This window comes from Urocitellus parryii, chromosome 12, assembly GCF_045843805.1.
Source record: "Urocitellus parryii isolate mUroPar1 chromosome 12, mUroPar1.hap1, whole genome shotgun sequence".
Taxonomy (NCBI): domain Eukaryota; kingdom Metazoa; phylum Chordata; class Mammalia; order Rodentia; family Sciuridae; genus Urocitellus; species Urocitellus parryii.
The window spans coordinates 68,296,151-68,436,056 of NC_135542.1; the positions used below are offsets into that span (position 1 = coordinate 68,296,151).

The 139,906-nt window shown below is 39.2% G+C and overlaps 4 protein-coding genes across 5 annotated transcripts; 2 read left to right on the forward strand and 2 right to left on the reverse strand.

The window, feature by feature from the left end:
• Positions 1-2,056: 2,056 nt before the first annotated feature.
• Positions 2,057-2,737, reverse strand: Atp6v1e2 (ATPase H+ transporting V1 subunit E2). Its single transcript, XM_026385767.2, has one exon. The coding sequence runs from the start codon at positions 2,735-2,737 to the stop codon at positions 2,057-2,059; it is 681 nt and encodes a 226-aa protein (XP_026241552.2).
• A 22,898-nt stretch (positions 2,738-25,635) lies between these two features.
• Positions 25,636-57,962, forward strand: Rhoq (ras homolog family member Q). The gene is made up of 5 exons (XM_026385764.2): positions 25,636-26,165; positions 26,720-26,778; positions 55,554-55,718; positions 56,006-56,101; positions 57,805-57,962. The coding sequence occupies exons 1-5, from the start codon at positions 26,024-26,026 to the stop codon at positions 57,958-57,960; spliced, it is 618 nt and encodes a 205-aa protein (XP_026241549.2). The 5' UTR covers positions 25,636-26,023; the 3' UTR covers positions 57,961-57,962.
• A 385-nt stretch (positions 57,963-58,347) lies between these two features.
• Pigf (phosphatidylinositol glycan anchor biosynthesis class F) lies at positions 58,348-92,879 on the reverse strand. 2 transcript variants are annotated; one of them, XM_026385766.2, is made up of 6 exons: positions 92,790-92,879; positions 91,300-91,548; positions 90,160-90,251; positions 88,656-88,772; positions 71,498-71,606; positions 58,348-58,470 (listed from the first exon to the last, which is right to left on the reverse strand). In XM_026385766.2, the coding sequence occupies exons 2-6, from the start codon at positions 91,525-91,527 to the stop codon at positions 58,357-58,359; spliced, it is 660 nt and encodes a 219-aa protein (XP_026241551.1). In that variant the 5' UTR covers positions 91,528-91,548; positions 92,790-92,879; the 3' UTR covers positions 58,348-58,356. The 2 variants fall into 2 exon arrangements, with proteins under 2 accessions (XP_026241551.1, XP_077648154.1); XM_077792028.1 differs by lacking the exon at positions 71,498-71,606.
• A 174-nt stretch (positions 92,880-93,053) lies between these two features.
• Cript (CXXC repeat containing interactor of PDZ3 domain) lies at positions 93,054-103,318 on the forward strand. Its single transcript, XM_077791892.1, has 5 exons — positions 93,054-93,143; positions 97,035-97,100; positions 97,832-97,886; positions 101,298-101,401; positions 101,607-103,318. Exons 1-5 carry the CDS (start codon positions 93,128-93,130, stop codon positions 101,669-101,671), a joined length of 306 nt encoding a protein of 101 aa, XP_077648018.1. The 5' UTR covers positions 93,054-93,127; the 3' UTR covers positions 101,672-103,318.
• Positions 103,319-139,906: the final 36,588 nt, after the last annotated feature.

Sequence of the window (139,906 nt, forward strand, 5' to 3'; positions counted from 1 at the left end):
CACTCGCTACATTGTCCCATTACCACAATGGGCAATAATGAGTGTAATACATTCCACTATTGTCATGTATGTAAAAAATAAATTTAAAAAATCTAAAAAAAAATCATCTGTTTCTACATCTATGATCCATTAAAATACAGGATGGCAGTCCAGCACCATCACGGCGCTTAGCTCATCAATGACACTTAGCAAGTGGACATTGAATGATTGAGTTTGAAACTCTAAAGGGCCCACACATAAGTCACTCTTTGGGGAGCCCATCCAGCTGATAAAGGCCCCACCCCCACCCTGGGAACTGCAGCAGACACCAACTGGACCCTAAGTGGACACTGACCCAAGCTCGGCCAAATGAGTTAGTTCCCTTTCAGAAAAGTGGAATTGGCTCCAAGAGAAGCAAGTTTGTTTCTGGAACTGTCACATGTAAACCTTGGAACTGTGGAGCATGCCTATTTCACCAGTGACACAGGACAGTAGAGAATGTCACTCTTGGAAGAAAGAAAATGAAGTGGCCTTACAGAGGATTTCAGGGGTTGTCTGAGTCCCAGTTCCAGCCCTCTGCTGGAGCCATGAGAGAGTCCTGTCAGGCCCCTGGTTTACCAGTAAGTTGTTTCCTACTTCATGATGAGTTCCGTGGGTTTCTGATCTTTACACTGTCCTAATCACACAGGCTACAACCTTTGCCCTAAGAGAGATGGTTGGGATTTCTTCAAAAACCTTAATCTATGAAGCATGTTCAGTCACAGAATAGACCTAGGCAAAACCAGCCATATAATTTGCAGGAGCCACTGCGCAATAAAAAAACGTGAGATCCTTTGTTCAAAAAGCAGGAAAAGGTGCCTGTTTCGACACAAAGCGCTTTCCTTTTTCCTGCACTCTCTCCACTCTTCATGGTGTTTATTTCCTAGCTATTGTCTTCCTAAGTAAAGAAAACTTAAAATTGTAAATTGTTAGGATGAATTTAACCATTTTATGCTGTGTAATGCCTATATGCAAAAGCAGCAAAATTGCATGATATGTGTTTCTTGACTTCTTCCAGAAGAGATGAGCTGAAGGCCTCTAGGCATTGAACTCTCCCAGGGAGCACATTACCAGGCATGGGGATACTTTGGTAGGTCATGCACAGACTCTCATAAACTCCTGAGGGTCCTGTCTTGTCACTTGAGCTGGAATCCCCTTCCCACCAGTCACCAGACCTATTCAGTGACTGGGCCTAGGATAGGGATGGCCACAATTAAGACTGGTCTGGAGACTCCAGAGAGAATGCACACCCTACTCTGACCCCCTCTGTATGCCCACTAGACCCCTCACCAGGGATAGAAGGTGGCAATGTTCACTGGACAAAGAAGGGAAAGGCTGGGCCTCAGGGCTCTAAGGGGGCTAGAAGTGGGTGACTTGGGGAGGTAGGTAGGCTTCAGTTAGGTAGGCTTCATTAGCATGCATGAGCTGAAGCTCCAAACCCTTGGTGCATATTCCAGTGTCCACTGGGGCTTCACTTTCAAAACACAATTCCAAAGATAAAATTAAGGATTTCAAGGCAGTGACTATAGAGCTACACTGCAAGTGCTGGGCCCTTGTGACAGTATTGATCTTATGCCTATGAAGTTGGCCCTGTGTGCATGAGGAAGACCTCAAAACTTTTCACATAACACAAGTTCAGAGACTGAAGCTGAAACAAAAGAATGGAAACATATTACACATGCATATTGAAAAAACAGAGCACAGAGCCTACAGGTCAAGGATGCAATTCATGTCTCACCCAAAGCTAAGCTAACAAGCAGATATCTTCAGTCGCTTCATCCCAAACTGCAGAATGGTCCAGAAGCTGTTGTATGTGTGAATGAACTGGAATTTAATTTATGAGCATCAACTTGAGCTTTATTCCAAAGTTAAAAACACATAAGGCCTTTAGCTATTCAAAGCTAAAGCTTTCTTTGATGAAAGAAGATAGGACCATATTGGAGCTTTCAAAGAATAGGAAACATTACTAGTTTCCTTTGCCCAAATAACTTACTTTTAATGACTTGGCAGTTTAACCCAAGCTTCACTTTCCAGAGCTTTATATAAAGAACTTTCTGTTGGGATTAGCTCCAAACAATGTCATTCGGATTTCTGGCATCTTTTGCTGGGCTGAGAGATCCAGGCGACTTTCCAGGGTATTGGAAACCATTGTTTTCCGATTGCTGCTATAGATCTCCACCCCTCCAGAGGCATTCACACCCAGGTAATCTTCTTGATCCATGTGGATATCCACATTTCTTTGGGTTACATTCTGGTACTCAGGGATGGCCTTTTGCACTGCGGTCTCCACCAGGAGGAAGTCCTGTGGCCTGCAGCGCACAATCACCACGGGCTCCAGCAATCGGAGCAGAGCCTGGAGCACTAGTTTATCCAGCAAATCCTGGTATACTTTTGGGTCCGCCACGATTCTACCAAGTTTCAGCTTTGCATCCCTGAGCAATTCTGAGATGAGGTTATCTCGGGCTCTCAGGACTTTCAGCCTTGCCTGGTTCCTCATGGTGGACAACTGAATTTTCTTCTGCTGCTCTATCTGCTTCTCCTTCTTCTCATAATACTCCATAATCTTCAGTCGCTGGGTTTGCACAAGACGTCCTTTCTCAATGTTGAACTCCTCCTCAGCCTTGGCATCTATTTCCTCTGCCTTCTCATTGGCTTCCTGCTCGATGAAAGCCATCATGTGCTTAATCTGCTTCTGCACGTCAACATCGCTCAGTGACATGGTGGCTCCCAGAAAGGCAGATAGAGAAGGAGTTGGTGGGCTCTCTGGTGTCTTGGATTTAGGGCAGAGATTCAGAAGTGTCTCTGAAGTTCCACTTCCTCAGCTGTGGAATTACACAGAGAATGAAAGAGAAAGTCAGAACCTAAAGGGGAGATGCCAGGGAAACACCTACATACTTCTCATGTTACCCATGAGGAAAGCGAGGTCCAGAGAGGGAAAGAAATTTGTCAGAGGTCATATCCCAGAAGGACTTTCAGTCTCAGCGTTCCATTCGCGCTTCACTCATTGTCTTTTTGTCATCAAGGATTTAGAGCAAACCTAGTCCAGAAATTCCCTGGGCAGTTACAATCTAAGACTCAGATAGGAAGCCAAGGGAATGGACATACCAAATTCATTCATATGGGAAAGCATTGGCACGTTTTGTGCTGGAGAGGACCAGGAAGAATCACAAGACACTGTAGGATTCAATCTAGGAAGGCTGAATGGAGGTGAAAGAATTCCAAGAGCCTTTAAATGATCCAAAGAGGTAGAGTCCTGCTAGGCCAGAAATAGTGCCTTGGAAAGAGCTGGGAGGTGGGAGAGGCTGAAAATCGTCTTTTTAGTGGGAATGGATTCCAAACCTGTATATACATCTGAATCGCCAGGGAGGGTTCTGGAAAGCTGTATTTCTTAAAGGTTTCCCAGGAGAGGGGTCAATAAGCATGTTCAATAAGCCCAGAATAATGATGAATGTACAATATGAGAATATAAAAAAAGAGAAAATGTAAAAAAAAAAGAGCCAAACAAATATTGGGACTGTAGAATCCAATAATTGAATTAAAAAAAAATTGTGGAAGGAATACAATAGCAGATTGGATCAGGCAGAAGAAAGAACCGGTAAATTCAAAGTCAATCCACTTGAAATGATCCAGTTAAAGGAGCAAAGAAGAAAAAAAATTTGAAAAGAGTGAAAAAAGCCTTAGGGACTCATGAGAAACCATTAAGTGAACCAATATTTGCATTATGGGAGTCCCGGAAAGACAAGGGAGTAAGGAAAGAACAGGAAGCTTTTGAGGAAATAATGTCCCCAAACTTCCCCAAACTGGGAAAAGAATGGATATCTAGACTCAAGACATGCAACAGACTTCATCTAAGATAAAACCAAAGAGGTCCACACAAAGACATAATCAAATTGTCAAAAGTCAAAGAGAAAGACTTTTGAAAGCAGCATGAGAAAACAAGTCCTGTCACATAGTAGGGAAGATTGTCAGACTACCAATGGATTTCTCTGCAAAATACCTTGCAGGCTAGGAAGGAGTGGGATGCTATATCCAAAGTGCTGAAAGAAAAAAACTTTCAGATAAGAAATACTACATTCAACAAAACCGTCTTTCAAAAAGGAAAGAGGGTCTGTTGGTCCCAGCTATTTAGGAGGCTGAGGCAGTAAGATTGCTTGAATCCAGGAGTTCAAGAGCAGCCTGAGCATCATAGCAAGACCCTATGTTTAAAAAAAAAGAAAAAGAAAAACAAAAAAAAGATACAAAGACTTCCTTAGATAAAACTGAGTAAGTTCATCACCACTGAACCCTACCTGCATTGCAAGAAATGCTTAAGGGAATCCTGCAATTTGAAGTAAAAGACACATCATGAAAACATAGGAAAGTATAAACTTCACTGATAACATTAAATATTTTGACAAATATAGAATACTATAATAATGAAAAACTATAAATCACTTTTAATTCTTGTTTAGAAGGTAAACGACAAAAAGTATTTAAAAACTATAAAAAATATAAAGAGATCTAATTTGTGACATCAATAACAAAGTGAGTGTGGGGTAAAAAGTACAGTTTTGTATATTATTGAAATTAAGTTGTTATCAACTTAAATTTGATTATTATAAGATGCTTTAATACACTTGATTTTAGTCAAAAGACTGAGAAGTGACACATAAAATATTTTAGTAAGCCCTTGGCTACCATGAAAAAAATACCTACAGAAGAAACACAAAAGGACATCAAATGGCCAAAATGAGAAAGAATAACAGATCTTAAATCTGATTCTTCCTGACTTCAAAACATATTCTAAAGCTAAAGTAATCAAAAGTTCTGGAAATAAAGTCAGAATAATAGACTAATGGAAGAGAATGGAGAACACAGAATTAAACCCACACATTTACAATCAAATGATCTTCCACAATTGCACCGAGACTATACAATAGGGGAAAGATAACCTTTTCAAAAAATGGTGTTGGAAAAACTGGATATCCACATGCAAAAGAATGAAATTGGACTTTTATGTTACACATACACACACACAAAAATCAACTCAAATGGATTAAAGATGTAATTAAACATAAAACTTGAAACTATAAGACACCTAGAAAAAAACATAGAGAAAATCTTTAAAACATTGGCCTTGGCTATTAATTCTTAGATATAACACCAAAAACAAACCAAAGCAAAAAAAAAAAAAAAGGAAAAAAAAGACAAATGGAATCATATCAAATTAAAAAGCTACAAAATAAACATCAATAGAATGAAAAGGGAATCTCTGGAATGGAAAAAAGTGCAAAGCGTGTATCTGACAAGGGGTTAATACCCCAAATGTAAAAGAAACCTCTCCAACTCAATAACAAATAATAATTACTTTTAAATGGGCAAAGGACCTGAGTGGACATTTCTCCAAAGAATACGTCCAAATAAGCCAGGCGTGGTGGCACAGGCCTGTAATCCCAGTGGCTCAGGAGGCTGAGGCAGGAAGATCAACAGTTCAGAGCCAGCCTCAGTTAAAAAGCTAAGTGTTAAGCAACTCAGTGAGACCCTGTCTCTAAATAAAGCACAAAATAGGGCTGCAGATGAGACTCAGTGATCGAGTTCCCCTGAGTTCAATCCTTGGTACCAAAAAAAAAAAAGAATACATACAAATGCCTAACATGTATATGAAAAGATGTTTAATACTAATTATGAGGAAAATGAAGCTCAAAACCACAATGAAAAAATAAAATAAAAACACAATGAGCTATTATCACCTCATATCTGTTAGATGGCCATTGTGAAAGAAAGGATGGAAAGAAGAGAGGGATTCAGGAAGGGAGGAAAAAAAGAGGGGAAAAGAGGGAGGGAAGGAGGAAGGAAAAGAAAAATTACGAATGTTAGTTGACAAGGATGTGTAGAATGGGATCCCCTGTGTACTATTCTTGAGAAGGTATGATGGTGGAGCACTATGAAAATCAGTTTGGAGGTTCCTCAAAAAATAAAAAATAGTGGGCTAAGGATATAGCTTAGTGGTAGAGTGCCTGCCTAGCATGCATGAGGACATGGGTTCAATCCCCAGTACCATAAAATAAATAAGTAGCTATAAAAATGTGTTTAAATTAAAAATAGAATTACCATGTGATCCAGCAATCCCACCTCTGGGTTTATATCCAAAAGAATTGAAAACAGAATATCAAAAAGACATTTGCACACCCATGTTTATTGGGTGAGTGGGAAACAGCCTACATGTCCCTTGAAGGATTAATGGATATAGAAAATGAGCTATAGTCATAAAATAGAATAGTGTTCAGTCTTTAAAAGGAAGGAAATATTGAACGTGGATGAACCTTAAGGATACTCTGCTAAGTGAAATAAGCCAGTTGCAGTGGGACAAATACTGCATTTTCTACTTACATGAGCTATTTGAATAATCAAAGTCATAGAAGCAGAAAAACAATGATGGTAGCCAGGGGCTGGACAGGAGGAGGAGTTGGAGAGTTGCTGTTCAATATGTGTAGCTGCAGTCAGGCGAGGTGAGGACGTTCTAGAGATCTGCTGTATGACAATGTACATATAACTAACAACACTGTACTTACACACTTACACACGTGTTGAGAGGGTAGATCTCACATTGTGTTTTTTAACACACACACACACACACACACACACACACACACTAGCCCTGTTACAGAAAGATATACCACTCACTGAGCTTCACGGAAAATCAAACCCACTGCTCATGACGAAGATCAGGCCCTTGGGTTCAATCTTACACCGTCATTAGAAGCCAAAGAGTACATTTTTTCAATTCCATCTATTCCCATTATCTTGGGATGTACTTATGTAAAAATTATATTTTTGTAAAAGGAGAAAAATATTATTCTCTGCTCTTAAGACAAGTCGATTAAATGACTCAAAAAAAAAAAAAAATACAGCTCCCTGAGTAACCCTGCTGATCACCAGCTGTGAGAGCCACAATCAATGAAAGCAGAGAAAGTGCAAGCAGCAGGAAGCCCCAGGTTATGTGTGTAGAGGGAAAAAAGCATCCCCAGACAAACCCTTACCATTCCCCAGCCAAGGACTGCCTTGCCCTGGCGCCGGGAGTCTGGGCACAGAATGTGGAACTTGGAATTCACCCTGGAACTTGGCATTGTCATTTCCTTCGGTGTACAGACGACCCTCACAATCTGACCGGCAGTCTGAATCCACAGAGCCAGACAGTCACTGGGGACTGATGGCCAAATCTGCCAAGAGGAGGCCAGGAGGGATTTCCTTGGCAACCAGGCCGTGACCGGGGCTTTTTCTCGCACACTCCGAATCTCAATTAAGTTGGCCCACAGTGGGCTCTGCTCGGGGGTAGGCTCACCTTAACAGATGTGTGTGTGGACCCAGGCAGCCAGTTTATTAATTTACGAATGAAAAATACAGCTGTCAGGCTGGCAGGGCTGTGGCCTCCTTTCTCAGAATGTGCGTCGCCTGGGAAGCTGAGTCTGAGGGTTGTTTAATGAGAAAACAGCACAAGCAAAATTCACCAGATGGTCTTTAAGAGATTCACACCCACCACTGGGGTGCCATGCTTCAGTCCACGAGAGAGGCACCTCTTCATGCCCAGACAGGGCTTAAATGGGCATGGCCCACATCCGTGGTGAGGGCCCCGGGGTTGGATTGAAGAACGTCAAGTTCTGCACTGACCGTTTGTAAAACTTTGGCAAAGTAGCCCTGCCCTCAAAGATTCTGTTTCCTTATGTATGATGAGAATAATTGTAGCAGCTACATTGTTGGGTTATTGTGAGGATTAAATGAAAGAAGTGAATGTTTATCAAAATACTAGGCGTATAGTTAATCTACATGCTTGGTAGTTATCAACATCACTACTGTCAAATGTTACTCTGCTCTGTGTGTAACCAAAAACCTAGAACTTTCCACTTGCTGAGTGGAAACATATCCTAGTCTTGCCTCTGAATCTTAGTAGCCCTGCCTGGATTTTAGGGATGCCCCAATTCTTCATGGCACCTTCACCCCAAGTCTCAGACACCAGCAGCACCCATGATGATGGTGGTTGAATTTCCCCAATTTCCAGGATTTTTGACTAGGGACAAGGTAGAGTCATCTCGTGGCCTGTCATATATCCCTGTCCCTGATTCTGCAGTCCCCAGTTCTTTTGCCCTCCCTGCACCCCCCTCTTCTAAACAGCTTTGTAGTGCCAGGACTTGAAGGCAGCCACAGGGAGGGGCAGGGTTAAAAGTCAGGCTTGAGCAAATGTCTGCAGGAATGCAGGTGCCCATGTAATGTGTCTGGCAGATGTAACTCCCAGGCTGTCTGGGATGGGGATTATGAGGCCACATGGGCCTATGACTTGAGCAAAACCACAAATGAAACCAAGAAACACATGTCTGCTCTTCCATGTGGACTCAGACCGCTCTACTCCAGTGAGGCAGGTTCCCTGGAAGTGGTATCCCCACTGACCACTTTTGGGGCTGAGAGCAGCAAGATTTACCAAGCCAGATTTACTAAGCAAGATTTACCAAGCCAGATTTACCTCCCACTGTCTATTCAGAAACAGGATTTATTTATTTGACTATTTATATTTTCTTTCTTCTTTGCGTGTGTGTGTGCATGCGCGCACACGTGCTCGTGCACACACACACACACACACACACACACACGCCCGCCAGGGATTTAACCCAGGGGTGCTTAACCACTGAGCCACATCCCCAGGCTTTTTTATATTTTATTTTGAGACAGGGTCTTGCTAAGTTACTCAGGGCCTCACCAACTTGCTGAGGCTGGCTTTGAACTTGTGGTTCTCCTGCTTCAGCCACCAGAGCTGCTAGGATTATAGGTGTGTATCCCTGCTCTGCTTCCTTCCACTTGCTAAATCCTACCCTCACATTCTGGCCAGTTTAAGCCTCAACACTTCCTGGGCCTTTGAATACCTATTAAAATAATGACAGCATGGTCCGTTTTCAGAGCTGGATCCAGTGCCCTTTGTTGTTCCACTCTCCTTTGACTTCTTATTGTGAAATGTTCCAACTAATTTTGCTTCCTCCACAAAACACCTGGAAAGCAGGATCTCCTTCTCCAGCAGGAGCTGGGGCACATAGATGCTCAGTAACCATGGTTGATTGGATTAAGAGTGTGGGGTTAAGGAGAGAAATCTTTCCCCCAACCCTCTCTCTCTGCCTTGTTTTGGGGGGAGGGGTTTGGTTCTGCTCAGATTGTTATAATTTTATGTGTCAGCTTTAAATAGCACTGTGTCCTCAGCCCATCATTTAGCTCTCTAGGGCCTTAACATCCTTCTTAAAATGGAAATGGAAAAATTTCAAGTTGGGAATAAAGTAAGAGAATGCTGATAGTATGCTGGGCATGTTGTTATTGGTAAATAAGTTGTATTGATTCATTTTTAGATAGCTGTTCTCAACTGGGGGACATTTGGCAGATATCTGGGAATATTTTTGGTTTGCACAACTGGGGTTCCAGGGTGGGTCTGTGCTACTGGTGTCCACTGGGTATGAGCCAGGAATGCCACCCAACATTGTGCAATGCACAGGACAGATCCTCAGAACTATGGCTAAAAATTATTTGGTCAAAAATTTCAATTGTGCTGAGATTGAGAAATAGTGATTTACAAACAGAACACAACCACCAGTGAGTCACCGCAGTTCCCATTTTACAGATGAATCAGAAGGCAAGCCAGAGTTAGCAACGGTGCCAAGCCCATCTGGGGCTTTCACAAGATCTTGGAGCTAAATGAGTGGGGAATATAAAATCCAGCTGGGTTTGGAGCTAATGAGTGGTGAATATAAAACCTGATCTTTCTGAAGCCAACCACCATCCACCCACTTCCTAAACATCATAGGCATTGCTGGGGACCACCTTACCACCCTCCTCTTCTTGCCCTTGTATTTGGGACCCACTCTCCTTTGACTTCTTATTGTGAAATGTAGTGCACATTCAGAAAAGTTCACGGAATGTAAATGTATGACTTAATGAATTATTAAAAAGCAAATATCCCTGTATCCACCACCTAGGTCAAGGACGAGAATATTGCCAGCAATCCCTTCCTATAACCTTGGAGGAGGTGTTTCAAAACTGGAAACTTTTGTGGTTATAGAGGAACTGGGAACTTTGAAACCTCTTTTTTGGAGGGTCCTAGCCTAAGTGAGGCTGTGTGCATCCTGGGGAGGTATGAGATCCCCAGCCCCATGGGAGGCAGCCAAAGGAAGGAGGAGTGCTTGGTGGGCACAGGGTGTCTGCCAGCCCCAAACCCCTGCCCAGACCCTGAAGCAACTGTGCTTCATTCCAGCTGGGTTTGTAAGCAAGTCTGAGGTCAGATTTGTCAGATGTGGGATCCCTCCCCCGCCCAACTTCAGACAAAAGGGAAGCAGAACCAAACTTGGGCCTCCAGACACTCAGAAACAGCATGAGGAAGGCAAGGGGCTTTCCAAAGATGGGAGCATGGGGCCGTTTGTAGGGCTCAGGAAGTGGGTGAAGAAATTTAGGAAATCCTTTTGGCAATTTCAAATATTAAATATGTGGGAGGGGAGTACTCCATTTTCTGTCTTTCAATAAATATTTGGTAAGTAGTGGGGTGGGTTCTGTGCAAGCACCAGAAACGGCAGAGAACAAAGCCCATGCCAGCCCTGCCTCCCAATCCCATGGTGAGAGGGGAGAGAGGAGTCCCTGAGCAGGTAATCCCACCTCGGGTGTGTGTTGGGAATCAGCAATTTCAGGAGAGCTAAGTGAATGAAAGGCTCCAACCCTGAAGCCCCCCTCCCAAGCTTATCATAGGCTCATTTGTAATATTTTATCCTTCAGACAGTTAAATCTTGCAGTGGATGGTTTGGGACATTCTGTTGGTGACAATAAGACTCCAATGGGGAAGCAAGGAGATGATGAGGAATAAAAGAGGATATACAGCAATTTAGGAAAGCTCAACAAGAAATGGAATTTCAGAGAGAACTCTTCCTCCTGCTCTCTAGGGAGAAAGCAAGAGTGAGAAAGTTCATTTGGTTGGGAAGCAAAAGGAGACACCTAGAGAGGAAATCAAAAGTGCCTGAGAAGCTTTCCCTCTGCTTTTGTACTGGTATGAAGGGCTATGTGACAGTTTAAGTCCAAGAATTCCACCCCAGAGGCAAAGGAGGCTTTGGTCCAGGCTGGAGGTTCAGGCAGTCCCGGACACATTTCTCCCCAAATAATTTACATTGACAATTTACAACTTCACTTCTCCAAAGACATCTGCAGCTTCAAAGCCTTGGGGTTCTCCCTATGGGCAATTTGCTTCAAATTTGCATAAAACTTTCCAGGGAAAGAAAAGCCCACTTCTATCTCTGTCTCAAGAGGCAAACACTACCCAGGCCCAGGCTTCTGCCACCCTAGAAATGTAGAGTTGGGGATCCTAAGATCTGATATTTTAGAGAAACTAGGAATCTCATTTTAAAAGGAAAACCCATCTATCCTATTTGTTTGTTTGATTGTGTTAAAATATACATATCATAGATTGTGCCATTTTAACCATATTCAAGTGTACAGTGCTGTAGCCTCAAATACATTTACATTTCTGTGCAATCACCCAGACCGTTCATCTCCAGAACTTTTTCATCTTTTCAAAGTGAAACCTTGTGCCTCTGACATTCATGTATTGAAACCCAACCATCTATGCAATTGTATTTAGAAGGGGTCTCCGGAAGGTGATCAGGTGATGAGAATGGAATCCATGTGAGTGGGATTAGTGCCCTTAGAAAATAAGCCCCAGGGAGCCTGTTTACATTTTCTGTCAGGTGAGGATGCACAGATGGTGTCACCTGTGAGGAATGGGTCCTCACTAGACAGCGAATCTGCCAGCACCTTGATCATGAACTTCCCCACCTCCCAAACTGTGAGCAATAATTTTCTACTGTTTGTAAATTATCTAGTCTAGGCACAGAACCACCATATGACCCAGCTATGCCACTCCTCAGTATTTATCCTGAAGAATTAATGTCATCATACTACAATGTTTATATACGTATTTATAGCAGCACAATTCACAATAGCCAAACTACGGAACCAGCCTAGCGTCCATCAATAGACGAATGGATAAAGAAAATATGGCATATGTACACAATGGATTTTATTCAGCCATAAGGAAAAATGGAATTATATTATCTGCAGGAAAATTGATGGAACTAGAAATTATATTAAGCAAAATAGGTCAAATTTAGAAAGTCAGGGGTTACATGTTTTCTTTCATATGTAGACGCTAGAGAGGAAAAAGAAATAGAAAGATGGCAGTGGATCTCATGGAAATTAAAGGGAGATCAGTAGAACAGGAACAGGACCAGAGCGAGGGAGGAGAGGGGTGGGAAAGTGCCAGGGAGTGATATTCAAATTATATTATTATGTTGTGTGCATGGATGAATATGTAACAACACATCCCACCATTATATACAACTATAATGCACCAATTTAAAAATGTGAAAAAAATTAATGATCTAATGTATTTTGCTATAGTAGCCTGAATGGGCTAGAACAACATGTCAGTTCCATGTTCAAGTTTTTGAGGAACCTCCATACCATTTTCCACAGAGGCTTCAGGATTTTAATCACACCAATAATTCACCAGTGTTCCAATAATTCCACATTCTTGCCAAAACTTGTTATGTTCTGGATTCTTGTTTGTTTTTGCAGTGCTGGGAATTGAACCCAGGTGGGCTTGCTAGGCAAGTGCTCCACCAGGTGCTTACACACCTTGCCCTGGTGTTTGCTTTTGCTAACATCCATCCTCATGAGTATGAAGTGGCATCTCATTATGGCTTTAATTTACATTTTCCTAACAACTGTGATATTAAGCATCTTTTCATATATTTATCAGCCATTTATATTTCTTCTTTGGAAAAATGTCTGTTTGGGTTCTTTGCCCATCTTTTAATTCTTTTAATCATTTTTATTTGTTTTTTTTCTCTTGAGTTGTAGGAGTTCTTTATTCCTCTGTGGTTCTGAACACTCACCTTCAACTTCAAAGTGCTATACTTACCCAGCAAACAGCCTACAGCAGAGTTTCCCACCCAGGATCCTTTAGTGGACTATGGAGTCGTTTTGTAGGTCACCACTGTGTAAATAGAAATGAAGCCGAATGGGATGAGAAAATTGAGAATTCACCGCCAGGTAGAAAGATGAAGCAACATTTTGTCACACTTTTGTCATATGTATCTGTATACATATACATACGTCATGTATTCTGGTTCACAATGAAAAAGAAATGGATTCATTCCTGTGATTTGTAGTACAAAATGTTTGAAAAACATTACCCTAAAAGTTACCAGAATCTGCCCTCCTGGAAAACGGTTAAGTAACCATCTATTGTTACTTAAGCATAACTCACCTTGGAAGTTCTCATGTATCTCCTTGATCCACTTATCAAAGTACTCGCCCTAAGAAACAGGCCTCTGCTGAGGTGGGGGTGGGGTGAGTGGGAGTGGCCTGCGATTCCGCTACATGGTATACAAGCAGTTCATAAGAATGGCCGTAGATGTGGGGCATCGCAGGATGATAACTCCTCTGAGGTAGGACTCACCTCTGCCCCTTTGTGAGAACAAGAACAAAGCTGCCCCTGAGATAGGAAGTGTCCTTTGCCTGGGATGCTGCCTGGGAAGTAGATTATGTCGCAGGAAGAGCACTGGACTTAGATTAGAGGTTTGAATAGACTGGACAACTTGGATCAAGGTCCACCATCTGCCCAAATCCTTTTTCCAATGAAGACACCAACCTGCATCTGTTGAAACCAAGATGTTAATGAGGAGTTAATATCCACAATGAAACTGTCAAGAACAAAGGACAAAGGAGTGACCAAGCTTGGGAAAGTGTCTAGTGAATGTCAGATGTTGTTATTCACCAATTACCACTTCCCTGACCTTAGCTCCCAGAGCCCCAGGTAGCCTCCAGGGACTGAGAGTGGGGATGAGGTCTGCAGGGAGCCATGGGACTTAGCCCTTGCCCTGCAAGCTTTGGGCAGGGACAGCCTCAGGGAGAGTGCAATGCTTCACCTGCTCAGGGACATATAGGAGCAATGTCTGCCCTAGGTTCTCAGCCACAGGTGATACATGCAGATACCAAGTTCTGCTTTAATACCATCTTAAATCTCAGCATGTTAGGTTCTGGCAGGCCTCACCTCTGCAAGGAGACAGCTCTGCTCCTGGACCAAGGAAGGTTCTGGTTTCCAAGGCAAAGAATATAAGTATCCATCCAGTGCGGTCCCTCACCAACCATGTCTAGGGACTTTCTTGGGGACCTCTTTGGAAAGAGTACTGTTTTCTAATCTCCTTTGCATTCATCTCCACACCTCCCACAGAGTCCAGTAACAGCAGAGGCCTGATCATAACTCCTTTTGGGGCCCATGGATGAATGGATGAATGGTGAGGACATAGGACACCCCCTCCCCCATAAACTGCTAACCACCTAACAACTTTTTCATAAGGAAAGAGGGATGTGAAGATGAGGTGGTACAGTGGCCTATCCCAGGGGGACACCTCTTCCTGTCCTGCCCACATTGCTGGATCACATAACTTCATAAGAACTTTTAAATGTAGGTTATTTAAATGAGTTTTCTTGGGGGTCTTCCAGGTAAGTCTATTCTACTCAGAAAAGTGACTTGAAGGTACATAACTGTTCCAATGATTCTAAACTCTACCTTACTCAAGATGACATGCAATTATTAACAACTCAGTTATTAACAATTGTTGGCCAACCAGAGTGGTCCTGCCTCAGTTGGAACAGGGTCCTGAAGGCCCCCTGGTCAGCCAGGCATTAGCCCTTTAGATGTTGAATCAGGAGGTCAGAGGGAGCCAGGCAAAGTCCTCACGGCAAGGACAAATTTACCATGCAAGGCAAAATTATTTCAGTATTTTTACAGCCTGTTTGGTCACATTGTTGTAAAGGGGTTAAAGGTTGGCCTTGGCCCTGTGGCATCTGCAAAAACACTCACCTCTACCTGAAAGTCTCAGGAACACTCTTTGCATAGCTCCCCTGTCTCCCACATCTCCAGAGTGCAGATGCTCAGCTTCAGACCACCTACACCCCGAACCCTCTCCCTTGCTGAGTCCAGGATTCCCAGGACCCCTGGAGCATGTGAGGCCAGAGTGGCTCTAGGAGAGGAGGATGAGCTGAACAGAAGCTGAGGGAGGGCCTGGCCTGTGCACAGTGTGGAGATGGGTAGGGTAGTCAGTCCCTGCCCCTTGATTCTGCCACTATCTCAGGGTAAGTCAATCACCCACCCACCCACTGCTCCAGAACCCAGAACTACCAGCTTCCTCCCTCCCCGCCCTCAGAAATCAAACAGCTTTTTTTTAAAAAAAATATTTATTTAGTTGTAGATGAACACACCATATCTTTATTTATTTTTAATGTGGTGCTGAGGATACCCAGTGTCTCACACATGCGAGGCAGGCACTTTACCACTGAGCTACAGCCCCAGCCCCCTAACAGCTTGTTTTTCCAAGTCCTCAAACACAAAACTTCACACACACTCTCTCTCCTCCCCTGGACAGTAGGGCCAGTTGCCCTTGACCCTTCCCTAGTGTTGTTATATGGGCTATAACTTCCGCATGGCCAGCCCTATTTCTATTCATTTCAGCTGTTCTTTATTTCTTTTTTTCCTCCTTTCCTGACTTGTTGTTGTTGTTGTTGGTGGTGGTGGTGATGGTACAATTTTTTAAATTGAGGTGAATTTCACATAATATTTCATAATAACATAAACTTAACCATTTTAAGATACATAATTCATTGCATTCAGTACATTGAACACATCTCTCTAGATTCAAAATTATTTTTATCACCCTAAAAGGAAATTCTGTACTCATCAAGTGATTGCTCTCCATTTTCCCCTCCCACCCAGCCCATAGCAACATCAATATGTACACTGCCTCCATGAATTTACCTGTTCTGGATATTTCATGTACATGGAAACATACGATGTGTGGTATTTTGTGTCTGGCTACTTTTACCTAGCATAATGTTTTTGAGGTTCATCACACTGTAACATCTAGAAAGACTTTGTTACTTTTATGGTTGAATAACATTCCATTGTATGTAGGTGCCACGATTTTTTTTAATCCATTTATTCATTGGGCTCTCTCCACTTTTTGACTCTTAATAGCACTTCTATGAACAGGGTAGACACATAAATATTTAAGTACCTGTTTTCTATTTTGGGGGCTATATACCCAAGCAATGTTACTGAGTTATAAATTAATTCTATGATTAACTTTTTCAGGAACCATTAAACTATTTTCCAGAAAAGCCATTTTACATTTCATCAGCAATATACTAGGTTACAATTTAATATCTTTACCAGATGTTAATTTTTTCTCCTTCTCTCCCACCCTTAATTATAGCTATCCTAGTGGGAATAAAGAAGACCTCCTTGTGGCTTTTGTTTGATTCATCTAAAGACAATGATAAAATCTTTTCATGTGCTTATTGTTTATTTGTAGATTTAGCTTGGAGAAATATATATTCAAATCCTTTACCCCCTTTTTTTTTTTGTCTTGGTACCCAGGGGTGCTTTACCACCAAGTTATATCCCCAGCCCTTTTAATTTTTTATTCCAAGACAGAGTCTCACTAAATTGCTGAGGCTGGCCTCCAACTTGTGATCTCCTGCCTCAGCCTTCTGAGCCGCCGGGATTACAGGCATGCTAATGTCGGCTGAGTCCTTTGCCCACTTAAAAAAATTAGATTATTTGCCTTTTTATTGTTGAGTAATAATAGTTCTTTACTCTAGATGCCAGACCTTATCAGACATAGTATTTATATTTTCTCCATTCTTTACATTGCCTTTTCACATGATACTGTCCTTTGATGCAGACAAGTTTTTTAAAATTTTGATGAAGTTGTTTATCCTTCTTTTATTGCTTATGCATTTATATCTCTAAGAACCTCTTACCAAATCCAATATTATGAAATGTACCCCTGTGTTTTCCCCTAAGAGTTTATGTTTTCCGCTCTTTTATGTGGTTGCTGATCAATTTTGAGTTATTTTTTGCATATTTTGTGAGGTAAGGATCTAAATTCATTCTGTGTGGGTGTGTGTATCTAGTTTTGTGGCACCACTCATTGAAGACACTGTGCTTTCCCCATTGAATGGTCTTGGCATCCTCCTGCATTTCTTGTCTATTAATTCATTTATTTTGTATTCCATTTTATCATCATTAATGGCTTAAAGGCTATACCTCTTTTATTATTTTTACACTAGTTGTTCTAATTTTACAGTGTGCACCTTTGATATTTTCTAGTCTAGTTTTGCTGTGGTTTCAGTGTATGTGTCCCTCCAAAATACATGTTGGAATTTACCCTATGGTTTGAACAGATGAGTCCTTTAGGAGGTGATTTAAGAAAGTGAAGAACTCATGGATGGAATTAATATTCTTATAAAAGCACTTGCTGGTTTATCCTTTTTCTTTTTCTCTTTTTGCCTCTCCATCACATGAGGACCTAGTGTTTGTTTCTTCACCTGTGGAGGATGAAGCAACAAGGCACCATCGCAATCTTGAAAGCAGAGAATGAGCACTTACCAGACACCAAGTCCACTGGTACCTTGATCTTGGACTTCCCAGCCTCTTAGAACTCTGAGAAATACATTTCTATTATTTACAAATTATCCAGCCTAAGGCATTTTGTTATAACATCAGGAATGGACAAAGACAACTTCAAATACTATCTTATCACTTAATGTATAATGTAAAGACTTTATAAGAACATATTTCTACTCCTGTTTTTCTATCCTTGTGTTATTGATGTTGTAGATTTTATTTCTATATGTTAAAGCTATGTAATATATTGCTATTATGTTTGCTTTAGATTATATTTTAAAGAAATATTTTTAAAATGTCTCATATTTACTATCTCTAGAGCTTACATTGCTGTGTATAAATTCAAGTTTCTATCTGGTATCATTCCTTTCTGTTTTATAAACTTCCTTTAATATTTTTTATTGTGTAGATCTTCTGGTTAAAAAAAAAAATTTAGCTCTTTGTTGTCTGAGAAAAAAATTTTCTTTGTCCCATTTTTCCTCCATGGTACTAGGAATTGAGCTCAGAGCACTTTACCACAGAGCTACATTCTGGACCCACTTGTATTATATATATATATATTTTTTTTAAAAAAAAAACTCTTTTTTTAAGCATTTATTTTTTAGATGTAGATGGACACAACACAAGGCCTTTATTTTTATGTGGTGCTGAGGTTTGAACCCAGGTCCCGCCTAGGCTAGGCAGCGCTCTACCGCTGAGCCACAATCCTAGCCCCCTGTATTTTATATTTTGAGACACGGTTCAACCAAGTTGCTGTGGCTGGTCTCAAACTTACAATCCTCCTGCCTCAGCTTTCTGACTTATGTCATGACTTACAGGTAGATATAGAATTCTAGATTGCAGTGCTTTCCCCTTCTCCTTCTGCTTGTTCTTTTCATCATTGTAAAGATGTTATTCCATTAAATTCTAATTTGAATTGTTTTTGATGTCTGCAATTATTTCTCAGTTCTCCAGTACATAAAGTGTATTTTTCTGCTTTAAATTTTGTCTATTTCTTACTGGGTTCCAGTGATTTGATTATGAAGTGTTTGTTTGATGTGGTTTACTTTTTTCCCCCCTGCTTTGGATATATTGAGCTTCTTGGATTTATAAGTTTATAATTTCATTAAATTTGAAATGTTTGGGGCTATTATGTCTATAAGCCATTGTTCCCGGTCCTTTGTTAGAACTCCACTTTTGTGTATAACGTCAAATCATTTGACATTGTTTCACAGGTCATTGAGGCTCTTTCTCTCCCCACCCCCTTTCTGTGTGTGTGTGTGTGTGTGTGTGTGTGTGTGTGTGTGTATTTCTCTCTGTGTGCCTTACTTTGGATGGTTTCATTGTCATGTCTTCAATTCAGATATTTCTACAATGCCCAAATTCCTGTTAAGCCCCACCAGTGAGTTATTTATTTCATGTGTTGTATTTTTTAGCTCTTGGAAGTACCATTTGGTTCTTTTTGAATATCCTCTATTTCCCTCCTATGTTCATGTTTTCCTTTAAATCCTTTGCATATTAAGGTTCTTTTTATTTTCTTGTCTACTACTTTCATTATCGCTGTCATTTCTGGGTTTCTAGTTCTATCTACCGAGTTTCCCCCTGATTTTAGGTTAAATTCCCCCATTATTTGCATGTCTGGTAGTTTTGAACATTCTAAATTTTATGTCGTTGGATGTCTGTATTTTTGTTGTCCTTTAAAAAATGATGCCTTTGGTTTGGCTGGCACATGGTAGTGGGGATGAACTTCCTCTTTCTGAGGTTTATTTCTGAACTTTGTTGGGGACATCTTTGGAGTTAGCTCTATTCTAAGGCTAATTCAGTCCTTGTGCTTATGTGCAACACTTATGTGATTTCTATTAAAAGGTCTCTTCACATTGACCAGTTGAAATTCAAAATGTCTCTCAACTCTGTGATTCCCAGCTCCCCCGGCAGTTCTTTGACTAGCCAGGTTGAGTTCCACCTTCTGCATATGCAACTTAGTATTCAGCAACTTAGCCCTTCTGCTATCATATTCCCTCCTCTATGCTATGCTGCCTAATGATCTTGCCAGCCAAGCAAGACCACTGTGCCCTGCTTGGGTTCCTTCTCAGGGTGCTTCCATTCAGAAAGACTGCCCACAGACGATGATATGGCTTGCCCCATTGGTTCCTTTCTTTTAGCCATCACGGTCCTGTTGAGCAATTTCTGAACATAATGATTTCATACATTGTGTGCAATTTTTAAGTTGTCTACAATAGGAAAATAAGTCCAGTGTCAGTTACTTGGGTTTGGTAGAAGTGGAAATCTCTATAGTCTCTCTACAAGAAGAACATTCAATATAATGATTTGCTTCTCCAATCCCTTCTCAGGAGGCTGGGTGCAAGCAGCAGAGCTGTCTATGGCTGATTAAACAGAAAAGAAATCTTAAAAGGGTCGTAGGTAGCTCACAGGACTGTGGGAGAGCTAGGGAAGCTGCTCAAGATAGGAATGGTGTCCAATCCACGACTCAGGAAGGGTTCTGATAAGAAAACCATTTTGGGTACCATTGCTGTCACCAAATTCTAGACAATACATGTGTACAGTTGTCACTTCTGAATCAGAAACTCAATTATACCACATCTACCACTGCTGCCTTCCCTGATGTGCCACTTCCTGTGTCAGGAACTGAATTGTGTACTCACCACTGAAGCTGCCCCTGCAGAGAGGATGCCTTGTATTTAACCCCAGTGATACTAGCTCTTGAGTCTGTCAAGGAAATCAAGAATTTTGAATGTCCAGAGTTCAATAGAAACCACATGAGTGTTGCATATAAGCAGAAGGACTAAATTAGCCTTAGAAGAGAGCTAACTCCAAAGCCTTGCAAAGTAGAAGATTCTCCTACTTGAAAGGTGGTTCTGATATTCAGTGGCCAAAACATCCATTATGGAGGAATAGGCCAAGTGAGTCTTGGAATTGAAGGATAGGGTAAAATTGATAATTTAATTCCTATAAGGGTGGCTGTGATATATTGGAGTTTATGGAAGGGGATCACCCCTTCAGATCATATATTTCACTCCAGCAACCTCTAGAATGTGTCCTTTCCTATAATTAGTTCAGCAATGGGTTGTGATGTGACCAGTCCTAAAGACTGGTATCCTGAACTCAGGTTGCCTCAGCAGACAGAAATGAAGATGGCAAACCATTTAAAGTGAGGCAACCTTTTTTTAAAAAAAATATTTTATTAGTTTATTAGGACCTTTCTATATTTATATGTGGTGCTGAGAATTGATCCCAGTGCCTCACACTTGCTAGGCAAGCGCTCTACCACTGAGCCACAATCCCAGCCCCAAAGTGAGACAATCTTGTTGAATTTTTTTTCCCAATCATTCTGATCTTTAATGACCATTGAGCTTTAGGCAATTGCTGCAGTGTTTAAGATTACATGAATACCTTAACTCAAAATATTGTACAATGTACATGAAATCTGAGTCTTAAGAGAGGAAAGATGAAGATGGGAGGCGTTAGTGGGAAGGAAAAGAGAAAAACGTATGGCATATGGCACAATGCTATGAAGGAAATCCTAGAGAGCCCTGGGGAGTGAAGAGGCTGTAGTTTGAAGATATGGGGCATGAGTGGCAGAAAGAATCATCATGGACAAGTAACACAGCACCAGGGTAAAATGGTGATATTCATTTTATTTACTCATCAATAATCTCTAAGAAAGGAGGGCCAGAGAGAGAAGAGGAGGTAGACTTAGAATGAGGGATTTGGAGAGAGCAAGGATTCCAGTATTGACAAACTGATATCTGGAACAAACCATGGATTTTACATGGATCCTTCTTACCTTGACATCGGCTTCTTCCCCAGATCCTTTATTTCCATTGTAGCTGGGTGGGGGAGCTACATTGAAAGGTGGGCAATATCTAGGTATAATGGATATTGCTGGTTGCCTCCCCAGCATAGATGCCCCCCAGCACACACCTGCCACCCCATTTGCAAGAACCATAGAATCTGGATAGGAATGAAATCTCATGCCTGGGTGGAAATGACTGATGGACCAAATCAGGACCAATTGTCACCATGATGAGTTTAGAGATGGACAGTACCCCTAACCTAAGGCAACAGCCACCTGACTTTTTGCTGGCCACCATGATTGGTTTAGGGATGAACGAAGTTGATATGATCAGAGAAAGACCCAGGCTTTTGTTCAATAGTGGGTCAAGAAACAGTCCTCCTGGAAGTATGGTAATGAAGGTAGTAATGAAAACCCTCTCCACACTGTGATGAAACCCTATGAATTCTATCATTTAAATACAACTGAAACCCATGCTCTCCTCTTCCTGTTCATGGCCATGCTTGGTTCAGACTCACATGATCCCTCTCTGCATCACTCTCCTACTTTCCACATCTATACTTCAGTCCCAGAATGTTCTCAAATGACAGACACGAACTTGCTACTTTCCTACAAAATTTTTTGATCCCTGATCAGTATAGAACAAGGCAAGCAGTATGAGCTTTGACAACATATCATTTTGAAATAGCTGTGTAACTTTGGGCAAGTTTTTTTTTCTTTATTAATTTTTTTAAAGTTGTAGATGGACATAATACCTTTATTTCATTTATTTTTATGTGGTGCTGAGGATTGAACCCAGTGCCTCTCACTTGCTAGATGAGCACTCTACCACTGAGCCACAACCCCAGTCATCTTTCCATCTTTACTTCTTTTTGTAATTTAGTTTCATTTTCTTAGCTATTTGGCTATTTCATGAATGGCCAACATCTTCCAGGCCCACATTATCCAGTTTAGTTAGTAACAGAGAGGACACTCTTGTGAATCTCAAATTCAAAATGTTCAGGAAAGGGTTTTGCTTATCTCATCTTACATTAGTACTCTCCTAGGGCCAATCAACAGGTATCAGGGCAAGAAGTATAAAGAGCAGCTTCCATGTAAACCCCACAATTACAGAGATGAAATCAGAAAGAACACTGAGCAGAAGCAAATGGTGGTATTCCGGAGAGATAAACCAACAGCTCCCCAGGACAGTGGCTGGGTGCAGAACAACGCAACTGCATTGCAAATTCTTGTCTCGTCCATCTATCACATCCTTGCTTTTGCGACCACTGCTTGCCTCAGTACTGCCTTTGTCTCTTGCTAGGCAGTGTCACCTCTCTGGGTAGATGCACACGTAATGGGCACAGAGTTTGACAAAGAGAAGTCACATCTGTAAAAAGAGAAAACTGCTCTTTATTGTAATGGACACAGCCTTGAGCCAGAGCTATGGGTCAGGGGTGTCCTTTGTCCTAGCCTTCACTTTTGTACAGTGCACAGACCGTCCAACCAGATGGGGTCCTGCCTTCAGGAGGCTTTCATGTGGCTTTCAGAAGCCCCTGGACTGGCTGCATCATATGACACACAGTTACGTACAAATGGTTCCCATGCATCACTAACCCTGCCTTCTGTTCACCTTAGATAGTTCACCATTACCAGGAGGTTGTATTTGCTTCTTGTCATGGAGCAGGACTGACTTCCCCTCCAGGCATTTCCCCCTTTCTCCTATTAGCCTTTTAAAAACCTCAGACCAATGACACTGCTTCTACAAATCCTTTAGCACACCCAGGCTATGCACAACCGCCTCCTCTGCATTTCCAGAAGCCCGTTCTTTATTCTCTACCACAGCACTGATCACATTATGTAGTAATTATCTGTTTGCTCATCAGTTCCTTTCCGCTCCCCTCCAGTGACTGTGGCTTGCCAGCTCTTCGTCCCCTGTCCAGGAATAAAGCGTGGCTTCTAGTAGACCTCAATACACACTTGTTAAACAGAATACTGAATGAATCAATGACGAAGAGGAAGGAGGGAGTAGGGGGAAAAGAGAAGGAGAACGCCACGTAGAAAAGTTCTCTGTTCTCACACAGACCTGTGTCTGTTTCAACACTTGCAATTCAAACAAAAGGAAAAAGGCAAGCAGAGATCCTATGAGATGCTTAGAAACAGAATTCCTTCCTGTTCCTCAAATCCCAACATTTGAGAACTGCCTTTGTTTTTTTTTTTTTTTTTTACCAATTGGGGCATCATCTTCTTTGCCCCTGGGAAAGCAAGTTTACTGCCCAGGGCTGTTTGGTCCTCCAGCTAAAGCAGTCAGGGGCTGACATGGGGGCATTCCAAATAACCCCTTCTCTACTCCACTTCCACACCAAGATGGGATTGGTCCCAGAGCTCTAAGTATTCCTGGCAGACCATTTGGCATTACTGTGGGCCAAAGGAATGAGGTCACTGTCACCAGTGAAGTCACTACTGAATGATTCATCCCACATCAGTTCCCCATTTGGAGTGCACTGACATTCCCAGAGCTTTTCCCACAGCACCCAGAGCCCAGGGTCCCTGTGAAATGAGCTTATATTTATAGAACAGAAAACTGAGGCCCAAAGAAGGGAAGTGACATTCTCAAGGTAACACTGTTAACTCATGTCAGAGCTGGGACCAAATTCAGCTCTTCTGGCTCAGTGCCCTCCAGAAGTTCCTTAACTTCTTCTGGTAGATCCTCCTTCTATATACTAGCCCTCAAAATGCTCGGGGCTGGGGATGTGGCTCAAGCGGTAGCGCGCTCGCCTGGCATGCGTGCGGCCCAGGTTCGATCCTCAGCACCACATACCAACAAAGATGTTGTGTCTGCCGATAACTAAAAAAATAAATAAATTAAAAAAAAAACAAACAAAAAAACCCCAAAATGCTGCCTGAGCAAATGGTACTGCAAACAAATAGTGGGACAAGCCCTCCTCTCTTTCCTTTTAAGAAAAAGTGGCAACACTTGAATTTGAGGCATTGTACTTTTCCTGTCATCCAATGCATACAAAGTATCTTCCAAACTCACGGCATTAAGGGCGGCATATACCTACTCTCAGATGCAACGGGTGGGATCTGGAGAGATGCTTAATATGGATCCACAAGAAATTTCCATTAACCCTTGAAGTCTTCCTGGGAGATTGGACATCAATTGGACATCAAATTGTGCATCAAGTCCTTGAGTGCCAAGAGTAGCTGGAAGCCTTTGGATAACCACATCACCTCTCTTAGCAGTTTACTCACCTAAAACCTAAGGGCCATGGTCCAAGTGACCTCCATGCTGCTTCTCAACACAGCATTTTCTAATGCTGTGAATCGATGAAAGGAAGCAATTTCCCTCAAGTCAGCAAGCTGGGGACAGAGGTGCGGTGCCGTGTCAGCGTGGAATGCTCTTACCTCCATTTCCCAATGTTCAAAGCAGCAGTGTTGGCTGGAGAACCAGACCTGGCCAGACGGGTGTTTTCTTGCTTTGCCAGACAGAGGGGCGGGGGATGCTGCTTGGATCACAGGCACGTGAGGGTATCACTTCTCAGACATCACAACAGAATCCCTAGGAGGGACACTTAAGACCTAAAGGGGGCCTAGGAGAATGTCACCTCCGGGGGGAGCACAGGTACATTTGCCGCTACCGGAGTCCCTTTTCTGGCTGATTGGGGGTGCTTCAACGGTTCGACACGCTGTCTCTCTCTTAGTCACCAGTTTTATAGAAAATGATTCAAGCTCGTGCTGTGAAAGGTGTGGGGGTGGTGGAGGAGACTAAGCAATAAACCAGGAGTCCCTGCCTTCCAGCTCAGGACCCCACCCCCACTCAGGACGCCTTCTAAATTATTTTTTAATCCTCTTGGCCTTTCTTTCTCTTTGATTTCTAGTTCCCTTGTGCACTTAGAGGCCGATAGGACGGCTCTTGCCTCCCGGGTGGACTTTCAATATATATGTATAATTTTGCATGACTCTTGCGTCATCGTTGAAGTCGTCGTGCTTCCCTGAGCGGCCTCCTAGCCGTCTCCCCGTCTCCCGGCACCGGGTCCTGTGGATGCTTCCCGGCGTTGCGGGCACTTTAGCGAGGAGCCCTCGGTTCCCAGCCAGCGCTTCCCTCCGGCCCCCTCCCCCGCCTCGCCCTCCTCCCTCTCCTCCCGGGCTCCTCCTCCTCGCCGCTCCGCGCCGTCCTCGCGGGGAGTCAAGCTAGGGTGAGCGGCAGGCCGAGCGGCGGCAGGGCGGGGGCGCGGGGCGCGCGGCCGCACTCGGGGGAGGCGCCGGGGCCCGCCCTCCTCCGGGGCTGAGCCGGGCGGGGGCCGGGGCCGGCGCGGGGCGGGGAGAGCCGCCTGGCCCCTCCCCTCCCCTCCGCCGCCCTCCCCAAAGTTGCCGTCTCCCCCGGGGCCGGACAGTCTTATGATCCAGCGGATCCTCCTGGGGAGGCCGGGCCGGGGAGAGGGCGCGGGCACCGAGCGGCGGGGGCAGAGGGCGGGCGCGGCGACCGGGGCCGGGCCGGGGATCCGGGCCACGACCGAGGCGGCGGCAGCGCCCCGGGCCCGCCGCCCCCTCCCCTCCAGTGAGGGGAGCTGCTGCATGGGGCCGGGGGGGCGGCCCTGCTGCGCCGAGCGGCGGCGACGGCGGCGGACCCCCCAGGCGGGCTGGGGCTGAGCCCGGGGCCGGGGCTGGGGCTCCGGGGGGACCATGCCCGGAGGCCGGCCGGCCGCAGCATGGCTCACGGGCCTGGCGCGCTGATGCTCAAGTGCGTGGTGGTCGGCGACGGGGCGGTGGGCAAGACGTGCCTGCTCATGAGCTATGCCAACGACGCCTTCCCGGAGGAGTACGTGCCCACCGTCTTCGACCACTACGCAGGTAAGACTCGGAACTGCTGACTAAGGGGCCGCTCCCCGGGCCGGGAACTTTAGAGCAACTTTGGCGGAGCCCCCGGGCTGCCTCCCCTGAGCGCACTCCCCACCCCTCCCCCGCCGCGCCCTCCACTAGGCAGACGGCCCCACCCCCGAGGCTGTGTGTCCCACCACCCATTGCTGCAGCTCCCACCCCACTTTCTCGCCCCCTCTCTCGCCCTTGCTCCCCACACTTCCCGGTCCCCTCTGCGCCCTCCTTGACCTTCCCACAGCTGCCTCCCCTATTGCCCCAAGCCCCTGGGAGAACCGTTTGAGGGTTCCGGGTGAAACGTGTCTTTGGGACTTGGGAGCAGTGGCTGGATAGCTGGGGGCCATATCACATCCCAACTCCTGCCACTTCACAGCGAGACTTGCGCAAAGGAAAAGTGGGTGACATCTCCCGGGGAATGCCCACATGCCACCAACTGGGTTGGGAGAGGAGGGTTCTGGTGGGGAGGGAAATTGCCCCAGAGTCCAGGTCATTGTGAGCTTCTCTCCCCACCCCCACTTCTGTCCTTGCAGTCAGCGTTACCGTGGGGGGCAAGCAGTACCTCCTGGGACTCTATGACACGGCCGGACAGGTGAGTGTCTTGGCCTCTGGCCGACAACTCCTCCTTTCCCCGGATTCTTTGTGGCTCTGAAGGGCCTTTGGAAACTGAGGTGCCTAGGTGGGAGGGTGTGTCCATCCGGATCAGGTCTTTTCTCAAGTCAGCACATTAGGAAAACAAACAAAACACGGAGACAGGCCCGTGTGAACCCCTTGACTGTGAAAGTTTTTGCCTGTGTGGGTCCTTCTGTGTGGGTCCCAACTCCTGTTGCAAAGTGGCAGTGGCCAATGGTGAAGCGCCCTTATTTTTAGTTGCAGATGACCAGGTCTCCCCCTCACAGCCTCTGTCTGGTCCCTCATTGGTGAGTGGTCTGCCTGCCGGAGGAGCCTGATTGGTGGGAAATGGCATCATCTAACATGATGGGAAGGCATTTGGTCCTGGTTATGTTTATTACAACATCATTGCACTCTGGGACTCCAGTCCCTGAAAACGTAATTTGTGGTGTCACCAGATACCACAGGGAAAAAGAAAAGAAACAACAACCAGCCAGCCACTCCCTGGGGTGGGTGTGAGGGAGAAGGGTAAGGAGTTCAGTGTGAATCTTAGAGGAAAAGCTTTTTCCCCTCAGGAGGGCCAGGTGACTTTGTTTGGGTTTTCTTTGGAGAGATTACTGTGCAGAAGGAAAATGCACACTTCTCCAGCTGCAGCCTCTGGCCAGTGTTTGTGAATCAGAAGTGGCCAGACGGTGCTCCTAAAGGAGTAAGGCCATCTCTCTCTCTCCCTTTCCCAGCTCCACCCTCTTCCCAGACCCTGTTTTGCTCTAAGGCTCAGATGATTGTGTGATGAAGTTTTGCAGAATCCAGTTCTATGATTTGACCTGAACACTCAAGCAGAAGTTTTCTGGTGTCAGGCTGACTTGAATTGGTGAGGGTATATGAGCAGCTGAAAGCCTTGAGATCTTTCAGGGTACAGTTTCCTTATCTGTAAAACGAGGTTAAAAAAAAAAAAAGACCATCCCCCCTGTAGATACTTTGTGCCATATGCCAGCTGCTGAGCCCAGCACATACTTGGTACTCAGTAAAAGAAGTGCTGTTCTTTGTAGCTTTCTATATTTGGCTTTCAGAATTGTGGTACTTAGTTGGCTTCTGTGTTAGATTCTGAAAAATGACATGGGGGAGTACCTTAATGTGGTCTTGGCTTCTAAACTGTTAAGATAGAGGAATATCTGAAAATGGAGAACTGCTGGCTGTTCAAGGTGCCAGAGGTTACCCCCTTTTACTGGCCTAACTCCACGTAACAGTTCTTGGCTTCCCAGGGCTCCTTTTAGTTGCCTACCTTGTAGTTGTTGCTCTTTCTACCTTTGTGAGAAGGTATGGAGGGCAAGAGGCAGAGCCCATTCAATCAAAGAAGACCAATTTTTAAGAAGTACAGTTAAAGGGCTGGGGTTGTAGCTCAGTGGGCAGAGCGCTTGCCTAGCATGCATGAGGCACTGAGTTCAATCCCTGGCACCACATAAAAATAGACAAATAAAATAAAGGTGTTATGTCCATCTACAACTAAAAAAATTTTAAAAAGAAGTACAATAAACAAAAGGTTGGCATGATTGGTTGAAAGAGAAATGTTTTAAAAAATTGTCTCTAATTTTAACTTCTTTCACTACCTCCCCTTCTCTTATCTCTTTTACCTGTCACTATGATCATTTTTTGACCATGTGTCCTATTCAGCTGAATATGTGTATGTCAGAGCTGTTCTGTGCACTCACAGAGCCAACTGATATTTGCAGAGTGCCTTCTGCATGTCACACTGAGGCAACCACTTGAAAATAATTACCTTATTTACTCCATGAGACAACCTCCCCTTCTGCAGATGGTGAAATGGGCTCAGAGAAGCTGAGTTGCTTGCCTAAGGTCACATAGCTACTGTGAGGTGCTGCAAGGATTAAGATGTGTGTCTGAATCCACACCCATTTGAGGTGGTTATGCACACAGGAAGTCATGAGAAGTGCTGAGATGTGCCCCCCCTCCCCACCCTTGGTTGGTCAGATTGTGTGCATAGAAATGATACCTGGAGTCTTTACAGCCATTCTCAGAATGGGGGCTGTATGCCATCTTTACAGACCAGAGAACTTAAATCCAAATGAATACCCCAAATGAAGCCCACTCAGAGAACCAGGGATTCCCATATGTCATTCTAATTGCTATTTCCAGCAGAGGATTATAATATGTATACTAAGATCAACATAAGGCTTGTATAGTACTGTTTTTACTCAGTTGTGGGACACCATTCTGTTGGCCCAAATAAATGTTAGGCCCCTTCGTGTTTCTCCTAGTGGCTAAGACTTTGTTTTTGGATCAAAGTTAGTGATACTTGATCTCTCTAACTAATAAGCAAATGATAAGACCAAGTGATAAGTGCCTTCTGTGCACCTAATATTATGTTAAGCATCTGGGGAATGCAAAAGGGTAAATTTAAGATAGGGATCTGATGTCAGCATAGGTGGAAGTATCTGAATCACATGCCTGTTCATATGTCTTATGTAGGAGATTTCTGTATTATGCTTGATCATAAAGACCCCATGCCTCTATGAATCACTATCAGAAGAATCTTATATAATAATTATAAATAAATACGTATACAAACATAGGCGCGCGCACAACACACACACACACACACACACACACACACACACACACATATATAGAAAAATTTAAGCCCAGTAGGCAGCAGAGGAAAGCCCATGGGATTTGAAACCACCAGTCATGTGATTCTAGCTGTTATTTACCTTCTTTGTAAGAGTAAACACATGGATAGTGAGACTCTAAGCTATCTTAAATTCTTTAATGTATATAAAAGTAGTTGACACTGTTCTTCATGAACAATAGATGTATAAAAGGTAGTACAAGAAATTATTGTGCTCTACTATGGGCAATTTAATGGGGGAAGGGGCCACAGGTCGAAGAGGACAGTGCATTATGCCTGGAGTTGATAGAAAGTCCACTAGAAGGCCAGGTCTAGAATCTTTTCAGTGGAGGTATGGAGCCTCACCCCTGTTTATAGAAGAGAAATGTCCAAGAGTTCTATGTGGAATTTGAGAAGTGGCATATGTAGGCTTTAGTTGGCTTATTTTTCAGGGAGGTGAGATGGGATGAGGAGGAAGCTCAGAGCACTGGAAAGCAGTTGCTTTCTCTCCAAAATGTTGCTTATGCACATGGGCACTTGCTGGACCTGTTTAAATAACCGCAGCACCTCCCCCAGGTTGGCCCCTCTTGTCTTCTTGCTTCCTCTTGGCCTTCTCAGTGACTCCAGTCAAGTTCAAAGCTACAACCCAATTTACATATTTGGAATCTACCAATCAAGGAATGATCGAAGTAAGGTGAACTTTTTTCTTCTAGAGAAAACTGCTTTTCATTTGACCTCTGCTGCTGTTGGGGGAGGGGGGTCAGGGAGGAGAGAGGGAGGGAGGGAGGGAGAGAGAGAGAGAGAGAGAGAGAGAGAGAGAGAGAGAGATTGAGAAACTGAGAAATATAAAGTGTGTTGGATATCAGTGCCCATCATTTGCTCTGCCTAGGGACATTCCTCATCGTCCCAACTTACTCACTAGCATCACTGCCAAAGGGAAGTCCTCCCTGCTCTTGGCTGAGCCCATGGGTGGTCCAAAGGCAGTGTGACATTTGGACTGCCAAGCGTTTTGGAGTGAAAGTTAAGGGAAGCCCCTCCCTCCTCACTGGGAGCCTTGCAGGGAAGTCTGGCTTTGGGCCAAGGTCTCCGTGGAGTTTCTCCTTTTTTGCCCAGTGTTTGGAACTTTGGCAGGGGCTCTGCTCTATCCCCACTGTCTTCTCGGGGACTGAGAGGTGGGATTTTCCCTTCTGCCTCTGCCCTACTTGGAACAAGGGGGAAATGGGAAGAATTCCTTCTATCCAGACAAGCCAGTGGGGAGCTGCTTGGCAAGCTGCTCTCCAGCTTGGGCTCCAGGCTGATCTCTTAATCCTTGGCAGGAAGGTAGAACTTGATACCCTGAAGAGAGAAGGACTGAGGTCCAATTTATCCCAGGTCCAAGAATACCCTTACTTAGGAGGATGTGTGTTAGGCTGAGTGTGGGATCCCTAGAATTCCAGCTGTAGCCACTTGTCTCGATTTGTGGAATTCCATTTGTAAGCCTGTGGACGAGTTTTTTCTATGTCTCTTAATTTAAACACACAGATTCAGGGATGCATACATGAGAGCTATAAATATCCTTTACTCCAGTGTCCCCTGGGATAGCTTTTTCAATGAAAGGGGAGATTTGTTTCACACATGACATAGCCCAGCAGCTGTGGCTGCCCTGCCAGCCCTCTGGGTGCCCAGGGAGGCACTTCCCCTAGAGAAAGGAATCTCCACTGAGGGACCCTCGACAGGCCCCTCCTGCATCTCCTGGGGCAGTACCCAAGGGCCCAGCATCATGAGAAAAGGGCAGGAGGAAGAATGAGGGTATTGCCACTCATCAGGTTCCTTTTCCCTTCAAGTCAAACATGCTCACAATATCCTTCAGGTAGACTTTTTCCTGTGGAGGAAACAGTAAATGAGTGGGCTTATAAAACATCAGTCAGAGATGTGATTCTGGAAAAGGTATTCCTTTTTAGATAAGGCCTGCATGGAACACAGGTAGGACTTAGGAAATGCCTACTTGTGTCATCAGGCCCCAGGTGCCTGCAACCCCACAATGCATTCCTGAGGGACCCAGAGAACAGAGTCTGGGAGGAGCCACAGGGTTGGTTCCAGACATTAGCCACAACAGGTGAGATGCTGGTACTAAGCATCCTGGTTTCCCTTAGTAACCTACTGTAGATTTCTCATCGTGTATTTTGCTAACCTTTTTAGAAGCTATTAATATCTCCAGGCTGTACCACACGGGAATGCTAGTTTCCTCATTTCCTCGTTTCCTTGTCTGAGTTGGGAAGGTGGATGGCCTTTTTCAATTCCAAAGCCTTTGCTGATCAGAATGCTCTGTGTTCCCTTCTTGGGACTCTGATATCAGTTTGGGATGTACCATCTCAGACTGTGGGCTGGCAGTCAAGGACCTTAAGGTTGGGGCAGTGGACCATCAGTGCTGATGGGCTTCTGGTTGTTTCCCAGCTGTGTCCCATCCCCTTTGAGACCCTTTGATCTATTTGGCTTTTTCACTTCTATTATAGTTTTCCTGAGGTTTGTTGACATTTCCACTCTTTAAACCAAAGCTTCCTAACAGGTATACCAGGCATAAGGGGTACTGAGATGCTCTCCCAACAGCTCTGGAGCACCGAGAGAATAGAGAGCCTCAAAGGGGCAGAGTGTAGCTTGTCATTGTTGTGTGTGTCGTGGTGTGACAAAAATGAATATTTATGTATTTACCTGGTGCTGGGGATCAAACCCATGGCTTTTGTGGTTTTTGTTGTGGAATTGGGGGTTTCCGGGAGATGTTACCTTATGGTGTTAAAACAAAGTAACTCTCCGTGGGGGTATCAGTTTCCAGCAAGAACAGTGTGTGGCAGCAGTGGGTACTACTGAGTGACCTCAGACAGCAGAAGGTGCTGCAAAGGAGGAGGAAGGAGAACAGTTACAAAGAAACCAAATGAAAGACCACACATGGCTTTTTAAAAAAACTAAAATTTATGACCATGGTAGGCTGAATTTCCTTTCGCTCTAGGGGCTTGGTTTTGCCCTAATTTGGCCTGCTTGGATGGGAGAGCAGCTTTCTTTACCCTCAGCAGTTTGCTGTTCCTCTTTAGTGCTGTGCACAGCTGCTCTGCATAGAGGCTTTAGGGTGGTGGCCCAGCCCTCCCTGCTCCCCAGTGGAGATCTCTTGGACTACTTCCTGTCAGAATTTCCCGGGCTAGTTCATGCTCTCTCTGGCCTCCATGTGCCTTTCTCCATCACTTCCCAATGCCTAGCCTGGTCTCTGGTGTGTGTGAGGCCTGAAGTGAATATGTTTTAAAATGAATTCATTCTTATTCAGCTGTCAGCTCATTGTGCTGAAAGGCTACCCAGTAACTATGGGGATAGCTGTGAAATAATAGCAGCAGGCACAACCCTTTTCCTGAAAAAGGGTCCAAGGAGTACCAGGCAAGTAGATATGCGGCAAGCCACCAGTTTTATTCCTACACAGGGCTAGTGGCTTTGAGGTTCCCGAGGCTCAGGCTTTTGCATCTTTCTAGAGACCACCTGCTCTTGGTCTTCTGAGCAGGAGGCAGTCTGGCAATGGAAAGACTGAGTTTTGATTTCGCAGATGGAGTTTGACCTTCCTTGTTGTAGCTGTGTCCATCGGTAACTAGCTCACCCCTGTGAGTCTGTGTCCTCTGTGTGCGTTGGGGAGATAGTTTCTACCTTGCAGAGTAGCTGTAAGGATTAGAGATTTTGTATGTAGTTATGGTGTGCTGGCAACTGAGAGTGATGTCCTGGGCCGGTTGTGGAGGGAAGTTCTCCACATAACTTCAGTTCCATTGGTATCCATTCCGGTGCCTGTTTTGCATTCAACCTTCTGGGGGAAAAGTGTGATCAGACCAAAAGAAGGTCCACTGCATATCTGGGAATGTGCTTGTGAACCTGGGTGCTGCAGGAGCCTAGATGGGAAGAGACAGGTGGTAGAAAGGGCTGTTTGGAAGATCTGGTCCTGCAGGGAGAGGGGCAGGGAGGAAAGCACTAACTGCCAGTGTGAGCCCCCACATGGACTTCTTTTGTTGGGGGGTGGGGGGTCTTCCACTTCCCAGTGAGGGGCTTGACCTCTGGAAGCCAGTTTTCTTATCTGGAAAATGGGATTTTTAATAATACTTCTGGTTGTTGGACCAGAGCAGAGTTTCTCAGCTCCCAGAGGAGGAACTTCCTCAGCTCTCAGGGCAGCTGGCCAGGGCCTGGGGCAGCCAGGGGCTCAGTTGTTCCTTCTGGTTTGAGCAGTCTACCTCAGTTCTTCCCCATGGCCTCCTGCCCCCACCCTAAGTGTGCAGAATACGGTGTATGATACAGGCAGAGGGTGTGGGGAGCTCATATTCTGGATAGGGGGAGCAGTGTGGGGAAAGCAGTCACGGGAGTGTCTCCCATGTGTCTTGGTGGGCCTCAGATCCCTGCTATCAGTGTCAATATGAGGAGTACGCTTGAGAGCTAAATTATGGAGTTTTTCACCCATGACTGACAAGTTAGTAATTAGAGAGATATTAATCTGGTGCTGCCTTGCTTTTCAATTTTAATAGAAGGAAAAGAAAGTTGGGGTGGAGGAGGCCTTTATTGTTGTCACTGTTTCTTTTCATGTGGTTGGTGGGAGAAGTGAATCTGCTGCTTCCCAGCACCCCAGATTGCAGGTATACCCAGGCTCAGGGTAGAGCTAGGGGCTTCAGAATGGCATTTTTAGAGTGCAGAGTGTGTGCCATCTGGTACCTCCCTGGGGCCTTCACCTGCTCCATCACTAATGGAAATTACTGGTGTTTGTAGGTTCAGGGAGGTTCAAGTGACTTGTTCTAGGCCACACAACTGTTAAAAGTCAAAGCCAAGATTCGAGGCAGGGCCTCAGACTCTAGGTCCTGGTTTCTTTATATTAACCAAGCTGATTACACTAATCAGCTTGACCAGAGCAAACATTCCCTTATGTTGTTGAATATTTCATACAAAAAGTACACTTGAACCACATAGCTTTTCCAGAGGGCTGGTGGAATGGTTTCTTTGGGTGGAATACAAAGGGACTGCTGCCAGAATGGCTCCTAGAAACGCTGTTGCCCCCATGAACTTGAGGCTGTTCTGTCATTTTGCATAAACCCCTTGAAAGGGACATGCCTGGGGTGGTGCTTGTGCACATTGCTGATGAGTGTGTGGAGGAACCTTGGTGCCATTTGCTTGAAGGTGTGGCCTCATGTCCTATGTTGAACTGCACGTGAACTTTCCTCAGGCCAAGGAGGCAGTGCCCTTTCTGTCCCTTTGGGCTGTTCTATTCACTAGCCTTAACAGATGTAAGCATACTGTTTGGGAGCAAATGATAGGTGTCTTCTATAGCATGGAGGCTACCCCAGGCCTTTCTCTTCTCTGTTTGAAAACTTTCTTATTTAGGAGAAACCTGCCTCTTCAAAAATGTTTGTCCCATTCACCTGAATATTCCCATAATATACCCAGAATCTTCCTCTGCTCTTATTGTTTGCCTCCTGGCCATCCCTGTCACCATCCTCTTGTCATGGGCTCCCAAGTCCTCCTGCCTGGGCTGCTTCCGTGGTGGCTGTCAAGACTGGATGAGAAAATTCTTTCATTCAGCAAATATGCACTAAACACCAAATCTGGGCTGGGACCTGTACTAGGGGCAGAGTTTACAAGGTGGGTCAGGTACAGTTCTTGCCGAGGAGCTCACATTGTAGTAGGGGGAGGGGAGCTGGGGCCTCTTCAGGAGGGCAAGAGGAGACTGGGGTCTGCTCTTTTGGAGAGGTGAACATCTAGTAAGAGCCAGGTAAGGGTTCTCCAGGTGGAGAGAGCATCCGATCGGATTCCCACATGTGCTGGCTGTTCAGCAAGGTTTGAATGATGGCACTGGTTCTCAAAGTGTGAGTCTCCAGCCAATATGTATCTCCTGGGGAGTTGTTAGGCATCCAGATTCTTAGGCTCCACCCAGATCTCCTGAATCAAAAGCTCTAGGAAATGTCCTCCAGTTGATTCTGATGCAGAAATCTCAGAGGGACTGAGGCAGTGTTTGTGTGTTTACATACCTTCCCTTACCAAGCAAGCCGCCTGCACCTCTACCCCAGCACACACACACACACACACACACACACACACACACCATCCTGAGAGAGCAGAAGCAGATACAAGAGTGCAGAAGATTTATTTATTTTTAACCCTTTAACGTACCAGACACCCCCTCCCTGCCCCCACTTCCTCCTTCTTAGATCTTACACATTTGGGGCTCTCTTCATTTGTTGCAGTGAATTGAATCCTTCAGCCAGTGGGGCTGCCTATCCAGCCCACCTGTGGAGATGGGCCAGGGCACTGTCAAGAGAAAACAGCAAGATTTCCTGAGGCTTCCTTGGCTCCATCAGAGTGCCATCTGGCTTAGGGATGTGCACACATTAGGCTCTGCAGGTATTCCTTAATGAGGCCTAAATGCCAAACCTTTTTCATTAAGAGACCAGACATACACTCTGGTCATGGTGGCTGAAGCTGGCACCCTGACTGTGATCAGATCCTGTGCCCAAGCAGGATGGTAGCTTGGTTTGTGCTGAATTAGTTCCAAAGCATCAGATGGTCCATGGCATTCCCATGCAGGTCCCAAGGAATGGGTGGAGGACGAGGAAGGGCTTTGTTACACCAATACCTTGGGAGTGACTGCTTCTTCAGTGATTGACGGATGCACTCTATATGCCATTCTGCCATTCTCCTCCCCTTCCTCTGTTCTCCTGACCCTTTCCTTTAAAATGCTCCCTTTCTTCCTTCTTTCTTTCCTTCCTTCTTTTCTTACTTTCTCTCCTTTTCTTTCGTTTTCTCTCTTTCTCCTCTTCCAGTCTAGAGAAACCATCCTCTTTCAAATGTCATGATGGTTGGGATTATAAATGAGTTGGCTCAATGTAGACTCTCTCCAAGAGGCATTTAATTCTGACTATCCCATTCAATTAAAATTCCATTACTCTAGTTTAATTTTCCAAGGGCTTTGCTCCCCAGCCAGCCAGGTCAGGACTCACACTTATTAACCGGAAGGTGTTTCTAACAGCCTCCTTGGCCCCAGAAGATGGCGATAGAATTGGTTGTGAGGAGGGGACAGAGGTGGGAGGCAGAATTTCTGCTTCCTCTGACTGTCTTCGTTGTCCGACAGGCAGGAGCTTCAGATCTTCAACCAGCTTTCATCCAGAAAGTGAGAAGATCATTCTGAGGCTCAGGGACCCATGGCTTTCTCCCCTCTAGAGGTCGATTCCTCTTGTGAATTTCAACTATGTCAATTGTGTCTGTGCTCCAATCTGGGAGCTGGTTTTATTCGTGCATAGATCTGTACTTTATGAGGATGAGAAACCCTGAGGGCAGAGTGCAGGTGGCACATTGCTCTTGGCATAGGTTTTGGAGCCTTGGTGGGAACTAGGTGAATTTTGGCAAGATTATTATGGAAAAAACTTTCACCTGACTTTATCACCTCTTTAAGTGACTTTCTTATCATCTCATTAGAAAGGGGGTTCTGACCTGTCTAGACATTATTGAAGAGCTTTAAAATCAAGTTATAAGGAAGTGTTTTAATGCATTGTTCATTTGAGTGCAATGGGACCTACAGTGGGGCTGTTTTGCAGAAAGCTATCTGGTCCATTTGTGTGAAATACTGGTGGTGAGTGTGTGCTGTGCCAGGAGCTCTAGCCCTGCAGGAATCCGTTTCTATGTTTTATGTCAGGTGTGCCTCCAGAGTGTCCTGTCACTGTGACAAGTGGGGAGGAGGGGAGGTGGAAGGTGCTGAATTGCTGGGCTGTGCCTTGCCAGGGAGGGAGACCTGTGTGTCTCCTGTGCTCCAGATGGGCACATGGAAGCATCAGCAGCTAGGAAGTGCCCCTATGAAGAAAACGATTAGACAGGGGTATTCCTGGTAGATCAGGTTGATGATGTGTACATTTCCTCTTCCTTACTTTTTAAAATTAAGATACAATTTATAGAGCATTTTCATTACCCCCCAAAGAAACCCCATACCCACTAGTAGTCACTCCCCATTTTCCCTTTGCCCATCTCCTGGCAACCACTAATCTGCTCTCTGTTTCTATGGATTTGCCTATTCTGGACATTTCATATAAGTGGAATCAAGCAATATTTGCTCTTTTGTGTCTGGCTTCTTTCATTCTGCATAATGTTTTCAAGGTTCATCTGTGCTGTGGAGGGTATCAATATTTCATTCCTTTCTGACTGAATTTTCCTTCTGATTCCTTGTGTCAGTCTACGCCCCCCACCTTGATACTGGAAATTGAACCCAGTGCTTAACCACTGAGCTGCATACCCAGCCCTTTTTATTTTCTGTATTGAGACAGAGTCTCACTAAGTTGCTTAAGTCCTTGCTAAGTTGTTGAGGCTGGCCTCGAACTTGTGATTCTCCTGCTTCAGCCTCCCCAGTCACTGGAATTACAGGCATGCACCACCATATGTGGTGTGTCAGTCTTTCTTCCATAGTCATTCTACCTACAGATCTGGGGATCATGGTCGGGGTTAAGATTGAAAGCAAAGTTCTGCTCCTGAGCCTTGGGATCTCCCCTCTTCCTTTCCAGTATTCTTATTCCCTCTGTGCCTGTGTTCATAGTCTCTCCCCCATCCACACCCTGATTCATCAACTTAACAAGAATCTGTGAAACACAGATGAGGCAAGGATCACAAAAATCCATCCTCTAGGGTTTGTTCCCTGTAGGAATGGTTTATAGAGTCCATTGGGAAGAGAAAATGTGTATAGTTGACCAAAATGCAAGTAAAAAATGGGACATGTTATAATGATAACATGTGAGAAATGTTATAAAGGTGCCCAACTGCCTGCCTACTTGGCGGGGTACTACCCGATACTCAGGGTCTCCATAGGGCCACCTTGATTCTGAAATGGTTTTATTGGAGCATTATTGGATCATTAGATACATGGGTGTGATTTATGTTATTTCATAAGAGATTAAAGTATAAATGAGGTTGCTAAAGGGTATGTGGCCCTGTTGGAAATATGGACAAAAGACGTTAACTAGTAGCTCATAGAAGAAGAAAAGCAAATGGCCAATGTAGACACACTCTGCAAAGATATGCAAATAAAACCTTTTTTTCCCTATCAAGTTACACAAGATGGGAAAAATTAATACCAAGGAGACAGGAAAGTGGATACTGTACACTATTGTAGGTAGTAAAAACTGACATGACCAGTTTGAAGGTTAATTTAGAAACGGCTCTTGAATTTGCAGTGGTCCATTTCTATAAATTTGTGCCAAGAAAACATTCAGAGTACAAAAAGATTTACATAAAATTGTGTTTTTCACACTGTTATTAATAATAGTGATAAATTTTAAACACATTGATGCATAGTAAAAAGGGAATTGTTAAATCATAGAATGATGTGTTTTAGAATAATAACAGTCATTGAAAACTGTGCTTTCAACAAATATTTGAAGGAATATAAAAGGTTAATGAAGTGTTAAGTGTGAAGAAGCATGAATCAGAACTATATATAACATGATTACAACTTTGAAGAATAGGTACATGTATAATATGCAGGGAATAAGTTGGGACAAAATAGTCAAAATGTTAAAGTTGTTGACTCCAAGTGGTGATATGAAATAATTCTAGAAATTTACTTCTTTCTACTTCATTCTGATTTTCCTCCAACTAAAAAAAAAAAAAAAAAAAAAAAGTCATTGTATTTTTTTTTTAATGAAAGTTATAATGCAGTTAATTTAAAGAATTAGCAGTTCTGTTAGGTCCTATGTGAAGACACAAAAGATCTCTCTCCCCCTACTGAAAAGAAGTGACCCACTCCCCTCAGACATCCACTTTTGACTCTTGTTTATTTTGGTAACAGACACCCTGTGTTGACTCCACACCTTACACCAAGGATGAGGCTTTAGCTTTCTTTCACTGGTCCCTGCACTTCCCATCCACCCGGTTCCAGTAGCTGCATTGTATTTTCAGGCTGACTGATGGTTGATTTTTATATATATATTTTAAATATCTTTATTTTTATGTGGTGCTGAAGATCGAACCTAGTGCCTTACATGTGCTAGGCGAGCACTCTACCACTGAGCCACAACCCCAGCCCCCACCTCCCCCAATCTGATTCTTGATTTGTCTCAAGAACCTCTTTTTCTTCTCTGAAAACTCTTAGGATCTGCTATCTCATCCTAAAATTTTACAACATGGACTTTAGGGTGGGGTCTAGCTGGCTATTGTGGCCCTTGCAATCTGGAAATTCTTGTCTTTTGGTTCTGAGAAATTTTCTTGGTTCATTTCTTTGGTTACTTTACTTCCTGTTACTTCACTTCTATTACCCAGATTTAGAGGCTGGATTTCCTGGTATGGTCCTCTAATTTTCTTACATTTCTGCTCACTCTGTCTCTTTTTGTTCTATTTGGTGGAGATTTCCTCAATTTTGTTATCTCCACCTTAATATTCTTTTTTTTTTAAATGTGATTCTATTTTTAATGTATGAGAGGTTTTCCTGTTCTCTGGATCTCTCCCCCTGCATCCCCTTTTCTATTTGGCTTGTTTTTTTGATGGACTATCTTCTGTGATTTCTCTGAGTATTTTGATAGTTGTTTCAGATTTCTGTAAGTTCTAGGATATTGTTATAATTGTTCTATTTTCTTAGCTATTATCTTAAACTCTTAGTATCTAATTTATAAATTAAATTTTATTATGTATATATAGGAAAAACATAGATTATATAGAGTGAAGTATTATACATAACCTCAGGTATCTTCTGGAGTTTTGGAATGTATCCCTTGCAGATAAGGGAGGACTACTGTGTAAGTATGGAATGACTAAATCTAATTAAAGTCTTTTTTCAACTAAGTCCAATATCTATGTTTCTTCAAGGATGGTCAGGGTAGATATGTTTTGGTCTTTTGAATGGACCTTGTTTTCTTGTTTCTTTGTTTTGTGATTCTTTCAAAGTTTTCATCTCCCTGTACAGTCTCTCATTTTTATTTCTGCCTTTTATGAAGGTTGATTTGACATTTCCACATGTTTATGAGAGATAACGTCATCATGTGAGAAGTGGTATATGAGTGGGATGGTTGATTTTGGTCCTCCTTGTAGATCAGGGTTTCTCAACTCATCATTGTTGATGTGGGATGGATTATTCTTCATTATCAGGTGCTGCCTTGCGCGCTGTAGGATGTTTCTTGGCATCTACAGACATTATCAAATTTACCTGTGGGGCCATATCACCTCACACCTCCTCCACTATTGTATTATGATATGTCTAAACCTGTTAATTGGGCGAACCTGTAAGGTCAGTATGTGTAGATCTTTCCTCTTGGGGTGATCATATTCCCCAGAAAATCATCTTATATTCTTCTGCCTCAGGGGTTTATGCGAGGCTGGCAGTGTTCAGGATAGGTAGAAGAAGCAGGATGGGGAATCTCAGTTTTCTTGCCTGTGTGTTCAGTATGTTCAACTGGACCTTGTATCCTGCCATCTGGGTAGCCTTTGTTCTGCCCCTTCCAGAGAATAAATATCCTCTGCTTTTCACCAGGATTGGGGAGTTTATCACAATAGAAAATGGGATCTGGGGTTAAACTGCTTCATAAGTAGACTTTGAGTCTACCCTTGGTTTGTGACTCTGCCTTTGTTCCATATCCAGGACGTGCTGCTCCAGTTCCCCTACCTTCAGAGCCTGTTATGCAGAATGAGCTACTACTTAACTTGCCCTCATTGTTGGCTTGGGCATGGCTCCCTAGGTTTACTAAGTCAGTTCATTCATTCTTTTGTCCTCTAGCTTCTAAATTTTTCTTGCTGTTGTCTCCTTTCCTGTTTGTTTTGTCCTTGTGGCTTTATGCTTAAAAAAATTACTGTACGTGTTACAGGATTTTGGATGGATCAGAGATAAATGTTTCTGTTCAGTCAGCTGGGATTTAACTGAAGTCTTCCCCACTTTATATTATTAGAAACATAAATACAAAGAACATAATTATAATGGTGGCTCTTCTGTTCAGGGCCTGCCTCGAGATATTTGGAAAAATGAATTTGTAAGAAGCTTGCTGAGCCTCAGGCTTTGGAGCCAAACAAGTTGGATGTCATGGAGGGGGTTTGTTTCCTTTGGGGCCTGGCAATGCATGATGGCCTTTTTCTTCCTATATTCTGGTGACTGGGAACTCTGTCCACTAATCTTACCATTGGGCAAAGCTGTATGGTGCCAATATTCTAGTTATCCTGTGCTAGATTCTGTGTAGGATCTGTATGGACAATGACCTTTCAGTCAACTTATTTTTCAGACAGGCCAAAACAGGTTACAGCTTTCTTCGGTTGCATTTCAGCCACTTTGATTAGATTTGGGTGTTTTCTTATGTCTCAGTCTCCTTAATATGACCCACACTATGGATGTGGGTCATAACTATATGGCTTGATTTTTATTAATGTAATTCTCAAAATGTAGTCTTGTCTCAAATGGTTAGGTATCTTCCTATACACTGCCCCCCAGGACATGTTGACTGTACCTGCAGTGCAAGGACACTGACTGGGAGGCAGGAAAGAACACGTTCTGCTTTGGTGTGAGGGCAGGTCTGGACAGTTTCCAAGGTGAAGAAATGGCATGGGTGTATGGGTTTGGGGCAGGGAAGAGCAAGTATTGTGGGATAAGAGGCATAAAAGAGATGCACAGGAGAGGTTGGGGGGAGCAGCCTGTGTCCATTTCGACAACAGAGTGGGTGGCATCAGGGAAGCTGTTGAAGCTAAGGTTGGCAAAGAAGCTTGATGCCAGCTGTGACTGGCCTGGAACACTCGGCTGAAGAGTATGCTTTCTGAAGGGCGCAGTTGGGAGCTAGTGACATCTCTGAAGATTGGTGCCATGAGGGGAGGTAACAGAGAGGCACATCCGGTGGTTTCTCTGTTTAGCCTTTTCTAGTCCTCAAGAGTTCTGTGGCACATAGCACCTTTCTTTATCTTGTGTCATTAATCTGAGCTTGCATTTGAGGACTTCTTGGACCTGTTTATCCTATTTAATCATAACATGACCCATGAGATTGGTAGTATCATCTACCTATCCTTGCCTTTTTTTCTTTTTTAATAGGTAAAAAAAAAAAAAAAAAAAAAAAAAAGCAGGCTCAGAGACACTGCAACGACTTGCACAAGGTCACATACGTGGTCCTTGAGAGTCAACATGAGGTCTCAGACCAGGCCTTCAACTTCAGATTTGCATCCCCCTATTTAGTGACTTCCCCTTGCTGCCTGGATCTCACCAGATTCCTTAAGTAAGCCAGTGACTCTTTAAAGAGAGCCACTGTTTCATTTTCCAAGAGGCACAGAACCCAGGCTCCAATGATGGACTGCAGGCTTCCATAGACTTGCTTAGTGGGTAATTCAGGGCGTGGCTCAGAGCCGGAGCTAGCAGGCTGCTGTGCAATTTGGCCAGGCCACAGGCCTCAATCTCAAACTTGAATCCACCCCTGTGGGTGCAGCTGCTCCAGGGACTGTTTCACCACCACTTCACCTAGTGCCTGGGCTCAGCTGCTGCTCTCACTGCCCTGAGGGAGGATGGAGGCAGGGATTACTGCACCTGTCCTGGTGCCAATGCCAAGGGTTTTATGGGACAGCACACAAGGGAACAGGCTTGAACCGCTGCACATATGAAAGCAAAGTTTGTCTGGTGCTTTTCCAGTCTCGTATTGTGGTTCCTGGTTTCCTCATCATCTGAGGGTTGCTTCCCTTTGATTTCGCTTTGCAGGCTCCTGGTTTGCTGTGGTTAGTGCAAGATGCTTCCCTAGCCAGGTCTTTAGAATAGACAATCAGCCCCTGGATTGCCTGAATTTGAAGACAGAGGGTAGTGGGGTTAATGAGTATCCTTTCAACCACTGAAAATGACTGTGACTGTGTGCAGCAGGAGCCAGGGGAGGACCTGTGGCCTCACCATAGCCTGTGTGCACCTTGACTCTTCACTTTTCCATGGAGTTCTTCACTATCATGTTCTGAGCACATTTTTGAGGTATTTTGGTTTTGCTGTTTTCTAGCTAGCCATGTAAATGTGCATTTATTTAAACTAGCAAAACTTCTAGGTGTGTTTTTCTCAAAGTCAATGTCATTCTCAGTTCTCATTTTCTGCCTATTTATTCCTCTGTCCCATATCTGGAACGGAATGGAGAAGGAACACACCTGGGCAGGTGTGGTTATAAATTAACAGCTATCACATGGGCTAAGTGCCTTTCATGCCTCAGTTCAGTTACTCTTCCCAGTAGCTTAAGGGGAGGATTCATCAGTAGTGCATTTGATAGATGAAAGGAACAGGAAAGGCTTGCTGGAGGCCATACAGCAAGCAAGGCTGACTCAGATTCACAAGGTCCATGCCTGGGATCTATGCTATGCTGCCTGGTTAAAGGTGAGAGTTAGGAGACCTGCCAACAGCTCCACTTCTGCACAGCTGACCATGTGACTTTAGACAAGCGTTGAGCCTTCTTGAGATTCGATTTCCTCATCAGTAAAGTGGAAGCCATCCTATCTCCTGGGCTAATAGTGAGGGCCCAGTAAGATAGTTGGGGTTCATGTGAAAGCAGGAAGCGGGTAGTCTCCTAGGGCTGTGAAGTTGAATAGGCTATAGTAGTGTGTTGGGGTTTCTTGTTCCAGGGCTGCAGGAGCTCTGCGGGGAACTACTGTAGTACAGAAAGGCCAGAGCTGGAGAGAGAGAGAGAGAGATGAAGGAAATAATTCAGAACGGGCAGGGGGAGGGGAGGAGATCAGACCTGTGCTGGAGGATAAGCCACACTCTGCAGCATGTAATTGGTGAGTTGTGCAGGGTGTGAGGGATCAGTGTGGGGGCCCCCAGCTCTTCCTACAGGGTGATTCTGCTGTGTTCAGCACCTTTCTAAGTTTTTAAAGAAATCTATATGCGTGTTTGGGGGAAGGTACCTGCAATATCACACCATGCACACTTGTGTATATATACATTTTTTTTTAAGTTTGAGGTTAGAATTCACGCAATGTAAATTTAACTATTTTGAAGTATACAATCCAGTGGCATTTAATACAGTCACAGCATTACACAGCCACCACCTCATCTAGTTCCAAAACATCTTCACTGCAATAGAAATTGCATGTATTTTAAGGGGTCTGTCCATGCAGAAGTGTCTGTGAGCTGTGTCAGATCATCCCAATCTTGCCTACCTGCTCAGAGCTCTCCTCACCCACAGACAGTGGATCACACTCATGGTTTGGCCTGCAGAGTGTGACTCATGTTCTTAGATGGGTTTGTTAGTCACAGTGTAACTCCTCCACGCTGTTTGGCTGCATCATCTGTACGTGGAGAAAAGCAGCTTTTCAGGCTTAATCAGAGAGTACCATTGATCCTTGGTCTCATTGGGGCACCATTCCAGAACCCCCCCAGATCCTCAAATCCATGAATGTTTAAGGCCCTTATATAAAATGGTGTAGGATTTGCATATAACCTACACACAGCCTCTCTTATACTCTAAATCATCTCTAGATTACTTATGATATCTAATAAATGTTAATTGTCATTTTCGGAAATTTGACGAGGAAAAAGGTCAGTACATGTTGAGTACAGACAATTTGGTGTGTATGAATATTTTCTATCCACAGTTTGCTGAACCCATGGCTATAAAGCCCCTGGATAAGGAGGGCAGGCTGTTGTTGGAGTCTTCTCCTGGCCTCTTGGCTGCCTGTCTTCTCAGTACAATAAAAGGACAGGTGCAAGTGTGGGAAATGTCAGTCTCTGCAGACTGGGTGTGGGTCAGGGTGAGAAGACTGTCCCTGGGCAGTGTCAGGCCTGGTACTTTCATTGCTAATTCTGGAGATTGGTGTGGGTTCTGTGACTGAGCTATTTTTGTATACACCAGTGGTAAAACAGACCACTGCACTGACCTGTGGGTGCTCTGAACAGTCTCCATGAGCTGCTTATAATGGGCCAAATCCTTGAATGCTGAGGGGAGTGTGAGAGAAGCTGAGGGAAGTATCGGCTGCAGAAGAGGCAGTGGCCACCTTGGACTATCCAGGAATGCTTCATTCTAATTGGACAGCTTAGGTCCCTTATCTACCCAAGATCCATGCCTACCTCTGGGAAGGATGGGGAATGGATGCTGATTGGCTTAATCCAACCATGGATTAAGTCAAATATGGAGTCAAGGTCTCCAGGGTCATGTGTCTGGGTGGGCCCTGTCTTAAGTCAGGACTTTGGAAAGGAGGAAGAAGAATACTGGGTAGAGAGCCAACAATGCCATCCATATTAGGAAAAATAAATGTGAAGACAAAAAGGCTGTGGTGAAAAACAGTCACAGGAACTAAAATGTGAAATTAGTTCACAGTAGAGTGAGTTTACAGCTGACTTCATTCAGGCAGGTGGGTTGGATCCATCAGTGTGCACAGAAAAAAATAACTGTGATCACAGGAACCAGTTTGATTTCTCACTGAAAATGACAATAGCAACCTGAGAAATTAGCCTGTCACTGGAGAACTCAGACACTTGATCCACCCTCTCCAGCTCTGAAGCGGTAAAGGGGGTGTAGGCCAGCACAGGGCAAGCCACCAGTGACCTGGCTGCAGCCTCCCTTTCGACTTAGTCTTCCAAATGCTCCCCTCCTCCATTCAGCAAGAATTTAATAAGCAGATACCAGAAGCCAGGTATCTGCTTATTAAAGACTAGTCCCCTGCCCTCAGAGAGTGTGGTGGAGGAAACAGAAAAGAAAATAGACACTTCGTATTGGAAACGGAGGCGAACCCACAGTGCTAGGGAAGTAGAGTGTGGGGGTGCTTGATCTGAATTGGGGTTTCAGGTTAAGATCTGTTTGTTGTAGTTAGCTTTTTCACCACTATGACCAAAAGACCTGACAAAAACCATTTCAGAGGAGGGAAAGTATATTTGGTGATCACGGATTTAGAGGCAGACCATCATGATAGAAAGGTATGGTGGAGGAAAGCAGCTCAGGTCATAGCGATCGGGAAGCAGAGAGAGCCTAAGCTGGGCTCACCAGGGTCAAAATATATACACCCAATCCACATCCCCAATGACCTACCTCCTTCAGCCACATGCTATCTGCTTCAGTTACCTCCCAGTTAATCCATTCAAGTGGATTAATGCACTGATTAGGATAAGACTCTCAAAACCCAATCATTTCACCCCTAAATTTTCTTGCATTGTCTCATAGATGGGCTATTGGGAGACACGTCATATCTAAACCATAACACTGCTGGACAAAGCAATTTTTAGACCAAAACCTGGAAGATGAGTAGGAGCTACCCGAGTAAGGAAGTGGAGAGTGGGAGACGAATGTGAGGATGGGCAGTTGGCTGGCTGGGTACGCATGATGGGGTGAAGGGCTCCTGCTCTGTGTCCACTTGAGGTTACTTGAGGACTTCCAGGTTTTTTGGGGCTGCCTGATTGGGTAGAAATATCGTTTATCAAGATGGTCAACACAGGAGGATTTGAGGAGAAGGTGGAGTTGAGTTTAGAGGCGTGGTGTCTGAGATGTTCTGGTTCAGCCTGAAGGAGGCATTGAACAAAAGGCTGGGTCTGGAACTCAGGCAGCCCGTCCCTCTCACTGCTTGACCTCTCCACCCTAACCCACCCAGCATGGGCCTCAAATATTTTCCTGAATGTGCTTCTCTCCATCCTCTGTCTTTTGCATCTCTGTAAAAGATTCTGCCAGCTGCACAAGCCAGAACCTGGATTATTCCTTTGCCTCACATTTAGTCCATCACCCCAGCTTGAGTCCACTTCCTAAACAGGTCTAGAAGCCTCCATTTCTCTACCCGTCAGCTGCTTTCACATAATCTAAGCCACTGCCTTCTGTCCCCTGAGTTCCTGTAGCAACCTCTGTTCTTATGTTCCTGTCCACTTCCAGTGCCCCCTCAAAGCATCCTGGATAGTCTTTTTACAAAGTCAAATGATATGGGTCCCTTGTCTCACCTTGTGATGATTTCCATGGCAGGCCAGCTCCATCTCTAACCCCACCTGCTACTCTGGCCCTTCCCAGGGCCTTTGATATCTCTCAGGGCCTTTTGTGTTGGGGCTTTTGCAACTGCATCTGGACTGTTAAGGCCCCCGTCAGTTCTCTGGTTGGAGGTTGTCCCCTCGGAGGAGTCTGTCCTGACTGTGCAGAGGCAGCTGGTCCTCCTGGTTTTTCTTTCCTAGTACCTGGCTCTTCCTTAACAACACCAATCCCACTTTGCAATCATGGTCATTTCTGTCCCAGTTTTGCCTACCTCAGGACATCAACTATATCAGAACCATCCACCTACCCTTTTTCTTATCCTTTTAACTCTTATCCTGTTTTTTTCTTCCAAGTGAAATCTATATAATAGAAACCCCCTCCTCAGACACATAATTTTAAATCAGCATCCTAGCAATAACACAAAATAGAATGAAAGGAAAGCAATTCATTATAAAAATATTTATTTCAGTAGTAAATTCCTAAATCCCCAGGGCTTATTATTCCAGAAATCATAATAAACCAATGAGGTGCCTATACCTATGGGTATAATAGGTACAATTATCATGAATGTACTAGCCACATTTTTGTTTTGTTTTGTTTTTTGGGTTTATACCGGGGATTGAACCCAGGTGCACTTAACCACTGAGCCACATCCCCAGATCTATTTTATATTTTATTTTTAGATACGGCCTCACTAAGTTGCTGAGACTGGCTTTGAATTCTCAATCCTCCTGACTCAGCCTCCCGAGCTGCTAGGATCACAGGCATGCACTGCTGCACCTGGCTCTAATATGTTGACCGACATATTGTGTTTTATTGGTGATTCAGAGACTAAGAACAGTATTGCCAGTGGCATATGATTTTTTTGTGATGGTAAGCAACTCCTGAGATGTTTTGAACAAAATATAGTCTCCTTAATTTGGACTGAGATTGGCTTTCTAGAAAATTCATTGAAACCAAGCTTAAAAAAAATGTGTTTATATATTCAATTGAGTCAGGCCCTGGATTCACATAATTATGAAAGTTTTTTTTTTCATGTTCTTGAATGCCTAACAGAACACTCAATAATCATGCAGGGTCCAGAACTATTTTTCAGTGTACAGGTTGTATAGCCCCCAGCTTCCACCCCTAAATGCCAGTGGAGTTCCATTCATTTTAATAATCAAAGGCACCTCCCAGATTTCCAGACACAGAGCCCTACTGCTGCTGGACAGCCACTTTCCCACTCCCCCATCATGAGCTAAATTCCAGGAGGGGCATTGTCCACGTCTACTTTCCACTAGTGTGTAGCACCTTTTTTGCCAGATATTTTTAATCTGGCAGTAAATATGAATGGTGATTTCATCAATGTGAAATTTGTGCCACAAAGTTAGGAAAGAAGTATACCCCCTGGAAGTGTGACCTGGCATTTGCCTTCTTTCTGTGTGCCTTAGGCCAGCCGACCTTTGTTTTAGTGAAAGAGACTTATAATTATAGTTCCAGACATTGTAGAATTTCAGCTCTAAGTCCTTTTACAACCAGGGGAGTCACCTCACTGTGCACAAAAGAGAAAGCACTGGCTCTGAAGCTGTGGCTTTTCTTTTTTTGGAAAGGCAGCCTTGTCTGCTAGAAGAGCTCAAAGCACTTGACCAGCTCTCTTCTCTCAACATGTGTATGCTATATTTATTCTCCCTTCACAGATGGGGAAATGAAGCTTGCCTGAGGGCCGTATTTAGCTAGGTCTTGATCCTTTGCCTTGTGGGGGTCAGCTTAGATAAAACAGACTCCCAAGATTTGAGTGTCATCCAGGAGTTGAAATCTCCTCCCACATTCAATCTGTTACTAGCACTGCTCACAGGGTAAAAAGTTAGTTTGAGCATTTTCTGTTTGATACGTGGCGATCTGCTAGTTTTTAGATGAGGAAGTGCTCATTCCTAAAGACACACAGTAAGATGACCACAAGGCCAGTCCCCTCCCTGGTTGTCTTCCTGCCCCATCAGATGTACATTTCCTCTCCTTTTTCTCAGACTAACCTAGACGGGAGTTATGATCAGTCAAGTAGCTGAAAGGAAGGTAGGCACCCAAACAGCCCACCATCTGGGTCCCCAACTCCTAAAGAATTGGAACATTAACGAGGAGACTGACATTAAGAATCATGTGAAGATGACAGTTGCTGAAAGTTAGAAGCTAAACCTTCAAATTTTGAGAATTCTTTTACTAAGAGCTAATCAGGCTTGTGACATAAATACCATTTCTCAACCAAAATGAAGATTAAAAAGAAAAAGAAGAAAAAAGACCAGATAAATGAAAAATTTTGAAAAATAGTTGCCTCTTAGGAATTTATAGCACTTTTAAAAAAATTATTTTTCATATCCAAATGTTCTTTGGTCCAACAGTAGTGGGAGGGAGTACAAGGTCGTGGACAAAGTCAATACATTTGTTAGTGATGAGCTCTGAACCAAACTTATTAAAACGGTTCCCAAAGGGACTCAACTCAGCTTCTTTGCAAAACAGATTTTTGCTGTTGTTTTGAGGTGTCGGGATCAAGCCCAGGGCCTTGCCCACGGTGGGCAAGCACTCTGCCACTTAGATATAGCCCCAGCGCTAGAGTTATTTTTAAGGAGGTTAAAAAGTGATGTTTTCATTTCCCATAGGTAAATATAAAATGAACTGAAAAGTGGCAAAATGACTACACCAAGGGAACGAGGTCTCACTGATTACCATTACCACTGATTACTATAGAAATGTCTTTAACATTGAGTTAGACCAGACACTTTCCATCTTCAGGAACTTGTTTCAGCACGTATCCCCTTTGAGGCTGAGGTGTTTCAAGAGCTGTGGCTTGATACCTATTTTGGGCTTCTCACTGGAAACAGATGTTTTAGAGGTCGATTTCTACTGTGTGCCTTAGAAATGACAGAGTTGCTACTATTCATACACCACAAAGCCACCAGTTGTCAGGGTATTCTTATTTAGTTGTCGAACATTTTATATTGTCTCTGAAAGTAGCCAGCAGCCTTTTTAGACTCTGGAAGGCTGTGCTTGCCTATGAAAGAGTTACTTAATTGTGGTCCTACTTTTTCTCATGCTGGGTCATTGCAAAGACTTGGATAAAATACAGAGGAAGACTTTCAGAGGTTGTGATTGATGACTGTTTCTTAAATCGACATGCTGGGTTATTTGGGAGTATAATACATTCTTATAGAACTTTCCGGTTTTCCGAGCATTTGTCAGTGACATCTTTCCACTTTATAAGCAGAGAAACAAAGGCTCCAAGAAAGAAGGGACTTACCCAAGGACACACTGATTGTATATGTTCTAATCCTCTCCATTCTGCAAGGCCCAACTCAAATGCCTCTTGAAGAAGTCTTTTCTTGGTGGGCCCTAACTACCACTTTTGGCATGTACCACATTCTAACTTGTAATACATGTTCACGTTTTCTTCTCTTACGATGAACTTCCTAAGAGCAAAGACTGTTACACACTTGAGTATATCTCCCCACCAATCCGAATTCTTCCTTGATGCTACTAACCTTAAGGTGTCCTTCCATAGCAGCTTGCAGTTTCTTCTAGGCTTTGGTTTTGTGGTCTGCAAAGCCCTGAAGAGGTGTATAAGCACATTGTGGGTACAGTTACTCATTGGAGCTCCTTGCTTTATTCTTAACAGATATCTTATGTTTGCAAAGTGTTTTTCAAATTAGATATTTGAATCTTGCCCTTCCTTCATGTCCCTGGTGAATATAGCACCATTCTGGGCACATAGTAGTGGCTTAATAATGATTGTCAGATTAAGCATTTATCTGTTCACCTTCTCCCACCTCCACCTTTGTCTCTCCTGTTGTTTGTGTCTTGAATTCCCAACTAAACTATAAGCTCCACTGTGCAATTTTGTCTTATCTGTGTGTATCGAGTCTTATCTTCCAATAAATCCTTATTGATTACTTTCAAGTGGCCCATGTATGGTAGCACACCAGCTAACAAAGCACAACCAAGGCTAGCTTGTCCAGCGTGAATGGGTTTATATTAAATGTACCTTCTAGATGGGTATTTTAAATAGACATCCACAACCTGAAACATGTATTTTAAACAAAGACCAGCAAAGTAGAAGGGAATGCTCAAATCCTCATGAATTGGGCATAAACACACTCATGGGCCCCGCTAGCTAGCCATACATAAATAGGGGTCATGACTCATGGGAATCTGCTGTTTCTCCCTGTTATTCCTGGAGATCTTTTTATTTCCTCTCAGAGTGCATTTCTTTGGTTCCTTGTCTGTGATTTTTGTCTGGTGGTGTGTGATATTTTTAAGGGTTATGGTTGTCATCGTCACAGATGGAGGATTCTTGACAATATTGCAGAGCCTCATCACTGAGCTACCGGAACTCATACCTCTGCTACTTAAAGAAGAAAGAAGCTAAAGAATTAACTAAGTGGCCAGTAAACACAGTGACCACACTATTTTTTGAAAAATGGTTTCGATGTCAGACAGTTGTCTTTAATATTCTTTTATGTACTCCTAAGAATGTTCCAGTTAAATGTTTAAATACCTACTTTTTAAATTAGAACTAAAATATCTAATTGGTTTGTTAATTAGGAGGACACTGGAGAGTTGTCGGGAGAAGTTATGACTTTGATAAGGAGTCATTTAAAAAGTAAGGGCAGTTCCTCCATTTTAAATCTTTTTGTGTTATCAGATTTAAAATACATAGCTCAAAATGATTCTGTAAGCTTCCACCTGTTTATTTCCAAATCTGACATTCCACATTAAGTTCACTCAAGATATGGAGCAGTGAGTAGAAACAACTTTCTATGATGCTGGTACAGTATGCACAGGGGATAATTTATTTTTTAAATTTGCTGTCTATTATTAGACTTCTAATTACTCAGGCTGGATAGAAGCAGAAAGGTTTTATTCCTATAATAACTGCCAGTTATTTAGCTGGAGGTGACAGGCAGAAGGAGTTCATTTAGGTAGCTCAGACTTAGGAAGTAACGTTTCTTTCCAAAGAATTCTAAATGTGTTTTTGGTTTTGTTTATAACCCCAGTTCTTCACATTTAATTATTTTAACAAATCTGCAAATTAGCAGATCCCTGGAAATGGTTGGCCTAATTGCCCTCCCCCTTTGTGCCCACATGTTTCTCAGCCAGGAAAATCAGGGTTCATTGTGGTTTGGAGAGGAATTTATGTAATATACCTATGTTCTGTGGAATATTTGGATTAATATTATTAAGTATTAATTCCTAGGGAACTTTGAATTTAGCTTTTTGAAGTTTCTTGTCCTAGCCTCCTAGAGAAGAGAGTGCCCAATTCTGTTTCCCTCGTGAGGTAAACTTGCTTCAAAAGTAAAAATTTCATTAAAAACCTAATTTGGATTCTTTTTAAAAAAATTTTTGTAGTTGTAGATAGAGAGTGCCTTTATTTTATTTATTTTATGTGGTGCTAAGGATCAAATCCAGTGTCTCACACATGCTAGGCAAGCACTCTGCCACTGAGCTACAGCCCCAGCACATAATTTGGCATTCTTGAAAAATATGAATCTTCCTTGGATATGTTTTAGGTCATCTTAAAGCTGTTGAATTCCAAAATGACTAATTAGTACAGTCAATCTATATCATTCTCTTTTTATTAATCTGAAAATTATACTGTCTTCAAGAGACCTTAGTTTGTGTGTTTTGTTGGGAAGGTAAAAATTTTTATTTCTCAGTAAAGGAGTTTCTTCTGGGGTTGGAGGGAGATACAAAGCTGGGAAGGCATGGAACTCCTGGAACCCTGTGTGGATTTGCAGAGGAATGGCAGAGTCAGCTTGCCATTGGGTAAATAATTTTTGTTAAAGCATTAACAGATTCTTTCATATGCCATGGGAGATGCTGAGTGCTTTATAAAAAAGTTGTATTATTTCATTGATTCCCTCACAATCCTATGGGATAGTACCCCCATTTCTGTTTCTGTGAAAATTGGAAATCTAAAAATGGACAAGGAGTGATGTTTAATGAGAACATCCCATTCTAGGACCAGGCCAATCACAGGATTGCTGGGTAGGATGCTGAGACTAAATACTGTTCTTTTTGATTCTTTTATGGATTTGTAGTTTGAAATAGGCAGTAGTGTGTAAAAAATATATTCATCACACCTGATCATACTACTTGCCACTCAAACTGGAGTTTAAAACATGTTATGTTTTTTGATATTAGTTCTTTCTTAGTAACTGACTGAGGTGTGATGTGTCCCATACCCATTCTACTTGATCTCTTCATTAATAATGCCTTAACACCAGGGAACAGCTTTAGTAAAAACCAACTAGAGACCTTCATTTTAAAAATAAAGGGTGTAGAAGCTTGGGGGGCATTTCTCCATTGTCACAAGATAGCCATCACCTGAGAAAATGTTTCAGTACCCACGACTCCAGGATATAGGCGTAACCTTTGCAATAAAAACATAAGGGTTAACCTCTAAGAGTTTAAGATGAATACAGTTAGCCCCCCATATCTGTAGGTTTCATGTCTGCAGATTCAACCAACAGAGGATTGAAAATATTTGGGGGTAAAAGAATCTGTACTGCAGACGTTTTCCCCTGTCTTTATTCCCTAAGCAGTACAGTATAACAATGATTTGCACAGTGTGTGAATTCTACTGGGTATTATAAGCAATCTAGAGATCATTTAAAGTATATGGGAGGATTGTGGAGATTATATGCAAATACTATGCTATTTTGTTTAAGGAACGTGAACATTTGATCATCAGGGGCCTGGAAACAGTCTCCCACAGATACTCGGGGATTATTGTATGCTTGAGTTGAAAATTATAGTAAGAATTATCAGATGATAATATGAAATAAAAACTGTCCTATGAAGGAAATAGTACTGCTAAACACGGAGTGGAAGATATTTTAATGTTCTCTTAGTTTTATGTTTGTGGTGTTTTGTACTTAAGTAGGTCATTTAAGAGGGCAGGTGTCCTAGGCCAAAAAGTTTCCTTGAAACCAGATGTGAGTCTACCAATGAAAAAAGTGGAATTCTGATTCTGTTCCCTCACTAGAATGTAAAAGCAGAATTTTGTGCCACACAGAACAGTCTGTGCAAAATGGGACATTCACTGCCTTTTATGACAGAGACTAAAAATCCTTCCAGAAAGATAACTAAGCAGCAGCAGTTTAAAACAATGTGATGGTCCAGGGGGGTCTGTTTGGAGAGATCTCCAAGATAGACTCAGCAAGGGAGATATGTATAACATGTGCTGTGTGATCTAGTTTATGTCCAGATGACTGAACATATATAGTTGCAGGTATATATATATATATATATGCTTAGAAAAAGAATTGGATGGATATACATGAAAAAAATTAGGAAAGGTTATGAAAGTTGGGGAGAAAAGGGAGGCTTTTAGGATTTACAGTGTATATTTCTCTTTAAATTCTCTTACACACACACACACACACACACAATTTTATGAAAACTACATAGAAAGCTAAAATTGCAGGTCTTATTGGAGGTGTATAGATAAGATGAGGCTCTGGAGTCAAACCTGCTAGGGTTTGAATCCCAGTTCCTTTACTTATGGCTGTATATCATTAAAACAAGTTACTTACCTTCTGTGTCTCCACTTATACAAAAGGATAAAAAATAAATAAGGGTACTTGTGTTATACAGTTGTTACAAGGATTAAGTAATCTATGAAAGACCCTATTGATCAGTACTTGACATATAAGTAAATATTCAGGATATGTTATTAAATTATGATATGTAGTGTCTAGTTCTCCTCAATTCTCTTATGTAGACTTTCCAGTTAAAAAGGTTCCCAGTGACAACTTTAGTAATCAAAATGAATTTTCTTTTTTCATTGAATCTTTTAATGATACTCTCATAATATTACCCCACTGGTTTTCAGGACTTCAAAAAGAGAAACAACATTAAAAAAGCCCAAAAAATATAATAAAAAAAATTAAAAAGGGCTGGAGTTGTGGCCCAGCGGTAGAGTACTCCTTACCTAGCACTTGTGAGGCCCTGGGTTTGATCCTCAGCACCACATAAAAATATATAAATAAAGTAAAGGTATTGTGTCCAACTACAATTAAAAAAATATATAAAAAAATTTAAAAAAAGAGAAATAACAAAAACAAGTGGAACTATCTTGCTTTATGTAGAATGCCATACATTGCATCTATGGAGTACGCCTGACTTGCTTCCTTGGCCATGGGACCTGATATACATCTCATTGTGGACTGTAGACATGTAAATGTGAACAGTGAGTTTTGTCTTTCTTCTCCTTAGGAAGACTATGATCGTCTGAGGCCTTTATCTTATCCAATGACTGATGTCTTCCTCATATGCTTCTCTGTGGTAAACCCAGCCTCATTTCAAAATGTGAAAGAGGAATGGGTACCAGAACTTAAGGAATATGCACCAAATGTACCCTTTTTATTAATAGGAACTCAGGTATGTCTCCTTTGATTTTACCAATGTTTGGGGGTTGCTCTCAAATAGTCCAAGGTTTCCAAATAATATATGTGTGTTTATCTCAGTTGCAAGTTAATAAGCCATTTCTTATTTTTGGAAAAAGTAGTGCCAAATGAAAACAATTATATGGGTAGTTTTTAAAAGTTCAATTCTTTTATTGATTGATTGATTTTGGGGGGTATAGGGGGATCAAATGGGACTATATGCATTGATTTCTCTTTAAAGACTTGTAATATTGTGGGACATTATTGATTTTTCTTAACTAGATTGATCTCCGAGATGACCCCAAAACTTTAGCAAGACTGAATGATATGAAAGAAAAACCTATATGTGTGGAACAAGGACAGAAACTAGCAAAAGAGGTAATGGAATATTTGCAGAATTTAGAAATAACTGTAAATATCATAGTAAAAGCTAACTCTTAGCTGGCATTTACAGTATGCTGGTTCCTCTGCTGATTGATTGACATGCATGATCTCGTTTATCCCTTGTGCCAACTCAGCGAGCCAGGTTTGACTGTTCCCCCTATTGTAAAGAGAAAGCAGAGGTTTGGAGATGGCAGGGAATTTGCCCAAGGCCCCACAGCAGTAGTGGCAGAGTCAGATTTCACTCCAAAGCCTGACTTCAGGGACCAGGCTCTTCTACCTATGCTACCCTGCCTATAGTATTTTCTTTAAAAGGCACACAGGAAGAGGCATCAGAAGCCGGTGCTGAGACTTCAAGCCCCTGATAATTACTAAAACATCTGAACTGTGCCAGATCAGACTGTTTCCAGTTAAGACTCTGGAGTTAGGTGGTGGAGTGACAGAGAAAGCCAATTTAAATCTGAGGCTACAATCATAAAATTATGTCCCGATTTCTAAAAAATATATAACATACATAAGCCTTTTAACTTATATTCTTCCTCATCCTGAAACTAGGTTTGCTTTTTTTTTCCAGTCAGTCCTACCATTATTGGATTCTATTTTTTAAATATGACTTTAATAGGACTTCTGTGGAAACAGAATCTAATAAGGCCTTTGAAAATGTACTATTAGAAGGCAAAAGAAAGCAGGAAAACTTTCTGGGGGACAATTTTTTCTCAAAGAAAAAATGTAAATGGTGTCACTAACAAATCATTTTAGAAATTCCATATATTCAATTTCGTACTCATGGGGGAAGAAAGAATTTCTAAATACCACAAAGATAAAAGTCATAAATTAAGTTATTGATGATTTAGCTACATAAAAATTTAATATTATATCAAATACCAGAAATTAAAAGTCACACAGCAAACTTGATGTATGTAGCAGAAAAATTCATTAACTTTCTTTAGTATATAGGAACCCCTTGTTTAAAGTGAATTCATCAGAAAAGTAAATATATCCCTATAGAAAAACAGGCTAAGGACATTGATAGAAAATTCACCAAAAAAATGCAGATTACCCTGAAGATAGGAATGTTCAAATTCATTTAGGAGTCAGATGCAAGTTCTTACAATCGAATCTCTTACACTCCCTGATGCGGTCTGCTGCTGCTCTGGCTCCCTCACTGTTCTGGAATGCTCCAAGCCTGCTTCCAACTCAGTCTTTGTGTCTGTGGCCCATCTCTCTGAAGCTGTCTCCCTTGGTAGGCCTCACTGCTCAAACTTGGCCTGTTGAGAACCTTCCCCAACCACTGCCATCCTCAGCACTCCCACTTCCCTCACTCTGTTTTTTCTGCATTTACCACCATCTGCTCTATTTTCCTTTCTTTGTCTGCCTCTACTCCATGGAAGATGTAGGTGCCACACAGCAGAGCACCGTTGCTTTTTGGTTCAGTTCACTGAAGTATCTCTAGCACCCAAACAGTGTTTGACACATAGTAGGTAAACATAAATATTTGATAAATGAAAGAATTTTTCATAAAGAACATTTGGAAGGACATACACTAGTATGGCTACCTCTTGGTATTATAAATATGGATAATGAGTTTATCATTCCTATTGCATAGCTATATTTTACAATTTTCTTTATAATGAGATGTGTCATACCAATTGCATGTAATACAATTTTATATATTTGTAATGTATCTTTCTCCTTCCCAGATAGGAGCATGCTGCTATGTGGAATGTTCAGCTTTAACCCAGAAGGGACTGAAGACTGTTTTCGATGAGGCTATCATAGCCATTTTAACTCCAAAGAAACACACGGTTAAAAAAAGAATAGGATCAAGATGTATAAACTGTTGTTTGATTACGTGAGACACATCTTCAGTGGCCAAGGAAACTCAATTTCTCTCAGAAAGTGTGTGAAATGGTACAGCTTATCAGACTTCTCATAGATAATGAAGCAGTTTAAAACTTGAAAGAAAAAAACAACTGTCCTCAGAATTCTATCAAGTTCATTAAGAATGTTTCTTAAAGGTCTAAGAAGCAGCAAACAGCATCTGAAGCCACAATCTATTATAAATACTTTATTTCAACTAGAAGGTACAATCTCTCAGGGGTTTCATAGTTTAAAAAGCTACAATCACATCATGTTGAAACTACATTAAAAAAAAACAGTGCTGTAAATGGAACTGCTTGGCTTTGACCACACACATTTCTGCACAGCCCTGTGGAATCTGCACAAAGAAATATCTTCTCCCTTTGCTCTAATTAATTGTTCTTGTATGTAAGTTGCTTTCTATTCCAGTATATCCAGAGTGGTGAAATAACAAGGCCAGCCACGTAGCCAAAGGTCGCTCCAAGCGTACAGGAGATGGGCCAAACCTGAGGAAAAAAATGTATGAGATCAAAAAAGAACAAATGTTTTATTATTACTTGAGCACAAGTTAAGTGTAACCTAAATATTTCTATATTAAAGCTTAATGTGCTTTCTTAAAGAATGCCAAAAGTGTAATAAGGTCATAACTGCATTATCATGACACTAAAAATGTACACATTTTAGTTAATGTGCATTAAACTGTAACAAGGCTTCTGACAATTGTAGATTTAGTTTGATGCTCCCCAAACTGCATGAGAAACATGCTGAAATTACAAATTAAAATTTTGGGTCAGACTTTGCCATAATCCTGGACTCAATTTAGCTCTCTGAACTAGCTGGTAATTTTTTTTTAAAATTCCCACATTGGCTGTATACATCAAATGAAATAAGAAGTATGTATGCTGACCAAACCCCAAGGAAGTAAATTGTATTAAAGAGGAAAGACCTAGAATCTAAGCATGTTACATGGAATTTATAATAGAGCAGCTGCTTCCACAATAAAATTGATATCACCTTTCAGATATAGATATTGGAACCATAGCAAAAGTTATAAACCACAGCTTTTATGTACACACCTAGAGTGTAAATTAAACAAAATAGTACTGGCTTCCAAATACTCACTTTCTCCAGCTGTATTACATTTCACAATATAACATTAAGCCAGTAGTAAATAATGTTGACTTGTTTAATCTGCAGCCAATATGTTTTAGTCCCTAGGTAAAAAGCTCTGCTTTAAAAAAAAAAGAAAAAGAAAAAAAACAGTTGGAAACAAATCTTCATTTTCATCTGTAAAGCTTGGTGTACTGGAGCCATTTCTAATCTTATCTGTGGAAACAGGCCAGAGAACTGTGGTAGAGGTGAACCATCTTATTAACTGATTGTTACCTAATTCAACTTCCTTGTTTGGTCTGCTATGGATCTGCCTTACTCCAAATGCCATGCAACCGACAGTAGTGTTAGACACAGCTTCAGCACGAACCACCTAATGCAGTTTAGAGAAGCATAATCTAATCTATAATTTTTCCCCTGGCCTTTCCTACATTTAAACTTGCTGTTGCCTAAACTATGCTTTCTTTGTCTTTGGTGGGTTTCTGTTAACTTCCAGGATTTATGCTTAAAGCTCTGTCTAGCGCACCGATTGGGTAATGGAACACTATAAACATTTATACTTGAAATTTACAGCCTTAAATGCTCATATCAGTCACAAATCTAGAATGTACTGTCTTGTATGTGAGCTTTGTAGAGATTTTTTAAAATATAAGCATCATCTTCCTCTTTGAAGAGTGGAGAGTCTATTGGATAACAGGCGTTTTCTCGTGGAATTGGGTATTGATTGGATGTCTTCTTTCTTACAAGAAATAGTGGTTCACATTGTCATGGCCTTATGTATTGAATGGAATATTCTGTAATTTTCTCATTTAATTTTCATCCTTTTAGTTAGAATCAAAAGGGATTGTATAAATCAATTAACATATTAGTTAAGTTGCTAGACACATGGTATAGAGGAATTAAGACAGTAAAGTATTATACACTTCCAAGTTGCCTTTGGGGATTTGATGGAGATTTTTTTTTTCCCAAATTTACATCTCTGAAACCATTCACACTTGGTTTACTTGGCATTGAAAGTTAAAATCTAGAATATATTCTTCCCTAAGAGAAATGGATTAGGAATCTGGAAATGCAAGCTGGTGTGTCACCTGTTTCTTGACTGGGCCTCAGTTTCCTCATCTTATTATAAATATGGGAAGTAGAACAGATGATCTCCAGTGTCTCTCCCATTTATCAGTTCTTATCATTCTCTTCTTTCTAATTCACAGTAATCTTTGTTGGACATCACCTTTTCACTTCACATTCTCCAGATGGTCAGAATCATGTATATAGATTATTAGAACTCTAAACAGAGATGACTGAATCATCCGCACCTGAGGTGCCTTAGGTACTCTATTGACCTTGATGGGGTTGGAGTTTCCCATTGCTTATTAAGAGCTTTTTAATTTTTTTGGTTATTTAGTATTTCTTTTTGCAAAGCCCTTCCTGTCACTTTAACTAAAAACCAAAGATTTGTTTTCTATTCATAAGCAGATTGTAGAAAAATTGCCTTATTTTCAGAAGCATGTCTTCATTAAAGCGTAGGTTTTCAATAGAAATTGAGACAAATCTCTGGAGTGACTATTCAAACTAGTGATCTGGGAAATAATTCAAAAATATTTTCTTGACATGAATTTTGCAAATGCATTGCTTCAAATAAGGTCATGTATGAAAGAACTTCAAAGAAATTTGTGTTAATCAGTTTTTGCATATAGAGAACTAGTTTTAAGGTTCTTAAAGATAATTTTAGAGGCTCCCTGAAAACTTATTTAATACTTTGCTAACATATGCCCTTATTCTATCTCTACTGGTACATTTAAGTTACCCATGTCGAATTATCATATTTCCTATAATTAGAGCTTGAATTAATGGTGTTTGTCATGAATTATCTTAGTTACTTTAAGCACTGCTCCATTTGATTTTTAATTATTAATTTTAAATACCAAATTAAATGCTGGTTTGTTGACTGTCGCTTTCTAATTGATTGTTACTTTACAGTGTCCCTTCTTAACACATGGGGTTACAAATAAAATGATCTGTATAGTTTACTCTCTATGTAAAGCACTGAACTTCTTACCTTAGTAGTTTTTATTTAATACCCTAAGAAAACATTTAGAAAAATACTGTTTCCCCTCTTTGCTCTGCTGTAGGACTGCTCATCATTGGCAAAGTGTGAGCACCTGCCCTCAGTTAAAAAATCTTACTGTCAGAGTGTATAAAGAATAATAATTCCTCATGAATTCCAGCCAAATTCCAATTTGGGTTACTAAATTCTATTTTAGTCACTTTGTAATTTCAGTATGGCTCTTTGTTCTCAAACACATACATACACATTCAGCTACATTCTTTGAACAGCTGTCATACTTCACCTCTAATGGAATGCCAAAAATGAAATCATGTTGGTTAGAAAGTTTTGTCTAATGAGGGGTTAAGGCTTGGAACACTTGTGTTTCTGTGTTATGTCAATCTCAAAAAATCAATGCCATCTGCAAATTAAAATGAGTAGTCTTTTTCTTATCTAAGGGCAATTTTCCTGTTTTTTGTAGACCATGATAGGGAATGGGAAAAGAGGTAGTTGAGGGAAGTTGCCCACTAGTAAACACTCCTGAGCAATTTCTTCCTGCTTATCATTACTTTAAAATTTTAAAAACTACATCATGGCAATATAATTCACAGTAACATAAATCATGTTGGTTTGATTATGTATTTCAATAATTAGATCTTAAAGTTTGCTATTTAAAATTATGTCCTTGTCTTACATACAGATGTTTTTGTTTAATACTGTTTATGCCATAAATAGGAATTAAACAAAACAAAACATGGTATCAAACAGTTCAACTGCATAAGTACAAATATTTCTCCAAATTATGGTAATCTAAGATGGCTATATATAATTATTTTGTTTTGTTTAAGGAAAGTAGGAAACTGAGAACAGACATTCAGGTAAAGGAAGTCATTCACAGGTGCTAGCCATTGAAGTGACAATTATTTTATCCACCTTCTTAATTTAAAATGTTTTAATCACTATATAGAAGTTAATAATTCATATTACATAACAAAATATAATACAATTGGCTATAATTATTAAAATTGCCATTAAAAAGAAAAACCTATTTAAAAAGGTAAGTGGCTAGATCATATGAAAAAAAAATCGTGCCTGGGGCACCATTATTGTCCTTTCCATCTAACCTTTCTGTGCTTTGGTTTTTCTCACCTGCAAAGTGAAGACTGCCATAAGTCACCTTGGGGGTTTGATCTCTAACTCAAATGACTCCTTATGTATTTTTCATCACTTAAGCCAAAAAAGTCCAGTGTTCTCTTAAAATAATCAACAGTAATAAAGGTCTTATATTCCATAGAATAGGGTCTGAGTACACAGTACTAGTAATAAGCTTTTTTCTCTTAGAAATAATTTTCCTTCCTAAGCTAAAAAACATCATAATACATAAGATATCTATTTGTTTTCTCTGTTTTATACAAATCGGTTTTATCACTTATTGAAAAACACTTCAAAATTATAAAAGTGTATTTCTACCTGAAGACCATTCTGCTTGTTTTGTTATTGTTTTGTGGGTTTTTTTTCTTTTGAGTTTGTGGTGTTGGGGATTGAACCCAGGAGTGCTCTACCACTGAGCTACATCCTCACCCCTTTTCATTTATTTGAGACAGGGTCTCGCTAAGTTGACCAGGCAAGCCCTGAACTTGCAGTTCTCCTGCTTCAGTGTCCCAATAGCTGGGATTATAGGCATGTGCCACCAGGCCTGGCCATACTTCTCTTTTGACCAGACATTGCTACAGAACTTTCTGCTTACACTTTAGGAAAGAAAAATGCACCACATATCTATGCACTTTTTAATATTCCTCAAAGCATATTCTAAGTAGTACAGAACAGTGGTTAAGAACACTGATTTCGTACCAGACAGTGGATTTGAGTTTTGGTGTTTACTAAATATGTGACCTTGGGCAAGTCATCTTACCTTTTTGTGCATTGGTTTCCTTATCTGAAAAATGAGGACTGCCATAAAACTTACCTCAAAGTTGCTATAATGATGAAATGAGGTAATGCATATGCATTCTATAACCATAATTGTAACTGTATCTGGCATATAGCACAAGTGACCAGTACATCTGAACTCTAATTTATCATAATCTTTTACTTCTTATTCCTAATAGGCACATTTAAATTGCCACCACAATCCAGAGTAGCATCCTTCCCCAAATATACAACCTCTAGAATTGCTCCTATAAGTATTTTAAAAATACTTTTTATAATTACACTTACCAGAATTCTTGATTCTCACTTGCCAAATATAATTCTCAGATAATAAATTTTCAGGTATTTTCAGGGGTTCACAGACCTCCAAAGCTCATCTAAGGACTCTTGGTTAAGAATCCTTGTACTCTACATCATTCTACCATAACAAGTACAAGTATTTTTATTAATAGTGACCCTTTACCTTTGGGTTTCAGAATTTTAAGTCATGAAACTGCATGATTTAAGAAGAAACCAAACAGATTTAAAAATTTTTTTAGTTGTGGATGGACACAATACCTTTATTTTATGTATTTATTTTTATGTGGCACTGAGGATCAAACCCAGTCCTCACATATGCTAGGAGTGAACCCAGGAGTGCTCTACCTGCACTCTCTGAGCTACAACCCCAGGCCCCAAACAGATTTTAAACCTTGTGATATCCACAACTTTTGATCCTCTACATAACAGTGCTTTGGTATGTCATTATTGACTGTGGCAGATATAAGCTGACACAGGTTTCCTATAATGATGATTATTTGAAATTATGAAATGATAATATTTTTGAAATTAGTTTAATGTGTTCCTGAGTTTCAGGGCCAGTTCAGCCATATGACCTTGGCCAGATCACTTATTGTGAGACTTAGTTTCCCAATCTACAAAACAGATGTAGTATTACCTATTGTACTTAAAATGTAGACTGTTTTATTAGATGAATATTCTGCAATGTGTCATGAAAAATGTAAAGTACCATGTGCCACTATTATCCTGTATATTATAACTCAAAGAAATTGAACTTTCATGAACACGTATTTCTTAGGTAACTGACACAGCTAGCTAATAAGTAGAACTCTCAGTCTAAAGAAATAAAATAGTTCACGAGTAATGTTATATTGTATGGTAGGAACTATTCCCTTACCCTTTTATGTAATCATCTTTAATACATACCATTCTTCACATTATCTGTCTCAGGAATATAAGGCTTACAAAATAAAATTCTCAGCTATACAACATACTAGCAGTATGTTAACCATCTGAAACTTCATTTCAAAAATAGAGAAATTCCCTGCTCTTTTTATCACTTTTTATAAAAGTTATATTTTTTTCCTCAAACATTTAGGACAACTCAACCATTAGGATTAAAAAGTTATTTTTCAGGAGCTGGGGTTATGGCTCAGGGATAGAGTGCTCACCTAGGATGTCCAAGACCCTGGGTTTGATTCTCAGCACCACATAAAAATAAATAAAATAAAGGTATTGTGTCCATCTACAACTAAAAAATATTTTTTAAACAGTTATTTTTCAAACATTTGTCTTTTTTTTTTTTTTTGAGACAGGGCACCACCAAACCCAGCTCATTTCCCATAAGTTTTAAGAAGCAAAATTAAGTATTAATATGGGGCTTAAACTAAATACTTGTAGACATTTGTGTTCTTTCTCTTATTTTGCTAATTGCCCAGGCTGGCTTTGAACTCCTGAATTCAAGAGCTCCTCTTGTCTCAGCTTCCTTAGCACCTACAAATAAAGGCAGGTGCCACTGTTCTCAGCATTGTATCATTTTTAAAGTCTCATATTAATGATTTCGTTCACTCAAAATTAAAAATTATTTATTGATCTATAATCCAAGCAATTAAGGTGAAAATTAATATTAAAGCATTTAATTTGGAGTAAATTTTAGTATAAATTCTTAACAATATGTGCTCCAATATAATAAAGTACTTACAATTGTGTGGGGGAGTGGGTTATATACCATTACAAATAACAAGGGAAAGACCTGTCAGCTGATGAGCATACCTCAAAACATTTAGGACAACTCAACCATTAGGGTTACCTGCTTTCTTTTCTGATAAAGGAAGACAAAACCCAGGCAGCTAGTTCTAAATCTCACATGCCACTTTTCAATATGGGTGTTTGTTTATTGTGCTTACCACAAACTTGATTTTGCATGAGTGATAGCATTCGTCTTTCAAAGCCTGTTGACTTTATACAGGCTTTAAACAATCATTTATATTTTCCTTGGAATTTGGTCTTGAACTAATAAAGCTCAAGAAAATGCTGTTGCCTCTCTGATGGAGAAATACATGTATGGATGAATCTGCTCACTTGGCTACATTTCTCTAGTTATAAATCTACTGATCTGTCCACTCTATGACAAAGACAGATTTAGGAAGAATTATTTGTGGAGAGATGTGTAGTTACTGGACTGGAATTCTTGTTAAAGGCACACTAAATGGTCTTGGCCATGTACATATAAAGAGTTAACCTGGCCAGCATTATTCTTTTTCAGAGGAGAGTACTACTAGCAGAGCATATTAACACAATTACCCTACAGTAAACACACACACTTTTTAAATCCAGAACTATCTCTGTAAGTTTATTATACATTTTCCCCATGCATGAGACATATAAATCAAACTAGTGAATATTTTATTTTTGTCTAAGATGGTATAATACCTTTGGTAAAAGTAATACCTATTAACCTAAAAACATACAACTCTTCAATCAATCAAATCCATAATCTTAGTTTTATCTCTCCCTCTAGCATTTTGTAATAATTCGTTATAATCCCGTAAGACCTCTAGTTTCAAATTATAAAAGAATTATCTGTGATTTTTTAAAATGAATATATGTTTCACAAATAATAAATTTTTGATCTGGTAAAACTGAAGGAAAAAAAGAGAATTTTTAGTGGGCTGGGGATATAACTCAGTTGGTAGAGTGCTTGTCTGGCATGCAAAGGCCCTGGTTCAATCTCCAGCACCCCCTACCCCCACAACACACATATACACAAAAGGATTTTTAAATATAACAGAGACTCATTTATCTGTTATCTACTGGGAAGAAGGGCAAATATTTTTAAACAATTTAAAATTGTTTCAATCTCCAGCATCTAAAATTTAAAAGTTTCAAATTCTGTTGTTTAGAATACATTTTGCTTTTAAAAAGTAAGTATATTACAGGAGACTGTATCTGGTTCAATTCCTTTTAGAGATAGTTGCACTGAAGTCCACAGTATAAAGGCATTTGTGGGGTTCTCAGGCACAAAAGCATTGCATATTAGCTTTGAATACTCTCCTACAAATGTATTAAATTATGTTCTAAAATACAGATATCACCAGAGTGCTCATGTCATTTAGAGGAATCAAAGTGGGGAAAGAAAGCAATTTAAAAACTACTCAAGCTATTACAAAGAGACCAAAACTATGACCATTCTTAAAAAAAAAAAAAAAAGCTGTTTCAGTCTCTAGTACTCTAGTAGTGAAGAGAAGAATCATGCTGTAGTGGCGCTTGTGTTTGAATCCTAAGTCTTCCTCTTAGCAGCTTAGTAATGTCAAAAATACTTTTACTCCTCCCCACCACACTCTGACTTTCCAGCATGTAAAAATGGGACTCAAATTTATTTGCACTACAGTTCTTTGGATCAAATTATTCTGTGACAGTGCCAAGCCTTCTGTCTGGTACATAGAGAGATCTATAAACATTACGTTTTTTTTTTTTCTACTGTTATCTGAAATGTCAGACAATATTGAAAATTATGTGAAAACCAAATACCCTAAATTGGCTTAACAAAATACCTGAGAAAGAGAGAACTTAATAGTCCATTCTAACAGCTGGTGGACTGCTGGGCAGAAAGAAGACAATGACAAACTGAGACACATGAGGCACTAACACATGAGAACTCAATAAATAATAGAATTTGCATTTTTTTGGGTTGCCAAAGAAACAATCTTTAAACTACTCCTTTTATACATCAGAAATGCCTAGAACATTAAGCAGTAACTATGTGTCAATGCTGAACTAAGAATTTCAGAATTTTATTATTTAATCCTTATCAGCAAGTGGTACAGACAGGATTTGAACCCAGTAATAACGATGCCAAAACTCTTAATCATTGTCTGCCTACCTATTAATAACACATGTGGGTTTTAAAACCTCATAGTCAATTTTCTTTGCTGGGAATAACCAACATTTCTTAACTTCCCACTGATGTTTTACAATATGAAATACTAGCCCATGCTTGATAAAGAATTAAGACATTTTCCAGGCAAAAAACTCATGGCTAGGTCTGGGGCTGTAGCTCATTGGTACAGTGCTTGCCTAGCATGTGTGAGGCACTGGGTTCAATCCTAAGCACCACATAAAAATAAATAAATAAAGCTACTGTGTCTATCTACAACTAAAAGAAAAATTTAAAAAAACTCATAGCTACCTATTCTATAAAATATATAAAGCATATTAAATCTGAATCTAATTATTGTTATCAAATCATTAATTCCAGTCCTGATAATATTAAAGTATCTTGTAATTCTTACATAAAGTATATGCTTTGCACATAGTAATGTATTTATTGATTACTTAGTTACAACAGATAAAGAATCAAAATTATAATGTAGAAAGTTTTCTGCATTCTGAATATTTATCAATATATATAAGCTTTCTCTAGCAGTGAAGAGGGTAAGATTAATATTGAATATTAAACAAAACAAAGATGGCCAGTGATGTAGTAGGTACCCACCCTACCAGTCTCTTTCACCAAACCCTCTTGTTTTCTTCCATAATGTGAAGGCTTCCTCCATCTTTAAAGATACCTACTATCTTTCATCACTTGTCATTATTTAAAATCACTTAGAATTCATATTAAGTGAAAAAACATTTACATATTTTCAATGGGTCTTTCTAGTCACTTAATAAAGAAACAGTTAAAAAAATGCTTGAAATTTCTCATTATGGAACTCACATTGTAACCTTATGCTTGGCCTCAGGAACATTACATGAGGTCAGATTTGAGTTAAAGGTAGAGAAAAGGGATTAAAACAGTTTTTGTGGGGCTCCATGTGTGCATGTGTTTTTTAAAGTGTAATTGATTAAATACTCCTGTTTCTCTGACTAGAAAAAAAACAGATCACAATCCAGAAAAGCTTGCTTTACCACAAATATCAAAACTGTATTGGGCTACAAGGAACAAAGAACTAAGATCTCTTTTAATACATGTTATACTTTAGATAATAAAGAGTATACAGTATTATCTTCTCATGAAATTCTGCTCTAGCAAAACCTCCATTTTTATGGAATGTCATATCCCCTTATCTGATTTATTGCTTCTCTGGCAGATTTTGTCAGCTTTATAAGCCACATTAAGCCCTTGTTCCGTATAGCCAGAATTTTTAAATAATAATAACAAAGAATACACACAGAAAAACTTGTTTGCTAAAAGTAAAAAGTGAAAGAAAAATGAAACCTCATAATTTCTCTGGTTAATTAGTAAATAACTCCTAGAAGAGGGGCAGGTAAGTATTAAATGAACAAAAGATTTTTAATTACACATCAATTCATCATTCCCCCATCAGTATGTATTACAATTTAAAAGTATGATGGTGAATAAGTGGATTGTTAACTTGGAATACTCTAAAAACAACACAACAGTAATAATAACTAAATAGCCAGTAAGATTCCAGCTGAAGGAAACATCTTAAGGATGAAGACCAACAACTTGTTACATATTTAAATTGGTTAGCTAGAAAGTCTTTTTAAAAGGTTAATATTTCAAGTGGAAATGTTATATTAACCTAAAAAATCTGATATATCAATTTGGATCCAGCTTACCCATTATTGTAAACAAGCAGTGAGGCTGAAATATGGGTCAATTGCTAAAAACCTGAACAATCCAAAAATGGATAATTGGATTATAAATGATTAACATATATTTTCTAAGCAAACCAAAATCCACATTTTACAGATCATAGCAACTCCCCATGATTCAGTTTGTATTTCCATATAGTCTTACAAACAGAAGACATGATGTGTGTAAAACATCACACTTTGACACTCTAAAATTAAAATATTCCATGTATATACAGACTGATAAATTAATTATACATTATTTTACTAGCTTATTAAGGCTGATGGCCCATGGTGTATTTGTTTTTCAGTCCTTTGTATTTAGGTTTAATTGCATTACTTGAAAGTAATCAATCTACTACAGTTCAAAACAATTTTCTATGTATACTTTTCAATATTGTTGTCCTCCAGTTTAGAAATCACTGACACTCTACTGAATAAAATCAAGTATGAATGAAGTCCAGTAGATACCAACTTGATCACTAAGATGGCCAAGAAAATATAAAGGAAACCTTCATTAGTATTAAAACCTTGGGAAGGGTATCAGCGACACTACATACTCCAAACCTCCAGGGATAGTGAATGAATAATCAGAATAGGGAAAGTATACACACCAGAATTACAAAGTGTGAAAGAACAACTCAACTGTTTGGAGATACAACATCTGCCTGAAAGCACAAAGAATGGACCTAACAATAAGCAATGAAGAACACAACACAGAATCCAGACCCCACAAATATGGAAAGATAAATGGTTGATTATGACAATAATCACAATAATAATAATAAATTAAAAGTGAGCTAGGAGCGGTGGCACACACTTATAATCCCAGTGGCTTGGGAAGCTGAGGCATGAGGATGGCAAGTTGGAAGCCAACCTCATTAACTTAGCAAGGCCTTAAGTAAATCAGCGAGACCCTGTCTCTAAATAAAACATAAAAAAAGGGCTAGGGATATGACTTAGTCGTTAAGTACCTCTGGGTTCAATGCAGTACCAAAAAAAAAAAAAAAAAATTGTAACAGTGAAAACAACCTAAATGTTCATTTGTTTGAGAAACTGGTATATTATTTTATGCAAATACATATGTGTAAATTTTCATTGACATGGAATGAGTTCCATAATATACTGTTGAGGTGGGGGGGAAAAGAAAATTAAAAATAACATGTACATTATGAACAATTATACACATGGAGAGAGAGATGCAACAATTACCATCAAGATACTAATGGCGGTTTCCTTTGGGTAGATGAAAAAATTAAACGGTAATTTAAATTTTCTTCTTTCTAATGATTCATATTGCTTAAATTTTTAAAATAAGTATATATTCTCTTTCTGATGAGAAAAAAAGTTATCTTCATGTTAGAAAAGAGTATATTTGGGCTGGGGTTCAGTGGTAGAGTGCTTGCCTACCACATGTGAGGTACTGGGTTCAATCCTCAGAACCACATAAAAAATTTTTTAAAAGTATTGCATCCATCTACAGCTAAAAAAAAAATTTTAAAAAAAGAAAAGAGTATATTTATTTTTAATACTATAATTCAATCTGGTACAAATTACCCTAAAAAAATAGAAAAATTCATGAAGCTACAGACTCAAAGACATTTATTACAATAGTCTTTTTTATAGAAAATATTAGAAATAATCTAAATATCAATGGTAAATTTAATAAACTAAATTATAGCATGCCAAAAAGTCATTAAAAATTAAAAATACATCCATCATCTCGAAGCTCAGTTACTTAAATGTTCTCTACAGGTCAGTTTCCTTGTCAGTAAAAAGGGGGATGTAAAGAGCTCTTACTTGGTTCTGTTTTCCCTAGCATATCAGCTTTACCCTATCATAATAAAAGAAAAATATGATGTTTGTGAGCTTCCTCTGATACCACATATTTAAAAAATTACTTTGCTATCTGCTTTTGAAATATATTTCAAGATGAACATTCAATTTGCCATCAAGCAAGATAGCCATCCGAACTTAGGCTTAAAGAGAAAATAAAATTATGCTACAGTGAATATAAAAGGTGAAAACAGAGCCGGGCTTGGTGGTGCACACCTGTAATCCCAGCTACTCGGAAGGCTGAGGCAGGAGGATCACAAGTTCAAAGCCAGCTTCAGCAATTTAGTGAGGGCCTAAGCAACTCAGCAAGATCTTGTCTCTAAAATAAAAATATTAAAAGGGCTGGGCATGTGGCTCAGTGTTTAAGCGCCGTAGGCTCAATCCCCAGTACAAAAAAAAAAAAAAAAAAAAAAGTTGAAAACAGGGAATGTCTACAACTTCTAGATTAATGGTGAAAACAACAAACAAAAACCCTCCTATATATATTCACAAAATAAGTTTGTTTATTCACCTCTATATGTAGCAAAATAGGGTTGGAAAACAGATGAAGGTCAACCTAGATGCCCTGGTACTGGGACAGGCCCCAATAAGAAACCACCTAGATTATACCAACAGAAAAATTGGTATCCCTACTTAACTGAACAACAAAATTTAATATCTACATACTAGTTTTCTTTATTACTTTTATTATCATTATACCAAAGTATATTTTGTTGCTTTAAATAATTAAAACCAACCTGCCATGGTCTTTCCCAATCCAGTGGAATAGGAAATGCTCCAAGCCAAGCTCCTACAAAACTAGAAATTGTAGTGATCTGGAGACTATTCTCCCAAATGGATGTAACTCTGTAAAACACATAGATACAAATCATTGGTGGTCTATATCTTAGCTGCTGGAGAACCAATCAGATAGCACAAATTAACACTATTCATATATTTTCTGTTCATTTAAAATGAGCATCTCAAATTGATTTAGATATTTTCCATGAACTATTAAAAACTAATTGGTAAAAAAAATGTATTTCCATTGGAAAGGTAATTGGAAAGGTACAGTAAGAGTCAAACAATACAAAAGAACATTATACAATGACAACAAAATCTTCTTCCCACCTGTTATCATCAATTTCTGGTTCCTTTCCCCAGAGGCAACTGCTATTTCTAAACTACTACATAACCCTCAAGAGATATTTTATATATGTACAAATATACACACAATTTTGTTTGAAGGATTTATGCATATTTGCATAAATGAAGTGTAATTGTGTATGTAACCTTTAAAACAAAACTCAAAACAGGCATTATTATTTTATGTAAATATGTGACTGTATGACCAATATGATTCTACAACATGTACACTCAGAAAAAATGAGAAATTATATCCCATCAATGTATATCAGAGTGCATAAATGCATTCTACTGTCATGTATAACTAATTTAAAAAAAATTAAAATTTTTAAAAAGCAAAAAAACCCTCAAATGCATCATATTATAGACCAAATTTTGCTTTTTTGGTTTTCCTTTGTTAACAGCTATTATAGTATTTCAGGTGCATCATTTCCAATATAGAAGAGTCGTGTATTACATACAGGTTAGTCAACATTTGTCAGCCACATATAGTCAAAAACTACTAGTCAGTTTCTTCAATTAGCATTCAGCAGAACAGAGAGTTCTTCCAATATTAGAGAAAGAAAAGAATTAACTGAGTTGAATATAAAAAGAGAATTATACTGCTCAGGCAATGTTAAGGATTCTGTAGGGTAATTTTTGCCTACATGTGGCTGACAAACAGTGCCTAGCCCCCATGTCACACATGACTGACTCTTCCACATTGCAATACAAAAAAAAAGTGAGGTGCCAGGAGACACAAAGTGTGGGAGAGACTGAAAGCAGGATTCCCTTTCTGCTGGGAAGAGTTTACTTTTTCTGTTTTATGAAAAAAGAGAAAAGTTCAGCTGAATTTGAAAGAACAGGTAGGGTTAGATCTTGAACTGGAGAAAGAGATGCAATGCAGACAAGAGAACATACATAAAATTGGTAGAGGCCAAGTGGAAGAACAGTAAATAAGCCTGGAAAAGCAAGTTAGAGTTGGAACTTTTAAAATAACATCTTTATTAAGTATAGCACAAATGCCAGAAAATCCTTTTTCAGTCATACTATTCACCCACTTAAAGCATACAATTCAATAGTTTTTAGTATATTCACACAGTTGTGTATAACCATCACCACAGTCATTTTCAGAACATTTTCATCACTCCAAAAAGAAACCATTAGCAGTCACTCTCCTCCCTCCTCTCTTGTTCCCCAGGCCCAAGCAACCACTAAGCTACTTTCTATCTCTGTGAATTTGCCTATTCTGGACATTTCAAATAAATGGAATCATACATGCTGTTACTTGTGACTGTTTTTCTTTGACTTAGAATACTTCCAAAGTTCATCTGTGTTGTAGCATACATCAATGTATCATTCCTTCATACATTTTGGCTCAATCATATTGCCCTATATGGATATTATACATATTATTAATCCATTCAACATCTAATGGACATCTGAGTTGTTTCTGCTTTGGGGCTATTATAAATAATGCTGCTACGAATATTCATGTGCAAGTTTCTGTGTGGATGTGTGTTTAAATTTCACTTCAGGTTATTCTTAGGAGTGGAATTGCTGGGTCATTTGGTAATTCTGTCTAATCAGTTGAGGAACTGCAGAATGTGTCCCAAAGCAGCTGAACCATTTTATGTTCCCACCAGTAGTGTAAGAGGGTTCCAGTTTTTCCACATCCTTCCAGCACTTGTTATTATTTTTTGATTATAGTCATCCTAATGGGTGTGAAACAATATCTCAATATAGATTCAGGTTTAAGATTTAAGAAAAGTTAAATGCAATACTAAATGAGACATTGAAGGTTTTAAAAGAAGACAGCAATGTGATCATGCTGTTTCAACAAGATTTATGTACATATCTTCTCTACCCTCTAGGCTCCAAGTTTACTGGACTAAGGGCAAAACACAAATTTTCATATTTTTCATTGTTCTAGCACACTTGTGGCTAACTTATGTTTATTAAAATAAAAATGCAAACATCCAAGAGGTTATCCTCTATTTTGGTTGTATGGTATATTCAAGAGTATTTATGATCCTGCATATAATGAATATAGAAAAAATGGAAGCAAGACCTAGTTTAAAAAATACTCCAAAGCCTATCTTTTTAAAATAAAAAATTATATTTATAGAAACAGTATATGCAATACCTTTGAAGTAAAGGACAATTAGACTAATAATAAAAATATTCTCCCCTTCCATCTCTTCCTACTCCTGACTTCTAAACCCAAAGCAAATACTTTCAATTCTTCTTGCTTTTCTTCTATTTAACTCAAATTTTAAAATATACTTTAAGTGTTTGATTTTTTTCAAGATTTAGTTACTTCCTGAATTTTACTACAGGAGATGGCTTAGCATTTTTGGCCTGTACCCCACCTCCATGGACACATTTCTCCCTGACTCTTTGCCCCTACTTCAATGGTAACATCTCTCCTTTTCAGCTGAATAACAGTGTTTCCATGGCCGTGATTCCACAGATGCTAATCACAATGAACCACAGAGTAAACCACAATTACATTTCTTTTTCTCTTGTTATGATGATTTTAAATATGATTTTTAATTGTTCTTGTATGTTAAAAACCGCCTCTCCCCTCTCCTAGCTGTTTATGTACTTGTCACTAAATCATCTTCAAATATCCAAAAAAACACAATAGTACTTCTGCTAAATGCTCTCTCTTCCTTTCCTTCACCTGTTCCTATCTGAACTGGCTTCTCTAGGCCTGCAGACTTGCTGGGGTCCTAGGTTGTCTCTAGACCATCATCTTGTAAATTCCCTTTGCCTGTCTTGGTTCTGGTTCTCCTGGATTCCAAGTCTCCTTTCTCCCTTCTTTCTCTCCTTCCTCACCCTCTCAGTTCATTAAATAGATTACTCATGTAGGGTGAGCATCCAGTCAGCTGTTCAGATTTTTAGAGATTTTTTAAAACTGAAAATGACTTTACTCTAGTGGTTGGAAATAACTTTGCCTCAAATTTTTGAAAGCATTGCTCCATTGTTTTCTGATTTTCACCTAAGAGGTTCCATGCCATTCTAGGTCCCCATCCTCTATAGGTAACTTGCTCCTATTACTCTGGAAGCATCTAGTATTTCACAAAAATGTATCTTGAAGTATCTTTCAATCATTATATATGAAATATATGGGCCTCATTCTAGAATTTCAGTTCTTTTGGTTATTGAAATTTTCCTTTATTTAAAAACTTGGACCAGGAGCAGTGGCACACATCTGTAATCCCAGCAACTCAGAAGGCTGAGGCAGAATGATCACAAATTCAAAGCCAGCCACAGCAATTTAGCGAGGCCCTACCCAATTTAGAGACCGTGTCTCAAAATAAAAAATAAAAAGGGCCAGGGATGTGGCTCAGTGATTAAAGCACCCCTGGATTTAATCCCTGGTACCAAAAAATAAAAATGACCAGGCACAGAGGTACCCACCTATAATCCCAACAACTGAGGAAACTAAGGCAGGAGAATCTTAAGTTCAAGGCCAGCCTCAGCAACTTAGTGATGCCCTCTGTCAAAAAATAAAAAGGGCTAGGGATATAGCTCAGTGATAAAGTAATCTGGGTTCAATCCCCAGTACCAAAAAAGCAAAAACCAAAATTCTTGTTCTGCTCAAAACGTTTAGAAATTTTGCTTTCCCTACTCTTGCTGGAAATACTATTATTTTGAACTAATCTCTTGCTTGTCTTACCTTTCCCTCATTTTTCATATCTTTCTCTTTTTTGCTTGAAGAACCTTTTCAACTTTGTCTCTAGTTTTTTTTCTATAATATTGTGATAATTGTACAACTGTGTCTATACCAAAAAAAATAACTGAATTATAATACACTTAAAACAGGTGAATTTTATGGTAGGTAGTTACATCTAAATAAAGCTATTTTAATACAACAACAAAATAAAATACTGAACAGTTGAGTGGATGCTCACCCTACATGAGTAAGACGACTCATTGTACAGTATGTAGAATTTCACTTCATCTGTTCCCTAAAGAGTTTGAACAAATATCTTAGCTTCTAGGGATAACCAGAATAGTTGAGGATATGAGGAATACAAATATATTTTCTCTATCTCTTCCCCCATGGTACAATTTTTATTGCTTATATTATTTTTATAGTATTTACATTCTGTTCTATGATGCTAATTCATTTGATTATTTTCTTGACATAGTAAGCCCCTTTAATATATAAATTGAACAGCTCCTTCATTTGGACAATTGTCTTCTATCACATCTTTGAATTTTTTGTTTTGTATTATAGGGGCACTAACTGGTCTTATGTTTGACACTCCTTTATATCTTCTCTTTATCCATCATATATTCTCTAATTACTTTATTCCTTCCAACCCCTTCCCTACTCATCATTCATTTTGATTAGGGCAAACCTTTCCTCCATGGTAAAATTTAATTTTCTAACTTGTCTATTTATTGATGTTTATAATCTATGATCTATAGTAAGGTGGTTTGGATTTTCAACTTATCTCATCAATTTTGCGATCTCTTCCTCTCCTTCATTTGTTTCACTTTTTCATGTTTGCCTTTATTTAATTGAATTCATCATATCATCAATAACATTTTTTTGAGGAGTTCTTTGTTTATTTTTGTTCCTTGGGTAGCATTTTCCCTCATATTGAATTCTTTGTCTTGCATAACTTCCCCCCCACCCTTTCTTCTATGGTGTGTTTTAAGGCTGTTGTGCCATTTCTATTCATCTTTTTCACACTTCATGTTGGCAGGCTGTCTAGACCACCTATTTGCTCAGAAGAGTGAATTATCTTTGAAGCTGTCTTTCCATGTAACTGGTGCCAATTTTTGCTGTCTCAAAGATGCATTTTGAGAACTGGATGCTATTTTCTATCCAGTTTTCTGTAACTTGGAGGTAAAGGGAGACAATGGAAGAGATAGGGCAAGGTTAATGTTACCTCTGCAATTCAATCAGTAATATTCAGCTGACGTTTACTAAATGGTGGCTCCATGAATCAAACTTTTAAAAACTAGCAGCCAGCCAGGGCTATGCCTTCCACTAGAAACCAGTATCACATAGTCTTCCTTCTCAGTAGAGCCTCAGTAAGAAGCTGCTCTGTTTTGTTAAAAAGTGAACAGGCCTGATGGTCAGTGAGGGAATCAGCACTCTATTGGTAGAATATCTATGTAGATATCTACACATTCTTCAAATTAAACTGAAGTTTCATAGTACCTATGAACTTCCTTTGATTTCCAAACTCCAGGAATAGAGTTGACAGAAATATTTGCACAGGTATATAAAATTATATGGAACAGCCAGGTGTGGTGATGCACACCTGTAATCCCAGTGGCTCAGGAGGCTGAGGCAGGAGTTCAAAGCCACCTCAGCAAAAATCGAGGCACTAAGCAACTCAGTGAAACCCTGTCTATAAATAAAATACAAAATAGGGCTGGAGATGTAGCTCAGTGGTCGAGTGCCCCTGAGTTCAATCCCTCGTACCCCCCCCCCAAAAAAAAATATATGGAACAAAGATGTTCATAAAAAGATTATTTATAATCATGAAAATCTGATAACAACATTCAATAGCAAACTAAATAAATTGTAGTATGTGGAACAGTCATAATGGAAATGAACTGTTCAATATTTATCTTATCTCTGATAATTAGGCTAATTCAATCATGGTGATCCCATTCTTCCTAATGTAGAGTTTAGGAATAAGCAAGAAAGGTAAACTGCTTTCATCTCCCTCCCATCCTGAGGATCCAGGAGAATCCCTAAGAAGCATAGCCACACCCTAACTGAATTTAGAACCACCCAAACTGTTACCGACATAATCAGTTCAAAACAATATAGGCTGGACTTTTATGTTACTTAAGGATGTACCAACTAATGGTACTATGCAAGAAGTGGTAGATTATACTTACACAAATAAAGATGTTCATAATATATTAATGGAACAAAAAGTTATAAGCAGTGATTGGATTTGCCATTTTGTTTTAAAATTACATTTGTTTTATGCATGGATAAAATTAGAAGAACATATAAAATCTATTTGTAATCACTGACTCTTCAATAGGATTATTAGGATCTTTAACTTTCTATGTTTTATGATTATTGGAAATTTTCACTTGAAATATATAAAAATGAATAAAGTTTTACAATATGTGGTAAAAATGCATGCATTCTTTTGTAGTAAATAATGAAGATAAAATGAAACAGATAAATTCGACTTGATTAACTAATTTCTTACAACAATGACTTTGTTTATTCTCATTTCATAGGTTTCCATAAAAATGTCATTTAAATTGTATGGTTATTGGCTAATTTTGTCACAGTAATGGAACTTGTACATAGAGCCAATAGGTCTGAGAACAGAAATGGTTTGCTGTTCTACTGTGAACAAACTTAAAAAGTGATTAAAATAATGTTACAGATCAGTATTCATGACAATGGGGTCCAAGTACCTGTCCAAATTATTTGACTGCTGAAATTCATTAGACCAATTCTAATTAAAATAGGCCATTTTGAGTGCCTCCTATATGCCAGACTGTGTATCATGCACCTGAGAGTAGTTAACAGTAAATGCCTGTGGCTTAGATCTACTCATGAAAACAGAATTTGTTTGAATGGATTTGATCCTCTTAACTGTTGATTTTTTCATCTGAAAAAGAAACTCTACAACTCCTCCCAGTGGCTAAAGATATTTGATGCAATTCTAATAGAAATTTCCATTTCCCACTTAATGAATATTAAAATCAATGCTTCTTCAGAACGAAATTTTTGTATCCATATTCAGATTAAATTGCCTTTGTTTTTGAGGGCAGGGCAGGGACCAGGACCTTGCTACCTTGCTCAGGCTGGTCTCAAACTTGTAGGCTCAATCTATCCTCTGGCCTCAGCCTCACAGGTATGCCACCATACCCAGCTCTAAATTACATATTTTGTATATTTGTGTATTTGGTCATTTACTATCTTTTCACTCTTACTGGCCACTGTGGTTTTTCAATACAAAGTGTTTTTCTTTATAAAAATGGATCTGAGTATTTTCACCTTCCAAAATCCCAGATTTGTGTTTAATCCTATTCAGAAACTTTCTCAGTTCACCAAAGGTAATCAATCAGGTTCTAACTTACACATTCACAAGAGAAGCATAAAATAACTAATAAATCCAAAAGCAAACTTCACTGAATAACAGGTCTATGGTAAGCAAATTATTACTTTCCTTTATAAGACAGTCTACAAATGAAAAAAGAAAAACCTCACACCAATTATAACACTAAGGCAAGAAAAAAAACTGAATTATACTAGTACAAATTGAGTATATTCAGTTAAAAAAAATATATCAATAAGAAATTGGCAGAATATTTTAAGAAGCTGAATGACTTTCCTACCTTCATGTTTCTTTATGATAGCATTCTTTTGTTCTCCTGGAATAACTTTACATTTACTTTAAGGAAAAATCTTGTTAAAATATTGTCACTTAATTCTATATTAAATGTCAAAAGTATCATAATTGATCCTTTATTCTTACAACATTGATTACCACAAAGCTTACAACTTCAAAGTTTTTATGTTTTCAGTCTTCATGATTTTTAAATTTCCTATAAATATGCAAATAAATACATTAAACAGCATAACACATTTATATTGACTCAATATTATGAGAGATGTCATGCCAATTCAAAATTGGCCTGTTCCTACTGACATTTTATTTCAATATTGCAACGCTGAAAGAACTAGCTTTAAATTTTAAAAACTACAAAACTCTACTGTATGTATTCTACTTAAACACAGTATAAATAATATTTAATAATATTTAAGTCTCTAAAATCTGCAATCAATACTTCAACATACTTAAAATACCTTCAAACCATAGCATGAGAACTTTTTAAATTAGAAATTAATTTCTGCTCTAAATTGTTTGGGGGTAAGAAAAAGAATGCATTATTCATCTATTTTGTATAACTTCCTTAAGTAACAATAGAATTCTTTGGAATTAAAGTTGAAGTTCAAGCCAGGCACAGTGGTGCATGCCAGAAATCCTAGTGGCTCGTGAGGCTAAGGCAGGAGGATTGGAGTTCAAAGCCAGTCTCATCAATGGTGAGGCGATAAGCAACTTGGTAAGACCCTGTCTCTAAATAAAATACAAAATAGGGCTGGGGATGTGGTTCAGTGGCCAAGTGCCCCTGAGTTCAATTCCTGGTACAAAAAAAAAAAAAAATGTTGAAGTTCTATATGAATAATGGTAACAACACAGTGGGACAAGTGCAGTGCACCACACAATTAAATAGGTTTTGTATATATTTTATATTATTATTACAGAACCATCAGATCTTCAATTTTTAAAATATTTTTTCATATAAGTGAACATTTAAACTGAAATAAATACACAAAAATAGTCATCTGGCCCTTGACAAAGATGCCCAAAGCATACACTGGGGAAACAATTAATGCTAAGAAAACTGGATATCCATATGTAGAAGAATGAACTAGATCCCTACCTCTCACCCTGCATAAAAATCAACTCAGAGTGGATCAAAGACCTAGGAATTAGACCACAAACAATGAAACTACTAGAAGAAACATAGGGGCAACACTCCAAACTTTGGCAACTACTTAATAAGACTCCTAAAGCTAAAGAAATAAAACCAAGAATCAATAGGTAGGACAGCATTAAATTAAAAACTTCTGTACAGCAAAAGAAATAAGAGTGTGAGGACAAAGCCTACAGAATGAGAGAAAATCTTTGCCAGTTAGTCTTTTGACAGGGGCTTAATAACCCTAGTATATAAAGAACTAAAAAAAACTAATAAGCCACTCAATAATTGGACATAAGATCTAAAGAGTCACTTCTAAAAAGAAGAGATACAAATATTCAACAAATACATTTTTAAAAAAGGCTCAACATGCTTAGCAATCAGGGAGATACAAATCAAAACTACACTAAAAGCTCAACTTAGAATGACAAACATCGAGAATAAAAATAATGATAATTGCTCGTGAGGATATGTGGAAAAAGGTACACTTGCACATTGTTGTTGGGACTGTAAATTAGTACAACCACTTTGAAAGCAAGACTAAGAATGGAATCACCATATAACCCAACTATCCCACTCCTTGATGTTTATCCAAAATAACTAAATCAGCCTACTATAGTGCTATAAACATCATACCAATGTTTATAGCAGCACAAGCCACAATAGCCAAGTTATGTAACCAACATAGGTGCCTACTAACAAACAAATGGATAAAGAAAATGTACATACACAATGGAGTTGTACTCAGTCAAAAAGAAGAAGGAAATTATGTCATTTTCAGGTAAATGGATAGAACTGCAGAACATCATGAAATAAGCCAGACTCAGAAAGGGTCAAATGTTTTCTCTGATATGTTGAAGCTAGAGGGAAAAAAAGAATAAAAAGGGGGAAAATCTCACGAAAATAGAAGGGCAATCAGTAAATAGAAATAAGGGGATGAAGGGGCAGGGAGGACAGGAGGGAAAGGGAAGAACAAGGAAATGAAGTTGACTAAATTATGCTAGACGCATGTAAGAATATACCACAATTCATTCCAATTTTATATATAACTATAATACATCAACTTAAAAGTAAATAAATAGAAGGATGATCAAAAGAGTAGCAGAAGGAGATGGGCGGAGGGAAGGGGGTAGTACTGAGGATTGAAACGGAGAAAACTATCTTATATGCATTCATGAATATGTCAAAATGAACTCCACTATTACATCTGATTGTAATACATACATTAAATTTTTTAAATAAAAAAAATAAAAAATTTAAAGGGATGTTAGGGCTCTATCTGAAGTGTGAGGAGTAAAAATTTGTTCCCAGGATGTAGGCTCCCTATTTACCTCTCTTATTGTTTCTCTTGCTGAGAAAAAACTTTTTAGTTTGAGTAAGTCCCATTTGTTGATTCTTGTTATTAACTCTTGTGCTATGGGCGTCCTATTAAGGAATTTGGAGCCCGACCCCACAATATGTAGATCGGAGCCAACTTTTTCTTCTATCAGATGCAGAGTCTCTGATTTGATATCAAGCTCTTTGATCCATTTTGAGTTAACTTTTGTGCATGGCGAGAGAAAGGGATTCAGTTTCATTTTGTTGCATATGGATTTCCAGTTTTCCCAGCACCATTTGTTGAAGATGCTATCCTTCCTCCATTGCATGCTTTTAGCCCCTTTATCAAATATAAGAAAGTTGTAATTTTGTGGATTGGTCTCTGTGTCCTCTATTCTGTACCATTGGTCCACCCGCCTGTTTTGGTACCAGTACCATGCTGTTTTTGTTACTATTGCTCTGTAGTATAGTTTGAAATCTGGTATCGTTATACCGCCTGATTCACACTTGCTGCTTAGAATTGCTTTTGCTATTCTGGGTCTTTTGTTTTTCCATATGAATTTCATGATTGCTTTATCTAATTTTACAAGAAATGCCGTTGGGATTTTGATTGGCATTGCATTAAACCTATAGAGAACTTTGGGTAATATCGCTATTTTGATGATGTTAGTTCTGCCTATCCATGAACAGGGTATATTTTTCCAGAGTATACAAAGAACTCAAAAAATTGAACAATAAGATAACAAATAACCCAATCAACAAATGGGCCAAGTACCTGAACAGACACTTCTCAGAGGAGGACATACAATCAATCAACAAGTACATGAAAAAATGCTCACCATCTCTAGCAGTCAGAGAAATATAAATCAAAACCATCCTAAGATACCATCTCATTCCAGTAAGATTGGTAGCCATTATGAAGTCAAACAACAACAAGTGCTGGCGAGGATGTGGGGAAAAGGGTACACTTGTACATTGCTGGTGGGACTGCAAATTGGTGCAGCCAATCTGGAAAGCAGTATGGAGATTCCTTGGAAAGCTGGGAATGGAACCACCATTTGACCCAGCTATTCCCCTTTTTGGACTATACCCAAAAGACCTAAACAGAGCATACAACAGGGACAAGGCTACATCGATGTTCATAGCAGCACAATTCACAATAGCTAGACTGTGGAACCAACCTAGATGCCTTTCAATAGATGAATGGATTAAAAAAAGTGGCATTTATACACAATGGAGTATTACACAGCACTAAAAAATTACAAAATCATGGAATTTGCAGGGAAATGGATGGCATTAGAGCAGATTATGCTAAGTGAAGCTAGCCAATCCCTGAAAAACAAATGCCAAATGTCTTCTTTGATATAAGGAGAGTAAGAACAGAGCAGGGAGGAAGAGCATGAGGAAAAGATTAACATTAAACAGAGACGAGAGGTGGGAGGGAAAGGGAGAGAGAAAGGAAATTGCATGGAAATGGAAGGAGACCCTCATTGTTTTACAAAATTACATATAAGAGGTTGTGAGGGGAAAAGGGGAAAAAAAACAAGGGAGAGAATTGAATTACAGCAGATGGGGTAGAGAGAGAAGATGGGAGGGGAGGGAAGGGGGGATAGTAGAGGATAGGAAAGGTAGCAGAATACAACAGTCACTAATATGGCATTATGTAAAAACGTGGATGTGTAACTGATGTGATTCTGCAATCTGTATTTGGGGTAAAAATGGGAGTTCACAACCCACTTGAATCAAATGTATAAAATATGATATGTCAAGAGCTTTGTAATGTTTTGAACAACCAATTTAAGAAAAAAGAAAAATTTAAAGGGAAAGAAAAATACCTGGCAATACCAAATATTTGCAAGGAACTCTTATTCATTGCTGGTAGAAATGCAAAATAGTATGGCCAATTAGAACAACGATTTGGCAATTTCTTACAAAGCCAAATACAATCTTACCATACCAGCCAGCAATCGCACTCCTAGTTATTTATCCAATTGAGCTGAAAACTTATGCCCACACAAAATCTACACATATGTTTATAGCAGCTTTACTACAATAGCCAAGCCCTGGAAGCAGCCAGGATGTCAATAGGTAAATGGATAAGCAAACTATATTCCATACAATGGAATATTGTTCAGTGACAAAGAAATGAAATCTTGAGTCATGAAAAGACCTGAAGAAAACTTAAATGCATATTTCAATGAAAGAAGCTCTTCTTCAAAGGCTATATGCATACTATATGATTCCAATAAGATGCAATTTTGGAAAAGGAAAAGCTATAGAGATAGTAAAAAGATCAGTGGGCCAAGTGTAGTGGTATACACCTGTAATCCCAGCTACTCAGGAGGCTGATGCAGGAGGACTGCAAGTTCAAGGCCAGCCTCGGCAACTTACAAAATAAAAAAATCAGCAGAGCATGGTGGTTGCACACCTATAATCCCAGCAGCTCAGGAGGCAGAGATAGGAGGATCAAGAGTTCGAAACCAGCCTCAGCAACTCTGCAAGGCCCTAAGCAACTCAGTGAGACCTTGTCTCTAAATAACATACAAAAAAGGGCTGGGGATGTGGCTCAGTAGTTAAGCATCCTTGGGTTCAATCTCTGGTACAAAAATAAATAAATAAATAAGAGTTGGGGTGTAGCTCAATGTTAGAGCACTTGCCTAACATGTGGGAAGTCCTGGGGTTCAATCCCCAGTACAACAAAAAGTGATATATAGGTGAAGCACAGAGTATTTTTAGGTCAGAGAACCTATTCTTCATGGTACTGTAATAATGGATACATGACATGCATTTATAAAAATCCACAGAACTGTAAATGAACTTTAGTTAATAACAATGTATCAATATTGGTTCCTTAATTATAAAAAACATACCACACTAATGCATGACATTAATAGGGGAAGCTGCCAGTGGAGGAAGTATATGGAAACTCGGAACTATCTGCTCAATTCTGTAAATCTACAACTGTACTAAAAAATAAAGTTCAGAATTTTTAAAAAAGTGAAGATTAAAGAAGGACACTCTAGGGACTGGGGTTGTGGCTCAGTGATAAGAGCACTTGCCTCCCACGTGTGAGGCCCTGGGTTCAATCCTCAGCACCACATATAAACAAACAAATAAAATAAAGGTATTGTGTCCATGTACAACTAAAAAAAATATTCTAAAGAAGGCTACTCTAAAGTTAAATAAGTTAATCTACCACATTAGTTATTTCCTAGATAATTAAAGAATTGACATGTTTTCTATACTAAATTCTCCTGATAAAAGTGCTAAGAAGAAACTCAACTATCACTAGTTAAACTATTACGTATGGTGGAGACATGAAGACTGAGGCTTCTCTCTCACAACAAAGTTCAAATGAACTTCACACTAAATTAACTGAAAAAACCATTACTCCTCTGTAGTTGTCTGTGGACTATTGTCCTTGGTCTGTTATCTGACCTAAGAAGTACTGAGACAAACCCATTAGGATTAGAAATATGACATATAAATATGCTCCCTGACATTTGTTAATCCATTTGGCAAACATTTTTTGAGCACCTACATTTATTTCACTTATTAGCTTACTCAGTTATGATAATAACCCTGCTAAGTACATATTCGTTTTATTCCTAGTCATGTTATACATGAGGATCTGTGAAGCTAAAGAGCTTGTCAAAGATCATTTAGCCACTGAATAGTGAAGGCCAGTAACACAGGGTATTATTAGGTCAGAGAACCTATTCTGCATGTTACTGTAATAATGAATACATGACCTGCATTTATAATTTTTTTTTATGCATTTATAATTATAAATATTTTTTTAAAAGATGCCATTTTTGGCCTTTAGTGTGGCCTTTTTTATGCATTTATAATTATATGCATTTATAATTTGTAATTTACATGCATTTATATTTATAAATATTTTTTTAAAGATGCCACTTTTTTGCCACTGCTCTCCTTGGGCTGTTTGTTTCCTCCAAATCACACTTCCTTTTTTTAAAAAAAAGGCCATTCTGAAGTCTGACTCCTAACTATTAAGAGTCATCTAACTTGTATATGGTATATCAGATGATCTAGACTGAAGTCTTAGTTATATCAGTTATTTGCTCTCACTTATTAGTTTTCCAGCACATGTATAAAACAATGAAAATAGGAGTGTCTCACTCGATTGCTCTGAGAAATGCCATAAAATTCATGAAAATGCTTTAAAAGTTACTAAAATATTTTCATATTCTTACCATTTCATGTCATGTCCTGTATGATATTAAATGTTTTGTATTACAAAATTGATTATTTTTAGCGCAGTCCTAGCTACTGAATTGTTAGCTCTGATTGTATGATGGAAATTTTGGAAGGATAACTTTTGCAGTCTACCGAAGCTTAGGTAGCACCCAAAAATCCTGTAGATACATTGGTGTATTTATTCCCCCTTACCAACTTTTTACATAGGACGGTAGCATCCCATGCACATTTTTTAAAAATATATTTTTAGTTGTTGACAGACCTTTATTTTATTTATTTGTATGTGGTGCTGAGAATCGAACCCAGTGCCTCACACATGCTAGGCAAGCGCTCCACCACTGAGCCACAACCCTAGTGCCCCCCAATGCATATTTTTAACTGCACTGTTTTTCTACTTAACATAGAGTAAATAAACAAAAAATTGAGAGAGAATGTGTAGAACAGTATGTATTTGTAGCTGCGTAATATTTCATGGTTGCATTAAATGCTATTTAACGGTACCCTTTTCTAATGGACATTTAGGCTATTTTCAATGCCACTGTGAGTAATCTTATGCACTCAATATTTTGTAGATGTGCAAGTATAACTACTGAATAAAGTCCCAGAAGAAGAATTGCTGAGTCAAAGATGTTCATTTGAAATTTTTATAAATGTTACCGAATTGTACTTCACAGAGTCTGAACCAATTTACTCTCCAGAGAGTTTGACACTTGCTTCTCCAAATTCCTAACATATGTTTTCCAGGCTAGCCTCAAATTCGTGGGCTTAAGGGATCCTCTTGTCTCAGCCTCCTGACCAGCTGGGACTATTATCGAATACTATCATGCTCCAGCTTCAATGCTATTTTTTAAAAAGTCAATTCGCAGCAACCTCAGTTTACTAAATATATCAAGTCTTACCCATCCACATCTGGTGTTAACTTTGGCTCAGATTTCCAACAACCATTCTTCACCACTTCACAGTAACTCACAAGGGACAATTCTTTCCATATCTACTTTCAAAGGCAACCTTCAAATCTTTTCTTAAGAAAAGAGCTATATTTGATTTGATGCAATATTTATGTATTTTGTAACTATTTAACATGTGTAAAATGGTGCTACCATTTTCATTAAGTTCCTATCTTCATTCATGCCTGTAATCCCAGCAACTCAGGAGGCTGAGGCAGGAGGATTGCAAGTTCAAAGAAAGCCCTGCAACTTAGTAAGGCCCTAAGCAACTCAGTGAGACCCTTTCTCAAAATAAAACACAAAAAAGGCCTGAGGACATAGCTAAGTGGTTAACAGCCCCTGGGTTCAATCCCTGGTACCAATAAAAAAAAGTTTATATCTTCTCTTTATGTGTCACTGGCAAAGTGTTACATCCCTAGCCCCATCTTTCTCACAAGGTTTGTGATTTTTATTGTCCAATTTTGCTAAATTCAGTGATTTTTATGGACAAATACACCCTTTTATACCAGAACTAACCGTAAAAACTCAAACGACAATATCCTCTCCAAATACATCTATTAACTATTAGAAAAATTCAAAGCTTGATAAGTCAGCAATACAAACCAATAAGATTTCAACCAGTTTTCATTGTTTAAAAACTGCAAACTAAGAAGTTAAAAGAAATTAATTTCAAATGCTAAGATAATAATGTGGAAAGACATTTTCAGTTGCTACACTTTTGTTTTCTGGAGTTTTTAATGAATAGAAGATAGTTCTTAAGAAAAAGAACACAGTCATTTCCCAAGGACTAAGGCAGTAATTTATGGAACCAAACTACTCAGCATGCATACCCTGCTCTCCTTGGGCTTCTTGTTTCCTCCAAATCACACAAAAATACCAATTTCAATTCAGTTTTCATCCATTCCCCTTGCACAAGGTATCTTTTCTTCTTGGTCTCATCAAATCATTTATTCCCCTCACCAACTCCATTCTTCACTGCTCCCTATCCCCCTCTGAGTTCCTACAGCCCTGATTTTTGTTCAATTACATAGTTTTAGTTTCATACTATTTGTTCATTTCACTCTTATCCCTTGAATGTGCAAGCTCCTCAAGGGGGAAAAAAATCTTCCTAATATTTTGAAATCCACACAGAGCTTAGCATCTGGAGCAGAGTAAGTGCTCAAGAAGTTTTTGCTGCTAGGTAACAAACAAGACAAAATTACAGGTACCAAAATATCTTCTGGTTTTCTTAGTTAGAACTCCACCACCTCTGGTATTTCAACGTCTTTGAAGAAGCTAAAATTTTAACTTGGCTCTGCTGAAAATATTTGTGGTTGCTAAGGAAATAAAATCTGTTCAATCTGCACTCCAATATTTTATCACGACAAAGGCCAAACAAGAAATTCTTGTTCTTACACGAAACATTTTTATAAGTAGGTATTTGCATATTATGAAATATATGTAAGCAATTTTATTTTGAAGCACTTTATCATAATGCCAAATTATCCCAGTGGTTTTTAAAGCTTTCTTTTGGTAGCAGAAAAAAAAAATTTTTTCTTTTTCCAAACAAAAAGCATAGTAGAATTCTACCATATGGAAAAAACCAAAAAATATATCTTGGTAATGTGGTGGGAGAGAGCTGTAGTCTGCCTGCTTGGGTCCCTCTCAAACCATCTCTGCCTCCATTCCCCAAATGCATTGGCCCCTTCTGGCATCTTTGAGAACCATACAGTGCTGAGAAACATTCATGGAATAATCAGCAAACTGCCAAGAACAGAAAAACAATTCTTAATTTTTTAAAAATTACTAATCAGTAAAATATAAAATTAAAACTTACCCATTTCTACTGAAAACTCTTAGCCATGCTTTGATGTTTGGTCCTAACAAACATAAACAAGGTACGGTAGTAAAAGTAGACAAAAGAACTGCAAATGAAAATGTTTCCAACACCAACCTAAAACAAACAAACAAATAAAACTTCATTAATTTCTTAAAAAGTGTTAAAGATACACATATACACACATACAAAATCTTTATCACATGAACATATTTAATATAAAAATATTTTCTGATATTTTGAAAAGTTACATGAGTCCCATCAAAATGACTATAAATAATCTTACTGCTAAAATACAAACTTTAAAAGCCAATCTAGGAAATATCTAGTTTTAATGATAAATGTCAAAAATGTGAAAAACCCTAAGATTCATACTGAAACTTCCATTTCTGGATGTTAGCTTTCTTCCTCAACAGTCTCTAGAATTTTCTCTACAACCAATGATTCAACTCTTATTTCTAGTCTGTGCTGGATCAGGCAAACGCTATCATGTCTGATGACAAAGATCTTGTCCTCTCTCTAAAAAAGAATAAATCTGTTAGTTTAATATATATATAAGCCGAGTGCAGTGGCACATGCCTGTAATCCCAGCATCTCAGGAGGCTGAAGCAGGAGGACAGAAAGTTCAAAGCCAGACTCAGCAAAAGTGAGGCACTAAACAACTCTGTGAGACCCTGTCTCTAAATAAAATATAAAACAGGGCTGGAAATGTGGCTCAGTGGTCAAGTGCCCCTGAGTTCAATCCCTGGTACTGCCTCCCCCCCAAAATATGTATATATACAGTTATATATAAATATATATATATATATAACTATATACATGGTTATAGATGTGTGTATATGTATGTGTTTATATATATATATATATATATATATATATATATATATATATATAAGTAATTTCATCATGATCATTAATCACTGCTAAACTAAAGTTTTCCAAACTGTAATAAACATTATGTAAGAAATATTTATTAATCTCCACTGATTTGAAATTCGTTAGTTTTTAAAAAGTATTGAGTTTAATTTGACCTATAAATATTAGCTTATTAACTATTTTAATATAAAAATTTATTGACTTTCCTTGGGAAAACAAACTCTTTCAACTAATTCAGAATCACATTTGTTAAGAACTGATATGTTATAACTAACTTACACATATCATGACAGTGAGTTCCCTTAGAGGTCTAAAAGAGACACATTAGCATATTAATACTAATTAGTGTTTTAAATATACATACACACACAGTTCCTCACCTGCCCTTCCTCCTCCCAACATGTATTTGGGCAACAGAAGGCTAAATAATAGAAGCATTTAATGAACTAAGTTATGAATTGTTATTCTACTTTTTAAAATACAGTAGAATACAATGCTAAAGAAGAAAAATTATGTTTTCTCCTGCCTTGATTCATTAATCACACCACAGTTTTTCTATTATTGCCAACAGAGTTAACATATTAAGTTTTTTAAAATATGAAGTTAAAAGTAAAAATTTCAAACTTACTCTATTAGTGGTGCTCCATATAGAACAAAAATCACATGAAAGGAAAAGCAAGACATAAGAAAGTAGATACAACATTTCAAAATTCTGGTTACCTAAAAAAGAAATGAATAATTTGAAGACTCAAGAGACTGACAAAGGATAAATTCTTCCATTTTATCTACAAATACAACTTTTTCCCATAATGTGTGAAATAGCTTAATGTTCTAAAAGGTAAATACCATGCACACCCACATTCTACCTACCCATGAGTCAAATGGATTTCTGTTTCTGTAATATGTATTGAGCTATGCTATTAATCCATATTTATGAAATACTTGTTGATAACAGTGCTAGAATATAAAATACACACAGTACTTGTTATATAATAATACATGAAGTCACTGCAGAAAATAACTTTTTGTTTTTTCATTTTAAAACAAAACTCCTGGGACAACTGCAACACAAAAACAAAATACTATATAATTTTCTAAGCCACATTCATATTACTGTATGAATCATATGAAAAAAGACCTGAACATCTACAAATAGCACATGTAGGACTCACTTGATTTGGAACTTAAGAAGGTATAATTATAAAATACACATTAAGCTTTTAAAACCATATGGCAGTAAAGATGTTAAATTAAATTACCTAATAGAGAGCTTATATATGATATTGAATGTTAAGTGAGAACTTTATTAAAGTAATAGTCAAACATAGTGAATATTTCAGAAAATTGATCCTCATATCTGAAAACTGTTTAGTCAAGGAAGACCATGTTTGAAACAACAGTTACCACAGTGAATTCTTCTGTAATTTTTGAAAAGCCCACTTTCTTTCAGAAATGTAAAAATAAATGAAAATGAACTGCAATGTCTTAAAAAATAAGGTTTCAAGGCAGCCAGATGTACTTATTTTCAATGGTGATGTAAAACAATGGATTATACAAGCTCACAGTGATATATCCACTGAAGAAGTCATAATTTCACAATGAATGCACAGTAAGGATCTATCAAACATAGTGGGTACAGCAAGCAACAGCTACTGATTTGGAAAAAAAAAATCAGATTTCTTTACATGCCAACGAGGACAAATACTTTATTCTTTCATTAAAAGAAACACAACTTCCATCCAAAACTTGCTTAAGAAGTAAGCCTTACCTTATGTGATAATGAATTTCTTTTAGAAGATATATTTGGTTTCACTACCAAATATAATACTAGATTGACAGCAGTTACAAAAACAGAACAGATGCACAACCACATCAAGTGTGTTTCCAATATTGAGAAGTTCTCCAAGAATACTGATGGAATGAAGATGCTTAGGATAATTGAAAATATGCACAAAAGATGGGCATACAGTAGTCTCTTGATATCTGTATCTTTCATGGTGTTTTCCTTGGTGGCTATCTAATAAAAAACGAATTAAGAAATATTTAATATTTAAGAAAAACATGTAAATGATTTTCCCATTGTTCTACATGTTTCAACCTCCAAAATAAGCAATGAGCTATTTACTGTGTTTAAATACATATATTTAAATTACAGAAAGCTTATGTATTATATTGACTAGTATTAAGTGAGGACTTTATATTAAGTATTTGTCAATAGGTTACACTGTGGTGAACATCCCAGAAAAAAAAAAAAAAAAAAAGCATCCCGGAAAAACCTGGGATTTGTCCTAATGGTTCTCATTTAATTCACACAAATCATTTTTCAAAGGCGCATACTTTACTGATAAGGAAACAGGATGAACTAGTTAGGTGCCAGATACAAGGTTTCACACGCTAGTCATTTCAACTCTTAGCCTCTTGAATATGATGATACACACCAGGGTTTGGGAAAACAATGGATGGTAAAATGGGACAAAAAAAGTTTCTTCAAGATTCTACCCTCCACTGATGGCGGGTAGGGCAGGGGAGAAATCAGGAAACTCCTGTGTAAACAGACTCCTTCTGGGCCACCCTTGGAATCCCAGCTACCATTTGCAGATGTGGTCTCAAAATAGTGAACAGTTGTGTACAACGAATCAAAATGCATTCTGCTGTCATACATACCGAATTAGAATAAATAAAGAAAAAAAATAAAAGAGTGATCATTAAGCACCCAGGCTCAGAGGCTTGCTGGATGGAGTCAGTGAATTGTGCACCCTTCCTGACACCGGCACTGTCAGGCCTGGGAGTGCCTCCGAGCACGCCTTCCATCGCGAGGCCGCCGCCTCCGCGTTACGAGCTGACCGGACCCAAGTCTACAGGTGTGGCCGAAGAGAAAGCGCTTCTGAGCTATCCCAGAGCAGCCTTCGCGGGGATGCTGGACCTTCGGCAGTAGACCCACCTCAGGCTGGGTCGCTCGGGACACTACCCCAGCCTCAGCCGGCCGGCTTGTAAACAGAGATAAATTAGTGGAGGGGCAACAATCTAAAAATACAGGCGCTGGACACAAGGGAAAACTGAAGGACAGAGACAGAAACTCGGATTCGAAAGAGGGTCGCTTATCAGAGCAGTCCTTGGGTCACGCCGGAAGGGTGGCGCTCAAGCGGCCGGCCGCCTAGGGCAGGCCGGATCGCGGAGGTTGGCGGCCACTCCAGCAGTTGGCGGGGTGATGTGCAGCCGCGAGAGGTGAGTGTGCCGGGGGCTTCCAGCAGGGCTTACCTAACTGTCCCGCCCGCAGAGGGTAAGGGGAGGCACTGCCTCCCACTGTCAGGTGCGACGGGCTGCCATTGACCCTCGCGCAGGCGCCGGACCCGGAGGTGGAGACCCAGGACCGCACAGCCAATCGCAGAAGGGAGTGGGTGGGGTCAATAGGAAGCCCCACCCACCTGCTCGCGTTTATGCCTCCCGCGGTTTTCCAGGTGTAGAGTAGGCGGGAATCGAGGGCTTAGAGACGGAAGTAGGTTGACGTAGCCGGAAGGGGACTCCTTCTCCTGCGGTAGTGTTGATGTTTTTGAGTTGCTGCTGCTTCTGCGACTGAGGGAACCGTAAACAGAAGGATGGTGTGCGAAAAATGTGAGTTAAGGACCCGCTTCTGAGGAGGAGCAGGCTAGGAAAACCTGACTGGATTTTATTGGGAACTTGGCTGAATCTGTTTTCTCACAGGGCTCCGAGTCTAACCTTTGTCCTCTTGCGGTGCTCCTCCCCAGTGTCCATTTAGTCCTATTTATTTTGTGTTCAGAGTGGTCTCTGTTCTGCACCTCTATTTCCGTTTCCTCCCCCTACCCACGAATCTCATCCATTTCAGCTTCTTGACTAGCGCCCTCAGGCTTCAAACGAACCTTCAAAATTGCTTCAGTGGCATCGGGAGTTGCAAGATACAGCAAGGAAGAATCCCGGATGCTCAGTTGACAACAACGAATGATTTTTTAGTACTAAGTGCCCCGTGCAATAGTTGAGACGGCTTTGTGTGCTGTTTTTAACTTCAGTAAGTGCCTTGTGCCGTACAGTATTTAATTTAAAAATTGTATACCTGAAATTTAAATTTAGCTGGGCATCCTCTATTTTATTTGGTAACCCACAGTCAGCATCCAGTCCAATGTCATATAAACGCTTGGCATGAATCCCTACAGCACTGGGACAGGGGAGCCTGGAAGTCTGACCATCTTCAAAGAAGACTATGTTTTTGTTTTGTTTTGTTTTGTTTTGTTATTGGGGGAGGTTACTGGGGATTATACTCAGGGGCACTCGACCACTAAGCCCCATCCCCAGCCCTATTTTGTATTTTATTAGAGACAGGGTCTTACTGAGTTGCTTAGCGCCTCGCCATTGCTGAGGCTGGCTTTGAACTCGTGATCCTCCTGCCTCAGCCTCCCTAGCCGCTGGGATTACAGGCGGGCGCCGCCATCCCTTGCTTTTAGAAAGGTCTTCCCCCCCCCCCTGTAGTTAACCACCCATGATTCTATTGCAAACTGTTTGAGATTTTTAGAAAAGATTGGATTTTTTAACTTTGCAATCTATTTATGTTTAAAAACAGCTTTCATATCGCCAAGTCTCTGTTTCCTCAGGCTAGATATATCTGGCTCTTTTGTGACAAAGTTTCAACTCCTCTTATTATGCCATTTACTGTCTAATGAACATGATCCATTTTGTTGATATCTCCTCAGTAGGTAAAACTTGAGACATAGAAACCCATGGTTTTCAGTTTTGTATTAAAGAATGTTCTCAGATGAGCCACTTTTAATATTTCTTGGACCTCAGTTTCTCACCTGAAAAACATAATTTATGTCATTTTGTGAAAATTAAATAACTTAGATAATGTCTAATACAAAATGGTAAGCTTAATATGTACTCAAAAACTTCTATTTCTATCATAACCTATTCCTTGTGTATGTGGCATTCAGAATTAAACTGCACCATTCTGTGTGGACATAGTGGAGATAACACTTTCCTCTCTTTAGATTACATACCATATACAATTATCATCTTACATTAAAATTTAAAGCCAGACACAGTGACGTATGCCTGTAATCCCATCAATTTAGGAGGCTGAGGCAGGAGAATCGCAAGCTCAAAGCCAGCCTTAGCAATTTAGTGAGGACCTAAGCAACTTAGTGATACCCTGTCTCAAAATAAAAAATAAAAGGGACTTCAGTGGTTAAGTACCCCTGGGTTCAATCCCCAAAACCAAAAAAAAAAAATTTAAATAAAAATAACTGATGTAATTAATGCACCATACAATTCACCCATTTAAAATGTGTTTTTTAGTATATTTGCAGAGTTGTGCAATCATTACCACAATTTTACAACATTTTCATCACTCCTCACATCATGCTTTTTGGCATTGATATCTTTACTGCACCCTTAAGCAGTTTTGGGGGGGGGGGTTTGTGTGTTAGATTAAATGTGGCTTAATGTCTTTAGATTTTATTCCTGCTCTGGTGTCTTTTAAGTTGTAGAGTTTTTAAATATTTTTTTGTAATTTTCGTCAGTTTTATAATTTTTATTTGAGGAGATAAGAATTCTGCCTGGTTTTACTTGTTTATAAATCTTTTTATACTGTAAGTACTTTGTCCCAAAGGAAATTAAGAATCCTGGGGAATTTATGAGTTAATTTCTCAAAGCACATAAAATTTTTGAGAATCCAAGATCCAGAGTAGTTATTGAAATAAAATTGATATATTTGATTCTAGAGTATGATATGTGTTATGAAGGTCATTCCCTCTTATTACTACTTTCTACCTCTCTGCTTTTCTAAAAAGTCTAACATTCCATTGTTCTTGATCTCTCAATCAGTTCGTTCCACTCACCCTATAAGTAAACTTAGATTTCTTTCATACATTAAACAAAACAAAACAAAACTACACTTTTTAGTTTTCCCTTTTACACTCTTAACTGTCTCTTTCCTGGTACCTTAATTTTTTTAAAGACTTGGTTTTGTTTATTGTCTTCACATTTTCAGAATTATTTCTTAGCACTTTACAAACTGACTTTCTACAAAACACTGAAATAACTTTCAGAAGTTTTCCAGTGATCTCCTTATCACCAAGTTCAAGAGCTTTTGGGGGGGATTCTTATTTTATTCTCCAACGTGTTTGACTTCAAGTAGCACATCCATTCCAATGAATGTCTACTTCACATCTCCAGCCTGACTTTGCTCATTCTTATGCAGGAAGAAATAATCCTGGCTATTTTGGAGCCTCACATTCAGGACTCTTTCCAATAAAGCCCCAGCATATCTCTCCAGCCTCATATTCACTGACCCTTACCCTCTTCACACTTGAGCCAGCCAAACTACTTTCTGTGCTCGTGTGTACCCTGAACTTTCCATGCCTTTCCTTAGGATGCATCCTTTCTCTAGTTTAACTTCATCCTCTTGCTTCCTTTTTCACCATCCCATATCCATATATTGAAACCCTCTCTGTAATATTCTCCACAAAGCATTCCTGAGCTTCCCATAATCAGAGTTATTTCTTCCTGCATGGAATTTCTCTTACTACTTTAGTACTTAATTTATTTTAGCTCACAATTATACTTCTTATTTTCTAGTTATATTTTGGGTTGAAGTGTTCTTAACTATTTGGAAGTCTCTGGTCCCCTGAGACTCTGATGAAAGATATAGACTTTTACTGAAAAAAATATATATATAAATGTATCAGTTGCAAAAATTTAAAAAGTCAAAATTGTAAAAAAAAAGAAAAAATATATATTCACATAAAAGGTGTGTGTACCTTTTTCTAGTAAAGATCTGTATCTTTCCTACATACACACACACCACAAACACAAACTTTACTTTGTTCATTTATCTCCTAATGTGTGCCTGTGGAACTCGAATTAAGAACTGCTGTTAGAGAAACTAATGAACTTAATTAAATATAAGTTACCTGAAATGTAGAGCTTTGTTCAATTCATGGTTTATTTTTCTCAGCACTTTGTGTAGTGGCTTGTAGATCATACATGCTTATTTAGTAAATGTCTACGAAATGAGTTGATTTATCAAATTTCTTTAAAGTATAAACAGTGAAAGTCTATTATAACCATCTTGTTCTTGGGTGCAGTGGAGTCCACCAGTAATCCCAGTGACTCTGGAAATTCTAGTGGCTGGGGAGGCTGAGACAGGAGTATGGCGAGTTCAAAGCCAGCCTCAGCAATAGCGAGGCACTAAGCAACTCAGTGAGACCCTGTCTCTAAGTAAAATACAAAATTTTACTTAGAGGGGATGTGGCTCAGTGGTTGAGTGCCCCTGAGCTCAGAAAGAAAAAAGAAACATCTTGTTAGTTTACAAATTTTACTAAGGGTCAGTTATCTATTGGCTACAATTGATATCCTGAGTCTCAATTTACTGGCCTTTACCATTCACAGACTCCTACTATACTATGACTGTTGATAACATTGTGATCCTTAGGCATGATGTAGAATATTTATTAAATAGTAAATTCTACTTTCATTTTTACTATCTTGTAACAGGTGAAAAGAAACTTGGTACTGTTATCACTCCAGATACGTGGAAAGATGGTGCAAGGAATACCACAGGTATTTTTTTCTTTTAGAAAATAGAAATTGAATCAAGTATTTCCTATGAATACGTTTTTAGCTTTTACATTATTTGTAATATGAAATGTTATGTGTTTAGTATATTTCATCTGTTGAACACTAAAGAATACTGAGTCCCTCAATAATTTAATCTTTTCGTTTAGTTCTCTGAGTTATATGTATAGAATAATATAGTAAGCAAGAGATAGCAAAATTATTAAGTGATTTTCAAATGATGATTTCATCTCAGTTTTGTATTTACTTTCCCCCTTTCACCTAGTTTTTAATATTTTTTAACAAATTTAAACTGTTTTCATCTTTATTATCATTAAATGCATGTAGTGAAATATATTTTCAAAGAGAAGGAAAAGAAGTACTTTCACTGTATTCAAGGTCTATGACACCATAGTAGAAACTTATAGATTCTGCAGTAGACAGAGAAAATGGAGAATCTTCTAAAGGTACTACTTTGATTAAGAAATAAAATTATTGCATTTTATATAAGTTTTCAGTTTCCTTAATAGTTGTTTTCTTTTTAAATAGTGTCTTAAGAACTTGGCTATTAAATAAGTATTTTAAAATTTTAGATATAGGCCATTCTATTGATAAGAGGTCAAAGAATGAACTTTTTAATTAATTATTATTAATTTATTTTATTCTAATTATTATTAGATATTATATGTAAAATGCATAGAAATAACTCACTAAAACATATGTATATTTTGATACAGAAAGTGGTGGAAGAAAGCTGAATGAAAATAAAGCTTTGACTTCAAAAAAAGCAAGGTGGGTAAGATCATACATAGAGGAGTTGTAAATTTCCACACTCTTTTACTATTAAGCCTATTGAAGTAAATATGTCATCCATCACTCCATTATGGTAAAACAGAGTTAGGGAGTTCTTGGTATCCAGAGACAAGATAGCTGCTCTAACCTGCTAGTTTCACTGTATCTTTACTGTATCAATATATTAAGATATTAGTGCTACTTCTTTTATATAATTTTATCAGAAAATATGACCTTTTTATCTACTTCTTAATTATCCAAAGATCATAAGAATTAGGGAAATGTGGAAAGATCATAACCTTTTGAGCTAGAACTAAATTTGAGTGTAGGTTCTATCACTGTCCTGCCCTGTGACCTTAAGTTAAACCATTTTCTTAACCTTTCTGAACTTTTACTTTTTTATTAGAGAATGGGCATAAAAATATCTCCTATCTTTAAAAAAAAATTTTTTTGACCCTATGCTTTATTATATCCAATTTTAAAAATTCCATGAACTCTTCCAGGTGCCACCATTTGCTTGCTTCAAGTCAGAAGTTTTCAGAGGCCTTATCTGGATACTTTCTGAATATCCTTCAGTTCTATTCTCTCCTACACACATTCTAGTCATGCTTTCATCCCCACCACAACCTTAAAGCTGCTTATCAGGGTCAGAAATGACATTTAAAGCTAAGAACCATTTAACCATTATTCTTATCTTACTTCATTAACCCATTAAGTTCCAAGTTTTCAATTCTAATTCAATTTCAATTTTAATTGAATATTTCAATTAAATTGACAAGATGGATTAAGGTGGTTGGGAATCATAATCTAGCACTTATATATTTTTTATTATCATTAAGAACCAAAAGTACATTGTCCTATAAATAGGATATTGAGACAATATGAATATATTTTTTATATTTATAAAACATTCTATAACACTTAGAGAAAATATATCTGGTATATTGGGACAAAGTGGGTTAATAACTCTTTTCTGGCAACACTTTATTCTCTTGGCTTTTGAAATACCCCATTCTCATGGTTTTCCTTTCAACTGTTGCTATTCTTTCTCAATTGAGTAACTCAGGACTCAGTATTAATAGTTGTTTCCCCCATTTATAAATTTATAAACTGTCCTAGCATGACTTCAGTTCTTTGGCAATTGCTTACCTGAATCACCTAATTTGATGTCTAACAGAGAGCCTCTTTTTTCTTCAGTCTTCTCATCATAAACTGCCCAATTCAGTCGTTCAAGCCTAAAAGCTACTGATATTCCTCCTTTACCTCCAATTTGCATATCCATCAGCAAGTCCTGTGGATCTGCCTCTAAAATATAACTCGAATCTGTTTCTGTCCATTTCACTGTTACTGCACTATTCCAAACCACTATATTTCTTGCTTGCATACCGAAATAATACTCTAGCTATCATCCTGCCTTTTCTCTCATTTTCTGCAGTTGTCTTATAGTAATCATAATGGTCTTGTAATTTCTTTGCTTAAAATTCTCTAATCATTTTCTTTTTCATGTAGAATAGAATCTAAGTTCCCTACCATGTTCTTAAAGGGTGCTCCATGATGTGACCTCTCCCTCACTCTGGACTTTCTGTTGTACCTCATTCCTCTTCATTTATTATATACCATTCTCATTCGATATTACAAGTCCACTCCCATCTAAAAAGGTTTGTACTGCTGCTCCTTCTTTTGCTCCTTTCTCAAAACTTACATATTTGTGTCTTGAGTCGAAGGTGAAACGTCACCTCCTCACAGATGGGTCCGTAATCAGCATCTAAACTAGTCTTTGCTCTTTCCCTACATCTCCACTACAGTATTCTGTTGAATTTTCTTAATAAGAGTAATTACTGCTTGAAAAACACTTGTTTTATTGGATTATCTGTTACTACTTATTATTCATCACTTCCCACTAGCATATCAGTTTGGTAAGAGCAAAGACTTTATTTGCTAAGTGAATAGATATTTTTTGACATTATCCCAAAGATTAGAAATAATAAAAATAATAAAGCTTTTCCTACATACAATATCTGGCACATGCTGGGTACTTATTAAATAATTAATACAAAACAACACAGTAGACTTACTCTTCAGTACAGCATCAAACTCTGTATAGTTGACCAACTTATTAGTGTGTACTAGGATCAATTTTTCTTGACTTAAGCTATTTGCTTAGATTATATAGTTTTATATACTTTCCTTTATGATCCCAAATTTAACTCTATTATCATTAAAAAGTAGCTATTACTTTTTGGAATGTGTACCACTATATTGCATTGAATCTACACTAGCATTGTTTATGAGGTGCATCATTACTTTAATAAAGAAAAAACACTGCCAAGTAATTGTAAGATTTCAGAGATTAAAATATGTATTTAGAATTATAAAATACAGTTTTTTAAAAAAGTAATCTCTAGATGTACAGGTCAAAACAAAGAGCTTATTGAAAAGAAGAATAATGTCTGTCTTCCTCTTGTGAGGAGTAAAATAATAATCTTCTGGGTTTGGAAAAGTTAACCTCTGAAAATTAGCTGTTGGGCTGTACCCCAGGAAAAAGCACCAGCATCTAGGACACTGTGTGAGGATTTATAAAAAATCATTTTGTAGTTAGAGAAGCAGTTATAAATCAAAGTATTTCTTGTCAATTTAAGAGGAACTATTTCTTCTAAGGTTATTCTGCACTCCAATCACTATTTTTATACAGAAGAAGCCCTGTTATCCAAAGGTATTAGGCCAGTTAATTGAAAATGTCAATCAAAGCAGGCAATCATTAAAAGATACCCATACGTTATTGATTATGTTTAGGTGCATATAACTTATTTATTTATAAGTTACGTATTTATAAGTATAGATGAATTCATCCATCATTTGGTGTTGAGAAAAGACCTTTGGAGTATGATTCTTCTGACAAGTTCTACATCATCTACCTCACATAAGTCATAACCGAATTTTTTTTTTTTTTTTGGTATTTTTAGATTAGAGCAAAAATTGACACTTGGAAAATGTGGAGCCCTTTCACTTACGATTTCCCCCAGTTTTAACAGTTGTTTACTCATACCTACTTTCATAGCAGAGTTAATGGTTCACGTGTATCCAGTCATCCTAAAGTACATACTTGGTTTTTATGGAATTAGTCACTCCTTTGTATTCACATTTTATCAGTTTTCATAATATTTATGTCACACAAATAGAATGACAAATTTGACAGAACCACATTTGAGAATAAATACAGCTCTTCCTAAGCATACAGCTTACATAGAAGGAGCAGAGATATTAGACCATAGTCACCCAGGAGAGGTCTGCCTGTCAGCTATAGAATCTGAGAGAAGGAATGATGAGCATGAATTAATCCTGCATGTTGCTTAAGCAAGTTGAAAGTTTCTATTGTAACATACAATTTTCTTTCTTAAAATCAAACTCTAGATTTGATCCATATGGAAAGAATAAGTTCTCCACTTGCAGAATTTGTAAAAGTTCTGTGCACCAACCAGGTTCTCATTACTGCCAGGGCTGTGCCTACAAAAAGGGTAAGTTTTTTAAAATACCATTTTTCTATTCCTAACCTACTTCATTACAAAATAGAACTTAAAGCATGTTCATGATTAAAAGTAGATATTTATTTTTCAATTTTCTGATGCTGGTAAATAATATTTTAAGCTTCAGGATTGATGGTAAATAATCCATTCAGTTGGTATTATGATTTGATTGCTTACATGTTTTCTTTTGTTTCAGGCATCTGTGCAATGTGTGGAAAAAAGGTTTTGGATACCAAAAACTACAAGCAAACATCTGTGTAGATGTATTGATGAAGTTACTGGCTTTCTGTGATTTTTCTTTCTGCTTTGAATTTTCAAGGCATAAATAGATGTTCAACTTAAAAATAACCTATTTCAGGACAGTGATTAAGTTTTAGCCAGGAAAGTTGATCAGTATTCATTCTTTTGCTCTCAAAATGTTCTAAACAGCAAAAATGTAACTAATATGTTCCTTTACGTGGTAATTTTTCTTATGAGCATTTTTTAACTAAAGTGGCAAATTTAATGAAAAGGTATTTCTGAGTTCTGTATGCACTTTTTAACTTAACATTGTTTTATCTTAACCCTCCATCTACTCTTATTTATAGATATTTTAAAAGTGAGGAGATTATTGATACTTTGCCTTGAACTTGGCATCCAGAATGAGAATTCATACCTCATTCCCTTACTGATGGCATAGTTCTTAAGAGTCAGCAGTCCCTTAATGAATTGTAGTTTCAGAGGATATTTAAATATTTGAGGCCACTTGATTGCTGAATAGTTCCTTAGTAATTAATTCAGACCCAAATCAAAGACAAGTTGGATTTGTGATTTTTAAAAAAATTGTTTTTGAAGTCAAAGTGCCAGTTCCTTTCATATGTGAACAAGAATACAAGGAGTACCTGTGTGTCCATATGAATACACTGGTTTTCTGAAAACATATTACACATATTAATTGCTTGAATTCAAATTGATATGAAAGCTATGAGAACGGTGTTCATCCATGTTGATGTGTATTGAACATGAATCCCCCCTCCTTTGGAAAAGCTCTTTGAAGCAGATAACAAACTTTCTTTTTTTAACCTCCTTCCCACCCTTCAAAGAAATAAATAGAACAAAGCAAACATCTCGACTCTTTTTTATAATGTAGATAACTTTTTAAAAGATTTTTATTCTAATTTGTTATATATGACAGCAGAATGCATTATAAGTCATATTAAGCACATATAAAGCACAATTTTTCATATCTCTGGTTGTATACAAAGTATATTCACACCATTTGTGTCTTCATACATGTTCTTAGGATAATGATGTCCATCTCATTTCACCCTCATTTCTACCCCCATGCCCCCTCCCTTCCCCTCCTACCCCTTTGCCCTATCTAGAGTTTGTCTTATCTTCCCAGGCTCCCCCCGCAACCCCACTATGAATCAGCTTCCTTATATCAGAGAAAACATTCAGCATTTGTTTTTTTGTTTTTTGTTTGGATTGATTAACTTCACTTAGCATTACATTCTCCAACTCCATCCATTTACCATGATTTTTTTTCTCTTTTATTGAGGAGTAATATTCCATTGTGTATATATACCACATTTTCTTTATCCATTCATCTACTGAAGGGCATCTAGGTTCACAGTTTAGCTATTGTGAATTGTGTTGCTATAAATAATGAAGATAAATTGAGAGATTACTTTGAGGTTTCAATAAAGTTCTTCCTTATATTGCCTTCACAAATTCAAAACTTCTCCTTTTAAAACTTGCAACCTACTATAGGTGACCAAAAGGATATTCCCTATTTCCAGTAGCAGTATGTATAAATTTGTGTCACTATAAAATATGTAGAATATTGTAGATAACATGATAATTTATATGGTAAAGACATTGCTTTTATTGTCTTAAAATTACTATGAAAGATACTTAAAGTTTTAACTGTACATTATTTTTCAAATAGTATTTTTTAAAATACATTGTTATTTTCCCAGAGAGATTACAAGAATAATGCAAAATAAATAGTATCTCTGAAGCAAGAAGTATTCTCCTATGTTTTAATCAATTTGGGATTTTCAATTAAAATCATAGCACAAGGAACTTGTAGTTATACCCAGTTAGAGAGTGTCCCACATCTATTAAAAATTGGATTGGTTGACTTTGAAAAAAATAAATTTCTCAGGAATTATCTGAGACATGGACTTGTACAACTCACTTTTTTTTTTTTTTTTGATACTAGGGATTGAACTCAGGTACCATGAGCCACATCCACAGCCCTATTTTGTATTTTATTTAAAGATAGGGTCCTAAGTTGCTTACACCTTGCTTTTTTTCCTGAGGCTGGTTTTGAACTCCCCATCCTTCTGCCTCAGACTCCTGAGCCTTTTATACACACTCCTTGAGTAGCCTCTTTCTTTGGTTCCAGTGGCCAGACTGTGGAGTTTTTTGTTAGTATTATACCTCAAGGCAAAATATGTTAGTAAACTTCATATTATCTGAAAAAAAAAAGGGTAATGTAACTATTTTAAATTGAATAAAAGTAGCTACTAGATGAGAATGAAAACCCCAAAACAATGTGAACATAAAATGTGCTTTTATAACAAAAAAAAAAGCAAAAATTTTAGAATTAAGGCCAAACATAAATTATCAAGGTAAACATAAAAGTGATGAAAGAGCCTATTTTTAAATTTCAATTTATTTATTTTGTGATGCTGGATATTGAACTCAAGTGTACTCGACCACTGAGCTATATCACTAACCTTTTTTATTTTTTTAGTTTGGAGACAGACTCTTGCTATCTTGCCTTGGCTGGTCACAAGTTGGCAACTTGTGATCTTGCCTCATCCTCCCAAGTAGCTGGGATTACAGGTGTGCTTGGCAGAGCCTAAAGTCTCAGATTATATTTTTAAAATACTGAGCACAAATACCAGTAGAATACTTCAGTAAATTTTTATATTCATCAGAATATATAACCACCCAAATGATGGAATTACATGTGTGCAGAAATTTAATGTTTCCCATATTTATCATTTACTCATCTCATATATATTTTTCCTTGACCCATTGAAGAGCATGCTGCAGACATCATACCCTTTACCTTTTAATACTGCATATGTACTTCATAAGAAGCAGACTATGTCCAATTGGTTTTTAGTTTTCATCTTGGGTTTTTTGTTGTTGTTAGTTTGTTTTGTTCTTTATGTTTTAGTTTTTGGTCCCATGGGCAATTTCTTTTTAGATACAGAACCTAATCCAGGGTTGTATGTTGTATTGTCATGACTCTGTAGAACAGTTCCTCAGCCTTTCTCTGTCTTTTCTAATATTGATATTTTTGAAAAATACAGGATAGCTGAAGAGTAGAATATTCCTCAATTGGGCTTTTCTGATGTTTCCTCATAGAGTATTATGCAACGCCCGTGGGAATATTGTAATTTGGTCACTTGAGTAACATATTGTCCAGTTTCTCCACTGTGTAGTTACTGTTTTTCCTTTTGCAACTTTTAGGTCATTTGTTAGGAAGAATTTTGATACTGTGTTGGTAATTCTATTCCCATCATATCTATCCCTTTTAGATTTAGCATCTTTTGATAATTTTAATCTGAATAATTTTTACTAGAATGTTTGTAAAATTTTATTTTCCTAACTTTCTGTACTTATTAGTAGTCATTCAGTAAGAAAGATGTTTCCCCTGTCATCAGTTTAGAATAAATGCTTTCTTCTGAACCATTTGAATGTTCATCATAGACATAAAATGTCTTCTTCCCCCTAATACTTAAGAGCAAGGATGTTCTCCTTTATAATCAGTAAAATTACCAAATTGCAATATTAATATCAATGCAATACTTTTTTCTGATTTTTTCCATATTTCACTGTTGTTTCAGTAGTGTTCTTTGTAAGAAAAAAAAAATCTGGTCTGGGATCCAGTCTAGGATTATACATTCCATTTGATTGTCATGTCTCTAGTTTCCTTTAATCTGAAACAATTATTAACCAGGTTTTCAAAAATGCCAAGATCAAGAAATACATGGGTCAGTTATTTTATAGAATGTTCCTTAATCTGGGTTTTTCTGATATTTTTTCAAAATCAGATTGAGCTTATGCATTTGGGGCAGAAGTGACCCTATCCTTTTTACAACATCTTATGGTATTAGTTGTTCTGTTAAAAGGATGTTAATTTTGATAACTTGTTTTAGATGGAATCTACTAGATTTTTCTGATGTAAGTTTCTGGTTTTTCTATTATATTAATAAATGAGGGGATATACTTTTAGATGAGAAATATTCTGTGTCTCAACAGTTTCACACAATAATTCCAGTGGCTGAATTAATTGTTATTCTGATGTTCGTCAAATGGGTTTTCCAAATCTATCATTCTTTCTGTATTTATTAGGTGGCATTCTACTGTAAGGAAAATCCTCCTATTTCTCTCACTCATTTATATTAGTATAACCTTGTAGATTCCTGTATTCAGTCTGTTACTATAATTTGTTTTGATATCAAATTATTCCAAATTTGGAATAATCTTTTCAAGCAGCTCTTGGGTCTCTTTGACATCTTATTATTCTTAGAGCAACTCCTTACTTTCCAACACAGGATATTACAGGTTCATCTTTGTTTTCATATTTTTTTCCCTCCCACTCCAGCTCTGGAATTAGTTAACATTTCCCCAGTGTCCTTAATTTCCTTTAATGGGGATTGGTGTTTAAAAACTAAGATCTGGGATTCCTTAGTTGTCATTGCTTTTAGGCCCTTTGGTGGAAAGAGCCAGGAAACCTATATATTAGAAATCACAAGTTTTAGTGATACCTCCATTTTCATTCTAGGGCTCCAGGGTTCTTCCTTGCCTTTCCCCATTCCATATTTGTATTGTCTTCCATAGTGAAAACTGGTTCTCAGTATCATCAATATGGTTACTCATTTGTAGGACTCATTTTTTTTATATTGGATATGTATACAACTTATAATTAAAATTTGTAAGTTTTAAAAAGTATTTGGGCAAGCCACAGTAGGGTTCTATGTGGTAATGTCATTTATCAGTCTGTCCTTATAGGAAGAAAGCTTGGGAACTTTTATGCATATGCTGTCTTCTAGATAAATTTAGCAAATTGTGCTAAGTCCTTTTTTTCCCAATTGAGCCAACATTTACTGGACTTCTTTATTTTTATTCCTAGTCAGACTGCTGTTATTGATTCTAAATTTTTTTAAGCAAGTACTTGATATGTAGCACATCAAATTAATGTGAAATTATAAAAGTAATGTGTATCAACAGAAACAAGGAAAATATTTTGAAAGAATACTAACTAGGAGAGACCAATTACAAAGCAACGATTATATTAAAGAGTTAGAAACTGAACAAAGGTAGTCCTGGGAGAATGGAAATAAAGAAAGATTTGAAAGAAATTCAAAAGATTTGAAAAGACTCAAGATTAACTGGGGGGGAAATGAGATGGCTGTGAGTCACAGTGGGCCTTATTTAAACATAGCAGTAGTAGGTCTCTCCACTAGATGGCAATGATGCTCTTAGTTTTTAATTTGCCTCTATGGTAAAAGTTTTGTAGTTACAGCAACTTAAAGGTCAAAATGGACTTAAAGTTCTCAATATTACTGTGAATAAGATTGCCAGAGAATTTTGCTATACAACATTAAAGGTCCAATAAATATTTACATGTGTATACATACAGGAAGAAATACATGTATATACATACAGATATACTTCAAAATGTGACTGATTACATTGGCAGAAGTAAAATGGAAACCCTCGGAGGCCAGAAACAAAAGAGAAAGTACAAATTTAAAGGGTAAAGTAGCACCAAAGCCAGTGCTTATATTAGGAATGTCCGCTAATACTTGAGGATCTAAACCTATATTTGATTTGATTGCAGTACTGGAAATTGAACCCAGAAGCACTCTTATCACTAAGCCACATCCCCAGTCCTTTTTTATTTTAAGACAGAACCTCATTAAGTTGCCAAAGGCTGACCATGAATTTATGATCCTCCTGCCTAAGCCTCCTGAGTAGCTAGGATTACAAGCATGGGTAATCACTGCCTGGAAAAATCTACATTTTAAAGAGCATCACAGATACTAACCAAAAGAAAGTAAAAAGGTAGGTCCTAAGATCATAAGGCATAAAGTGTAACTAAAGGCAAAGATCATTATATGATACAAGGTTCAAGTTTCCAAGAAGACAAAATTCTAATGATGATATAGCTTCAAAATATACAAACAAAAAATTGTAATGGAAGATATTCCACATTGCTTGCAGTAAATTGATAGAACAAGCAGTCAAAAGATGATAATTCAGGAAGATTTAAACAATTAACAAGTTTGATCGAGCAGACAGAATATATACCCAGCAAGTATAAGCATTCTTAAACAGGGAACATCTACAAAAAATAATCATGCATTAAGCCATCAGGTCAAGATTTGATTTTATAGAAAAACTAGTTTTTAACCACAAATATCAAGTTAGAAGTGGATAGCAGAAAGATAATTTTTAAATATTTGGAAATTTTAGACACTTTTAAATAATCAATGATACAAAGAACCATAGGAAATTGAGAAATATTTAGGATCAAATGACAAAATATTTTGTCAAAATTGAATACAGCAAAAGTGGAATCTAGAGGGAAGTATGTAGCTTTAAATATTTATATAGGAAAAATTAATGAGCTAACCATAAAACTTAGGAAAATGAGAAAATGGGTAGAAAGTAGAAATTAATAAAGAGGATAAATGAATCCTATCTAAAAATTTATTAAAACTCAGTAAAGCAAAAATTTGGTTCTTTAATAAAATTCTCAAACCTCTAGCAAGACTGGTCATGTCAGGAAAGGCCAATTTTATAAATAAATGAAACATAATTATAGATGCAACAAAGATAATATGAACTATTTTGTGTTAATATATTTGAAAATTTAGACCAATATAAAAATATGCCAACTGAAACTACTTGAGAATAAATTAAAATTTTCTAAATTCTATTAACATTGAAAAACTTTTATCAGGCATTGAAGACATCAGAATAGAGTGATTTTGCAGGCAAATTGTACCAAAATTCAAATAACAGGTAATTCCCATTACACAACTTTTTCATCCAATGAAAAAATGGGAAGATCATTATCACTCATGAGCAAAGATGGAAAATATTAGAAAATTAACCCAGAAATGCATAATAGCTAGTAATATATTGTGATCTGTATGGTTTTAGAAATGCAAATGTGGCTCACATTTTTATTGTTTTTTTAATTTATACATGACAGTAGAATCCATTTTGATATATATATCCTATTCTAATTAGGATCCCATTCTTATAGATGTGTATGATGTGAGATTCACTGTAGTGTATTCATATATAAAAATAGAAAAAATGTCAGATTCATTCCATTGCCTTACCTTTTCCTATCCCACCTCCCTTCCCTTCATTTTCCTTTGTCTAATCTACAGAACTTCTATTCTGCCATTCCCCCTTTTGTGGATTAGTTTCCACATATCACAGAAAATATTTGACCTTTGATTTTTTGGATTGGCTTATTTCATTTAACATGAGTCTCCAGATCTATCCATTTACTGGCAAATGTCATAAAGTCGTTCTTGATGTGTATATATACCATTTTCTTTACTCATTCATCCATCAGTTGAAGGCACCTAGGTTGGTTCCCATAGTTTAGCTATTGTGAATTGTGCTACTATAAATATTGATGTGGCTGTATCACTGTAGTATTCTTATTTTAGATCTTTTGGATATATACCAAGGAGTGGGATAACTGGGAATTACCTTTATTTGAATTTTGGTACAATTTGCCTGCAAAATCACTCTATTCTGGTATGTCTTCAATGCCTGATAAAAAGTTCTTCAATGATAATAGAATTTACAAAATTTTAATTTATTCTGAAGTAGTTTCAGTTGGCATATTTTTATATTGGTCTAAATTTTCAAATATATTAACACAAAATAGTTCAAATGGTGATTCCATTACTAGTTTTTTGATAAATCTACATACTGCTTTCCAGAGTAGTTGCATCAATTTGCAATCCTACCAAGGAGTATACCTTTTCCCCTTATCCTCACCAACATTTATTGTTACTTGTAATCTTGATAATTGCCATTCTGACTAGAGTCAGATGAAATCTCAGTGTAGCTTTAATTTGCATTTTTCCCCAATTGCTAGAGATATTGAACATTTTTTTCATGTATTTGTTAACCATTCATATTTCTTCTTTTGAGAAGTATCTGTTGAATTCCTTTGCCCATTTATTGATTTGAGTTATTTGCCTTGGTGTTTTTGTTGTTGTTTGTTTGTCTGTTTGTTTTGTGTGTGTGTGTTAAGTGTTATGAGTTCTTTGCTTGTCTTGGAAATTAACACCCTATCTGAGGTGCAGGTGGCAAAGATTTTTCTCCTATTCCATAGGCTTTCTCTTCACACTCTTGATTGTTTCCTTTGCTGTGAAGAAGCTTTTTAGTTCGATGCCATCTCTTTTATTGATTTTTTTTCAATTTTACTTCTTGCACTTTTAGAATTTTGCTAAGAAAGTCAAGTTCCTGAGCCATTATGTTGGAGTGTTTTGGCCCACATTTTTAAAATCTATTAAATTAACCACATTAACAAATTATAAGACAACTAGATGGCCATCTCAAAAAGTGTAAAAAAACTCATTTAATAAAATTCAACAATTAATCATAAGGGAAACTATTAGAAAACTACAATAGAAAGACATTCTTTAACCTAAAGTGTGGACCTTCTAGGATCCCTACTAATTGCCCTGATAGATCAATGAGGATTCTTTTCTACTCTGCAGTTATTTGAACAGTTATTTATCCTATGTGAGATCTGGGCACTCCTTTGCTCCCAGCTCACCTTTTGTTCTTCTTCAGCCTTATGAACTCGTATGCTACACGTGTATAGCCTAGTATTCAGCAAAGATAAAAGACTGTTTCTTTGAAGGTTTCTGGAACTCTTTTTTTCTATATAGTTGTACCCTCTGCAAAACTCTGCCCTACATCTTCTGTCTCACACTGCCTGAAGTCCAGTCTTTTTCTTGACTTAGTAAGATTGATAGAATCTGCCTGGATATGGAATGTGTCTCCAGGACACACCCTCTTAGGAATCACAGTCCTGTGCTGTCCTTTGTCTAATATGAAAACCAATTTTCTAAATTTTGCCCAGTTTTCCAGTTGTTTACAGCAGGAAATAAATCTGATCCCTAGTATCATGGTCACAAGTGGAAGTTTATTACAGATGGACTAAGACTTATGACAGATTCTCATCTCAATAAACCCATTGTACGTTGAATATATTGTAAATCAAAAATGCATATAATACCTAACCTCCAAACATCACAGTTTGGCAACACAGTAAACTGAAATGTTGGTTGTTCAATCTTGTGACCTCATAACTGACTGGTAGCTCCAGCTTGATTCTCAGCTATATGATCATTTTTTTTGTTGTTGTCTGCTTACTCTTAAGAGAGCAGGGACACTGTTGGATTGTTTGGCAACTCTGCTTATACTGGTGGGCCAGTTGACCATGGGTTTAATGTAAGGCAGACTTTCTCTAATGACACTTTTGACTGGATAACTCTTTGTTGGAGGAAACTTTCCTTGTGCACTATAGGATGTTCAGTAGCATCCTTGACTTCTATGTGCTAGATGCCAGGAGCACATCCCATGCCATTGGTATCCCCAGCCTCAGGGTTTGTGGCAATTCAACATGTCTCTAGAGATTGCCATAAGCCTTCAGCTGAGAATTGCTGATGTAGGATGATCTGTTTGGGATGTTCATGAGTGGACTCTTAAATTTTATATCTAGGTATTCCCCGTTGGATAATTTATTTGCCTGAAGGATGAAGTGGATGAAGAGAGCAGTGAGTCTTTAAATACCCTCACCCGTGCCTCGTGCTTCTTCATCTCGAAACTATCTATTTTTCTTTCAGTAGCCTTCACCTCAAGACTTTGGTGAGTGTGGGAGAGACAGGCAACCAGTGGTAAGAATGGGGTGAAAGAAGAAATCCAAGAATTCACATGATTCTCACAGATCTTTCATCTAATTGGTCTTCCTTAAGTCAACATTCCCAATTCACAGTACTTCCAGAGGTGCTATCAGTTCTTGAGCCTGTTGAGGATTCTGAGTTTTTTTCCTATATTAATGTCACTTTATGATGACTCTTCAAGTCTGCCAACTGTTACCAGGTGTCTCTGCTTTCTACCCTACAAAATTTGACTCCTTTGATATCTTCTTTAACTTTCTTTATCTGTAGGGTTCATGGCACTTTCCCTCAAAATAGCTTTGATGTAGTTGTAGAGGGAAAAGTTAAGAAAGATCAAAATTAGATATGTTTTATTCTGTTAACTTTTTCTAGAAGCTTCCATTTCTTGCACTTTTGATAATCTCATCACATTCCTAATAGTCACCAGTTATTTTGGGAAGTTGGTTGTTCAGGGGAAAGGGACAGCTCTAACCTATTTTATTCCTGCCTTTCCTTGTGCCTTGCTGGGGCTAGAGCTCGTTGGTAGAACATGGGTTCCCCAAGCCCTGAGGTCAATCCCTAACATAAAAAAAAAAGAGTTAGTTGTAGCCACCAACCAACCACGTCCTGTGGAAAAGTAAGCTATTAGTATTGAAAAGAGGCCCACTCAAGACAGCTCTTGAATGAGAGAAGAAACTGGGCGTGGTTGCCTGTGCCGATAATCTAGGCTTCTCCAGAGGCTGAGACATGGGGAAGGCAAGTTCAAGGCTAGCCTAGAGAACATAGAAGATCCCATCTCAAAAACTAAAACTTATAAAAGAATGGGGGGAAAGGTTTTTATAAATCCAGAGTAGTGTCATTGGAATGTAAGGATTTTTGAAGAGCAACCAGCCTTCTTGGATTATAGAACCAGAAAGAAACTGAAATGCTTTCTCTTTTACTGCTACTTTTTCAGTGAACTTTTTGTTTTCTTGGTACCTGGGATTGAACCCAGGGTTGCTTTACCACTGAGCTACATCCCCACCCCTTTTTATTTTGAGAGGGGGTCTTGCAAAATTGCTTAGGGCCTCCCAAAGTTTCTGAGGCTAGCCTTGATCTTGTAGTTCTCCTGCCTCAGCCTCCCAAGTCACTGGGATTTCAGGTGTGCAACCCTGTGCTTGGCTCCATGAACATATCTTGTACAAGGCCCATCAGTTGCTATGCCAGTCCCTGAGTCCACATGACCCTTCTGGCTCCACTCTGCCACCAACTGCATCTTTCCTCTTGTCTTTCAGTTCAAATTACTGAAAAAGAATTACAGCCTAGTTCCATATTTCTAGACAGGGTGTAAATTAAATATAACCAAGTGACCAGCATGGGAGAAAGTGGTGGGGCAGGGGAGGTGTTACACAGCCATATCCATTCAGCAGGGACCTTGTATGTGGCAGGAAAATTGACCTACCCAAGCCTAAATGAAACATTTGTTTTAATGAATCTGAATTAGAACAGAAGCTAGAACTTTTGAATATACAACCTTAATTTTTGAAGTTGGTGTCAAGTGCAGAATCCATGTACCTTACAAAGCCATTGTCAAGATGTAAGTGTAAAAAGTATGGGATTGGCTTAGTATGGTGATTCCTTTCATCGAATGGTTTGTACCTCAAATTAACTACTCTCCATGATTCCTGCAAGTCTGCTGTCTGCTGAGGCATCTGTTCTCTCTGACATCACCAGTCCTCAGCCTGTATTTTTACCTAATGTTTACAAATTCCAAAGCATACTAAAGCACCCTCAACACTCAGCCCCACAGAATTTGGTCTGCTGTGGAGCTCTAAGAAACTCACTATTTTTCCAAAATAATGTATAATGTTTCTATATCTATGTAATTGTTCAAAATCAAGGGTCAGCAAACTACAGCCTATAGGCAAGTTGCCTGTTTTTGCAGATAAAGTTATATGGGAACATAGCCATGGCCACTCATTAACATGTTGTATAAGGCTGCTTTTGTGTATGATGGCAGAGTTACAAAGCCTAAAATGTTTACTGCTTGGCTCTTTTAGAAAAATTTTGCAGACCCCTCTTCTAGTTAGTTCTAGAAATGATCAGCATGTTTGGGAAAACTTTGGGTTGTTGTAAAAGGTTCATAGCTGCAAAGTAGTGGTACAATGTTTTCCCAGGCTATTTTTATTGTTTCTTAATTCCTTAATCACTTTAAGGATTAAATTTAGAGCCAAAAGTCACTCAGACATCTCTAAAGATTATTTTACTGGCATAAGCTAAAGCACATATTATTGTACATTCATGGACTGAAATATTAAGTAATTTGATCTAGATGATTGTTTACAGTTTAACTCAAATGTACTCAGTCTGTTCTGGTTATTTATTCAAGGATTATATTTTCTTGCCACATTTACTCAAGAATAATAGTATGTGATCATTTCCTGTGTGATCTGGAATGTGGGGACCTCTCTCCAAATGCAGCCCTCTGATTTGTTTCCATGATGTGGAGTTGGCCTTTAGGTGATGTGATTGAGGTTTCCCAAACAGGATGTTAATTTTCACTCTTCACAGTTGGCGAAACAAAATCCTTTGTATGATTTTGTGAAGGCCAAAGAGCCTCATATCCTCTCACACCATCTTTAATTTATAAAATAAATGTTAACTTGGTTTCTTTGTGCATCATTTGCAACAAACTTGTATTTTTAAGGTGTTCTCCCCAACTCAGGCAAGCACACTCAGCTAAAGCAGCCTATTTGGAAACAAATGAGTTTTAGCCAAGAGTTTAATGATAAAAATACATTGCTTGCAAAAGTTCTAAGCAGCACTCTGGTGCCTCCTACACAGTTTTACCAACAAACTCTTTGCCTGAAATACAAAATCTTTAAGGCAGCCTCCACTTTCTCCCTCCAAGATGGAAGAGGAAAGAAAGGTTGTGGTTTTTGCAATACAGAGGACCCTCCTCTTCAGTGTCCTCTCACAGGTTCCTGATTCCCACAGTACAAGTTGAAAAAACGAGAAAACAGTCTTCATGCCAAGACATGCAGCAGTTAACTCTTTTGAATGAGAAAAATGTGTGTTCATGACCACCAAACTGAGACAAACAGCCATCACTGCTACTGGAAACTGGGGACTGGGTCTGAGCCAGAGCAGCTGCTCTCTGTGCCTCTCCTACTTAAGAGAAGACTAGCCTGCAGACTGGCCTGTCACAGCTTGCCCTGCCCCAGAACCCTGGACTCCCTCTCTGAAGTTTCCACTTGTTCCATCTTGTTCTACCCAGTAGACCGTCTCTGGCACCTCTTCTTTGCTAGGCATCCTGCTTTGGTGAACCCTACAACCTGCATTTTCTCCAACGTAACACTGAAGTTTCTCCTTTACCTGTCTTTCCCTGGCCTCTTCCCTCTCCCACTAAACTGTAAGACCACCCAAATCCAAAGATCATGGTTTTCGTTTGTTGGTTTTTTGTACTAGGGATTGAACTCAGAAGCACTCAACCACTGAGTCACATCCTCAGCCCTATTTTGTATTTTCTTTAGAGATAGGGTCTCACTGAGTTGCTTAGCGCCTTGCTTTTGCTGAGGCTGGCTTTGAACTTTCGATCCTCCTGCCTCAGCCTCCTGAGCTGTTGGGATTACAGGCATGCACCACCGAGCCCAGCAAGACCATGTATTTTTTTGTTCAACAAGACTCTTATTGAGGAATTTGGAGCCCGATCCCACAGCATGTAGATCATAACCAACTTTTTCTTCTATCAGATGCCGTGTCTCTGATTTAATATCAAGCTCCTTGATCCATTTTGAGTTAACTTTTGTGCACGGCGAGAGATAGGGATTCTGATTCATTTTGGTGCAAATGGATTTCCAGTTTTCCCAGCACCATTTGTTGAAGATGCTATCCTTCCTCCATTGCATGCTTTTAGCCCCTTTATCAAAAATAAGATAGTTGTAGTTTTGTGGATTGGTTACTGTGTCCTCTATTCTGTACCATTGGTCCACCCGCCTGTTTTGGTACCAGTACCATGCTGTTTTTGTTACTATTGCTCTGTAGTATAGCTTGAAGTCTGGTATCGCTATACCGCCTGATTCACACTTCCTGCTTAGTATTGTTTTTGCTATTCTGGGTCTTTTATTATTCCATATGAATTTCATGATTCTTTTATCTATTTCTACAAGATATGCTGTTGGGATTTTGATTGGCATTGCATTGAACTTATAGAGAACTTTTGGTAATATCGCCATTTTGATGATGTTAGTTCTGCCTATCCATGAGCAGGGTATGTTTTTCCATCTTCTAAGGTCTTCTTCTATGTCTTTCTTTAGGGTTCTGTAATTTTCATTGTATAAATCTTTCACCTCTTTTGTTAGGTTGATTCCCAAGTATTTTATTTTTTGGGGGGATATTGTGAATGGAGTAGTTGTCCTCATTTCCGTTTCAGAGGATTTGTCGCTCATATACAGGAACGCCTTTGATTTATGCGTGTTGATCTTATATCCTGCCACTTTGCTGAATTCATTTATTAGCTCTAATAGCTTCTTTGTAGACCCTTTTGGGTCTGCTAGGTATAGAATCATATCATCTGCAAATAGTGATAATTTAAGTTCTTCTTTTCCTATTTTTATGCCTTTAATTTCTTTTGACTGTCTAATTGCTCTGGCCAGTGTTTCGAGGACTATGTTGAACAGAAGTGGTGAGAGAGGGCATCCCTGTCTTGTACCAGATCTTAGAGGGAATGCCTTCAATTTTTCTCCATTCAGAATGATGCTGGCCTGTGGCTTATCATAGATTGCTTTTACAATGTTGAGGTATGATCCTGTTATCCCTAATTTTTCTAGCGTTTTGAACATAAAGGGATGCTGTACTTTGTCGAATGCTTTTTCTGCATCTATTGAGATGATCATATGGTTCTTATTTTTAAGTCTATTGATGTGGTGAATAACATTTATTGATTTCCGTATATTAAACCAGCCTTGCATCCCAGGGATGAATCCTACTTGATCATGATGTATAATTTTTTTGATATGTATTTGAATCCGATTCGCCAGAATTTTATTGAGGATTTTTGCGTCAAGGTTCAATAGAGATATTGGTCTGTAGTTTTCCTTCTTTGATGTGTCTTTGTCTGGTTTCGGAATCAGGGTTATGATCTACATGCTGTGGGATCGGGCTCCAAATTCCTCAATAGGACACCCATAGCGCTAGAGTTAACAAATAGAATCAACAAATGGGACTTACTCAAACTAAAAAGTTTTTTCTCAGCAAAAGAAACAATAAGAGAGATAAATAGGGAGCCTACATCCTGGGAACAAATCTTTACTCCACACACTTCAGATAGAGCCCTAATAACCAGAATATACAAAGAACTCAAAAAATTAGACAATAAGATAACAAATAACCCAATCAATAAATGGGCCAAGGACCTGAACAGACACTTCTCAGAGGAGGACATACAATCAATCAACAAGTACATGAAAAAATGCTCACCATCGCTAGCAGTCAGAGAAATGCAAATCAAAACTACCCTAAGATACCATCTCACTCCAGTAAGACTGGCAGCCATTAGGAAGTCAAACAACAATAAGTGCTGGAGAGGATGCGGGGAAAAGGGCACTCTTGTTCATTGCTGGTGGGACTGCAAATTGGTGCAGCCAATTTGGAAAGCAGTATGGAGATTTCTCGGAAAGCTGGGAATGGAACCACCATTTGACCCAGCTATTCCCCTTCTCGGTCTATTCCCTAAAGCCCTAACAAGAGCATGCTACAGGGACACTGCTACATCGATGTTCATAGCAGCTCAATTCACGATAGCAAGACTGTGGAACCAGCCTAGATGCCCGTCAATAGATGAATGGATAAAAAAAATGTGGCATTTATACACTATGGAGTATTACTCTGCATTAAAAAATGACAAAATTATAGAATTTGGAGGGAAATGGATGGCATTAGAGCAGATTATGCTAAGTGAAGCTAGTCAATCTTTAAAAAACAAATACCAAATGACTCCTTTGATATAAGGGGTGTAAACAAGGACAGGGTAGGGACGAAGAGCTTGAGAAGAATATTTACAGTAAACAGGGATGAGAGGTGGGAGGGAAAGGGAGTGAGAAGGGAAATTTCATGGAAATGGAAGGCAATCCTCAGGGTTATGCAAAATGTCATGTAAGAGGTAAGGAGGGGTAAGTCAAGAGAATACAAATGGAAGACATGATTTACAGTAGAAGGGGTAGAGAGAGAAAAGGGGAGGGGAGGGGAGGGGAGGGGAGGGGGGATAGTAGACAATAGGACAGACAGCAGAATACATCAGACACTAGAAAGGCAATATGTCAATTAATGGAAGGGTAACTGATGTGATACAGCAATTTGTATACGGGGTAAAAGCGGGAGTTCATAATCCACTTGAATCAAACCGTGTAATATGATGTATTAAGAACTATGTAATGTTATGAACGACCAATAAAAAAAAAAAAAAAAAAAAAAAAAAAAAAAAGACTCTTATATAAGGTTGCCAGAATTAAAATTGGGGTTACTTATTCCCCAATATGTAGTCCACCACAGGAATTCGATTGTTTTGAATGAAAGAAAAAGGGATGGGACTTCAGACTGAATGGGGCAAAAACAGCAGTGTTATAGGCAGTTTTATTTCCAACAGCCCCATGAGCAGGAATTTGCAGAGTTGAATGAAAGAAAGCCACGGAGGGTGGCCATTGACAGTGAGCCTCTGCTTTCACTTGCTGTCTTCCCACCCAACCTCTCCCAAGACTCTTTCAGGCTAAGTGCTGCAACATACAACTGATGGAACTTTTGTTAGTCAGCCAATTCTTTTAAAAATCCCTTTATTTCAGCTTTGTGTCCAAAACTTCAGGCACTTAGCTCCAGACGCCCCTGTGTAGAACATTGTCAGGAGCCTATAGAAAAACTGTACTAGCGCCCAGGGGGCTTATTTTGATTATCTAAAATTTCACTTTTTGCTCTGTGTCTGATTTCATGGGAGACTTATTTTTCTTCTAGACTCTGGGTCCATGAAATCTATGCTAATTTGTGTGTGGGGGAGAATAGTATTAGCCTATTCCTTTACCATGTGTTTACTCTTCTTATTCCTTCCTTCACCTAGAAAGCTCTCCTAGTTTGTGCTCCTTACCTCAGAGAAGACGAGTTAGAGCAAGGGACAGAGAAACAAAAGTAGCTGCCCTTAAGGAAGAAAAAAACAAAAAAATAATGACAGACAAAATATTTGGAAGAAAAGATAATGACAGTAGAAAAGAGAGAAAAAAAATCTCGGAGAGAGGAAGTGAAGCCATAGGAAAATAGAAAGGGCAGAGATAGGGTGGAGTCCTGTGCCCTTCCCCAGGCTCACTTGAGAAGGTCACAGTTCCAAATGTCTTCGAGGTACTTGTTCCTTATCCTCAATAGAACCCCAGGAAAGTGGCAAGACCCCAGAAAAGAAATGGGTGCATAGTTGGTCCCTGCTAAAGGGAACTGAGGCAGGCAGACATGCTGTTTTGCAGCCCCTTGTAAGATAAAAAATGCCTCCTTGTGACCAAGAGGATGACAGAAATGGAGGTATTCCTGGGCCTGAATGAGGTCATCAAACTGTGAAGAATGGCTCAGTAAATGCCATTGTGGAACAGTGATCTTGAGGTCCATATTAGTCCCTCCACTCCTTTCCCATTGCACACCTTGCATCTCATAAGCCCATTTCAGAAAGGCTTTTCCTAAATACAACCCCAGGGAAAGGAAAGGTTGAAGGCTATCAGTTCACTGAGGGTTCACTTCTAACAGTTTAAAGAAATGGAGGCTTGAAGTCAAAAGTAGTTGAAGTTCTCACATCAGCATGTGGAACTGTATCCACGGCTTGCGGTTTACTTATATTCAGGGGTGACATTTCTAATGAAGGAGCAGTGCTCATTTAGCCACTTAAACGTCTTCTCAAAAAGTGTTCAGGTTCAAGAAACCAAGTAATGGGTATACTATCCAACATATGCCAATAAACAGGGGAAATGTTCTCTCCTGATAAGAGGTCTCTGTTCTCCACCCCAACAATCAAGACAAACAATTTGCCAAGTGTGGAAACTGCATTTCAACATTAACAAATAAATAAATAATAACCTCAAGCATGATCCTAGTTAACTTTTAGTATCAGTTGATTAAGAAAATAGAAAGCTAAGATGTATTCAATAACATTAAAAATCAATTTATTTTATTCATTGTAATGACATTTATGCATATTTGGAAAGTAGCCCATATAGATGAGCACATATTGCACTCGATCTACTGAGAGAACACTCACATGGGTTTGCAGATCCCTTGAAGTGCCTAGAGGTCTGAGGGCCACAAGTTGGAACCTACTGGGCCAAATTATCTTAAATTGATCTTGTTTAGAAAATCCAGCATGTATGATGGCAATGTCTTGCAGAAATCTCTCTCTTAGTATTCCAGTCTGAGGACTCTGGCAGAAGTAAAAGCCTGCTGCAAAACAGATCACCCTTTTTTGTTTGCAAAGTCTTCATACCAGCTGAATCACAGCTTGCTTTGCACTTCTCGTAACACCTTGCAACATCACAAAATATTTGCTGGAGTTTGTGGAGGGCGGCTGCAGAATTAGTAAACTGAAAGGAGGCCTTCCTTCACTCCCACCCCTGTCAGCACCTTCTGTTCCAGCAGACCGAAAGGCAGCTTGAGAACTCTGATTGCTTCTCCAGAGTATGACAATTCTTGGCACTGTCGCCTGGGGCAAGGATGGAAGCAAAGGAAACATTATGCAGTTTTGCAGGTGCCAGTACAGAATATTGTCACTTTACAGAATTGAATGTATAAGGACTTCATGAAGGTGAGTTGCTATGGCAACTAGCATTCTCAACTTTTATATCTGGAAGTAAGAGTGGTGTGGGCCATTTCTATTTGGACTATATATTCTGGGTTTAATGAGTAACTACCCATGCTCCAACTCCTAGGTAACCAGGCTCATGCAATGCTAGACCAGGAAGGGACCTTAGCAACCATCTAGTTTCACCTCTTAGGTTTATAGATAGGGAACTGAGATTCAGAGAAGTGACGTTTCATAACTAATATGTTTTGGTCCTGAGCCCATGTTTCTCCTCTTAGTTTTCTAGTGCTCTGTTCTTTATACTGCACTGCCTTTCTGAATGAACTCACCCAACTTTCATGACTAGATAAACTGAAATGGAACCTCAGGTAGATAGAGGGTCACTGTCATTTACCAATGGTATGTTAAATCAAGTCCTATGGATGTCCTGGCGTCTCAAGGATCTATCTTCATCAGAGTAATCCCAGATTTCACATGCAAAAAACTTACATATCCAGAATGATGGACAGTACTGAAGAAACAGGAGTGACTTGCGGGGACTTGATCTAGTTTTATGGTTCCAACATATTACGTAGATTAGCAATCTGCAAAGAAGAGAATATACTCCACTTACAGTGAACATAAGGTTAACTTCCTTCAGTGATTTATAAAATGCATCCTTTAGGCTTTTTCAAGGCCTCCTTTCATGAATAATTCTCACACAAATACAAGCAAAAATACTTTGGATAAGAATTTTATCCAGTTAATAAATCACCAGCCCATAGAAAATTTAACTATTAGAAGTTTTCATAGGTTCTTGTAGAGAAGAAAGGCAGAAGTTTAGAGTATTTACTACCATTATTTCAAAAGCAAATCTAAATCCAAAATTAAAACTTAAAAAATGAAATGAAAGTGTCAATTCACTTTAAACATACACGTGAATATAAACATTTGATCCTCAAAAATCTTAAAATGTGAAAATCATCTGGAGATTCTACTAACATGCAGATTCTGTCTCAGGAGGTCTGGGACAAAGAGTTTGCATTTCTAATAAGCTCTTGGGTGGTGTCAATGCCTCTGGTACTTGGTTTATACCTTGAGTAGAAAAGGGCTAGTTTACTTGAGGCCTCCCTGGATTTGTTTTCTTTCAATGTCAACTCTGACTTTCAGATCTCTGACTACCCCAGTCACAAGAACTTTTCTGGTTAAATTTTATCCACATGGCACTTAGGTGCTGCTGTGTATCAACATGTCCCATAGGTACATGTAATATCCCCAATCTGATCTTAACCCATCTGCATTTGCTCAGCCCTGTGTGTGTACATAGTTGCTGAATGAAGAACTATTGATGATTGATTGATCCACTGAAAATGATTTCCTCCTTTCTCAGAATGCTCATCCATGAACTCAACTTAAAATACAAAGAAACATTGAGTCTATTTCTACTCTTACTTTCCCTCCTCTGTAAGTTGACTTTTTTTAGAAATCAGTGGCTGTGTAGAGACTACTCATTGGGTCTGTGACAAAATAATGAGTTGTTAGGATTTCTTTTTAAAGGACAAACCAGTTACTGGTTGTAGTAGGCCATCAGAGTGGAAGCACTAGAGTATATTAGGAAGGACACAGCTTGGAGGCCAATAGACTTGATTCACAGCCTTAGTCTGTGGCCTACAAGTTGTATATCTTAAGAATAGTTACTTAAAATTCCTGAAACTTATTTCCTCGCCTGTAAAATGGGATACCATCTCCTGTGTTTTTTTTTTTTTTTTGTAGGAACTGTAGGAATGCATTATAAATTGCCTAACCTTGTGCTTAGTAAAAGACAGATGTTGTAATCTCAGCAGAATCTCTCCCAAGCAGATCTGGAAATAGAGTCTTTACCACTCACCCTCTGCCTTTAGAGCCCTGGAATAGCTTACATGCAGGGCATTATCGCCATCTTGTGGTGTATCACTGCCTAAGTGTCCTTATATTCCTCTTTCCTTATTACCTTTGAATGGTTGTAATTCATTCATATATTTCATGCAACAGGCATTTATGAATGCCTACTGTGTGCCAGGCACTGATTTGGCTGTTGAAGCTACAACAGTTAAAAGATAAACATGGTCCTTGCCTTCAGGGAGTCATCAGGTAGGGAAGATAGAAATTAAATAATTACCCAAATAAAATTTGCATTCATCTTGTGAAAAGTTATATGAAAGAGTATAGGATCCTGTGGGTATGCAATAAGGTTACCCAGGGAATTGAAATTGAAGGAGAAAAGAGAATTTGGCCAATAGGTCACATTGGGCATGTGCCAACAGACACCCAGCAGCATTTCTTTGGGAACATCAACCCCCACTTAGGCTCAGGATCCTGCCAGTCCACAGGAAGCTCCAATCTCAGGCCTTTTTTTATCAGTCACTTAGTGTCTATAGCCTTCCACTCTATGCAAGTCACTTTACATACATCATTACTGACTTTTTCATAGTATTATCCTTTTGCAGACAATAATTGGAGAAGTTAAGGAATTTGCACAAAAACATAAAATGATATATCAGAAACAAGATTAACACTTCATCTCTCTGCCTGAAAACTCCATGCTCTTTCCTCTACTCATGCTGTCTCCCTAATGCCAAGCTCTGCTCTCTTTACACTGCATGAAGATGCAAAAAGGAAACCATTAGAAGTGCTCAGGGAGAATGAAAATGCAGAGAAGGAGGGGAAATATAACAGTATCTCAGTGGGTCATGTGTGAAGGACAGAGAGAAACCGCTGGCATGTCTAACTATGCTCCTCCAGTGTGGTTTTAGAAGAGTAAATTCAAGAGATCTGCTCTACCAGGAAAGCAAATATCCCTAATAATGTTCCTTATGCTCTTGTGCTTTGAAATGGGTTATAGCTGCTACTAAATTAAATGATGTGGGATCATTTGGAGAAGAGTAGTGATTCTCTTTACATCTATAGGAAGATGTAAGGATTGCTAAGCATCAAGCACCAAAGCATCACTAAGTCAGAAAATACCTACAGAACTGAAGGTTTCTTGCTACACAGGACTTTCAGCTTTAAGGTTGGGACATTCCCAGGCAAATCATGACAGTTGGTCATCATACCAATGGGCCAAACAGGGAGGCTCTGATGTACTTAGGAAGTTAGGCCAAGGTAAGTATTGAAATGTGGGGTCCAGTAGAGGGCTCATTCACAGACTATGGCAGCAAAGCTGAGACAAGGGAGGTTTAGGTCCCTCAATAAGCATCTTGGTACTCAGCATTTGGATTACCAAATTATTGTAGGCAGAAATCATTGACTCCAGGCCTGAGGGAGGGCTCAGGTAGAGGACAAGTAGGGCAGAAGAGTCAGGCCAATCTGTACCTGGGCTGTAAAATAGAATGAATGACAGCACCTGTCACTAAAATAATCTGTGAGCTCTACTAGTTAATATGTGTAACATGCTTAGAGTGGTGCCTGGCCCTTAGGAATATAGGAAGTGTCACCACAGAATCCTCAGAAAGAAAAGAGGATGACCCTGGGTGGATCACATCCTCTGTAACTGTTTTCCCCATCCACAAAAGGAAAATCAAAATCCCTGACAAAGCTTTCAGAAGGGACAGAACAGGACACAACAATCAACAAGGAGAGAAATCATGAAGGTAGTTAGGAACTTGTGCTCTGGAATCGAATGACCTGGGTCACAGCCAGCTCTGCCATTTAGATGTTCCTTTATTTATTTGACAAACATTTATGATCCAGGCATTATTCTGAACACTTTACACATAGCAGCTCATTTAGTTATCATGACACTCTTATGGAGTAGGAACTGTCATTCCACTTTACAGTCAAGGAGACAGAGGCACAGAGTGGCTATAACTTGTTCAACTCATGCAGGGAGCCAGAACCTAGAGCGACTTTGTTAACATTTCTGTTCCCCTTAAAAAAATGGTGATAATGCATTATGACATCTATCTCATAGGGTTGTTATACGTATTAAATGAGCTAATCTATATAAAGTACTTAACAAAGTAAGCCCTCATACTTAGCTTAGGTAGTAGTTAGTAATGATCATTGGAATGCAAATCAATAATGTGGAGAGGTCACGGATGTTCTTTAAATTGCTTTTAAGGCTAATGAATAATAGAGAAAAAGAATAGATATACTAAGTCTGAGAATAAACATGGAGAAACAAAGGAAACCAATTAAGAAATACGTCAAAAAAGGAAAGATCAATAGGGCTGACTCCTGACAGGGTCTTCTGAGGTCAACGTAGGATTAGGATATATGGCCGAAGGTTTCTCAATGTATTTCAGAAAGGAAATTTCATTAATAGCGCAGGTGCAGTAAGATGAAGTCTGCCAAGTCATTGACCCTGTCTCTCGCTTTAACATAGGACTGACTTGTAGATAAAGCCCCCTCCCTCATGAGATGAGCACCATGACAGTCCAGAAAGGACCAACTGCTGCTAATTACAAGTCTTTCTAGATTTTCAAAATGTGCTTTTACCATTCCCCTCATGAAGCCCAAGGCTAGGGGACCCTGTCAAAAATTTCCCCACCCAACGTGGAGCAGTTAAACATCTGGTTGGTGAAGACCGCAGAAGGTGGATCCCAGTTCTTCTGACAAACATCAAACAGGAATCAATTTAGAAGCAGCATTGTTTCCTTTGTTATTCTCTGCTAGGAGATGCCTCTCTCTCTCTCTCTCTCTCTCTCTCTCTCTCTCTCTCTCTCTCTCATGTTCTCTACTTGAGCCTTACTTTACTTTTACTCACAATAAAATTCTCTTACTTGGCTTTTTGTGTTTAACTTTAAATTGTCTTTTGTCAGGACATAAGAACCAAGGTTTGAAGCATCAGCTTCCCCCTCTCCTGTGACACTTAAACCTCAAGTAATTTACTGTTTAATTGGAGTGATAAGATATATATTCTGTAACTATCAAATATATAACTGTCATTTAAGAAAGTGCCCACTGAGCTGTAAAAATCTAGCATGGGACAGGGACCTTAGGAATACAAGGGGGACTAACAGATCCTGTTTGCAGAGAGAACATATAGGCCTTTGAGGGGAAATAGTGAGGTCTCTAGGGATTGGCAATTTGTTCCAAAACTCCAGCTTTACAAACCCTTGTGTTAAAGAAGAAGTCCTCAGTAGCCCACAGAGAGAGCTGAGGCACCTGGGCCCAACCCTGAACAAGCTAGGGAGGCCCACAAAGGCAGCCTGTTCTTGCCTCCTGCTGCGGAAGGCCCAGGCAGGGTCCTGACTCCAGCCCAAGGTCTGGATTTCCGCCATCACTACCTCCTTCCTGCCGGAAAACCACTGCACTGGTGCCATCCCTGGACTCCATCCATCTAGAGGCACCTTTGGCTCATTGACAGAGGCCTCTTTCCTCACCTGCACTATTTTTTTATGATGTCTTCTGGTTCCAGGCAAGACATTTCATTCACTCTATCAGCCCCAGGCTGGGGGACCCTGTGAGAAGAGAGGATGGGCCAGAGATGGGAATCATGATGAGGTGAGAGGAATATCTCTTTTCAGAGATGTGATGATGCTACTCACAAGTAGCACTAAAGCCCTAGGACTTCCCCCACATTCTTCATGAGGGGGGCAGGTAAATGCACATTTTGAAAATCTAGTAAGACTTGTAACTAGCAGCAGGGAGAGAATAGGCCCCTTCTTCAGAGCAAGTGACAAGAGCAGTAAGCACTGGGTAGACGGTGCTCTCCAGCCAAGCCAGGATCTCTTTCCTCCTCTCCCACCTCTTAAAAAGGCACAGGAGCTGTGCTTGGGATCAGAGAATTCTTTTCAACTGTTTGCACTGTTTGCCTCTGAATGAGTTCTCTGTCCCTCCTAAGCCCTTTGGATATATGGTTGCTGCTAAACACACACACACACACACACACACACACACACACACCCCAGACTGAAATTTTTATGACAATTGTTTTGTTTTTGGTTTTTATGAATGATATAGATGAAAATATGTATTACACAAATCAAGGAGATCGCTCCCCATTGCCAAGCATCTTTGAAATGGGAGCTGTAACACAGAACTGTTTTTAGAATTGCTGCTTTTTGGCTGGCATAGGACTGGCAAGCCCCTCTCGGTCAGGGCTGCAGGAACTCAGGTGTGTTCTTTCCTAACTTAGCTCATGGGCTGTGGGAGAGTCTCTCTGGGTGTCTCTCTGGGCTTCATTGCTAGGCAGCCCAGACTTTTCTGCCCCACATGCCTGCTCTGGAGATGGAAGCTGAATGCACCCTTGCCTCTCCCTGGGATCTGCGACTGCTCAGCAGTCCCCAGACTTGCTTAAGGAAACTTCTGCTGACTCCCTTCTTGCAGCACTATCATCTGCTCTTTCTCAGAGGCTTCCTCTTGTTTGTTTGGTTTTTGTTTTGTTTTGTTTTGTTTTTTAAGCTGGGAAGAGAAGCTCTTCTGACCCTCCTTGGAGGGAGGCCTTTTCAATCAATCTACACACACCCCAACCTCACACCTGGCTCCTGCCCACATCTCCTTTCACAATGCCCTTGACTTGCTTGGTCTGCCTAGGATGTTCCTATTTACACTGCATTACAATGTGGATCTGAGATGAGCTTGCTTACAACACAACTTATTTTATTTTTGTTTATTGTTATTTTAAAAGGCAGGGAGGAGGAAATGAATACTGAGGGAAGGAAAAGGGAACGGACATTTAATTAGCTCCCATAGTTCTTGAGATAGATGCCTCACACACATTGACTTACACATCCTCACAATGATTTGGGGAGATATTAATTCCCCTAGTTTACAGAGGAGGAAATAGAAATTAAATAACTTATACAAAGTCTCAAAGTCATTCAACAGAGAAGCCAATTGCTAATTTGCTCCTCACTTAATCTAAAAATTTTCTAAATGTTTCAGTGTAAAAAAGAAAAACCAACTTCATGAAGCAGACCATCAAATAGGCTGGGACCTGGGGCAAGTCAATGAACCTCTCTGAGCTGTAGTTTGAACATCTTTAGACTCAGGAAGCTGTTCTAGAGGGTCCTGAGCATCTGACCCAGTCTTTAATTGCCCTTGTTATTAAAAAAAAAAATTACTTCTACCAGTATAGCCCAAATCTCTCAAGAACCTAAATAGCACTACCAGGAAATAATAAGGAGTACATCAGGAGTTGTCTCCTTGATCCCTGTGGGGCAGCAGCTCTGCTAAATCAGGATCTGCCAGTGGGCAGGAGGATGGCAAAACAGAGCTAAAGGGACCTGCATTTCTATATCACCACCCTCCCCCACCACACTGCCCTTCCACTCCAGCCACTGCAGCCAGCATCCCTTGCCCCTGCGTGCTGTGGTGGCTCCCCATGCAGCCTGCGTGCTCCTCATAGCTGGCTGCCAGCACTCCTGAAGAACCAGGCCTCACCATGCCTGGTCCCTTGTCAGGCCCAGCTAAGAAAAGTGGGTGTAACTTGCATGACCTCCCTTGCCCCCTGGGAGAGTCTTGTCTGTGTGAAAGAAATAAGAAAATATTTATGGAAAACAATAAAATCTACAGCAGTATGTACATACCTTGAAAGTCTAGGGGCCATAAACTGGAAGGGCATTTTTATACAAGCATTTGTGCTTGCCTGGCAGGAGGAAGATCACACACACACATACACATATGTACTTACACACATTTGCATGAATGTATACTGACTGTCTCCTTGGGATTTCCTAAGCCTTTCACATGAAGCGTCACCAGCCCCAGGAAACTGTACTTATGAACTCCAATTCCACTAGAGCGTGCCAGCATTCCAGGGCCAAGTCAAGACTTTTAAACAGCTGTGGACTAGAGTATGACCTCAGAGCACAGAGTGGACAAAGGAGAAGCCCGGGAGGCTAAGATAGTGGGGAAGCTACAGCCTATCCCTTTCACATTCACATTTCACATTCCCCTCACCCCACACACCAAAAAAGATTAAGTCTCAGAATGAGTAACTGCATTTAAGGAAGACAGTGGTTGAAGCTTTTTTTTTTCGTGAAAACATGCCTTCTTGATTTGGGATGGCCACCAGTATTACAGCTTAGGTCAAGTTTTCTTTGGCACCCCGCATCTTACTGCTTATCCTCTTTGTTCCCATCCCAAGCCTCCTCAGGCACCCAGCCAAGCAGCTCTGTGCAATTCAACTAAATTTATAGGACACTACGCCACTTGGCACCATGCTGAGGAAGACAAAGTCATTCTGGTACCAGGTCTGTTGCAAGCTCTGTGACCTTGGGCTTTTATAGCAACTGCGTTCTTGCTCCACCTTACAGAAACTGGAAAGATGCGAGAAAGAAGATGAAGAAATCAGGCTCATATAGAAAGCCTAGGCCTCTCGTGCAAAGACTGGCAAAAAAACACATGTGCAAATCCTTTAATAAGATGTCCAAGGCAGATGTGTTTCATTTTCTTGTTTTTTTTTTTTTTTTTCCTGAGACAGGGGTCTCACTGTTGCCCTTAGTGATAGTTCTGCTCTAAACAACTTTTTCAATTGACCACAGTACAGTAGTCCCCTTTATCTTTGGTTCAGGTTTCCCCTCAAATGCGGTCCAGATACATTGAATGAAAAATTCCAGAAATAAGCAATTCATAGTTTTAAATAACTTTTTAATTATAGTAGATTATCATAATTGTTCTACTTACAACTATCATTTATTGCTGTTAATCTCTTATTGTGCTTACCTTATAAACTTTATCATAGTTATGTATGTATAGGAAAAAACAGTAAATATAAGGTTCAGTACTATTTGTGATTTCAGGCATTCACTAAGGATCTTAGAACGTATTTCCTGTGGATGAGGGGGGACCACTATAGTCTCAATGATATTTGATGAGAGCTTCTGTGATAATTACCTTAATTCCTATTTTTATTAACAGCTAGTTTGTAAAAGCTATGGAGACACTGTGTGCTGGGCATCCTGGAAGGCAGGGCTTGAGCCAGGCAGGTTGATGTGTGGAAAGGGTGGGAAAGGACACAGGGCATTGGCCTATGTCTGGGTGCAGGAACAAGGTGGGTAGGGGCAAGGGACATCAAGCTGGTCAGAACTTAGGAATTTGTAAAGGATAAGCAACAGGCGTAGAATTGGATAGGTAGGATAGAAGAGAGGAAAATATATTTATGAGGCACTGGTAAGTATAGCATGTGATTCCGTACTGTGCATAAATTTATTTTGTCATAACAAGCATATGAGAAGGGTATTATTATCTTGATTTTCAGATAAGGACCAAATCCCAAAAGGCTGTCAGTGCAGCAGTACTTACCCTAAGGTAGAACTGGGAGCAGTGGTTCCCCAGCCTCTGACAGAGTTCATTGAGGAAGTTAATTTATTTGGTTAATTTGAGCTAGTTAGCAGTAAAGCCTAGATTCCAATCCATCTTTGTGTCTTCAGTGCCAGAGAATAATCTTCATTTTGTTTTACCTCCTAGTTACTATCTTATCAACTTGCTAAAAAAATTTATGGATTGGATTATGGCTGCATATGAATATAACCTATATATAAATATGTATCTATGTATTACGGATAGATAGATAGATAGATCAATCTACATAGTTGAAGAAGAATAAAGCAAGCAAGCATTAGTGACCCTGCCACCTACTTAGGGCACACAGTATTGCCAATGCTAATAAGCTCCCCATGTTCTCCTACCTGATTGTGAACACCACGCTGCCTACACCCAGAGGTGACCACAGTGCTGAAATGTGTACTAGTGATTCTTTTGCCCTTTATAATGTCCTCACATATATTTGCTGCATAATTTCCATCTGCCCCTGCAGATCCAGATCCATTCCCCAACCTTGTCTACCCTGCCCTGTGGCCCCTGAGGCTGACAGACAGTACTGCATGGGGGATCCCTTGATCCTGGGCTCCCTGATGGGTTCTGCCAAAGTGAAGCGCTGATGGCAGATGAAAGGACAGGAAGAGGGAGGTCTGGGCTTTGTTCCCCTGCTCCCTCCCTGCTCCATGAATCCTAGGGTTCCGCACTGTCCCTTGATGGTTTCCTCAACCTAGTATCTTTTGGCCTTTTCTAATTTATTATCACCTCCCTAAGTAGCCTTTCAGAATTGTTTTTTCCTAATCATCTCCCTGACATGAATTTTTAATCCCACACATGTACCATTTAAAAAATAGTACATGTGTGGGATTAAATAAATAAATAATAAATAAATAAATAAAATAATAAATAAATAAATATTATTTTTGCCCACCCAGGAACCAATTTGTACCCCTTGGATGTTGTATTATCCTCATTAAGAATGCATGTCTTGCCAGGTGCCATACCCATAATCCCAGTGGCACAGGAGGCTGAGGCAGGAGAATCACAAGTTCAAAGCTAGCTTCAGCAAAAGTAGGGCCCTAAGCAACTCAGTGAGATCTCATCTCTAAATAAAATGCAAAATAGGGCTGAGGATGTGGCTCAGTGGCTGAGTGCCCCTGAGTTCAATCCCTGGTACCCCCACCTCCAAAAAAAAAGAATGCATGCCTTAACTCAAGCCATGTTTTTGTAGAGTTTGCTTAATAAATTCTCGATCATCCAGTATGAGTGTGCCATCTCCATCTTGCAGGACCCTCATTAATTCATAGGCCAATAAATTTAATTATATGTATTACCAATATAACAATATATTAAATAACATATGTTTATCAATATATTGTAAACAATATATTTCAGATTTTCCAGGCTTTGTTTGATCTTTATGTAAATGAAACAACAACATATTTTTATTTGTCCTGCTTTCTCACTCCATATTTGTAAAATTCAGCCACATTTACGGTACAGTTCATTTTTATTCATTTTAACTGCTATGTGGTATTGTTTTAAAGAACAATTCAAAATTTATTTGTTTATTTAAGGTGGGGAAATCTGGTTTGATTATTCTGAACATATGGTATAGGACATTCTTATATACATGTCCTGGTTTAGATTAAATTCAGCTGTAGATATATACATATATATATATGTGTGTGTGTATGTGTGTATATATGTATATATACACACACACATACGTACATACATATGCCTGGACACATATAGGATCTCTGGAGTGTATGCCTGGTCGCAGAATTGGTGGTTTGTAGGTCATGTCTACTTTTCCCCTTACCAGGAAATGCCAAATTGTTTTCCTGTAATTAATAATAATGTACACTCATACTAATAAAATATGAAAGTTCTAGCTGCTCCATGTTTTTCCCAGCATTTGTTATCATCATACTTGTTAATCTTTGCCTGTCTTGTAGGTATGGAGAAGGTGTCTTGCTGTAGATTTGGTCTTCATTTTGCTTATTATTAGTAGGTTAGGCAATGTGTTCTTTATTTGGTGGCCATTCGTGTTTCCTTTTTTGTGCATGTCTGTGTCTTTGTCCATTTGCAGTTGAGATGTTTCACTTTTTGTCACTAATTCATTGATGTCCTTCATATATCCTTGGCCAGTTACATATGCAGCAAATATTATCCCCAGACTGCAATATGTCTTTTCAATCTCTTTATGATGAATCCTGATGAATATAATAAGATTAAAATTTTAATGTAGAAAAGTATATGAATTATTTCCTTTATGGTGTCTTTTGTGACTTATCTGAGACATTCTTTCCTATTCTAAATTCTATGGCTTCTTTTAAAAGATATTTAAAGTTATTTAAGCTGGGCTTGGTGGGGCACACCTGTAACCCCAGCAGCTTGGGAAGCTGAGACAGGAGGATGGTAAGTTCAAAGCCAGCCTCTGCAACTTAGCGGGGCCCTAAGCAACTCAGTGAGACCCTGTCTCAAAATAAAAAAGGGCTTGGAGATGTGGCTCAATGGTTAAGTGTCTCTGGGTTCAATCCTGGTACAAAAAAGAAAAAATGTGCCTTTTACATTTAAATTTTCAGTTTTTGATATATGGTTGGGAATCATTTTATTTTTTTCCATATATATGGAAACCAGTTTTCCAGGGCCACTTATTGAATGAGCCATCATCCCTTTTTGCCTTCTCTGTCAGATATTTGAACATGCATGGTCCGTTTTGCTGCTTTCTCCTATGTCCCATTGGGGTATTACTATATCCCTACACCACAACACAGCTTGAATTTCTAAAGCTTAATAATAAGTCTTAATATCTGGTCTCTTTCTTCTCTAGCAGCATCTTGCCTGTTCTTACTCTTGGCTCTTCCCTGGACAAATTTTTTAATAGTCAGATTTCAAAAAGAGTGTCACCGGTAGACAGTAAGGGCAGGGATTAGCACCTACATGCAAAGCAGTGACACTAGGGTCACCATTCTGGGGCAGAGTAACATCCAAACCAGGACAGCTGGTGTCAGAGACCAGACATGTCTGAAGTCAAGGGATCAAGGTCTCTGAGAGCCAGAACCTAACCACCCTATAGAGGGAAGCTTGGGCAATGTCAAAACATGGTTTGTGCCCACTGGCCCAATGAGGACCTCATGAAAGTACTAAACCTTTATTATAAGCATCCTCATCAAGAGGTTTATTAAGGAACTAGAATTATTTATTCTGAAGAGGAGAAATGGCAGAAATGACTTAATTGTTGAATACTGTTCTGGCCAGAAAGATCAATAAAAATGAAAAACAAGGCCAGACTTGGGAGTTGAGACCCATAGGGATCAATTAGCACTAATAGGAGAAAAATCTGGCTGAATCCAAAGCAATGGCCTGTTTTCTCCCACAGAGAATGAAGGTGGTTCCAATCCAAACCCACGTCTTTTACTGGGGTATATGTTGTTTGTAAGATAATATTCATTAAGCATTTAATATGGGCTTGGCTCTCTTCTAAGCATAAAACATGTATTAACTGATTTAAATGCCCTCTCCAATCAACTCCAAGTATACACCTGACTTGTGATTGATCAGTCAGCATTTTCCTGTGAGAAATAGATCACTGAAGAAAATTGAAGAATTCCCCTTATGTATAGACTTTGACAACCATTCCTCAAACTGAACATGTGCATTTTCCTAGCGAATCTTGCTTATTTGACCTGCATGAAGAAATGTAAAGCTAGGAGCCAGGTTATGCCATTTAAAAACAGAAACAGGCTCATGGTGGCTACATCTTCTCTGCAGAGACAGGCAAGAGGAAGGGAGGAGCAGGAAGATGGATATTCTAGACCAGAATGTCTGGAGTACCCATTATGTCCTACACAGAACAAGGGCACCTTGGCCCCTTGCTTCGGGCCAGGAAGTCCATGGTGTCAGACGCCAAGTCTTGGCATCAAGGATTTTCCAACAAGGAAGGCAGCCACCTAGAATCTTTTGTGGAGCAAGACAGGTTATAAATAGACCTATAATTCTTTTTTTTTTTTTTTTTTTTAACCAGAAGGCAACAGGCTTAGCACAGCTATTCTTCCCCTTGGTTCTCCTCCCTGCTTCGCCTAGCCTATCAAATCCCTGCTACCAGGCAGAGCCATCTGCCTACCAGCCAATCCGCTGCAGCAGCCTCAGGAGGGCTAGGCTGGAAACTGCTTCTTTGATGACTTCAGGTTGTGACTTTGCTTGTAGAGAAGAATAAATCTTCCTATCTTACCTCTGGCTAATTAGGAAGGAGGTAGAGGAGACAGGACTTGATTATACAATTTGTCACCTGTAACTAGATCACTATGGCATCTCTTGCAGAGGGAGGCTTTGGTTATATCCATAGAGCAGAAAGAGGCCCTGGGCCCTGGAACTTGCAGCCCAGACCTGCTTGGGGGGGGGGGTTTCACTATGAGAGTATGTGGCTTGTGGTGTGTGTGCCTATGTGTGAGAGACAGACAGACATATATAGCGACAGAGACACAGAGAAAAACAGATTGATTTCATCTGCATTTAAGCATGCAAAGACTAGAAAGTCATTTAGCTTATTGCTCCTCAGTCTTTGTTGTACATCAGTATCACCTGGAGGCTTGTTAAATCACTGATTTCTGGGCTCCGCTCCCAGCGTTTCTGATTCAATAAATCCAGGTCAGGACTTGAGAATCTGAATTTCTTCTGAGCCACCAGATGATGCTGATGCTGCCAGTGTGAGGATCACTCTTTATAAACCACTGACTTTGCCTAATCTCCTGATTTCACAAATGAAAAAAACCAAAGCCCAACAGTTAATGAAAATACCTGAACAAAGGTGCACAACTGGTTATTGGCTAAAGCCAGAATAGACTAGAAGCTCCTAGGTTCCTATTCTGGTGCTTATCCTACCACTTTAGACTGGTACATGCCCAGGATGCCAGAGAGGTGCTATTCTAATAATAAACATGCTTTCCTTTATAACTGAAGATGGCCAGTCTCCATGCTATTTCCTCTTCCCCTGCCTTCCCTAGTCCAACATAACTGGCTTGCTGGCTTAGGACATAAATAGCCCAGCCCAACCCACTCACCCACTGTCCAATGGAGCTGAGAATCAGATCATGTTCACACAGCCAGGTGCACACTCTAAGAGCCTTATTTCTACTTTAATCCCTTAGTGTCCTTGTTGAAACATGAGCCAGAGATCTGAGGCCTCTGTAGTGACCACTGGGCATGCACATTGGCCCTGGTTCTATCTACATCCTCCATGTTCATCATCAGATATGGTATCTGATATTTCACATCTTATATTTCACTTCACTGTCTTGCCTTTTCTGAAACTGACACCCTCCTCTGGATGATACCCCCCCCAAGGTGAGGCACTAGGATTTTGTTGGTCCTCACCCCTGGGCTGGAGTGTTGACCTATACTGAAACCTGATGACCGGGGCCTATAGTCCACAGATAAACCTCTTCCATGATGTCCGTCTACCTAGAGGTCTTCTGAGCTCTGACTGCTTCCTGAGTTCCCTGGAACTACTTTCTGCCTACCATATTGGGAAACTCAGGCTCAACCTGATATGAAATCAAAGCTGAGATTGGTCTTAAAGTTTCTTTGTTCATCTGTCACAGGCACTTCCAGCTTCTGCACTGGATAAGTTCCCCAGTCCCTTCTCACCCTAGCAGGGAGATCTAACACAAAAATGTCCCAGAGAAGGCAAGTGTTTCAAGTGATTTTTCCCCAACAAGGGGAAGGAACACACTGGACCCATATACAGTAATACCTGGAAGGCCTCTTTTGATATGGAACGTGATGGTCTGGAAGAACAAAGTTGGCCACATTGTTCTTTATAAAGAATTAGTAGGGGTTAGGGATTTTGCTCAATGGTTTGAGTTTGGTACTTGGCCCTGAAAAAAAAAAAGAATTGGTAGATATTGAAGGTTATAGAAAAAAACAAGAAAAGATACTGGAGAAGGTTCGCATAGTTTGAGCGACACTGGTGGTTAGAACCTAGATGAGGCAAGTAGCCAATGAGAGATTCCTTACATGGAGTGACCAGAGAATTTTCCTTGCTCACTTTTTCTGCTGTGATCTCCTTCTAGCTCCAAATTTTGGTAGGCTTGTACAGCTTTTGTGTGATGGCATGGGGTGAGAGAGCAAGGCAGTACACAGAATTGTGATCTGCTCCAACCTACGTGATGCTAGCAGCTCTGTATCTTGCTTCTTGGTTCTAATCTGCTAGAACGTCAGAGGAGTGAGCGGTGGCCAATTGTGAGACTAGGAGAAGCAGGGAGGAGAGCTTGACACAACTGCCAGGTGGGGGACTGGCACTAGAGGGACATGAAACATACCATCCATTTGCTGATAGTACTGGAAGCTTCAAAGTCTACTTTGAGATGATGGTCATTCTGGGGTTCATTGTTACTCTAGACATTTGAGAGAACCAGACTGACAAGCAACACAGTAAACTCTCTTTAACGTAGGTAGATCCAACTAACTTGGAATCTGCTCCCTCAGTAAAGAATTTGGGGGAGATGATTCTCCCCTGCCCCACATCTGTGAAAAAATAAATCAGGAATAGAAACAAAGTGGAAGGAAGGATATTTAGACTTTGTAAAGGAATTATTTATTACTAAAAAAGTGTTTATCACCCTAAAAAATAATTTGCAATAAACTCATTCATAATTTGAAGAGATTTGTGGTTTTAAAGCAGAAATTTTTAAACCCTCAATCCTTTTTTGAAATTTGGTTTGAGGATAGTCCAAAACCTCTTCCCAACCCCTTGTTCCCCTCTAGATTTTATCCCCTTATTTCTCCCAAGCAGGCCTTGCACAGTGGGGAGATGATATGGCAAGGCAGGTTGCCATTTCTAAAAGCCTCCCCAAAGCATCCTGGAATGGGATAAGTTTTCTTTCTCCTTTCCAGATAAGTGTCAATCATCAGGGCTGGAGTGGAGGGTTGAGATATTGCGGTGGGAATAAAGGGGGGTAGGGAGAAGGTACTTGCTGAAAGCATTCCCCTTATTTATTTGTTCCTAGGCCAAGGGCTGCTGGAAAGTGTCTTTCAGAGTGCACCTTGGTCCTTTTCCTGAGAAAGCCAAACTTGGAAGTGACTAGCAGGTCTAATTGTGCCTCTGTGGAATCCAAATTCTGGAAGGAGTCAAAGAGAAGTCTGGAGGCCTCTGTCTGGAGAGAGCCTGATGGAATAAATCCAAGTCTTGCATGAACCCAAAAAGCTGTCAGGGTGCCTGGGCAGCGTGGAGCCGATCTGGACGATGCATTCCAGATGGTTCGCCCACTTTCCTTGAGTTTGAGGCCAGTTGGAGCTCCTGGGCGGACTCCCAAGGTAGCCCCCTAGAGGGCTCTGGGCAACTGTCCAGATGGGAGGGACCAGGCTAAGGATCACTGTGGCAGGCTCAGAGTTAAAAGGAAGGGCCCCTCCTTTGTGTTGAGCATCTGGATATCATTTCTCAAGCTATTAAAAACCCTAACTCTACTCTGCCAAATACAACCAATTCATTTAAAAAAAAAAAAAGCACTTGGGGAGTGATTCCAAGCAGTTGCCCCCAAATGGATCCAAATAATTTAGGGCTATATGATAAGCTGAAGCTCAAAGAAAGGGCTCCAAAACTCTAATGGGCATCTAGTGGCCACCCCACCCACCACCTCCCAGCTTCATCAACTAGCAATGATGCCACCAAATGCAGAGAGCCCAGGGCAATGCCAGGAGTTTGCAATGTATTTTACTGTCTTTTTTTTTTTTTTTTTTTTTTTTTTTTAGCTTGTACAAAATATACAAGACAGATGTGGAAGATTTTCTTCTATGTTTAAGGCTTTCAGACTAGGTTACAGAAAATAAGTACAAGGCAGAGAGAAGGGACAGGAAGAGTATGTGAGAGAGCAGAGAGAAGGAACAGATCAATATGCCACTTGAAAATTCTCAGTGGATTCCATGGTCTGTGAATCCTCTCTGGCCATGATAAAATGCTTTCCTCTAAAAAGTAGGCCATTTGCCTGTGGTCCTGTTTCAGCCACTTGGCTGGATGGTAACCTGAATTCAGTCAGCTAATAACAGCCTCTTTTCTAAGGGACCTGGGGTGGGGGAGGCAGGAGGAGCCTCTGCCCCCTGAGTATCCATGGTTAAATGGGAGAAAAACCTCCCCTGCTTTTAGAAAATCTTGGCCTATGAGGCAGGAGTTCCCAGTGCTGGGGGATATATTCACAGAGCAGCACATGCTAAACAATTCCAAGGGAAAGGAGCCCACAAATATCAAAGGCAAACACAATGAAGGAGTGAGCAAAACAGGTTGGGATCATTTGAAAGGAAAATTGTTACTAAGAGAGAAAATCCTTTCCAACCCAATAGTTGTATGTAAAGGAAGTCCAGGTCCTGCCCTTTTTAATTTTTTTTATTGGTTGTTCAAAACATTACAAAGCTCTTGACATATCATATTTCATACATTTGATTCAAGTGGGTTATAAACTCCCATTTTTACCCCGTATACAGATTGCAGAATCACATCAGTTACACATCCACATTTTTACATATTGCCATACTAGTGACTGTTGTATTCTGCTACCTTTCCTATCCTCTACTATCCCCCCTCCCCTCCCCTCCCCTCCCATCTTCTCTCTCTACCCCATCTACTGTAATTCATTTCTCTCCCTTGTTTTTTTATTTTTTCCCTTTCCCCTCACATCCTCTTATATGTAATTTTGTAATATCTTATATATTCAATTAATTCTCTAAAGTGTCCTTGCTTGAACAATGGAAATGTCTTAGATATACAGTAGTCCTCCCTTAAACAAGGTTTCGCTTTCCATGGTTTCAGTTACTGTGGTTAACCAATGTCTGAAAATATTAAATCGCAAATTCCAGAAACATACAATTTACAAGTTTTAAAATCTACATGGTTCTGAATAATGTGGTAAAATATAGCACTATTCAACTCCATCCCTTCTAGGACTTGACTCATCTCTTTGTCCAGTATTTTTTATCTACACTGTGTGCTACCTGCCATTAGTCACTTAGCAGCTGTCTCAGGTATCAGACTGACCATTGCACTATTGCTCAGGGCTTGTGAACAGTGTTTGGTACTATCTTGGTTTCAGACACCCATGAGGCATCTTGGAATATATTCTGTAAATATGAGGGGGAATCCACTGTATATCCCCCAGCTCTATGAACTACCAATGATGGCGAAAAGCATGTTTCCTGAAATTTTAACCCTATTCACATTGGGAGAAAATAATGACATTTAGTACATCAGTGTCTATTTTGAATAAATCAATATGCTAAAGCAAATAAAATATATATAATATATACATATTTATATATAACTATGCATATTTATATTTAAATATATATTATATATTTATAAATATTAAACATACATATATACATGTATATATATTGCAAACATATAGTGATATAACCTTATGTGGCATATCCACACATTCCTAACTGCTTAATCTATGTCCTCATAAGTCATGTGAGAGCATTATTATCACCACTGTTCAAATACCTAACTTGAACCTTGTTTTCTTGGATGCCGCAGCATGCAAATCTATAATCTCAAACTCAGATCCTTGGCAAGGACCTTTCTAGAATTCCCAACAATTCCTTCAATTCTTTGCTGTATCCAGGGTTTTATTGATCAATGTGAATCCCACTCATGACAGCTTTTCTGTGAAATACTAGTCCTCTTAATAGTTTGGTGTTTGGCTCTCTTCTTGTCAACTTGGAGTCAAAATTCAGGCCTAACCTCTCTCTCCTTTTACTATACTAGAAAATTGATAGCCTCTCAAATACTACAAACAATACTTGTCCGAAACTCATCCCCCTCACCGTAGCAGAAACATATCATAAGCATCTCCCAATCCTTCTGAAATAATGTTGTAAGTAATAGGCACACAAGGAAATGATAAGTATTTTTTTTTTTTACCTCAGATTTAAAGGAGGGTATTTTGATATTATTTTCCAGGTAGGGAAACTTACATGATGAAGAATTTCCTTAGTTTGGTTGTTTCTTTTTCTTTCTTAGCTGAATTTTTCAAGGGGTCCAGCTAAGCATTGTTTTGCTGTGGTTCTTTACATAGAGCAATACTAATTGCCCTTGTCTTGCACATCCCTGATAAATGGCAGCATTGCTCTTCTAGGTTCTTCTGCACTCTGGCTGTGTTACTGGCAGTGGTCCTGGGAACCTGGGGGAGTGGGTCATGTTGTGTTTCTCAGCTCTTGTGTGCTTGCACAGAAGATTTTAAGAAGTCATGAAACATAGTGAAAATATGTCGTGTTTAATTAGAAGATAAAGGAGAAGACATGCTCAAGGGAGAAGATGGAACCTCTCAGAGAGGAAAGGGGGCCCTTTGCTCCTTAGTTTTATTGGGGGTTTTAGGGAAGTGTCTAGAGAGTAATACTCAATTACCATGTTTCAACATTTGACTGACAATAGGATTGCATCAGATTTTTAAGTCCCAGCTGTACATGTACCCATGTACCCAAGTAAAATCCATGGATCCATGGTATATGTTGGAGAGGGTGGACTTTACTATTATAATAACATGC

What these genes read in the sequence shown, in the direction of transcription:
- Pigf (XM_026385766.2), bottom strand. Translation starts at nt 91,527, where the DNA reads ATGAAAGATACAGATATCAAGAGACTACTGTATGCCCATCTTTTGTGC. An exon ending in AGAGTTTTCAGTAGAAATGG is followed by an intron (nt 71,607 to 88,655) that starts GTAAGTTTTAAT and finishes TGTGTTTTACAG; the next exon opens with AGTTACATCCATTTGGGAGA. An exon ending in ATTGGGAAAGACCATGGCAG is followed by an intron (nt 58,471 to 71,497) that starts GTTGGTTTTAAT and finishes TTTTTTCCTCAG; the next exon opens with GTTTGGCCCATCTCCTGTAC.
- Atp6v1e2 (XM_026385767.2), bottom strand. Translation starts at nt 2,737, where the DNA reads ATGTCACTGAGCGATGTTGACGTGCAGAAGCAGATTAAGCACATGATG.
- Cript (XM_077791892.1), top strand. An exon ending in TTGACTTCAAAAAAAGCAAG is followed by an intron (nt 97,887 to 101,297) that starts GTGGGTAAGATC and finishes ATCAAACTCTAG; the next exon opens with ATTTGATCCATATGGAAAGA. An exon ending in GGGCTGTGCCTACAAAAAGG is followed by an intron (nt 101,402 to 101,606) that starts GTAAGTTTTTTA and finishes CTTTTGTTTCAG; the next exon opens with GCATCTGTGCAATGTGTGGA.
- Rhoq (XM_026385764.2), top strand. Translation starts at nt 26,024, where the DNA reads ATGGCTCACGGGCCTGGCGCGCTGATGCTCAAGTGCGTGGTGGTCGGC. An exon ending in TCTATGACACGGCCGGACAG is followed by an intron (nt 26,779 to 55,553) that starts GTGAGTGTCTTG and finishes TCTTCTCCTTAG; the next exon opens with GAAGACTATGATCGTCTGAG. An exon ending in TTTTATTAATAGGAACTCAG is followed by an intron (nt 55,719 to 56,005) that starts GTATGTCTCCTT and finishes TTTCTTAACTAG; the next exon opens with ATTGATCTCCGAGATGACCC.